We start from the raw sequence: 104,824 nt of genomic DNA on the forward strand, positions 1-104,824 counted from the left end.
TGCCCGCAGTAATTCTGTTAAGTAATAGTAACTCATGAATAGGAACTAAATAAGAACAGAAGGACTGATTAGGATATTTGGAGATGTAAAAATAAATCAGAATGGCAGCTGGTGAGTATCAGCTTAAAGGAAGTTCTGTTGATTTCTAATCCATAGTTCAGATAACTCTACTCATTCCATGGCACATTTGTATGGAATCATGGCAAAGGAAGAAATATAAATCCAAAAGTATGATTGATTTACTGAGGTAATTAGAGAAGGTTACCAGGGTAAGGAGAGGTTTAGAATATTGGACAGACCCACTTTTGTTGTGTTAAGAGTGGATCTCAGGGTGGGGTGAGGAAGGTTAAAAAAGCAAAGGAAATGAGCAAAAGAAAGTAGAATGTAGGTAGAATGACTGTAAGAACATTAAAAGTTATACGTTATTCTCGACTTACAACCACAATTGAGTCAGAAATTTATGTTGTTAAATGAGACATTTGTTAATGAGCTTTGCCCCATTTTACGACCTTTCTTGCCAGAGGTGTCAAGGCAATCAATGTAGTTGTTGTTACTAACACAGTTGTTAAGTGAATCTTGCTTCCCCATTGACTTTGCTTGTCAGAAGGCTACAAAAGGGGATCACGTGACCCTGGGATGTTGCAAGCTGTCATAAAAATGATGCAGTTGCCAAGCGTTTGAATTTTGATCACATGACCATGGAGATGCTGCCATGGTTGTAAGTGTGAAAAAAGGTCATAAGTCACTTTTTTCAGTGCCATTCTAACTTTGAACAGTCACTAAATGGATTGTTGCAAGCCGAGGGCTGTCTGTGTTAGGATACAAATAAATCTTTCAGCCTGAATGTTAGAGGGCCATGGAAGTGTGTGGTGTTCTGCTTTAGGGGGATGAAAATGGATGCTTGATGGAAACATGAAGTGAAAGAAGAGATGGGTGGTTAAAAATGCACATACAAGACCATAAAATTGCTACAAAAATGAAGATAAGAAAAAGATGTTATATAATAGATGTTTGCAGAGAGAAAAAAAGTTGCCAAGAATGCTATCCAGGAGAACGATAAATAATTAAGATCAAAAGAAACAAATGGAATGCAGAACAATAGAATTTTTTAAAAAATATTTTGGAAAGTGTTTAAGAGAGCTAAACAAGGAGCTTCTAACAGAGGGACTGGAAGTGAAAATGGATGAAATTTTTTGAAGGAGAAACTGAACTGAGTTCAGAGTTTGGAGTCTTGGAAGGAGTATTTAATATCTGTTTGGGAATGACAGTAATATACTAAAGTGTAGAACTGAAATGAATTCTATAGGTGTTAATGAAAAATGAATGAAAAGAAGAAATGAATAAATATAGTAAGACTGAAGGTGTGGAATTAATAGGAAAATTATTGGAATGTGAATGTGACTAGTATATGTATATGTTGTTTGTGTGTTTGTATGTATACTGATCACATTACCTTGTTGTTTGAATGTACAATGAGAGTTTCTCCACTGGAGACAAATTCTTTGTGCATCCAATCACACATTTCCATTCCATTCCATTCCATTCCATTCCATTCCATTCCATTCCATTCCATTCCATTCCATTCCATTCTATTCTATTCTATTCTATTCTATTCTATTCTATTCTATTCTATTCTATTCTATTCTATTCTATTCTATTCTATTCTATTCTATTCTATTCTATTCTATTCTAGTCCAGTGCAATCCAATTCAATCCAATCCAGTCTATCCCATCCCATCCCATCCCATCCCATCCCATCCCATCCCATCCCATCCCATCCCATCCCATTCCATTCCAATGTAGCTGCTTTGTGAGGGCTGCATCAGTTCTTAACAAGTGGAAAAATACTGTTACTGTTTCCCTGTATAATGGAGAGACAGAAAGATCAAATTAAAAAGTTACAGAAGGATTAAGTGTCCCTAGGAAATGGCAGAAATACTGAACAAAGGCAAAATACGTACAAAATTTAGAAAATTCAATGCAACATTGTCCTGGTTGGGTCTGTGTAGCCCCACTTTTTGCTCTCCAGTGAGTCATTGAGAAATGTATGAATGTAAAGAAAAACCTTGTGTTTCTTGATTTATTGTTACATGCAAACAATGAAGTGAATATGCTTGAATTATATAATAGTTTACAGGAGCAAAAGATCTGTGATGCCATGTTTCTTTGTGGTAAATATATACAGAATGCTTGAAGTACTGGTAAAGGTCTGCTTGGTGGGGGACATGAACATATATGTACTATAGGTACTTTTAATGTGGGTACTACAGGTAGTCCTCGACTTACAACCACAACTGAGTCCAAAATTTATATTGCTAAGTGAGACAGTTGTTAAATGAATTTTGCCCATTTTACAACTTTTCTTGCCACAGTTTTTAAATGAATCACTACAGTTATTATTAAGTTAGTAACACAGTTATTAAGTGAATCTAACTTCCCCATTGACTTTCCTTGTCAGAAGATCACATGACTCCGGGAAACTGCAACTGTCATAAATATGAGTCAGTTGACAAGCATTTGAATTTTGATCATGTGACCATGGGGATGCTGCAATGATCATAAGTGTGAAAAATAGTCATAAGTCACTTTTTTCAGTGCTGTTGTAACTTTGAATGGTCACTAAATGAACTGTTGTAAGTCAAGGACTACATTTACTGTGTTGTTAGCTGAAAAGGTTGCAGTGAGCATTAGTTTTTATGATGCCACAAGGAATATGAATCTGAATAATAATGTATCCAAGACCAAAGGAGCGGTTTCTGAGAGGGAAATTGAAGTGAATAATTGCAAATTATATCAAATTATATCTAAATGGTAAATACCTAGAGCAGTTAGGGGTCTGGAGGATAAAGCATATAAAGAATGGTAACTGGAATTGAGTATGTCTAGTATAGTGAAAAGAAGGACTAGGGGTGACATGATATCAGTGTTTCAATATCTAAGGGGGTACCACAAAGAAGAGGGCACTTGAAGGCAGGACAAGAAGCAATGGATGGAAAATAATAATAATAATAATAATAATAATAATAATAATAATAATAATAATAATAATAATAATAATAATAATAATAATAATAATAATTTTATTTATATACCGCCCTTCTCCCGAAGGACTCAGGGCGGTGAACAGGGCAAGCATAAAAAATACAGAGTTACAAAAGTTAAAAAGGATTAAATATATGCCCACTAAAAACAGTAAATGCAAATATTAAAATAACAATAAAAAACCCCACCCATCCCCCATCAGGCCAGGCCGGCTTGCTCAAATAAGAATGTCTTTAGATCGCGACGGAAGGAGCGAAGATCGGGCGCCATCCGGAGCTCAACCAGTAACTGATTCCATAGCTCCGGGGCACCCACAGAGAAGGATCTCCCCCTGGGGACCACCAATCGACATTCTCTGATCGGTGGCACCCTGAGGAGGCCCTCTCTGTGGGAACGCACAGGGCGAAGGGAAGTTGATGCCGGCAGCAGGTGTTCCCTAAGGTACTCCGGACCCATGCCATGAAGGGCCTTAAACACCATTACTAGTACCTTGAATCTCACCCGGAAGAAAACTGGCAACCAATGCAGCTCACGGAGCAGAGGTGTGACATGGGAGTATCGGGAGACTCCCAACACAACTCTCGCGGCTGCATTCTGTACCAGTTGGATCCTCCGGGTGGTCCTCAAGGGCAGCCCCATGTAGAGAGCGTTGCAGTAGTCTAGACGAGAGGTCATGAGCGCGTGAGTGACCGTGCATAAGTCATCCCGGCCTAGATAGGGCCGCAACTGGCGCACCAGGTGAACCTGGGCGAAGGCCCCCCTAGTCACAGCCATTAACCAAAGAGAGAAGCAATCTAGAACTAAGGGGAAATTTCCTGACAATTAGAACAATTGAATTCAAAAGTTGTGAGTGCTCCATCACTGAAGGAGTGATGTGAGTAAGAAGAGATTGGACATCCATTTGTCTGAAATGATATAGGGTTTCCTGCTTGAACAGGGGTTGGACTAGAACAGGGGTATCAAACTGCTGGCCTGTGCGCTGATTGCATCATGCAAAGGCGTGCCCACCCCAGCTCCGGCAATGCAAAAAAAGTTGCGATACGTTGCAACACATCACATAACGTGGTGAGTTTGATCACCCATGGACTACAAGACCACCAAGGTCCCTTCCAACTCTGCTATTCTATTATTCTGTTATGAAGATTCATTTTTGTGCCCTGATATTACTAAAGGTGGGAAAATTGATAGAGGACTGTTATTATACACAAATGTGAATAGAAAGATAAGGGGTAGCATGTGATCTGTTGTGAAAAATAAATGTTGAAAGAAGCAAAAACAGCTGTTTATAACAGCGTGTTCCTGTTTACTTGCTATATGAAAGTGAGAATTGGATGTGAGTTGAGAAACATAACAGGCAGTTGAAAGCTGTAGGAATGTAAGAAGCATATGAAGTAAAACAAGAAGAGATAGGGTCAAGAATGAATGACTGATGAATGGAGGTGAATTGAATACAAAAATAAGCAGCCGGTACAAAATGAGTACATTTGATGGTTTGGTCACAGAGTGAACAAATAAAGATTAAATTGAAAAAGAAAGAAGAACATATGGGTGGAGAAGAAGGGAAAGATTTGCAGTTGATTGGAGTTTAAAAAAAAAGAATTGGGAAGTTTAAATAAGAAAAAGCAGTGTATGAATTGTACAAATCTGATGGATGCAAGTTGCAAGGTATAGACTAGAGCAGCGATGGCGAACCTTTTAGAGACCGAGTGCCCAAACTGCAACCCAAAACCCACTTATGTATCATTGGGTGCCGGGTGGGCATGGCCAATCGTGTTGGTGTGGCCAAATGGGTGGGCGTGGCCCATTAGGTGGGTGTGGCTGCTGTGGTAAAGGCAGACTGGGTGGGACTAAAAAGTTAAATCAATCAATTCCAACTTTGTGAGATCTTTCTTTTTTTCCAGCGAGAAGTTGAAATTGATTGATTGATTAACCTTTTTTTTGCACACGACAACGGAGGCCTAAAGCGAAAAGGTTTTATAAAACCCATCTGAAGGGCTAGGACTGGGGCCACGGCTCGTGTGCCCACAGAGAGCTCTGCGTGCCACCTGTGGCACACGTGCCATAGGTTCGCCACCACGAGACTATAGTGTCTTGGCATAAATTTGGTGCAATTGTATTTTCTTGCTCCCCCAGCTCATGCTTTGAATTTTTATTTCATGCTACTTTCTAGTGGTTTGTCTAACAAATTAATAGCATCTAATGTACTTGTATATGTATATTGTCAGTATTTTATTCTATTTATTTTAAATATTTATTTTATTTGTCTGAATGGAGAAAATGATTCAATGTCCATGATATTTTAAATGATCACAGATTTCTTATCCTAATGCAATATTCATTGAAACTGATTCAAAGACACAAATATAGCATGAAAATAAGCAATAACAAAGAAGTATGTTTTTAAAAACCAAAACTAAAAGCCCCAAAGTTTGAGTTCAAATTTCAACTTAGCCATGAAATGGGTGCAACTTTCAGTCAGTTACTATCTCCCAGCCCAGCCCACCTGACAGGGATGCTGTTGAGGGAAGAACAGGAGGAGGAAGATATGTTGGATATCTTTGTCACCTTGCCTTATTTTTTTTAAAAAAAGAAGAAAGGTGGAATACTAATAAAAATAAATATTCTTTTCAGACTTGAAATGTATTCAAATGTAGAGTTAATCGTTATATTAAAGATTCAAGGTACTAGTAATGGTGTTCAAAGCCCTACATGGCAGGGGTCCGGAGTACCTTAGGGAACACCTGCTGCCGGCATCAACTTCCCTCCGCCCAGTGCGCTCCCACAGAGAGGGCCTCCTCAGGGTGCCACCGGTCAGAGAATGTCGATTGGTGGCCCCCAGGGGGAGATCCTTCTCTGTGGGCGCCCCGGAGCTATGGAATCAGCTACCGGTTGAGCTCCGGACGGCGCCCGATCTCCGCTCCTTTCGCTGCGATCTAAAAACATACTTCTTCGAACAAGCCGGCCTGGCCTGATGGGGGATTGGTGGGGCTTTTATTGTCATTTGATTGGGGTTTTATTATGTATTAATTGTTTTTAGCGGGCATGTATTTAATCATTTTTTAACTTTTGTAATTCTGGATTTTTATTCTTGCCCTGTTCACCGCCCTGAGTCCTTCGGGAGAAGGGCGGTATAGAAATATTATTAAATTAAATTAAATTAAATTAACAGAGTGGTGTGGTGGCTTAGAGGTGAAGGCACTCGCCTCCCAACTTGGAAGATTGAAAGTTTAATCCTGTTTCTCAATCAGGATGCAAAGAGAAAATATGTGCTGCAAACTCCACATAGGCATCAGGAAGGACATCTGGACAGTAAATGCTCAGCTCCATTTAGTCACCCTAACTCCACCCCAAATAAAGGGATTACAGGGTCTTAAAAAGAAAATAATAATAATAATAATTACATTAACAGTTTTTATCGAATCTATGGTTTGAATCATTCTACCGTCTATGCAATTCTTCCTCAATAATGGGGCAAAAAATGTCCATTTTGCCAAACGGAAATCAGATTTCCTCCACTTCATGAATTTCCCATGTTACAAGGGCACTTCATTCAAACAAAAGGAGACAGAGAATGTTGGAGCTTCGAAGAATTGCATTTAAGTAAAGATATATTATTCCATGAAATGGATTGAACCCCTGACCATTTTCTGGGCGAAAAGGCGTCACCACACTTATGAAATGGGAAAATTGTTCATTCTGTGCCATAGATAATTCTATTTAAAGAATGCTACATATACACAGATATGCACAATAATAAATACGTAAAAATATTTGGCTGGTAGTACAGTGGGTGTTTTTCAGGAACATCTTCATGCAATAGTGCAAAACCAACTGTAGGCCTCTACAAACACATAAAATGGGCTGCATAATTTTGTTTTTTGTTTTTAACTCCACAGCAGCTCGTTTGAAATCAGAGGATAAATGTTTCTTTTGCAATGCTGAAGCTCTCCAGAGCTTGTGGGTCACCTACAGTATTTTCTGATCTGTGAGCATTTATATTTTACTCAATTCTTGCCCCCCCCCCAATTTAATCTACTGGCATGGTAGCATTTCACCTTTGCTGTTTGTTAATATAGCAGTGGGATGGCTTGGAAACTTCCCTCGCGTAGCTTCCCATCATAGTGACAGGCGTGGGGTAGGGAAGAGAGAGGAGAGAATTAGGCAATTGTTTTATTTGATACTTAGCATGGAGGAGAAATCAGATGACATTTGGTGAAAGCACTGATTGAATCCTGATCTTTGCATGTTTCTATTGGCCACTGAAAGGATCTCTGATTTATTCTTGGTGACCTCTTCCTCAGCATATCGATATCAACTGAAATGAAGCTTCTTGCAGCTCAGTTTCAAAGTGCCTTGTGAAGGATTAGGAACACTGATACTGGGGAAGCTATAAATAGTTGCATAAATTGATGCAAGTTCACTAGCTTTTGCCTTTATCTGTCAATGCACCATTCTCAGACACTTTTCCACTGAATGGGAAAAAGAGACTCATTGTTATGATCCCCGAGAGAGGAGCTAGCAAGAGGAAGGAATTCTAGCTGCAACCAGACTGTAGTGGGTTGGTATCTTGGAAGCAGCTTTGGGAAATGCCACAGGCAAATTCTTTCACTTGCAATTAAATCAGATCCCAGGTTCATATTCTAAGGAGGAAGTAGGTTGACAGCTGTCAAATATTTGAAAGGCAACAGAAATAATTGTTCTCTTAACTGTTATTTGCTTGATACACCGAGGACAAGATTTTAAGGTTTAAATTACCGGCATGTAGGCGTAAGCCAAATGTTAGGAATGTTTGTGAGCTATCAAAGCAATTATGCAGGGGATTGCATCTGAGGAAGTGCTGGAAGAAAAAGGTCATGCAGAAAGAACAAGGGGATGGAACAGTTTGTGTAGGAGAAGTGAGCAGGTATGTGGCAACATGAGTCCAACAACGTAACCATTACACCACTCTAGCTCTCCATTTATCAGATCATAATTTCTGTGTCTAGAACATACTATTCCAAAACAAACCAAATCTGATGTCCAGATTCTTGAACAAACTGCAACTGGATTCCCACAAAATTCTGAATTACCTACTATCCAACTCGCCCTCCCCCTTTGTGTTTGTGTCTGTGCATCTGTGTGTGTGTGTGTGCCATCAAGTCCTTGACTCCTGGTGATCGCTTGGATAAATCCTTGCATTTTTCTTGGAAAGATTTTCTAAAGTGGTTTGTCACTGCCTCCTTCCTAGAGCTGAAAGAAAGGAACCAGCCAGCTGGTTTCAAGCATAAGGCACAAGTAGAACTCATAGTCACCTGGTTTCTAGCCTGTTGCCTTAAACCAGGAGTCTGGAAACTTGGCCCTTTTACGACTTGTGGACTACAACTCCCAGAATTCCTCAGCCAGCATGCCTGGCTGAGGAATTCTGCGAGTTGAAGTCCACAAGTCGTAAAAGGGCCAGGTTTGAAGACCCCTGCCTTAAACCACTCCACCAAACTAATTTTTCGAAGCCCATTTTAGCTAATCTAAAATACAAAGGTAATTCTGCATTGAATTATACTGCTAAAATATGGAATTAGTTTTATGAAGGTCTCTGGCTCTATTGCAAAGAACTGCTAATGTTAAGAGTAGATTCAAGAAATGAGTCCTCTATTGATCTTTGAAATGTCCTTATATTATAAAAATAAGGAGCAGTATGTTTTATTTGGTCCCAATTTAATATTATATAAAAGAAGTGAGCTGGTTTTATATTAGAATCATATGGATTCCTTTTATTCTTTGCTTTTACTTTACTTTAACCAATGTTGCATACCCCAAAATTCCAGTAGTAAATTAGAAAAGGCCATCTGAAATTATCCCCATTTTAAAAAAAAATTAAATGTGGAGGAAAGGGATATTAATAATTGAAAGTGTGATAATTATATTTTTTTCCAACTTAAGAGAACTTAATCTTCCTACTTTTTTTTTTTATTATTATATTTATATACCGCCCTTTCCCTGAGGACTCAGGGCGGTTTACAGGGAATTAAAAATCAAAACGTACAAAAGTTAAAACCAGTTAAAAAATATTAAATTCACCCTGTACACTTAAAAACCCCAGTTAAAATTTTCTCCTCAGCCTGGGCCCGAGAGCTCGAAGAGCCAGGTCTTCAGGCCCCGGCGGAATGATCGGAGGTCGGGGGCAGTCCTCAGCTCCACCGGCAGCTGGTTCCAGAGGGCAGGCGCTCCCACTGAGAAGGCCCTATCCCTGGGTGTCACCCGCCGGCAATCTCTCACCGGCGGCACCCTGAGCAGACCCTCCCTGTGGGAGCGCACTGGGCGAAGGGCGTTTGATGCCGGCAGCAGGTGTTCCCTCAAATATCCCGGACCCAGGCCATGTAGGGCTTTATAGGTGATAACCAGCACCTTGAATTTCACCCGGAGGGCAACCGGAAGCCAATGTAGCTCGCGGAGTAGAGGTGTTACATGGGAGTATCGGGAAACCCCCATTACAACTCGTGCGGCCGCATTCTGCACCAGTTGAAGCCTCCGAGTGGTCTTCAAGGGCAGCCCCACTGATTGTTATAAAACATGAATACAAGGTTATTATTGTTTTATATGATGTATAATTAGCTTGTAGTTATTTTATTAAGAGTTAAAGTGCGATAGAATTTAATATCTTATTGTTGTTTGCATATTTTAGATTATGTTTGTTTGTATTTTTATACCCTGTATTTAGCTCTGGGAAGTTGGGGAGGGGAGAGGGGAGGGGAGGGGAGAGTTGGGGAGGTTTGGGGAGAGGGGAGGGGGAGGGGAGGGGTTTTGTATTCAAAAATGTACTGTAAAACATTTCAATAAAAAAAAGGTTATTATTGTTTTATGAGTCCTTGTAGCCATCTTAAAGGGTTCTGGTTGCTCAGTATAAAATAGAATGATAGGCAGGCCTGATTGGATTTGGTCCATTCCAACACCCCATTTCTTCTGTTGTTACTTCTTCAGAACTTTCCAAGGTGACCCTGTCTTATGAGTTGCATATAACAGACTAACAGAATAACAGAGTTGAAAGGGACCTTGGAGATCTTCTAGTCCAACCCCCCCCCCCACTCAAGCAGAAGACCTTATACCATTTCAGACAAATGATTTTCCGGTCTCTTCTTAAAAACCTCCAGTGATGGAGCACCCACAACGTCTGAAGGCAAGCAGTTCCACTGATTAATTGCTCTAATTGTCAAGAAATTTCTCCTTATTTCTAAGTTGATTAGTATCCATCCATTGCTTTTTGTCCTACCTTCAGGTGCTTTAATCCCATGTTATATGGGATCCCATATAATCCTATATATATATAATATCAGATTCAAGGGTATGGAATAATTATTTTCATAGTTTTAACTAAATATGGCTGTTCCATGTAAAGGAACAAAGAAACATTGTTACCTCAGGGAAAAACTCTATTTTCTATTTAACATAGTTTTATCTACAGTGTTATAGATATAATGCTATGAAAATCTGCAGTGGAAATCTTATTCCTTTCTCAAATTAGGAAAAAAAAATAAGACTGCCTTGCTCCTCCAACCACACTTTCTTACAGACCACCTTCTCTTGAAGTTCAGTTAGGTGAGATACTTAAGCCTAAACAAGCTTCTATTCCTTGCTTCATGGCCCTGGGTGGAAAATCCAGGAAATAGCCCCTCATCTGAGGTGGGCTTTGGCCACTCACCAACCTATCACACCTAGGATGCATCTTTTCTCTGTTCTTATTGTTCTAAATGGAAATGGGCAACTCAAGTATCCTAAAAATCTGGGACCTTAAAAAAAAGAGTCCGTTGGACTATAGGCTAATACTGTTTTGAAAAATGTTTAATTCAGTGAATTGGATGCTGACAACTACCCCATCTTTGCCCCCAAACAAAAGTCCACTTGACTGATCGATAAATGTATACCCACTCCAAATTCCCTATGACTTTTACCCAGCCTAGAAGCAAGAGAGCTTCTTGCTATGCTGTGCTCTTCGGATGCAGGTGGTCAGTATTAACTCTCAGTGGAGTTTCAGATTCGAAGGAGAAAAAGTGTTTCAGAGTACAGGTAACTCTCAACTTACAACTATTTGTTTAGTGACCGTTTGAAGTGACAATGGTGCTGAAAAAAAGTGACTTATGTTTTTTCACATTTACGACCCTTGCAGCATCCCCATGGTCATGTGATCAAAATTCAAAGGCTTGGCAACTGGTTCACATTTATGACACATTGATGACCACTTTGCTTGTGACCTTCTAACCAGCAAAGTCAATGAGGAAGCCAGATGTACAACAACCATGATGCTAAACAACTGCATCGATTCATTTAATCACTGTGGCAAGAAAGATTGTAAGATGGGGCAAAGCTCATTTAACAACTGCCTCGCCACCAACACAAATATTGGCCTTCGTTGAAGTCATAAATTAAAGACTACCTTTATCTGCTGGCAATTCCTTATATTAAATTCACTCAGACATTCATCTGTCTGAGATGGTGTAGGTTCTCCTGCTTGAGCAGGGGGCTGGACTGGAAGAGCTCCAAGGTCCCTTCTAGATTCTATTCTATTCTATTCTGTTCTGTTCTGTTCTGTTCTGTTCTGTTCTGTTCTGTTCTGTTCTATTCTATTCTATTCTATTCTATTCTATTCTATTCTACTCTACTCTACTCTACTCTACTCTACTCTACTCTACTCTACTCTATTCTAAATGTGACTTTTCCTCTGCTTGTAGTATGACTGTGGGGCAGCCACACCAAACCAGGAAAAAAGGCGGCTGCTTTAAAAAGCTGCTTGATACATGAGCAACTCTCTCTGGCCCAAAAAGTCTCTCCCCCTTTAAATCCAAAGGGCTGCACAATCCAGTTCAGAATATGCACGGATTCAGTCTAGAGGTGAATGAAACGTGATCAAATAATTGAATTAAACGGTCTTTTCTTTTTCCAATACAATCAATTTCCCAAAATCATTTGTACAATTGAATCAAATCTATTTTTAATCCAAAATTAATGCAATGATTTGAATCAGACTGGAGCCATTCTGCAGGTCCTTAATTACTGTTGTGATTATGAGAAAGAAAGAAAGAAACTAATGATATCCTGATCAAACAATCTCACTGGAGAAACTGCACATACGATTTAGAGTGGGAACTGTAGGTGTGGAGCCCTGAAACCATTTACCAAGGCTGTAAATTTAATTTAAACCTACACCCAAGGTAATGACTCAGTAAATCTCTCAATAAGTGTCTTCTGTAGCTGTCTGACTGGCCTAAAATAAGACTGCCTTTTCCTGGGTTAATGAAGACATTGTGATAAATGGGCAAATATACCATCACCTTCTTTACTGTAGGATCAGCAAACAATGTCCATCAAGGCTTAGAAATATCTTTTTCTCTATGGATTCAGACAAATAACATATGATTCTCTTATTAACACAGAACTGGTTCACATATTCAGATTGATCTGAGCCTCAGGTCAAGCTGAACCAAGAATATGTTCAAGCCAGCAGATTCAACCCTTCTTTGCTGAGTCATCAGCAAATGTCCTTGTGTTGGCTAATAAAATATGCTTTACATTATGAACAGGAATGTGAATTTTGCCTTATGTATCAAGTGCAATTCCCCCTATTCAAAGACATCCAATTTAGCTTTTAGAGTTACCTTCACAAGATTGATGTTGGCAATGTGTATAAAATATCAACTTGGCTAATTCTCAACTCCGGGAACTATGATTCTAACACATCTGGGAAACACCAAACTGGAAAATGCAGCTCAAAGCTAAAAATGTTGTTTGTTCACCTTTCAGTTTGAGTCAAGCAAATATGACTCAGATATGACTTATGACCACAACTGAGTCCAAAATTTCTGTTACTAAGCGAGACAGATGTAAAATGCATTTTGTCCCATTTTATGACCTTCCTTGCCATGATTGTTAAGGAGACTCAGTGCAGTTGTTAAGTTAGTAACAACTAAATAAGAACAGAAAGAGTGATGGGGATATTTGGAGATGTAAAAATAAATCAGAATGGCAGCTGGTGAGTATCAGCTTAAAGGAAATTCTATTTATTTTTAATCCATAGTTCAGATAACTCTACTCATTCCATGGCATATTTGTATGCAATCATGGCAAAGGAAGAAATATAAATCCAAAAGTATGATTGATTTACTGAGGTAATTAGAGGAGGCTACCAGGGTAAGGAGAGGTTTAGAATATGGGACAGACCCACTTTTGTTGTGTTAAGAGTGAATCTTAGGGGGAAAAAGGTTAAAAACGCTAAGGAAATGAGCAAAAGAAAGTAGAATGTAGGTAGAATGACTGTAGGAACATTAAAAGTTATAGGTTATCCTCGACTTACAACCACAATTGAGCCAGAAATTTATGTTGTTAAATGAGACATTTGTTAATGAGCTTTGCCCCATTTTATGACCTTTCTTGCCAGAGTTGTCAAGTGAATCAATGCAGTTGTTAAGTTAGTAACACAGTTGTTAGGTGAATCTGGCTTCCCCATTGACTTGGCTTTTCAGAAGTTTGCAAAAGGGCATCACATGACCCTGGGACACTGCAATCTTCATAAATATGAATCAGTTGCCAGGTGTTTCAAATTTGATCACATGACCATAGAGATGCTGCAATGGTGGTAAGTATGAAAAATGGTCATGTGTCACTTTTTTCAGTGCTGTTATAACTTCGGTCACTAAATGAACAATTGTAAGTTGAGGACTACCTGTACACCCTTCTTAAGGAAGCAGAATAACAAAATAACAGAGTTGGAAGAGTCCTTGGAGGTCTTCTAGTCCAACCCCTGCTCAAGCAGGAGACATAGACCATTTCAGACAAATGGTTGTCCAATCTCTTCTTAAAAACCTCCACTGTTGGAGCACTCACAACTTCTGGAGGCAAGCCGTTCCACCAATTCACTGTTCTCACTGTCAGGATGTTTCTCCTTAGTTCCAGGTTGGTTCTCTCCTTTTTGGTTTCCATCCATTGCTTCTTGTCCTGCTCTCAGGTGCTTTGGAAAATAGGTTGACCCTCTCTTCTTTGTGGCAGCCCCTTAGATATAGGAACACTGCTATCAGGTCCTTCTTTTCATTAAACTAGACATATCTAAAGCCTTCAGGTTTATGAGATTTTTACAGTGAAGCTCTCCACGTCGAAAATGTGCACATAAGGAAGCATTGTTTTTGTGAATGGGAAGCATTCCCATCTCAAGAGGTTCAGTTACTGATAACAACCAGATTAACCAGGCAATGTCACTGCCAAAGGTAAAGAGCCAAAGTGCAAAGCTGACTGCACAACTCTGAAATTACTGTTGTTGGAAATACCATGAATAAATATGTGTGGCTGCCAGCTACTCACCAAAGGTTACTGTAAAGAGAACAAATGATGAAATGTCCATCATGACAGAAATTCTGCAACTTACATACTTGCATCAGGCGCCAAAATGTGTAACGGCATGATTTGCATCATGTTATCACTGTGGAAGGGACGCGGTGGCTCAGTGGGTTAGGACGCTGAGCTTGTCGATCGGAAGGTCGGCAGTTTGGCGGGTCGAATCCCGAGTGCCGCGTAACTGAGTGAGCGCCTGTTACTCGTCCCAGCTTCTGCCAACCTAGCAGTTCGAAAGCACGTAAAAATGCAAGTAGAAAAATAGGGACCACTACGGTGGGAAGTGTATTATATATGTAAACAATAATATACATCAATTAGCAAGTTATTCCGGCTAGGAAAACATTCTGACAGGAGAACACGCGGGAACTTTGACAGCTGTCAAAGTTCCCCTCACGGCGCAAGCGCAACCACTGACAGCTCGCGGCTGTCAAAACACCGGACCATGCGGAAGCCTGAGCTGTCAAAATGCAAACGACGCGGATTGGTCCGGATAGACGCGGCGCCAAAATGAACACTCCTGATTGGCCCTCGCTGACACCTGCCGGCTATAAAAGCCGGACAAGTTATTCTACTGTTCGCTTTTGCTCTAAATAAACCTTTTAGTAACTAGCCACGACCCCAGAGAGCCCCGCGACCGTCTTCCAAGAAAGCGCCACCCTCAGCGACAGCGAAGAGTCGGTGGATTTCACCGACGGAGAAGCCCTGCAGCGCAGAATGGAACGCAGGCAACCAAGGAGAGGCGACACTTTGGACCGCCGAAGGTCCAGGAACCCCCCTCCGCCACCGCCGCGCTACAAGCAACGGGCCGCCTGCGCCAGCTGCGGGGGCAACCATGCCCGAGGGAGCTGCCGGTTTAGAAACGCTAAGTGCCACAATTGCGGGAAGACCGGCCACATCAAACCGGTGTGCCGCAGCAAGGGCCGCGACAACATCAATGATTTGGAGGCAAACTCCCCAGGTAGGCCAGCTACCCAGGCCAGCAGAGAAAAACCGCTAGGGCCCCTGGTAGAAACAATTGACAGGGTAAACAGCCTAAGCTCAAAGGTTAAGATCAGGGTAAGAATTCAGGGGGTGCCCTGCCTCATGGAAGTGGATTCAGGGTCAGCAGTCTCCTTAATTTCGTTAAAAACGTATCAGGAGATCTGTCAACAAGGCAAGGAAAAAATTCCTCTGAGGCAAACCCAGGTCCACCTAGCAGACTTCCAGAAAACCCCCATTCCTCTGGAAGGGAGGGCTAAGGTTGTCGTGCAGTACAAAGGGTTCAAGGGTCCCTTAGAAGTTCTAGTTACGCCAGGAAACCGCACCAACTTGATAGGGTTAAACTGGTTCGGCCCGCTAGGAATCGCCATAACGGGGGTAAATACAATTCAATCACCCAGCCTAGAAGCCGTTTGCAACAAGTATGCAGACGTCTTCGATGGCACGTTAGGGAAATACACCGGTCCCCCCATCTCCTTACAGTTAAACCCAGCAATCCAACCCATAAAGATAAGAGCAAGGAGAGTACCCTTTGCCCTTAAGGAAAAAATAGAAAACGAACTTGATCGCCTCATAGGTCTCGGGGTGCTCGAACCAACGGAAGGGGGAAGCTGGGAGACCCCTATAGTCACCCCTATTAAACCTAACGGGGAAGTGAGATTATGTGCGGACTATAAAGCGACCCTGAACCTAGCTCTCAGCCCCCACGCTTACCCGGTGCCAGCGGTAAGAGACGTATTCGCTTCCATCCGCTCTGGCGCCATTTTCGCCAAACTTGATCTCACGCAGGCGTATTTGCAACTGCCTGTCACTAATGACACCGCGGAAGCCCAGACAATTGTCACCCACTGCGGTGCCTTTAAAGTGAAAAGGCTCCAATTCGGCATATCGGCTGCCCCGGGTATTTTTCAGGGTATCATGGAGAAAACCCTGAAAGGAATACCCGGGGTCTGCCCCTATTTTGACGATGTTCTCATCGCCGGAGAAAACGAAGCAAACTTAGCTGACAGGTTGTCAGCTGTGCTAAGCCGGCTCAGAGAAGCCGGCCTCAAACTTAAACGGGAAAAGTGCTCTATTGGAGTCACATCCACAGAATTCCTAGGGTACAAAATAGACGGCCAAGGCATCCACCCCACCACAGAAAAACTAAGGGCTATTCAAACAGCACCAAGCCCAAGGAATAAACAAGAGCTCCAAGCTTTTTTAGGATTATTAAACTTTTACCATGCATTCCTTCCCCATGAAGCCACTATCGCTGAGCCTCTGCATAGGCTCCTGGACAAGGGAACTGTTTGGTCCTGGACCAAAATACATGAGAATAGTTTCCAATCATTAAAAAAGATTATTTGTCACAGCTCAACAATCACCCTTTTCAGAGAAGACACCCCAATATGCATCGCTTGCGATGCCTCTCCCTATGGAATTGGGGCAGTGTTAAGTCATTTATTCAAGGATGGTACACAAAGACCCATAGCCTTTTATTCACGCACTCTGTCTAAAGCAGAAAGGAATTATGCACAAATAGATAGAGAAGCCCCAGCAATAGTCGCAGGGGTTAAAAAATTTCATGACTACCTTTATGGGAGGCCCTTTACTATATTTACAGATCACAAACCCCTTCTAGGCATATTCACGTGGAATAAAACTACACCACAGATTCTCTCACCGAGAATACTACGGTGGTCCACATTCTTATCGGCCTATTCCTATCAGTTAATACATAAACCGGGGAAGGAATTAGGACACGCAGACTGCCTCAGCAGACTGCCCATTCAAAGCAAGGACTCAGACCCAGCCCCAGCTGGACTGATTCTAGCAATCTCTCAACTTCCAGATTGCCCCCTGTCTGCAAACATTATAGCCAACAATTCAGCTAAAGACAAAATACTTAGCAGAATCCTCAAATGGGCCACAACAGGGTGGCCAGCACAAAACCCACACCCCCAATTCCAGCCATATTTTAGCAGGAAAAATGAAATATCTACTCATAGGGGATGCCTGCTGTGGGGAAATCGGGTCATAATACCAGAGAAGAACATAAACCAAACATTACACATTTTACATGAAGGACATCCAGGCATTGTCAAGATGAAAGCTATGGCCAGAGGTTACGTCTGGTGGCCTGGCATAGATAAAGAGATAGAAAGATATGTGGGAGGGTGCTACACCTGTCAAGAGACCCGGAACGAGCCACCCCAAGCGCCAATTCACAAATGGGAAACTACGAGGAACCCATGGTCACGTATACATTTAGATTTCGCAGGACCTATCCAGGGGCAAAGTTTCCTAATTGTAGTGGACAGCTATTCGAAATGGCTAGAAGTCACTCCCCTTAGAAAAACAACGTCAGGAGCCACTATACAAGCCTTAAGGAAAATATTCGCCACACATGGCCTTCCAGACACCATAGTTTCAGACAATGGACCTCAATTCACCTCTCGTGAATTTCAGATGTTCGCTATGAAGAATTGTATTAGGCTGGTCACGTCTGTGCCGTTCCACCCATCATCGAACGGGATGGCTGAAATTATGGTGCGGTCCACTAAAGAAGCTTTGAAAAAATTCGCAAAGGGGAACTGGCAGCGGCGTCTCAGCCAGTTCCTTATGTCACAACACGCAACTCCATGCACAACAACGGGCAAATCACCGGCGGAACTGAGATGGGGGAGGAGGCTGATAACGCGGCTCGACAGACTGCATCCTGACACATACCCGGAAGAAAAAGAGCACCCCTACCCAAACCGCACACTCAAACCAGGGCAATTGATATGGGCACGGTCATATACGGATAAAAACAAATGGGTCCAGGGGACAGTACTAAAACAAACGGGACCCATTTCCTACCTAATAGCCACACAAACTCACGGCAACATACGCCGCCATATCGACCAACTCAGACCCAGACACCCACCACACAACTCAGAACACCAACCAAAGGAACTCGATCCACAATCCCCCCCAGAAATACTACCTATACCAAACCAAGAAGAAGAACAGCAAGGAAACGAACTACCAGAACCAGACAATCCCCCACTTCCTCGCCGTTCCAACAGGAACCGAAGAGCCCCCGCCTACCTAAAGGACTACCAGTGGGCAGGTTCCGCCAACCAAGGGGGAGGGAACGCTCCAGGGGAGGGGTAAGGGGTGTATTATATATGTAAACAATAATATACATCAATTAGCAAGTTATTCCGGCTAGGAAAACATTCTGACAGGAGAACACGCGTGAACTTTGACAGCTGTCAAAGTTCCCCTCACGGCGCAAGCGCAACCACTGACAGCTCGCGGCTGTCAAAACACCGGACCATGCGGAAGCCTGAGCTGTCAAAATGCAAACGACGCGGATTGGTCCGGATAGACGCGGCGCCAAAATGAACACTCCTGATTGGCCCTCGCTGACAGCTGCCGGCTATAAAAGCCGGACAAGTTATTCTACTGTTCGCTTTTGCTCTAAATAAACCTTTTAGTAACTAGCCTGTCGTCCCGAGTGGTCCTTCGGCTACTTCAGGAAGGTAACAGCGCTCCGTGTGCCTTTGGCGTCTAGTCATGCCGGCCACATGACCACGGAGATGTCCTCGGACAAGCGCTGGCTCTTCGGCTTTGAAACGGAGATGAGTCGGAAACGACTAGCACGCATGTGCGGGGGAACCTTTACCTTTACCTTTACCTATCACTGTGGAACATGTCATTTTCGTACCATCACAGCTGGCTGTGGATGCTGCTGTACCCACTTCTCATAAAGAAGACCCATTTGCATGAAGTCCCCTTTCTTCATTAATCATTATTGCTCTATTTTTGTCCAACTATTATTCTCTTTATGGCTTCAGAATAATAAATCTGGTATTTTTTTACTTACTTTGTTTAACTGAATGAATATGGTAGCCAATGTTTTCCTTTTCAGCAATTTCTATTTTAGGGGATTATGGGATTTGGTTATACAAGTATTATACAGGCTCTGAAATAAAAGGTTAGTAAGCTGTACAACATATGAAAGTTTAGATCAGGGATCTTCAAACGTGGCCCTTTTATGACTTGTGGACTTCAACTCCCAGAATTCCTCAGCCAGCATGCCTGGCTGAGGAATTTTGGGAGTTGAAGTCCACAAGTCATAAAAGGGCCAAGTTTGAAGCCCTCTGGTTTAGATTTATTTATATAATGGAATTACCATTATATAGAGAGCCATTTTGGTGTCATGTTTAAAGGCACCTATCTACACCCTGAATAACTCTGAACTGTAGTCCTGCTTGAGCCATGAAGTTGGCTGGGTGACTTTGAACCAACTATTCTCTCTCCAAATCCAAAAATGGTGCCAGAAAAAATTCAGGGACTTGTCCAGGAAGCTGCCAGGAGTCAGGATGGACATCAAGGCCCTAAACAAACAAATATGCAGAAGCAGCACTGCCATCATAAATGCAGATGTCAGGGAACTTAATTGGGAACAGAGACCAGAAGGTAAAGAGACAGTTTTACATTTTTTTTTAAAAAATGAAATATCTCATGCTCACAATATTTTAAGGAAAGAAGAAACACATATATAATCAGCAGATGCATGCATAAAATATTCAAGCTGAGGCTGGCATCTGGTTCCTCGTCTCCCAAGTGGTGAGCTAATAAAAACAAATGAATTTATCTTCAGCAATCGATCTGTTATCTCTTTGATGAACTAGTTCATGACCAGTTCTGCAAAGAGTGATGTCCCAAACCCTTTCTCTGGGACCTGCCCCCCAAATCTTGAAAACCATATCAGCAAAATGTTGTTGCAAACAATGAAAATGCAGAGACATGATTTTCCCCCAGTTTTCAAAGAAAGAAATGGAAGTATTAAGGTTTTAGGTAGAATCAACAACCTGAAAATTATTCAATATGTTCCCATGAACATGAATTCTAATCCCCTTTACTAACATAATTTCATTTTCATACATCCCTTGCACCCTCTGCCCTGTGTGTACTTACTTTTTGTTTTAAAGCAAGTATAATTAATGAAGTTGACTATTCTAGATGCAAACCATTCCCTATCTATAGCTACCTTAGAAACCAGTGTTTCTCAAACTTGGTAACCTTAAGGAGTCTGGATTTCAACTCCCAGAAATTCCCCACCATTGGCATAGACTAAAATAGTTTTGCGCATTTCTCAGTTGTTCAGGAAGTTTGAGTGCCTAGCGGTTAATAACATCAAGACTCTCCAGAGAGAAGAGATCTGATTGTGGTTTTTGTAAAAACCAGCACAGTTGCGTCAGTGCTTTATGAAGTGGAGATATTTCTAAGCAGTCACAGACTCAAAACAAGCTGGCTAGCATTAAAACGGCGGGCAGAAACAGATGTCAAATTGGGTGAACAACAACCCTTTCTCTCTAATTAAATTAATTGTAATGCTACCTGTCTGGACTAAAAAAAATCTGGAGAACTATTGCAACTGTCAGAAATGGTAGTGTGTGTGTATGTGTGTACATCTACATAGGAAAGTAAGCATACTTTCCATAGCTTTTTTGGAGCATTATTTCTGTTTTGCTCTACTGAAGGTCATTTTCAATTTTATTTCCTGCGTCATATGAAGAATTAATGGCTCTTTCCTCCACAAGCTGAAGCTTGTTTTGAACTGTCATCCTTCACAAGTTTAGGTCTCCTAATTTTCAGGTAGAAATAATACATTTAAAACACATCTACCGTAACAACAGCCATTACCATCAACACAGAAGATATAAGGAAAGTTATTCCAAAATTAGGTCAAAACTCTTGAATATAGAATTAATGGAAAAAAGCTAGAACAACTACAACTTAAACTTTGAGGCACAGCATGGGGATTTTGGTCTAGTAAGGAAGATAGAGATTAATTACTGGGAAAGAGAGAATTAAAATTTCCTAGAAGAAATAAATAAAATTGAAAATCTTTTTGATGAAGTTAAGAAAGTGAGCTGAAAAATAACAGACTGAACTCATTAAAAATACACATTTATTTATTTATTAAATCTATCTATCTATCAAATTTATTGGCCACCCATCTTAGCACAGGGTAATTCTAGGCGGCTTACAATATTATATATACCATACACACACACACACACACACACACACACACACACACACACACAGAGAGAGAGAGAGAGAGAGAGAGAGAGAGAGAGAATATTTCTATTAAAACTTTTAAACAATAAGATAAAAATTAACACAAACAACTGGGCTTTTCTTCCCAAATGGTTCCTTTCAAAGATCTGAGCTGATGACTCTATGAATAACCTTGTCTGGATTGCACATCATGTTTCTTTGATTTGTCTTACCATACTGAGTAAAACTTTTTGATATAAAAACTAAAGTTATGGCGTAATATGATGTTGCAATGTAGCTAATGTGGCACATTCAACAGAGCATATAAAACCAAATCATGTTTTTTGGGAATAATGTGTGAATCAGGATGGAAATAAATTCCACTGAAGGTTAGCTGAAAGAGATGCTTCGTTTTGGATGCAACACATCCAAATTTTGTCTTCCTCTGACTAATAAACAAAACTGGAAACGCCCCTACAAATCCCTGTACATACTTCATAGAATAAGTAGAAGCAACATCAAGAGATGTCCATAAAAAAAGTCATATATGATTGGTGCAAATACATCCTGATGTGTGGCCAAGGTGAAGTGAGGATATATAGGTTTGTGAGCGAAAAGAAAATAGAAGTACAAGAGGGATAAAACTAATTCTAAAAGAAGCCAATGGTTTGGGTTTGCAAATCATTTTAGACCAGTAGCTGGTTTGTTTGCATTGTTCAATTGACTATTATTTTAAAATCCACCCTTAATCTTATGTGTAGGTGTGAAAGAAAAACTTCAGTGGAATATAAGGCTATCAGAAGAGGAGAGTCAAGGCAAGAAACAATGGATGGAAACTAATCCAGAATTAATCAACCTAGAAAACAGTGAAAACAATTAACTAGTGGAACAGCTTGCCTTCAGAAATTGTGGGTGCTCCATCACTGGAGGCTTTTAAGAAGGGACTGGACAGCCACTGTGGGAAGAATCCAGAGAAAGAAATATTTTGAGAAATATTAAAAAGGCAAAATATATTTCCCCAAAGGTAGAATATATTTCCCCAAAAGATTTTAAAGGCAGAAACCAACCCGTCCCCCCAAGTCTCTCTACTCCAGATGGGAAAACCAGGTCTGCAGAAATGCAGATGTGATAATCTTGTCAGAAAGATTGGAGTCAGGAAACTGGGATTAGGAAGAACGATCCCTAAAATCAACAATCCTTCACACCAAAAAATCCAACAGTCATCAGCCACTGCCCCAGGGAAGCAGAATATGACCTTTGGGACATAATAGGATTAACCCACCACAATCAGAATACCAGAAAGGCACACTCAGACTCAGGTCAAAGTTCATGCCACAGGGACAATTCCAAACAAAAGCCCCAGAAGGTATAAAAACCCACTCCCTACTACATGTGGTCTCTCTTTTTCCAGAGCCATCTTTCTGTCTGGCTCTCCTCTTCAATAAACTACAACCTTCTTTCTAAAGCAGTCGCCATGTTGTTTATTTCCAGCTTCGACTGGACCCTGATGAAGATTTTTCCTTCAACACCACTTATCTGGATTCATATAGACTAAGTCTCTTGCTTCAGGAGGTTCCTTCCAACTCTGTTATTCAGTTATTAGAAATATCAGTGCTTTTTTTGTAAAAGAAAAAGGTGCCAGAACTCACACGTCATACAACCTGCCTTGCCTACCCTACAAGGTTCCATCCAAAAAAGGTGCCGGAACTCTGTTCTGAGCGTTCTATGACAAAAAAAGCCCTGAGAAATATCCACGATAGCTGGATATTAATTCTAGTACTGAGCACCATATGCTTTTTGGGGAAGAACATGAGTAGCAGGTGGCACTTATTTCAGTGACCTACTTATGGGCTGCTCACTCATTGTAAGAGAAGGCTGAACTTGTTTGATCCAACAAGGTTTTCTCTTACTCTTTCTTTTAGATTTTACAAATAATTTAATTTGATCCAACAAGGTTTTCTCTTATTCTTTCTTTTAGATTTTACAAATAATTTAATTTAATTTATTAATTTATTAATATTAATATTTCTATACCGCCCTTCTCCCGAAGGACTCAGTTTTCTAGGATACTAACAATCCCTAGGGATCTTTTACTGTGGCATCTATGGTTTTGCGACTCCTCAATGAATGCTTATGATAAATTTCCATTAAGCTTCTACCTGTCTATTTATGATTACAAATAGGCTTTCAAAGCAATTGGAAAATGCATATTTTGAAATGAAGTTGGTTGGTGGGGCAAGGCTAACCAACAACAGTGGGTGGGAATCTTATTCTATTGCAGCCTATTTTCAACTCCACTAGAGGGCATAATTCTGGTATAATGAGCACAATCTATTTTCATCTGCTCATAAGGCAAACCGGCTAGGATTTTCTTAACATGAATTTTTAAAAAATAAAACACAACTCTTTACCTGCTTCAAACTTGGTAAATGGTTAAAAAAGCCTTTATTTAAATAGCATAGCATCAATAACAAAATACTTTTATGTTATAACTGCTGTATATGAATACCAAATAAAACTGTGAAATAAAATGGCTTTCATTATTCCCCTTTGTCCTCCTTATTTCTGATATCTTGAGGCATTGCTAATTATCTTGCCATTCCCCGAATTCAACTCAGTTCCCAAAGGTTTTTGTCTTTCACCTTCTCTGCTATCGCTTTCTCTTAATAAGCTTTCCTCTTCTTTTTTTTTTTATTCTTGCCACTTCGCTGTTTTGGAAAAAAAAAATAAGTTATTTAAAAGCCAGGCTTTTGGTGGCAATTTTGATTCTGCTATCAAATCAAACTGGACAGACTGAATATCTGGTAATAGAAGTTAATTAAAGTGTCAGGGTTTTTTAGCGTCAAGAAATGGTTTGTTCTGGCATGAATCTCAAGGTCTTTTGACAAGCGCATCTGAAGTATACTCGCGTATTTAGAAAAATAAAAGGACCTCATGAAGAATAGGGGTGGAGAAGTGTAGAGGAATAGATTAGGAACTGGAATAAGGGTGTTTTTTTTAATAGGGAGAAACAGAATAATTTCCCATGATGCCTTTCATGAAGGATAGCCAATGGAGTAAACTCAATTCATAGAGTTAAAAGAGCTAATCTCTTTAGCTCAACATGCTCTACAAGGGTGTCAAACTGCCAGCCCATGGAGATGTGCCTACCCAGCTCCGGCAATACAAAAATCGTTGCGATACGTTGTGATGTGGCGAATTTGACACCTATGGTCTACACCAATGTTTTTCAAACTTTAAGATGTGTGGATTTCAACTCTCAGAATTCCACAGCATGCAGACTGGGGAACTGTGGCAGTTGAAGTCCACACATCTTAAAATTGCCAAGTTTGGAAAACACTGGTTTACGTCATCCTTTTCCAGTCTGACACAGTGTTGGGGTGGCAGCTTCTAGATTTCCTCACCACCTTGCAAGGCTAAACACTTGGAGAGTATTGAATTGAAAAAGGTTGGTCTACACAGTCCACGAGTCATAAAAGAGCCAAGGTTGCCTACCCCTGCACTAGACATACATAGTTATGGTTCTCAGCTTCTCATCTCTTCTTTTTGATTGCAAAAGGATATATAATTTATCATAATTGGGCTCTCAAGGGCTCCAAATGTTTGCCCTTGAAATTTATAGGCAGCTAATTCTCTCTCATTCTTTCAGCTCACAACTAGGACCCAGCTTCCAAACCTGTCAGACAGGTTTTGGACTTTTTTTTTTAAAGAATTAAAAAAATAATTCTTTTTTTTTAAAGAATTAACACCATGTGTGAAATAATCCCATTCTGGAACAGTAGTAAACCAATGCTCAAAAGGGGTCTGATCATCGATCTCCCTATGGATGCCCCCATAACAAAACACTTGTGCAAAAGCAGAGAGCTTTGGCTGCTGGCTGTACCTGTTGCTCTAGTTACCTTTCAAAACATGCCTCCATCTGCAGCTCCCATTACAGAAAGCAATTTGTAGACACTTTTCCAATTAGCTGGTGATGTTTGGTGAGAATGCAAATAAAGCCAGGGGAATCCACCAAATGACTTCTTTAATTTGTCTTTCATTAAAACTTGGAAGGACAGCGCTGGTCTTCTGCCTCATTCCTGCAACAGAATATTGCTAAGCAAGGAAAGCAGTGCAAAGAATGCCAGCTTTTTTGCAGCCTCAAGAGTGGGAGGAAAGTCATACATAATGAATCTAGGCAGTGGTGTGATTCAAATACCTGAACAACCGGTTCTTATTGGATGCAGGCCTGGGCTTCTAGAAATGGCATCCATGCACTTCTGGCGGGCCGTTCTAGCCCTGGGAGGCCTCCTCCAGGCTTCCGAGGCCTAGAACGGACTTCCGGAAGTGGCATCCATGCATTTCTGGTGGGCCATTCTATGCCTGGGAGGCCTCCTCCAGACCTCCGAGGCTTAGAACAGACTTCCAGAAGCAGTGTTCATTCAGCCGGTTCTCTGAACTCAGCAAAATTTAGCTACCAGTTATGCCAAACTGGTGCGAACTGGCTGAATCCCACCACTGCATCTAGGACAGGTTTGTCAACCTCAGCAATTTTAAGTTATGGACTTCAACTCCCAGAATTCCCCAGCCAGCTCTCAGGAATTCTAGGAGTTGAAGTCCACACTTTTGAAGAAAGCCAGAAAATATGGCAACTTTAAAGGGGAATTAAAATGAAGCCTCTCAGGAACGGCTTTTGGAGACATAACAAGAGAGGATTATTATGTTCATGCACTTTGTTTTGCTTTGTTTTTTTTAAACAAAAAAAGCTGTCATCCATCCTTTTGAGAAATTCCTTCTGTTAAGATAAAAGATTGTCCCACTGAAAAAAAAAGTGTTCAAAAGTTATCCAGTACTTAAAAGCACAGGAGCAATGGGACATTAAGAAATATCCTGGGGAACTCAAATTTGGAGAATATGTAGCAAACGAGAATGATTCATATATATACAATACATCATGCAGCATGGCACATATAATCATTTACAGATTGATTTTAAGGCATCTTAAATGTTTATAAATATTGCAAATTAGCAGATACATAAAAGGCAGGAAGTTGGAAATTCAACAGCTTGTTTTTTTTCTACCTTTTACATACTTATTCTCATTTTTGCCTTTTTTTGTATTTCAAATTTGCCAAGCTTGTTTTTATTTATTTTTGTTTATTAACATATTCAGAACCAAACAGTACAGATTTATACACACATGTACAGATACGCTTGCTTGCACCATGCAAGAACAAAATGGCAATTTTAATATCAAGTATTTTATCTTCAGACTAAAGATAAAATACTTGATATTAAAATTCTGCCCGCGGCTCAGCTGAGTGATTTTCGCCCGAAACAGCGCCGATCAGCTGTTCGGGCGAATTTGAAGCCCCCTCCTCGGGAGAAGAGGAGGGGGTGAGGCCCCAGGTAGGGGTCGAGTTCTCCGGGGCCGCCTGAGCTTGGAGCTTGGGCGGCTGAAGGATTGAACTCCCCCGTAGCCTGGGTTGCTCCCAGCTGGTCAGCGTCTCTGCTCCGGATTTCTTGGAGCAGAGCCAGGCGTCTGCGACCACCCCTGCCTGAAGGAAGGACTATGGATTAATAAGAGCAGGCAGAGCGGTACAAGAGGAAAAGGTGAAGAGGATTATTTTATTTTACTCTCGAGCTTGATGGACTTTTTAAATCTAAAGTGAAAGTGCGTCACAATTGAAAGTAAAAGATGGCGGCTAAACCTCCCCCTAAAACTCTTCGGAGCGGTGGAACTTCTCCGGTGCAACAATCATCATTGCAGGCGTTGCATCCTCCTGATGTATTGACACCGAAGGACTTACGAGATGCTCTTGAAAAACATGCCCAAGTAATTTTGGAATCAATGGGTGATAAATTTGCACAGATGGAGGAGAAATTGAAGAAATTGGAGGAGAGAATGGAAGAGAGGATGGAACAGAAGTTCAGTGTGATGAAGGTAGACATTTTGTCTTCAGTGCATAAAGTGGCGGAATGTGTGGAAGATTTGGATGAAAAAGTGGAAGATTTGACTCAAAAGAATGCCATATTAGAAGCAAAGGTATTGGAGAATGAAGATTTAAGAGACAAAATGGAAACAGAATTGAGTCTTGCTCAATATTACCAGATGCAGTTTGCTGTTAGAATCAGAGGCTTGAAAGAGAATATTAAGGAAGATTTAAAGCAGCTGGTTTCTGAGGCTCTCGAAGTGGTATTGAATCAGCCAGCATCTGAAATAAGAGGAGGTATGGATAAAGTGTTTCGTGTGAATTCATGGATTGCTAGACAGAGAAAGTTGCCTAGAGATGTGGTGGTTTACTTTGCAAAAAGGGAAATTAGAGATGAAGTTATACAAGCTGCCTATGATGCTAAAGTTGTGATTGCTGATCAAGAAGTCTTGGTTCTAAAAGAAATTCCTCCAAAGATTTTAAGGAGAAGGAAGGATTTTACATTTCTTGTGCAAGAGCTCAAGCAACGAGATATAAGGTTCAGATGGGAGATTCCAGTTGGGTTGATGGTGATGCATGAAGGTAAAAGGTACCGGCTGGTTACTGTGAAGCAAGCGCGTGATTTTTACAATAACGTTTTAAAAGCAACCCCATTAACACTTCTGGAAGCTGCAAAGGGATCTGGAGAAGGAGAACATCATGGGGCTGAAGCAGAGGAAAACGGTGCTGGAGGAGATCAAGCTATAACTTCTTTGGATGATCCTAGAGAGCAAAGGGTAACGCGTGCTGCTTTAAAACGATCAAAAAAAATAAAAGAACAAGACCAGCAAAAGTCTTTGGAACTTCCACAACGTACTTATAGCCAAGCAGTGGGAGGAGCACGGCCTAAAGAAGATAGTCCTATCAAAGCAGTGCTCCAAGAGCTTTGGGAGGATATGCATGGCAACTAAATTTTTAACCTGGAACGTTAATGGACTAAATTCACCACAGAAGAGGAAGAAAGTTTTTCAATATTTAAAACAATTCAAGATAGATGTTATATGTTTGCAAGAAATGCATATTAGGGTTGTGGATCAAAAGTATTTATCGAACTCAAGGTTGGGTACGCAATTTGTTGCTTCTGCAATGAATAAGAAAAATGGAGTGGTTGTTTATGTTAAAAGTGCCTTAACAGCAGACTTAATTGAAGCAGATAAGCATGGAAGATACGTTATGATAGAGCTGCTGCTAGAAGGTAAAAAGACGCTTTTAGTTGGATTATATGCTCCTAATCAACAACAAGCTGACTTTTTTAGTTTACTTCATACAAAGTTACCCAGTTGGATTATAAATCTTTTATTTTTATGGGGGACTGGAATGGTGTTTTGGATGTACAGATGGACAAGGCTGGAGCTTTTAAGCGCGTCCCAAGTCATGCTAGACTGCCTAAATCCTTTTTTGAAATGAAGGATGACTTGGAACTGCGAGATATTTGGCGTGAGAGACATTTTCAGGAGAAGGATTATACTTTTTATTCTGACAGACATCAATCTTTTTCTAGGATTGATTTTATTTTGTTGACTAATGATTTTTTTTTAAGGACTAAAAAGGTGAAGATTTGTGCAAGAACTATCTCTGATCATAGTCCAGTTTGGCTAGAGATTGATAAGGAGAATAGAGACAGGCGCTCGTGGCGCGTAAATGAGAATTTGTTTAGAAATCAGAGAAATGTGGAAGAATGCAAACAGCGGATGAAGGATTTTTTCGAAATTAATATGAATAAGGGTACCTCTATGGATATGGTTTGGGATGCTAGCAAGGCCTACATGAGAGGGGTGTTGATATATATGAATAATAAACATAGACGTGCTGTGGAAGCTAGGAGGAAAGATCTGGAGAATGAAATAAAGGAAAAAGAAAAGGCTTTGATTTTGAATTCAGAGGATGTGAAGACTAAGGAGGCTATTAAACTGTTAAGAGGACAATTTGATAAATTAATGGCTGACCAAGTGGCAACCAATTTGCGGTTTGCCAGGCATAATACTTTTTGCAACGCTAATAAACCAGGTAGATGGTTAGCTTATAGATTGAGGAAAAAACAAAGGGCTTCTAATATAGACAAAATTGAGTATAAAGGAAGGGTTGTGTTTCAACAGGACCTTATCAAGGGTGCTTTTGTGGATTTTTATTCTAAATTATATGCTAAGGAGAAGATTAATGAAAAAGACATTGATATATATTTGGAGAATGCTAGCATCCCGGTTCTTACGCAAGTACAAAAAGAGGAGATTAATCAATTAATTACAGAAGAAGAAATTTTTACAGCAATTAAGGAATTGAAGGTGGATAAAGCACCAGGCACGGATGGTTTGTCTGCGGCTTACTACAAAAATTTACAATTAGAGATGATAAAACCGTTAAAGGAACTGTTCCAGACAATCCAGAGGGGGGGAAAGGTGCCACCGTCTTGGAGAACAGCTTTTATTTCTTTGATTCCGAAGGAAGACCAAGATGCTACTCAAGTTAAAAATTACAGACCAATATCGCTTTTAAATACAGATTACAAGATATTTGCTAAGGTTTTGGCTAATAGATTGATGAGGGTTCTGCAACAGGTGATTCATGGGGACCAAACGGGGTTTATTAGTGGTAGGCAAATGAAAAATAATGTGAGGCATATAGTTGATGTGTTAGAGTTTTTGGAAAGGAACAACCAGATCCCTGCGGCGCTAATTTTTCTAGATGCTGAAAAAGCTTTTGATCAATTGAATTGGCAATTTTTGATGAAAGTTTTAGATAAAATGGATTTTGGGGAAAATTTTCTACAACCGATTAGGGCATTATATCAAAAACAAACTGCCCGAATCATAGTTAATAATAGTCTGACAGAAGTATGTAATATTGAGAAGGGCACAAGGCAAGGGTGTCCGTTATCGCCCTTGTTATTTGTGTTAACATTAGAGATATTATTGGTTAAAATACGGAATTCGGAAAAAATTAAGGGGATACAAATTAGAGATCAGGATTATAGATTGAGAGCATTTGCAGATGATCTGGTTGTTACAGTGACCCAGCCAGAGAACTCTGTTGTGGACCTCATGGAGATAATAACACAATATGGGAAGGTTTCTGGATTTAAAGTTAATATACAGAAAACTAAAATTTTGGCCAAAAATATGACAGTTTCGCAAAAGGCTCTCTTAGAAGGATTAACTGGATTTGAGATTGTTAAAAGGGTTAAATATTTGGGGGTGCTTTTGTCGCCCTCTAATACAAAGTTATATAAAAATAATTATGAAAAATTGTAGGGGAAAATTCAAAAAGAACTGGAGAGTTGGGGAAAATTGCAATTGTCTTTGTTGGGACGGATTGCAGCAGTGAAAATGAATGTCCTGCCTAAATTTTTATTTTTATTTCAAAAGATACCGATTCTTAAGAAAGATTCTAATCTGGAGGAATGGCAGCGAGGTATCAATAAATTTGTTTGGGCAGGGAAAAGGCCACGAGTTAAACTTAAGATTATGCAGGATACTCGTGAGAGAGGTGGTCTCAAAATGCCTAATTTTAAACTATATTATGAAGCTGCTGCATTAGTAGGAATAAGTGATTGGATTAATTTGTCACAAGAGAGATTATTAAATCTTGAGGGCCACGATTTGTTGTTTGGCTGGCATGCATATTTGTTGTATGACAAGAAGGTAGACAATGTGTTTAGAGTGCATATTTTAAGACAGGCATTGTTGAGAGTTTGGAAGAAGTATAGACATAAGTTAGACTGCAAGATACCATTGTGGGCAATTCCAAAACACGCAATAGAAAATATACATGCTGGCTTCAAACATGATGTGACTACGTACAAGGAGATCCTAAGCTTGGAAAGAAATGTTTGGTGTTTGAAATCATATAGCCTCTTGCGAGAAGAGAAGGTTGTTCAAAATTGGTTTCAATATACTCAGTTACGGGCCAGGTGGAAAGAAGACCAGAAAAATGGATTTACAATGACTGATGAAAACTTGATAAAGCAAATCAGAAATCAGGGACCAGCACATATTAAACGGATATATCTTGCGTTGATAGAGATTGATTCAGAAACAGAACTTGTTAAGGATTGTATGATAAAATGGGCCCAAAACATCCAGGAAGTTATTACAATGGACACGTGGGAAAAGATTTGGGTGAGGAATGTAAAATTTACACAAGCTCAAAATCTAAGAGAGAATTTTTACAAAATGTTTTATAGATGGCATTTAGATCCTAAAAAGCTTGCAAGTATGTATCCGAATTATCAGCCTAAATGTTGGAGGTGCGGTGATGAAGACGCAACATATTTTCACATATGGTGGACTTGTAAAAAGGTTAAGGCCTTTTGGATAAAAGTCTGGTGGAACATGCAGAAGATTTTTAAACAGAGGATAAAGTTTTGTCCGCAACTTTTTTTGTTGGGAATAATTACAGATGCTACAGTTGTGGACACTAAGTTGATGTTGAATTTAATTACGGCAGCAAGACTTTTGATAGGTCAGTACTGGAAGAAAGAGGAACTGCCGACCATAGAAGAGTGGACTTTAAAGGTTTCCGACCTGGCTGAGATGGCGAAGATTTCGGCCTATTTGAAAGATCACTCGCAAGAACGCTATATTATGGAATGGAGAAAATGGATTGAGTTTATCCAGAACAAGTATAGGGTTAAGAAGTTTCATGTAGCATTTGAATAAGTCTTCTTTCTTTTCTTCTTTTTCTATTTTTGTTTTTCTATATATATTTAATATATATATATATTATCCTATATAAGCTAGAGAGTGATGGATTTTAGAGTTTATGGATGTTAGTATATGGTTGTTTATGATTGTTTTTTTTTATATACCTTGTATTTAGCTCTGGGAAGTCGGGGGGGAGGGGGGGAGGGGGGAGAGGTAGGGGGGGAGGGAGAAGGGAGGGGGAGGGGGGATTTTTAAAGGAAAAATTGTATGTTAAAACTTTTTAATAAAAAAAAAACATTTGTTATAAAAGAAATTCCTTGATGTATATTCTTCCTTCATTTTTCTCATTTCATTTCCAGTGTTATATTTAATTTTGAAAAATCAAGTCATTATAAAGCTTGTAATATCCACTCCCCCCTTAACTGTAGTCTAAATCTTAAGCTCTAAGGCACCTAAATAAAAGAATATTAGGACTTGAAGTATGTTATATAAATATCACTGTATTGAAATAACATATTATACCAAAACTAAGATGGAGCAAGAGATGGTCTAGAAGGCTAGATTTAATAATATGTGAAAAATTTTGAGCTAGTTCTACATTAATATTTTATGAATATATTTCTAGCTTCTACAAATGTCACTATTCAGTATATTATTTTCTGATTTTATTAATGCTGTTATATATATTTGATTGTACTTCACCATAGTAGGATATGGTCTTCTGGAAATCATGACTCTTTCCACAGGTCCCATTACAGAAAGCAAATTGTAGATGGCTACAAATTACAGGTAGTCCTTGACTTACAGTACCACCACCACTTAGCCCAAAATTTATGTTGCTAATTGAGGCATTTGTTAAATGAGCTTTGCCCCATTTTCTGACTTTTCTGGCCACAGTTGTTAAGTGTATCACCAAAGTTATTAAAGGAATCTGGCTTCCCCATTGACTTTGCTTGTCAGAAGGTCGCAAAAGGGGTCACATAAACCTGGGACAATGCAATCATCATAAATATGAGTCAGTTGCCAAGTATCTGACTTTTGATCATGTGACCCTGGGAACACTGCAATGGTCGTTAAGTGTGAAAAACAGTTATAAGACCCTTTTTTCAGTGCCATTGTAACTTTGAATGGACACTAAATGAATGTAAGTCAAGAACTACCTGTTGCCAGATTACCCATACTTACAAAAGTAAGAATGATGTTCTGGAATCTGGCTTTTTCTCCCAAGTCATGGGATTGTATGGTTATGGAGCCATCATTAACTGTTTCATATGATGCCTGTTGGGATGTATAGCTCCTCCTTATTGCTTTTGGTTACAGATTTTTAAGCATATGCTATCCAAAGTCATTATGGAGCTGGACAACTTCTAAATCAACTAATCAAAAATAAACAAGCCAATGGCCACTTAACGAAGAAGATACGGGCTACAGGTTTTAAAAACTGGAAAGAGGAAAGGAAAACTGAGAACCAATCCACAGTTTTTGCCTATTGTGGGTGGTGCAATCAGTCAAAACAAATCCTTGCAAAGACATCAATTAGACACTAATTAATCTTGCACTCAGCTTTCTGGCAATGGATTTGTTTGGATACAGTCAGATTCCCCTGCGATGAATTTGCTCAAGAATTTTCATGCTTATAGATTTAAAGGAGCTCCTAACAAGGTTTTGCATAAGTTCTTTTTGTGACAGCTGTAGGGAGCATCTGGTGGAGGAAACACACATCGAACAGCTCCTGTGCTAGGGGAGAAGTGAGCCCCCTGCCATCAGGAGCCTTCTGCTTTCTGTTCTTCCCTGCACACTACGTAATTATAGGTATCGACAAGCTGCTCATGAGGTTTGAGCTTGTTTCTGATCAAATCAAGGGATGGAACTTGGGTGAGGGATGCAGGAGAAAACAGAATACATTTCAGGATAATTTTGGAGCCTCGGATTGGATAGTAGACTATTCAAGGATAAAGGTAAGAAAGATGGGGGAGGCATTGCCAAAAGTAGAAAGTGGAACTCTTGAATAATTTAAGATTGATGATCTGATCATACACTTTACAGTACATCTAAAGTTGGGTGAGCACAGTGGCTAGTCTTTCAGGCTGATGACCTTAAATGGCTATCTGTCTATGGAGATTCTCAGTCATCCAGGTCATGGTTGTCCCAATGGTGGTTTTTCAAGAGGCAACTGGGCTTTCTTTGTTTTTCCTTGAAGACATTTTGCTTCTCATCCAAAAAGTTTCTTCAGTTCAGTTCTCAAGGAAAAACAAGTTGCCTCTTGAAAAAGCACCTTTGGGACTAAGTGGCTATCAAACAGAGCATAACACCATGACAGGCAGAATTCCTCCCTTAACTTTCCCTGTGCCTTGATAATGCAATGTTGTCATAGATATACATCAGGCCACCTTTAAATATATGTGAAGCCATGCAGCTATAGCTGCTTCCTTGCCAATACAGTTCCATGCAGCCTTCATACAGCTTTCTAAGCTAGGCTAAGGGTTATCTAGACACAGTTTGCCTCCTGTTCCATGAAGTTGGTCGACCAAATTACTTTCTAATCACAATTCACAGTTCACTAACTCACATTTTTTGTGAAATTCAGATGGATTGGCTTTGTAGCCTAGTCAAAAATTGCCAGCTATTCTAAAAGTTGTGGCTAATGCAGAGAAAAATCCATAGCACCTATATAGATAGGTTACACCTGGAAATAAATTAATCCTGAGAAAGGAAAAAGAAAATGGATTCTTAAATAAAGAAACAAATAACAATTGCATTCTGCTTTTTACTTAAACCAGACAGTGCAGTTTATTCATTTATGACATACTTCTATATTTTGTGGTTTGTGAGTAGAATCCTCCACAAAAATATGAAAAATACAGGGGTAAAACCCTCAATTAATTGTTTAACTAACTACACATAGCACACATCATGAATACCAAAATCACCTAGAAAGGCTTAAAGCAAATATTCAAAGTCATAGAATTTGTGACCTTAGGTGGTGTTGCAAGCAAAGAATTCAAGAGTATGAGTGGAGCAAGAAGGGACATTGTTGGACCTACACTCTCTTCAGCTCATGCACAGAACCTAGGCAAGTCTCCTTATATGCATGCCAGATTGTGTTATCAATATTGAGGAGCCAAGCCATGTCATGTTTTAAAGGTAATATACAGTGTTTGGATTGAACCAGGAAGCAACCTGTGTCCCTGTGGGGACTGTAGCATGTAGGTTGCTAAATCTGCTCCAGCTGTTTTAGACAGGCCACTGAATGTTGGACCCACTGAGGCTTCCAGGTCATCTTCCAAAATAGCTCATTGAAGTAGTCTAGATATAAGAGAAGGATAGTTTAAGTCACTGTTGTGAGGGCTTCCCAATCCAGATAGAGTCAAAACTGGTCAATCAGCTGGACTTGGCAGAGGTCTGATAGCCAAATCTGGCCCTAGGTTCTGCCTCAGTTTACCTTCCAAATAAGCAACAGAGTCGGAAGATCATTTAAAAGTAGTTTATTAGGGTACTCCCTGTGAAAAGGGAGTGCCCCAAGACCCATCTTACATTCCTTTTTATAGATAACACAACAAAGAAAATGCAAGACGAAAGTTGACTGGACACAATAAATGTAACCTCCCCCTTGCATGGGAAATCAGATACATGTAGTCAAACATGTTACATATTTGCATCCCATAATATCACAGATGTTCATTAAAATGATATCAGAAGGGTCATAAATTGTAAGGAAAAAGGTTGTTTAGCATTCACGAAAGATATAAACCACGCCCCAGTTTGTACTAACAAACTTTTCCTTATCTGGAGATAGTTTCTAGCCAATTCATCTTTTCAGTTTAGGAATGTTAAAAGCTATTCCTACATTCTGGTCCGTAATGAGCCTAAACATAATTTTAAAAGAGAGAAAATAAGTCAGATTAATATACAAAGTACCTATGTTAGTTAACAAGTTGCACAAGTCATGTGCCCTTCAGGTCTCTTAGTCACAGGAACAGAAACAACCTCAAACAGGAACAACTCCAAACACAAAAGTCCAAGAAGGTATAAAAACCCACCACTCCCAGCTCCATTTTTTCAGCCACCCCAAAAACATGCTGTTGTCACGGAAGTTTCCGGCAACTAAATAAACAAGAACCTTCTTTCTACAGCAGTCTCCATTTTGTTTATTCCCAGCTTGGACTGGACCCTGATGAAGATTTTTCTTTCAACAAAGGGTATATTCCACATGACTTTGTGGACAATTACAGCTACCTCTATGTAAGGCTTGTATGTTTTCAAGCACGTGTTACATTTACATTATAGTTAATAAAACTAATATAATTAATTAATAGACTGCAACAAAATGAAGGGAAGGAGAAAGAAGAGAGAAGGAACTGCTGAAGTAAAGAAGGAAAAGGGGCTAGGAACCTGACACTATTGAGAGGAGTTAAAAAAAAAATCAGAGTAGGGTACACACGATGGAAAATGTTGCAGGTGAAAATGGCTCATGGACCAGCTGGCAGGAAATGAGCACTAGTTTCTAGAATCATGATTTCATCTCTCCCAGGAGTTATTGCTGCCAATGGAATTGGACACTTGGAAATCACTTTGCCGTCACTTTATGAGCCATGCGTCAGTCCTTTGGCAGGACTGCTGCTCAAATGACCTGTAGGTGCATCTGACACCTCTGCCTGGAGTAACAGCACCCCTGCTTCCTCCCTTCATCCCTCCTGTTCTCATTTCTTCCAAAACAGGAGGGAGACTTTTAAACATTTTATTCCTGTTGCAAAATAATCTCTATTTATAGTGCCAGACCAGCCACACATGCTTGTAATGCCAACAGTGATATATTTCCATCAACTGAATCCTGCCCTAACATGTCCATGAGAGTGGAGTAATTAAGAGAGTGAAAATGCAGGAACATCCACTTTCTTACATCGCTTCTATATGAGAGCCGAAGAACATAACAAATAAACTGCACACAGAGACCTGGATCATCAATCAATATTTTAGTGAAAATGACTGAAAATATTCCTGCATCCCTCCTGCCAGAAAAGTGGATAGGAAGGATTTTGGATTTTGTAATCCTTGATGCTGCCTGAGTTCGCTTGTTTGAAGGTGTTTTATTACCTGAGTAAGTTACATCATCAATGCACCAATTCTGGACCTGGGTGATAATGCCCTACCTTAAATTGTATACTGCTCCCTTCTCCAACCCAAAGAACACAAGATTCTAATGTTATATGAGAGAGAGAGAGAGAGAGAGAGAGAGAGAGAGAGAGAGAGAGAGAGAGAGAGAGAGAGAGAGAGAGTCGCTATCTCTATCATCTGTCTATAGATCTTGACCAACAAAGCAATTATGGCTCTTTTCTTGTTAAAGAAAATTATCAATGCATTTTAAGAAAGACAGATTTTGCTAATGAGGACATTGTTGGATGGTCCAATCTTGTACATTGGCTTAGGCCCATTCTTCATAAAAAAACCTGAGTCACCATCTTTTTCTTCTTCAATTTACCTCTGGAATTTGTTGTGATCAAGATATGTTGAATGAAGCCAAAGTGTTGATAAAAAGATAGGCATAAAAGATTAATTTCAGCAAAAATGAGGCCACCTAAGTATTTTCCCAGCTTCCCTTTTTAGATTTCGTAGATAGCAGGAGAACATAGCATAGCACTTAGTACTAACTTGTAACAAGGGTGAAAATATGTGGTTTAGTTCTTCTGAGACAGTGCATCCTCCTAGATTGCAAATGAGCAAAGCCATTTTCTCCCCTAAAGCCAAAGAGCAGATGGAAAGTCCAAGGAACAGTATTAAGGAACTTTAAAGTGAGATATGCTGCTCCTCCAAAGGACTCAAAATTGGATTCATTATTTAGGTGAGTGCTAGCTGCCAAGAATGACTGGGTTATTCACGCAGTTGTTTAACTGGCCAAGTAATGAACTGCTAGTCAGTTTATTAATTCTACATCTTCATCATACTCGAGTGGACTCTCATTTATATCTCCTTGGGATAAAGAAAAGAGGTCACCTCAAAAGATCTTAAAACTTGGCAAGAGGCATAACTCTCTACACCATTATGACAGTTTCTCAGAACTAGCCCTACCAACCTCATCTTTGCTGAGCTACAGAAGCTTCATTTGCATCTCCAGTGTAGATGGTCAGATGGGCATGTAGTATTTTTTTTAAGCAGGTAGTCCATAAGGTCTCATCCGATAATTGTTTCTCTAGACATCAATTGTTTTTCTAGACTCATATACTTTCTGGAAAACCTATTTCTTCTTGATTCCAGATCAGCATCCCTAGATAGCATGGAACATCTCATGATAAACTTTCACAAGCCAGCAGATTTCCTTAAGCCTTTGACTCTGTGCCATACTTAATTTAGTGGTCCCTAAGAGCCAGTCTGGAGTAGTGGTTAAGGTATCAGATGACCATCAGTTTTAATCACACTTTAGAAATGAAAGTCAGTTGGGTGACCTTAGGCCACTTGCTCTCCCAGACCTGGAAAGCAAGCAATGGCAAACCACTTCCACAAATCTTGGTAGGAATACTGATTTGTCTAAAGTCATCAGGAGTTAAAAATTGACTCAAAAGTAGGGGGGGGGAACACTACTCAGGGTTTACTCTCCAGCTAACTAAGAATGAAATCCTCAACCCCCCCCCAAAAAAGCCCCCACTCAGATTACTGGCCTGCTCCTTGAGCCCTCACAGGTTCTGTAACATCAAAAACCTCCTTCCCCCCACTCAAATAAGACAGTGCCAGGTTATAGTGTATGCATTTACAATATAAATACATCCAAATGGTTACTATGAAGGCAAGCTTCCTGACTGCAAAGTTGCTATTCCTCTGGTGGTTTAAAAGCCTATTATAAGGAAGGTAAAGTGACAGTATGTCTTATGTAACTCGATGCTTTTTTTGCAATAGCTGTAACATGGTTGCATGCTGCTGCAATGGCTGGAGCATTGGAGAAGCATACTAAAGAATGCTGACAGGAGGCTGAAGCTTTATTTTGGAGGAAGATAGTAAGAGCTCATACCAGCAAAACAACATCCTATCTTCAGTTGAACTGCAAACATGTGGGGGGTGGGGGGGGGTGCAGCTTTGCTTCATTTTCAAATAAAGTGGCATAGAGCCAAAAAGAAATCAATTTAGCTCCACAAAGCAATTTATTTCTGATATCAGATTGCTGCCATAATGCCTTATGTAGCATGACCTTATGTGGCTTTCCATGTGTGATGAACTTGAAAAAAACTACAAGTATAAAAATAAACCCTCTCCTTTGTGGAGGCAGAGATCGACAATAGGATACACCGATCAATGCCTATGTTCCCCATCCTACTAAGGAGGAGTTTATGTTATTTTCCTTTAAAGTGCTTTTAAGATTCAGTTGTGTTGTGCCCTGGTTCCACAGGCTGAGTCCCTGCTTCTTTGATAATTGCTGTGGTGAGCAGTGAAGCATAAAGCAAGATAAACATTCGTTGCAGATGGGAAAGGCAATAACACACAAAAAGAAGAAGAGCCCTTTCTTTGGGTCATCATAATTTGTTGGATTCTGGACAAAATGCAATGTGATCTGCATTCTGATCCAATACTTTGCCACCCAGAGAGGAAAATGCGAATTCTAATTTACCTCAGAGTTGGCTAGCAAAATTCTCCCATTTTGCAATGCTGGGCTTCTGGGGTAGAAACTAGGAATTTTCAGGGGGTCCTTTGGTGCCCACCACTCTTTCCTTGCCTCACCTTTCTGAAAATGTTTGTTAATGCTAACATTGTTTTTGTTGTTAGCTGCGAAGTCGTGTCCGACCCATCGCGACCCTATGGACAACATTCCTCCAGGCCTTCCTGTCCTAATGCTAACATTAAAAAAATATAAATGTGAAGCTGGAACACAACAAATAGTTTTCTATGGAATTATCTTTATTTTCACACTTCCACATCAGCAGTCTTTGAAAATAAACGTGATTAAGAGATACAGCCTATTTTTCTGATTGGAACAATGTCGAAGAGTGAAAAGTTTTCCATCAGTTTCCCCCACTCCCTTCCACAAACATACATGTTGTGTTAATTTTCAGACATACAGATTTTGGCCCGCGTTCATTACATTAAGTTTCATATTTTTATGACTTTCATAGTTTTAACAGATCATAGGCACTAAAATATTTCTCATAACTTTCATTTATGTCTTTAGTATCAGCGTGGTTATCTTGTTGGCACAGTGTTATTTATCTAAGCTGTAGCACATAAGGTTGAGGTTAATAATGGCTGAGGAGCATGTACCTCTAGTTTATTTCTAGTGAAAGCAGAATGTCCTCACTTTAAAATTTATTAGCCCATTTCTGGCTCTACCAGCATCTGTTGGAGAGGTTGAAGGCCAATTATAGATCTACTCTATCAATAATTTTAATTGCCCCCAACAAATCATATCAAAGTGACCAATTTTGATGAGGCAACAAATCAGCAATGGATTTCACCTAACCTTCTGTAATCGATGTATGAGCCAAAGGTTCTCAAGTTCTAAAAATGATGCACATTCAATATCCATGTTTATGGCTCAAAAGGTTCAGTGTCATCAATTGATGACTAATTAATTACCACATTTACTGCATGTCTTTCTTAGCCATAGATCACAGCTTCTGATCTTCAGAAGAACCCAAACTAAAAGAAATTTCAACCATTGCCTTCATAAATTAAGGAAATGGGTTTATTGACTGTATCTTATGCACAAAGGATTATACATAGGTATGCAGTCATGAAACATAGCTGAAGATATTTAGAAGGGAGGAAGCATAACATTGTTTCCATGTAGGGTACCTCAGAAATTTCTCAATTGTCACCATCTCCCATTTAAATACAGCGGCAACATTAAGAGATGAAGTGAGCATCATAAATTATACAGGAGTTCTGTTTAGATGCAGTGAACTGACCAATTGGAATGGATGGGAAAATAATTACAAATGGAAACTTGATTGACTTCCAGACTTGGACCAATTGGAAGAGAAGCCCTTCACATGCTAAATATCTGCAAATCAGAAGGTTGTGGAAGGCCAGAAATAGGGATAATAATAATAATAAAACAATTTAGTAAATTGGTAACTTTACATGGACCTTCTTATTTGCATGAAGATGCTGAAGACAAAGTTTCTTATGATTTTGCTTCATGGTGGAGAATTAGGAATGTATAAGTTAGAGATATAGTACGTATGTGATATGTGCTTAATTCATATTTTCACAAAGACAAATTTGTTTTTTCCCCCCAGTCAATACGCAGAATGAAACAGCTGCCTTTTGGCATTTACAGTTTTCCATATTCTACAATGCAGTTCTGTCAAAAAAGGCATAGAAAATGCACATAGCATGATACAGTGCACACAAAAATGAATATCTTGATGAAAGTGCATGACAAATATACTATAAACAGGGGTTTTTTTTGCTAAAATGTTTGCTTATTAGACAAAATTTGTAAAATGCATATATTAGAATACAAAAGTTTCATCGTTTTCATGGATTTTTTTTTAATCAAAAGGATCAGAAACACAATATAGTATTACATCAGAAAAATTAAAAATTGGAAAAAACCAAAGCATATTAATTTGGTCTGAGAGGAGGAACCCTCTGCATGAAAAATGTCTGGGAATGCTGGTGGGATGGAGTTCCCATCTCAATCAAAAAATGTCAATCAAATGAATGAATGAATGAATGAATGGCAGTCACCTGTACTCAATAAAAACCCTTTTCTCCTTCCAAGTAAACTAAACCCATAGTTTACTAAGCATATTGATCAAGGGTTAAAAACAATGGAGAATACAGAATAACACAGTAGGAAGGGAAATTACCACCTGATGTGCAGCTGAGGTTTCTTTTATCCCATTCCTATGACCACCTTACTAAGTCCTTTCTTCTATCTCAGCTCCTCCACTTAGTCAACCTTGATTTCCAGTTATTAAACTGGCTGAACATTCTGGCAGTTTAATCCCTAGATATGAGATAAACACTTCTTATTATGGAAGGAGGAAGCCAGGGCAAAGAGAATTCACATTGGAAAGAAGGGATTGTGAAAAAAGATATGGGATACTTTGCCAGACTGGAAAGTCTTTAGGGAAAATGTGGACTTGGAAAAGTTCATTATTCTTCAGAAACTTGTCGTTTGGTCTATATTACGCGTACTAAAAATCGAACCCAGCAACCCATTGTGAAATGCTTTGATTGTCTTTCTTTCAACTTACAACAGTTCATTTAGTGACTGTTCGAAGTTACGACTGCACTGGGGAAAAAAGTGACTTCTAATTATTTTTCACACTTACAACCATTGCAGCATTCCCATGGTCACGTGATCAAAATTCAGACACTTGGCAACTGACTTGTATTTATGACAGTTGCACTGTCCTGATCCCCTTTTGTGACCTTCTGCACAAGCAAAATCAATGGGGAAGCCACATTCACTTAATAGCTGGGTTACTAACTTAACAACTGCATTGATTCCCTAACAACTATGGCAAAAAAAGTCATAAAATGGGGCCAAAGTCACTTAACAAATGTTTCACTTAGCAACAGAAATTTTAGGCTCAATTGTGGTCATAACTAGAGGATTATCTGTCCTTACTTACTCGCAGGTAAATGAATATAATATTTAATCTCAAATAAATCTTAGAGTAACCTACCTTATCGTTCCCTTTTTCTACTGTAGTCTGAAATAGCATCATGCAACCTGGTAACAATAGAAAATTTCCTCCTTTGGGCTATCTCTATTTAAAGATAGGCTGGAACTAGAGGTGTAAGAGGGAATCCAAATGGGGACTACAATTACACTAATGAAGCCCCACCTCTTTTTTTGCATGCCTCCCTTGTGCAACACATGTACAAAGGGGGGTAAGGCTTCAATTATACAATTATGGTCATCATCTTGGTTTTTTTATACCCTCCAGAAACACCTCTGCCAAAAAGTCAAATCACAAGCACTATTACAGCAAGGTACAATGATATCAATTGTATATACAGTTTCTTGAAAACTGTGCATTGCTTGGGACACATGATACAGTATTTCTGAAAACAGATACAAAGAAACAAAAAGTTCTGTCAGTTTGTAGGAGTCCTAAGTGCCATGGGAGAAATTCTGAGGACGTTCATGCTGCATAAGAACATATTAAATTGCCTTTTTAAAAAAAAATAGAGCAGTTACATAAGAAATAAAGGCAGGCAAACCAGCTCGCTCTGCACAACTGTTGTTCTTCTGGCTGATTGTAAGTTTCATTTCTTATTTTTTTACTTTTGTGTTATAAATCGTATGCAAGTTTTTGCATTGCTGTGGCAAGATAAGTGTCCAGGAGTGGGTCATTATCACGTTGGTTATTTCTTATGTGTTTCCCACACACACACTAAGACAATTTTGGCATTTCATTTTACAGCAGTTCCCACTCAAGTCACAATTTTTTTTTCTAGTTTTCCAACAACTCAAGGATGTCAACACGGAGCACTGTCAGTTGAGGTATATTCAAACTGAAAGACTGTCAGCCTTTCAGTGCCAATCTTTTCTCCAAGAGATGAAGGAGAGAATGTGAAGGAAGTATCTCACAAAATTATTTTGCTTCCAATTTGCCATCTTTCCCTCCTCTGGGCTGTCACCAGTGGGAGAGACTGTTCAATCAACTTTAATTTAGAAAGTCCAAACAGATTGGTATGATATTTGTTGGAAAAAGCCCTCACCTGTAGCAGATTTATGTAAACCATTGAGAACAATAGAAAAAAGTAATCCATCAAACTTGTCTAAGACACATTCATCCTGCTGTCACAGAGTACACATTTGGCTAATCTAAGAGGTTCCTGGATTAGGGTTTTCACAGAATTGTTAACATTGTATCGAAGAGTGGAGGTAGCACTGGAAGAATAATTAAAGAAATGATGATTGAGGTTGACCAGCTTCAACGGATGATTTTCAGGTAACTTGATCATGCTGCATATTTAATTCTTGCAAACAGAACACAACACGGTTCAAGGATAGAGTGTATATGCAGCATTCACAAAGTGACCGGTTCATTCTCCAACAATGTCAATGAAAAGGGTTTCATGGAGATCCTGAGCCATGATCGTCACTGTGATGATTTTACAGCTGCTCTTGCACTGATGGAAAACAATGGTTGGTTCTTTTCCATCCAGTGATCAGTCCATAGAAATTGCTGACATCTTAAGAGAATAAGGAAGACCTCAGGGGGAACTCAGCCTGGATATAAGCAGAAGTCTTCAGAAATATGAAGAGGCCCTTCTAGAATGTCAAAAATCTCTAGAAGTTGGTTTCCTTCTCCGTTGTGCCAAGCACTTCCTTAATTGGATGCTGGGATCCCATTTCAGAACATTCCCATCCCGAACTGCCAATTAGATGCTTCTTTGGCTGGGGCAAGTCTTCTGATGGAGCAGTGAGCTGGCATAACCGCTGTGGAAAGACAAGGAGAATGGCAGGCAGTATCTCTGTTAATTAAACAATCAGGCAAATTGGCACCCAAATTGATCTGCCTCAGTTGGGGTGGACAAAGGCAGCCCCAAAGGCCATCCATTAAATTTTCATCAGGCAAGTTTATTGGAATATACATTTAAAAGAGCAGATGGAAAATGGCTTAATGCTTTGTGCTTTTTTTGCTTTTAGGTTCACTGCTTGTTGAGATATGGCAGCACACAATAAAATATCCAGCAATGCTTACAGTAGGGATGATTTAATAGATTGCATACTTATAAAAGTACGGGATTAGGAAGAAAAACACACTCATTTATTGTGGCAATTAGAGATGAGAATTTTGCTTCCATTAAGGCGTTCGGGTTGTTATTTTCCAATCTTAAATTTGTTTTATCCCATTCCTATAAGAATTTGCTTCTTTGTTTTTACTTCTCATGAGAATGTGCATATTGTCACATTCATGCAATTATGGCTAACTAGATATTTTTATATTCAATTTTTAATCAGAAAACTACATTATAAAGCTTGCAATATCATTGACTTTGGTTCATATATTGGTTTGAGAAATGTAAATTAGATAAAAGGGGATTTAAATGCACAGCAAACTAGCTATTCTTCCATACCCATGAGGGGAAAGGTTTCATAAGTCAGAATCCTATATGGATAGTTATGTCTCTAATAGCTTTGTAATAAACAACAGCTTCAATCCTTTCTCTCCATAATGGTCTAATGAATAAACTAAATATAGCTTCACAGCCTGGAGACCCACGCAGGCCATAGGACTTCACTGGGCCTTCAATTTGACTTGAAAGCCTTCTGCAAAAAAAAAAAAAATCAGCTAAGACTCCTGAAAAATGCTATAGATTTGTTCCCTGCTAGCCTCAATCTTTCAGAACCTCCTTTATCTGCTTCTCTACCACCTTCACCCAACACTAGTCATTTGAGAAATGAAAGTATGGAGATTCTCATACAGTGTTGCATGAAGTTATCATTTTTTTTCTGAGAACCATCTGTTCTTAAGGCTCTAATTCAACTGTGGTACTACAAGAATGGAATCTCCTCAAAAGGGTCATTGTGAAAATGGAAGGGGAGATACTGTTTCTATCGGTATAAATAGTAAGTAAAATTAATGAAACCATTTTTCAATGAGTTGCTCAACAATCGAGTAGCCTCCACTCAAATTCAGAGGTCCTTGTGCAACTCTGGCTTGCTCATTTAGATTTCTATCCATTTGAGATCAAGTTTTCTCTACGTAGAGGGAAAAAAATATTGTCCTCACCTTAGTAAAGTTAACTAAGAGGTCTTAATTTTCACAACTCCTGATGTTTTCTAAGAGATTCTCTTTACATTTAGATGAAGGCTTTATCATGTGAGAAGTTGCCAAATGGATGTGATTAGGCCACCCCTGAGGCAAATTGCTGTACTCCAGGAGTTATATGTACTGAACAGTATGGCTGTTCTCTAGAGTGCTTCAATATCATTTTTGTAAAATCATTATGTTCTCTAGAATGGTTGCACAAATGGAAATATTAGCAGTTATAGTAATTATATTATTTGTTTATGGCACCCAACATGAGCCCTATAATCAAATCCACTGGAGGTGCCCAGTATGCTTTTTAAGGTACTTGAATAGTAGAATGAATAGTAGAATGTTCATAAACTAAATGTTGGTTTGAAGACTAAAACTGGGGCTGACTGTGCTTTTCTCTGTGGAAGTAATTTTAAAAGTTTCTACTTCTGGTACTATTAATTAACATATTTTCTCACTGTATTATTCTTTATCTCTACTTTTCTATTAAATGATGTGCAAAATTTACTCTAGGTCAAATGATTTTTTTTAATTATTATGTAATAACTGATGTTCTAAACATTTGCTCCAGCTGTTTATGTTAATTATATTCTGTATTATTTGTTTTGGCCTTTGGCAATAACAATAAGCTGAATTGCAAAAAGCAACCCCAATGTAAATTATGTTTTGCCCTCACCTCCTTCATTTAGTGTTGTTACAGTCCATGTTTATTACATCAAGCTCAGTTCAGATTCAAGCCATGCTGTTCCAAATTCAGATTGAAGGGATTCTACCCAAGACTTAATGCAAAGTGGTTTTCCCCATTCCAATCCATAATACACATTTGCAGAGCAAAACAGGATGGAGAATGCCTCTCCCTGATAGATAACGTAAGCTAAACTCCACATGCTGGATTGAGGTTTTTTTTTTAAGTGTAATCCAAGAGCACAAGTTTTTTCTAGATTAGACTTCCTCAATTGGAATATTTTCTAGATGAAGAATTTGAAATATTCATAATTCACTATCCAATGCAATTGTTGCTGAGATTTTGAGAGATGAAGTCCACATGGCTGAAGGATTGCCCAGGTTGACAGTTAAAAGGACTCCAAATACTAAGATGCTACAGTACCTCAGAGGAACAAAGACAAGAATATCTGCAATCTATGTAATGCAAACAAACAAATGAAGTTGATTTCAGAGGAAATGGCAAGTAATTACATCCTGGTAACTCAACTATTTCTTTGAGGCTTGGGCTCCAAATGATAGAAACATACAACCTAAGGTTCAAAATGTAGGAACTAAATAGGAGTAACTCTGGCATACAAATTATTTGTATCAAATTATTTGCACACAAATTATTTGTATCAAATAAGTGGACAGAAGTGAGATCTAATGCACCTTAGAGCAGGGTGTTCAACCATAGCAACTTTATGACTAGTAGACGTCAAGTCCCAGAATTCCCCAACCTGCAGGGCTGGCTGCAGAATTCTGGGAGTTGAAATCCACATATCTTAAAGTTGTCAAGTCTGGATATCCTGTCTTAGAGGGAAAGATTTGAGTTAAATTGGCAAGAGCTGGCTTTCCAATTATTTAAAAATAAAAGCAACAAACCAGGTAGCTTTATATAAATCAAACTGCTGAAAAGAAATTGTTTTAAATATCCATAAGTGATATGTGAGCTGTCACTTCAGAACAAATTTCTAATCTACAAATATATGAATTATTCTGGTTGACCTTCAGTTTCTGAAAGAATGTCAGGTAGAACCTTCAGACTAGTTCTTGGTTTAAGATGGACTCATACACATATTTAGCATAAATCCCACTGAATTGTATGGGATTTCAGTTTGTGCTATTGCAGCAGGTAACTACGTGTTCTACTATTTCTTCAGCTTCTTTGCAAAGATGGCATTTGTTGTGTGCTTATCATTTTTGGGTTTTTAATATTTTAATTAAAATTATAAAAGGAAGATAAAAAACTTAGCAAAAACTAATACAAACTAATACAAAAGAAAAAAGAAAGAAAAATAAGAAAGAAGCCAAAAGTACAAAAATAAAGAATGAAAAGAAATAGAAAAAGGTCATTTCTGATTTCCTTTAAAGTGGTAATAACTACAAATACAAAATTACTTCTTACGTTATGGTTACAAAAAACCTACTCTTTTTTCTACAATCTATCTTTTCTAAATCTTCAAAACCAAAAACCATAAGATCATCTTCTTCTGTTTGATGCAAAAAGTCTATACTGTAAGAGAAACTCCTGTAAGAGGTTTCCAGTTAGCAGTATATGTAGATATTGTCTTTTCTCTAATCAAAGAAGTCAGTTCAGCCACCTCTGCAAGTTCCATCCTCTTCAACAATTGTTAGTCTTGGTTGCTTTTGATCTTATCATATTTTGCTTCAACCTTTACTTCTTTTGATGTGCTGTCTCATGTTATCCACTTGAGGTGGATATTAAACCATTGCTGACATATAATGTCATTTGTTATTACATTAGAATCACTAATCAGTATATAAAGTCCTGGGAACATGGCATCACCTTACTAAAGTCTTGGGGATGGCATTGCTGCAAGGTTTATTTTAGGGCTTGTGTGGGATTTCCCAGCCTTTTGAATTGAATTACAATTCAAATTATTTTACTAAGATAAATGTTCATTTCCATGAAAGTACTGAGTTCTGTTGTTCTCCTATATTGTCATCCCATAATCTACATATATCAGTGAAGAATCATCTATCAATGAGAAGAAATGGCTGGGTTTACACATTGGCTTATTTTAATCATGGTTTGTAAAAACACAAATTGAGGATTTTTTCAGTGGTTAGATAAGCCATAGTAGTTAAACATGTAAAGTTAAACTTTCATGAACACATTAGTTTATAATGCTAAAACCAAATAATTTACATAATGTCTCAGTGTGATTTGTGAATTCAATCAATCTTTACCTATAGCTATTGCAACATACTGTATTAATCATAGTTATAACCCGAAGCAACTTTTGAATTTTACAGGAATTTTACAGACTTTTTGGTTTGGATCCCATTTGCTCAATGCCTCAGTCTTTTGAGGAACAGCAACAACTATAATTATGCTTGTCAATTAGACAGTATAACAATCTATGTTTGGCAGTGACTGATTCTGATTCGTTATCATTTGCACAGTGTTAAGTTTCTAGTTAGAAGACAAAAATGCATAGCTACAAGAAATAAAAAATGCATTTTGTCACCTTGAAAAAGGATTGACATGTGAAACATTTCTTAAGGGCTTTGGGATTATTTCTCCATTCTGTCTTTGATTATTTGCACATATTTTCCTTCTTGATTTGATTAGTATAATGGCAATCATGATTCAAGATGCAGACAAACTAAATATGTTTAAAATACACAAACAGCATTTATGAAGAGGTCTTGGAAGCACTAAGGGTTCAGTCTTCTGCAATTACCAGTAACTAACTTGTTTCTGTTAGTTCTTTCAGGTATCAGAAAGCATCTGACTTTCTTCCATTATGAAGAGGCATCAACCTAGCTTTCATGGTGTGGCTTTACTTTGCTTATGTTATGGAAAAAAACAATTATGCTAGAATTCAGAATACATCTTTTTCAGTAATACAAAATTGCCTGAAAGAACCTGTCCGTTACATCCCTTGTGAACAAATGGCCAACCATGTAAAATAACCAAAGTTCTGAGACCTCAGAGAAGTCCTGAACTTATTACCTCTTTGAAAGATCCTTTGGTTTTCAGGAAGCTGAAAATAATATAGGATGGTATGCAGATCATAGAGGACAACGCCAACACCCAACCCACTGCAATCCCCCACGGAGGATATTCATAAACATTGTTGTATTTGAGGGGTTGGTATCTAATGAGTGAAAACAGGAAGGTAGCCTGAGGATGACAAGAACAGACAGCATGACAGCTACGCAGTAGTAAATTAGAAACATCTGTAAGAGATAATTAAGGAAAAGAAAAAAATACATTTAATCAAGGTCTTTCAGCATGACTTTTTTCAGCCATGGGCAAACAGAGTCTATAGCGAACTCCAATCATGCAAGCAAAAGTTGAGAGGGTTGTTAGGATCTGCAAAGTGCCTGCTGGCTTCAGCTCAGACTTGGCGTTTAGCTTTCTTTTTTTTTTTTTTTGCTTTCCTTTCCCCTCCCCCAAGTATAGGAAGTCCTTGACTTATGACCACAATTGAACCCAAAATTACTGTTGTTCAGGGAAACATTTGTTGAGCTTTTTCCCATTTGACAACCTTTCTTGCTACAACTGTTAAGTGAATCACTGTAGTTGCTACATTACTAACACAGTTGTTAAGTGAATCTGGCTTCCCCATTGATTTTGTTTGTCAAAAGGTCACCAAAGGTGATCACGTGACCCCTGGGAACACTGCAACAGTCATAAATATGAACCAAGCATCTAAATTTTGATCACGTGACCATGGGGATGCTGCAAAGGTTGTAAGTGTCAAAAATGGTCATAAGCCACTTTTTCCAGTGCTGTTGTAACTTCAAACGGTCACTGAGTGAATGGCTGTAAATCGAGGACTAGCTCTATCAGCCAATAGAATATACTGCATTCTCTTCTATGGTACAGCTCAAGTGATGGCATTAGTTCAGAGTAGCATGTATGGTATTCTGGACAGCTCAGCAGAACTTGTTTATTTTGATTCCACAACACTCTCCATACAGAGATGGGTTTGATTGAGGAAGGGAAGGTTGCTGTATTGTCCCTTCAAAATCCCTGATGGCCTGTCGTTAAGCCTGGCAAGAATTAAAACTGTATTGTGAAGGAGAGGGAGTATTTTGTATGAATACTTAAGAACAGATAAAGGTTACAAAGGTCAGAGTTAGAGTGGTAAAAAATTCTGCTCCTGTGTTCCTTTTGTAAGTCTAGATCACTTGTAAGGCTCTCTCAGATTGACCTAAGAATCCACAAGAGGTCAAGTTTAAAGCTATGATATATGTCCATGAGGAATCAAACTTGTTGTCAAGGATTAACTCAATGCAATAGGCAGCTTCCCCCCCAAAAAAATTAATTTTAGAAAATATATCAACTGGCAAATCCTGGTGCAGGGCTATTTGATACCCAATCTAGGTCCAGCTTCAACCTGGTGTTTGAAATGCAGTGAGAGACATGGTGCATCACTGTCAAGGACCTGGATTGAATTACCTCCAATTTTTTGATATCTTTATAGGTACAATTTCCATGCCATTAAGTATTAGCTCAGCATTTTTGCTCTACAGTATAAACTGAGATTGCAGTGGAAATATAATTATTTCCCTGCTGGCTGGCAAATCTAATTATTACATCAGAATTTTTTTTCTGCATGAGATGAAATATATTTTTTTCTTACCCTTTCCAGGTAAGAGAAGATTGAAACACAATTCCTAAGGCATTAAATGTTAAGATGTTTAAAGATCTTAATTTCCTCAATCAAATTGCCAGTAGTTTTCCATTCATGGATGACTTTAATTATTTGCTTTGTGGATATAATCACTTTTAATTTACCACAATTAATTCCTAATTTTTGTCCCCCACAATAAGCATTTGAAGCTTGTAACTCTGATGAAGGCCAACTTCAAAATCTTCAAGAAGTTGATCACATCATCTGTGTAAATAAAAACACTTTTGCTAGCACTAGGACATGAAATTCACTTTTGCTTAAGGTCTGAGTTAAGGGGTGGATTGAATTAAGATTAACTAAAAAGGGAGCCACAATACAACCTTGTTTAATTCCTCTTACAGTGAGAATTGGGCCTGACACAACTCTACTTACTGTACATTCCACATGTAAATATCTTGTAGAGCATCATAATTAATCTAGTAAGACAGAAATCTATAGATGTCTTTAATAATTTCTACCACAATTGTCCCCTAGAGATCAAATTTTCAAATCTATAAAGGTAACAACAAGAACAAGAACAAGAGTACCGTAATATTTTTCTGTTGGATGGTTTACAATACTACAGTAATACTACCCCTTCATGGATTACTGCCTTGTCGTGGCGAAGGGGCTTGCGTAATTCAATGAAGCTATGAGCTATGCCGTGCAGGGCCACCCAAGACGGACAGGTCATAGCCGAGAGTTCTGACAAAACGTGATCCAATGGAGAAGGAAATGGCAACCCACTCCAGTATCTTTGCCATGAAAACCCTATGGACAGTACCAAAAGGCAAAACGATATGACGCTGGAAGATGAGCCCCTCAGGTCGGAAGGCGTCCAATATGCTACTGGGGAAGAGCAGAGGGCTAGTACTAGTAGCGCCAGAAAGAATGAAGCGACTGGGCCAAAGCCGAAAGGACGCTCAGCTGTGGATGTGTCTGGTGGTGAAAGGAAAGTCCGATGCTGTAAAGATTTTTTCTCCATAGGAACCTGGAATGTAAGATCCATGAATCAAGGAAAGCTGGACGTGGTCAAACAAGAGATGACAAGACTGAACATCGACCTCTTAGGCATCAGCGAACTAAAATGGACAGGAATGGGTGAATTTAATTCAGATGACCATCAGGTATACTACTGCGGACAAGAATCCCTCAGAAGAAATGGAGTAGCCTTCATAGTCAATAAAAGAGTAGGAAAAGCAATACTGGGATACAATCCCCAAAATGACAGAATGATCTCAGTTCGAATCCAAGGCAAACCATTCAATATCACAGTAGTCCAAGTCTATGCCCCAACCACCAGTGCTGAAGAGGATGAAATTGACCGGTTCTATGAAGCCCTACAGCACCTTATAGAACTAACAACAAAAAATGATGTCCTTATCATCATGGGGGATTGGAATGCTAAAGTAGGAAGCCAAAAGATAACCGGAATAACAGGCAAGTTTGGCCTTGGAGTACAAAATGAAGCAGGGCACAGGCTGATAGAATTTTGTCAAGAGAATACGATGGTCATAGCAAACACTCTTTTCCAACAACCCAAGAGACGGCTCTACACATGGACATCACCTGACGGTCAACACAGAAATCAGATTGACTATATGCTCTGCAGCCAAAGATGGAGAAGCTCTATACAGTCAGTAAAAACAAGACCAGGAGCTGACTGTGGCTCAGACCATGAGCTTCTCCTTGCAAAGTTTAGGCTTAAACTGAAGAAAGTAGGGAAAAGCACTAGGCCACTCAGGTATGAATTAAATCATATCCCTGTTGAATATACAGTAGAGGTGACAAATAGATTTAAGGAATTAGATCTGATAGACAGAGTGCCAGAAGAACTATGGACAGAGGTTCGCGACATTGTACAACAGGTAGCAACCAAAACCATCCCAAAGAAAAAGAAATGCAAGAAAGCAAAATGGCTGTCTGAGGAAGCTTTGCAAATAGCTGAGTAAAGGAGGGAAGCGAAAGGCAAGGGAGAAAAACATAGATATGCCCAATTGAATGCAGAATTCCAGAGAATAGCTAGAAGAGATAAGAATGCCTTCTTAAATGATCAGTGCAAAGAAATAGAAGAAAACAATAGAATAGGGAGGACCAGAGATCTTTTCAAGAAAATTGGAGAGATGAAGGGAACGTTTAATGCAAAAATGGGCATGATAAAGGACCAAAATGGCAGGGACCTAACAGAGGCAGAAGAGATTAAGAAGAGGTGGCAAAATTACACAGAAGAACTATACAAGAATGAGCTTAACGTCCCAGATAATCACAATGAGGTGGTCACTGACCTCGAGCCAGACATCCTAGAATGTGAAGTGAAGTGGGCCTTAGAAAAGCTGAGCAACAACAAAGCTAGTGGAGGTGACAGTATTCCAGCCGAGCTATTCAAAATCTTAAAAGACAGTGCAGTAAAAGTGCTACACTCAATTTGCCAGCAAATTTGGAAAACTCAACAGTGGCCACAGGATTGGAAAAGATCAGTTTACATTCCAATTCCAAAGAAAGGCAGTGCCAAAGAATGTTCAAACTATCGCACCATTGCACTCATTTCTCATGCTAGCAAAGTTATGCTTAAAATCCTACAAGCTAGACTTCAGCAGTATGTGGATCGAGAACTACCAGAAGTACAGGCAGGATTTCGAAGAGGCAGAGGAACTAGAGATCAAATTGCCAACATACGCTGGATCATGGAGAAAACTAGGGAGTTCCAGAAAAACATCTACTTCTGCTTCATTGACTATGCTAAAGCCTTTGATTGTGTGGATCATAACAAACTGTGGCAAGTTCTTAAAGAGATGGGAGTACCAGACCATCTTATTTGTCTCTTGAGAAACCTATATGCGGGTCAAGAAGCAACAGTGAGAACTGGACACGGAACCACTGATTGGTTCAAAACTGGGAAAGGAGTCCGGCAAGGCTGTATACTGTCGCCCTGCCTATTTAACTTATATGCAGAGCACATCATGAGAAAGGCAGGGTTAGATGAATCAAAAGTTGGAATTAAGATTGCCGGAAGAAATATCAACAACCTAAGATACGCAGATGATACCACTCTAATGGCAGAAAGTGAAGAAGAACTAAAGAGCCTCTTGTTGCGGGTGAAGAAGGAGAGTGCAAAACTTGGGTTGAAACTTAACATTAAGAAAACCAAGATCATGGCATCTGGCCCTCTCAATTCCTGGCAAATAGATGGGGAAGAAATGGAGGTAGTTACAGATTTTATTTTCCTGGGCTCCAAGATCACTGCAGATGGGGACTGTAGCCAAGAAATTAAAAGACGCTTGCTCCTGGAGAGGAAAGCCATGGCAAATCTAGACAGCACACTAAAAAGCAGAGACATCACCCTGTCAACAAAAGTGCGTATAGTCAAGGCTATGGTCTTCCCAGTTGCAATGTATGGCAGTGAAAGTTGGACCATAAGAAAGGCTGAGCGCCAAAGAATTGAGGCCTTTGAACTATGGTGCTGGAGAAGACTCCTGCGAGTCCCTTGGACTGCAAGGCGATCAAACCGGTCAGTCCTAGAGGTGATCAATCCTGACTGCTCTTTAGAAGGCCAGATCCTGAAGCTAAAACTCAAATACTTTGGCCACCTAATGAGAAGGAAGGACTCACTGGAGAAGAGCCTAATGCTGGGAAAGATCGAGGGCAATAGAAGAAGGGGACGACAGAGAATGAGGTGGCTGGATGGAGTCACTGAAGCAGTAGGCGTGAGCTTAAATGGACTCCAGATGATGGTAGAGGACAGGAAGGCCTGGAGGAATGTTGTCCATAGGGTCGCGATGGGTCGGACACGACTTCGCAGCTAACAACAACAACACTACAGTATTCAATAGTTGCTTGTTCTGTCTTAGTCAGCCAAAACATGTTCTTTTTCTAGCCAATCACTGAGTTTCCCACATGGATGTTTGGCACCTGGTTTATTAAAACATTTAAGAGATTGATCAGATGGAAATTAGCAGGAATAGACTTATTGCCTTTCTTAATGATTGGGACTGCAATAATACCAATATTTAGGCATCTGGATACAGCACTCAATATGTGTGAAGAGGGAAGCCAACACAGAGGACTGCCATTCTGCATTAGCTTTTATAAGTTCTGCAAGAATCAGATCTCCTCAACTGCTTTTCCATTTTTTTAGATGGGATATAAGTTTGTAAGTCTCCAAGGTTGAAACTGGAGGCCTACCAAGAAGGGACCTTATGCACTAAAAAGACTACTAAAATGTTTAACCTATTTAACAGGCAAATAGTTTAACAGAGATATTGGGCGTTAGGCCTGGGCAATGGCTTAGAAAGTTGAACTGGCAATCAACTGTTTGAAGACAGTTTTTAATTGCTTGTAACAATTTTCTCCACTTTTCCATTTGTATCCTCATTATCTTCTCTTTGGAGACATACAGAACCTGGTCTTGGGGCCATCTATATACCCCCAACTTCTGCTATATGACTTACATCCTGGCAGCTTGAAGGGTCATTTCCTCAAAGATGAACCTATAATTCACTCAGGTAATCAAAATAGATCATTCTAAACATCCTGGCACTATTAATGGTTCCCAGGTCATGGTGTAGATTTTTTTTTTTGCATTGAATTGCACTTCCTATATTCTGGAACTACAGGATGGGATGGGATGGGGTGGGGTGCGGTGGGGTGGGGTGGGGTGGAAGGGAAGGGAAGGGAAGGGAAGGGAAGGGAAGGGAAGGGAAGAGAAGAGAAGAGAAGAGAAGAGAAGAGAAGAGAAGAGAAGAGAAGAGAAGAGAAGAGAAGAGAAGAGAAGAGAAGAGAAGAGAAGAGAAGAGAAGAGATGGAAGGGACATTGGAGGTCGTCTAGTCAAACCCCCTGCTCAGGCAGGAAACCCTATACCATTTCAGACAAATGGTTGTATAGTCTCTTCTTAAAAACTTCTATTGTTGGAGCATTTACAACTTCTGGTGGCATGTTGTTCCACTGATTAATTGTTCTAACTGTCAGGAAATTTATTTCTAGTTCTAGGTCAGGGGTCTTCAAACTTGGCCCTTTTATGACTGGTGGACTTCAACAGTGTGCCTGGATTTATTTAGTTATATTTATATACCGCCCTATTCCCTGAGGACTCAGGATGAGGAATTCTGGGAGTTGAAGTCCACCAATCATAAAAGGGCCAAGTTTGAAGACCCGTTCTAGGTCTTCTTATTTAAATAGGACCATGTCTTGATGACATTTTATCTAAACCTGCTTCCTTTTGTGCTGTGCCATTTATTGATATAACTATCAATAGAAGAGTATATTTGTATTTCAGGGTTAACTCTAGGCTCCTCAGTGCTCTCTGAGCTTGGTGATTTTCTTGCAGATGTTTCATTACCAAACTGATGATGTTATCTAGTTTGGTAATGAAATGTCTGCAAGAAAAACCACCAAGTGAAAGAGCACCAAGGACCCCCCACTGATGATTTGCAAAGTATATCTGTATCTCTATTTCTCTTCCTGTAGATTCCTACCTTTGGCATCTCATTGTAAAACACTTGAATAGATCATGACACGTAAAAATAATTAAACTAAATTAAAAATAGCTAAAAGGAATTAGTAAAAAGAACAATGCTAATAGAAAGAAATATACAACAATTAATAGTAATATTTTTGTAATGTCAGGCAAGGGAAATTAAAGAAAGAATTTTTCTACACCATCACCATGTATGTGTAAAAGACATAAGTCAATGTACTTACCAGACAAATTCCAGGTGTGAGGTAGAGCCAGCAGTATTTAATCAGTGGCCAGGGTCTGTAGCCAATCATATCTTCAATATTGTCATAAAAACGATCAGCTCCTTGACCATTACGAAAGACAACTTTATGTAAACCTCATGCTGTCAGAATAAAGAAAAAAAAGCCACCCCTCTGGCCTGGAATTCAATTGTATATCTTCCCTAGGAGATCAAAGCAATCTAAAGCTCTCCATAGGAATCTGCTAGCTTAAACCAATTTTCTCCAGCCCTCCAAATCATTCAATATTTCCTCAAGATTCTGAATTAGAATTCTTACCATTCTTTTAAAAAGTGTTATCTTCAGGTAAATTGGACTGTGGCTGCCCTAATCTCCAACTATCATGGGCAATAGAAGACAATACTTGTATTATTGGACATTAGGCAAATGTGAGATAGTCTGATTGATGGGCACTGTAGTCTAACACATCAGCAGGCTGAGAAAGGTTGGTCAAAGGGATAAAGAGGCAATTTTGTCACCTTCATGAGTGATTAGAGTTTTAAATCAGGTCTCTCAGACCTGTGTACAATATGCTATCATTATTAATATTGATCATGTATGAAGAAGAAAATAAAAGGGATTTTATCTGAATTGTCAGATATAGTCAAATGATAAGAGAAAAAAGTCAGTACTGATCAATTTATAGAAAATCTGTAGAAACCTTTCATATTTATTTACCTCAACATCTGTATGAAGACTTTTAGAATTAATCCTTTCAAGATGACAGATGTACTAAAATCATATTTATAAAACTAAAATGAAAGGCAAACATTACAGTTTTTATTGAAACATTAGAATAATAACAATGTCATCTTATACCTGTCAACCCAGTAGTTAATGCCTATTAATTTAAGGAGACTTATGGCCATCAAAAGGCTTTATTACCGAGTCCCAGATAAACTGGACTTTTAACTGTTATAACTTTTAGCATAAAAGCAGGCAATCCCATTGCACTAGTCAACATTTCTAACTTGTATTTGTCAAGAGGCAGATATGGAAGAGCCTGATTTGGCAACAAAATGGTGGCCATTGTATCATCTGACAAATGGTGCCAAAGGAGGCAATTGGATAATTCAAGGAAGAAAAAAGCTTAAGAGGTTTTCTTGTTCCATCTGAACTATTCTAAGCAACATGGAAGACAGTCATGTTAATTTACAATGGTAAACCCCGCCCCCCTGCCCAAGAATCTGGTAGGACCTTCTCTGAGTAACATATTGTATTAAAAGGCAATAAACTGACATAAGCTGAAGTTCACGAGATGCCAGGAGTAGCTAAGCTGATACAAGATTGAAATTGGAGTGGGATGAGGGACTGGAAATATAGGTCAGTTATGTAGACCCAGATTACATGTAGGACAAATTCCAAGCACCTGATCAGTTAACAATGGTGATGTAGGAGATGAACCTGAGGAAGACTGAGCCAGAGGGAGGGGTCAAATGTGTCATCAGTCATGAGCACCCACAAGAGATCTAAGAATAGCCCTTCATGAATTTCTTATTTACCTCCAAATTGCTTTGATCACTAATAGTTCAGATACATGTAGAGAGCTTAAACTTACAATAAATCTTTATACCCATTTGAACTGCTTGGATCTCCTGATTTCCCTAGCACTTGACAGGTGATGTATTACAAACCTCTGACATATTCTTATAATCTTAGTTATTCCTCTCTTGCTTATTCATAATGCTATCTGAATTGCCCTTCAATTCTGAATTATTTCTGGCCATGTCAAAACAGTCTTTGCCATTTCTTTATATAATACAAAGGCAATGCTCCCTCCCCACCATCTGTAAAGAAATTCACTTCATTAATACTTGTGACCCTCCAGAACTGTGTTTCTCAATTTTAGTAACTTTTAGAAGTGTGGACTTCAACTCCCAGAATTCCCCAGACAGCGTTGCTGTCTGGGGAACTCTGGGAATTGAAGTCCAGGCATCTTAAAGTTGCTAAAGTTGAGAGACACTGCTCCAGAGGTTCCTGCACTGTAGCTTCCCACTTCCATCACTATCACCTATGCTGTCTAAGTTTTCTACAAGAATCTCAAAGGATCTGATCTATCCCTGATCTTGGCAGCGGAAAGAGAGAGAGAAAGAGAGAGAGAGAGAGATCTGTTCTCTTGTTCTTCTATACCCTAATCAGCAAAAGAAGATAGCATGTGCCTTCACATTGCCGATAAGGCCCAGAAGGAAATGCATTGTGCCCAGTTGTTAAGGCAACATGAGGACGCTTGCTTAGCTTCCAAAACAATGTTACTGTTGAGAGTGAATATTCCCTGGTTGCTAAGCAACTGAGTTCCAGGATGTAGGACCATCCTAGAAGTTATACAATCCGCTCTCCACTAAGGTAAAATGAATCTGCAAAACTGGAGGGAACCACAGTAAACAATACCAACATTTTTTCTACTGCTGATGGTTTCCTTCCTTAATTTTCATTCCCAATAATAAGCAATAGTGAAGTGATGCAGTTTTAGATTCTGGCTTCCAATTTACAACAACTCCCAAAGTGTGTTAGGTTCTGTAAAAAGCAGGATTCCTTCCACCCCTTTCAGTCCTCGCAGGCTGTTCCCTTTGGCAGTTGCAAGAACAACAACAAGCTGGCTGGAAAGATCTTTCAAAGGAATAAATCAGAATGCAGTAAATCCTCACTTTTTAGCAACAACCATCTGCTTGACAGGCAGGAGGGAATCCTGCCAAGCTGTGGGCGGTATTTTCAAGGCTGGCAACAGACAAGCCTAGAAACATGTGTCTTTATTCACGACATTTGCTATTATGCTTCATGGTGTAAACAAAGAGGATCTGGCCTGCCAAATCAGAAACCCTGGACATGAGTTTTTCATACCAAAACTGGGTGAGGGTTTCCAGGATGGGAGGATGAGGGAGAACCTAAAGAGTTAAAGTTAAAGACATCAGGGAATTCTTCATAATATCCAAGAATGCACTATTTTGATACAAAAATAGCTATGAATGTCTTGTCTTGCAATAATCTAAAACAGCAATCATTATTCCGGGTAAATGAGGAGAAAGTTCTTTTACCCAGTCATGCATAGGGTTGAACTAGCTTTCCCCCCTCAGCTATGTTGAAGGAGAATCTAAATCCAATCAATTGACCCATGTCTCTGGCCGCCTCCTCTAAGTAAAAGAGTGGCTGAGAAAGGCTGGAAAAATTTCCTCAGTTACAAAAGTAATTTAACAACCCAGAACACATCTCAAAAAATGATTGACTAAGGCCATCCAGTCCCTCTGCCTAATGGGAAAGATTATTCTTTAATTAAAATTTTAATTTAAAGGTATCCCACCTTTATTATTTTTACAAACAACTCATAATGCGGGGACGTATCTTCCCCACAACATCAACCCTGTTTGATGGGTTGGGCTGCAGGAGAGTGACTGGCCCAAGGTCATCCAGCTGGATTTCATGGCTAAGATGGGATGTGAACTTACGATTTCTTGCTTGTTAGCTAGCCTGGTGCCTTAACCACTAGACTAAAGAGACTAGTGATACAATGAAAAATAGTCTCCTTAGGTACTTTCCAGAAATGACAATGGGTAGCATGATTTTACATTATTATTTTTTTAATTTTAATTCCATTTATATCCCGCCCTTCTCCAAAGACTCAGGGCGGCTTACAAGCTTAGCAGTAGCCTTCATTCTATGTATATGCCTGCTTATTAGGGCTTTCACACACACCCCAAGCGGCATTATCACAAAGTCAGCTTAATTGCCCCCAACAATCTGGGTCCTCATTTTACCTACCTCGGAAGGATGGAAGGCTGAGTCAACCTTGAGCCTGGTCAACCTTGAGCCTTGAGCCAGAGACACGGAGTAAAAATGGATTGTATTAGTCGCTAACTGGACTGAACATGCTGTAGGAAGTGGATTATTTGGATCCTTTAAAATTATGTTACAGCGGAGAGACATTTTAGCCCAATTGCAAGAATGTCCTACAGATTAGTATGTTCTGGCCTTGAATAGCTCTGTGATCATCTCCCTAATGCAGGGGTAGGCAGCCTCGGCTCTTTTATGTCTCATGGACTTCAACTCCCAGAATTCCTGAGTCAGCATACTGTAGCTGACTCAGGAATTCTGGCAGTTGGAAGTCCATGAGTCATAAAAGAGCCGAGGTTGCCTACCCCTGCCCTAGTGGAAAAAGAAACCCTTCAAATTCAAATCTAGCAACACAACAAAATAAGTGCAGCCCGTTCAGTTAGAAAATAAAAATAAAAACCGGAAATGAGGATTTCATCCTAGTTTTAAGTATTATGAAGCATGTAAGAGCCTGCAGGTAGCATCTATTGAAGATGCCTAAAAACATTATATAAGAAGGGCGCTGGATCAAATCAAGGTTCAGCACTTGATTCCCACAATAGCTACCTGATGCTAAGGGAAACCTCAGAAAGGAGTTGGATTCAGTAATTTCTCTTGCTTTCTTCCTAAGCAACTGAGATTCAACATCAGTTCCCTCCAGTGCTTTTTTTGTAAAAGAAAAAGGTGCCGGAACTCACACGTGTCATACAACCCGCCTTGCCTACCCTACAAGGTTCCATCCAAAAAAGGTGCCGGAACTCTGTTCTGAGCGTTCTATGAGGAAAAAAGCCCTGGTTCCCTCTAATGCTTCAGAAATGCAGAATCATCAGGACGAAAAATCTTGGCAGCTTGAGCCAGCAACAAATGGGGAGGGAAATGTGAGTGCTGCTTGTCTTTTTTTTATCCTGCTCTAAAAGGAGATATTTCTAAGGCTTAGGTTCAATACTTTCACTATTCAATTTTTGCATTGTTTTCCTTGATATTGTGTAATTATAAGTCATGTTGTGGTGGCTGTATCTAAAAGAGGGGGAGAAAAAAATCCCAGTACTTAATTTAGGGATTAAAACACATGTCCTTGAACTGTATATATAGCCAGTTTAATTTAGTGGTTAAGGCACCAGGCTAGAAACTGGGAGACTGTGAATTCTAGTACCACCTTAAGCATGAAAGCTGCCTTGGTGATTTTGGGGCCAGTCATTTTCTCTCAGCCAAATCCAGCTCACAAGTTGTTGTTGTGGGGAAAGAGAAGGAAGGGGTAGTATGTATGTTCGCCTTGAGTTATTTGTAAAAATAATAAAGGTGGGACAATAATAATAATAATAAACCTTTATTGTCAAAGTAAAACATGTGTACATTGAGATTAGCTGAGCCTCCCCCCGTGCTCTCTCCCCCCAACACACAGTGACAACAAACCCTCCATCCCACCACACTATGTGAACCAACTACACCACACACCGGCCTCCCAAGTCAATTCTGCATAAGATTATGTCCCATTTAAAAGCCTAACAGCCCACAGATAAAAGCTATTTTTCAGCCTGTTGGTACGGCTGGCTATATTCCTGTATCTCCTACCGGATGGTAGTAGAGTAAAGAGATACCGTCCAGAGTGTGAGTCATCCCTGAGAATCTTCCTCACTCTTCCAAGGCAACGAGCCCTGGCGAGGTCATCCAGTGGTGTCAGGGAACAGCCCACAATGTCTTGTGCTGTGCTCACTACCCTCTGTAATACTTTCCTGTCCGCGGCTGTCAGGCCAGCATACCAAACCACAATACCATACGAGAGGACGCTCTCTATGGTAGACCGGTAAAAGAGGGTCATTAGCTGTTGTTCTACCCTGTTCTTCCGCAAGATCCTAAGAAAGTGAAGCCTCTGTTGGGCCTTTCTAGCCACCTGGGTTGTGTTGACAATAACAACAACACTAATATTAATATTACTAATACTAATACTGATGATGATGATGATGTAGCCCACCAGATTCCATGTTGGGACTCTTGAGTAGATGGGAGCAAAAATCTGATTCCCCCACCTCTTTTATTTTTTCTTTTCCTTTCTTTTTTTTTGGGGGGGGGAGTGAGTAGTTTAGAGTTTGGAATAGTTTGGTCCAAATGTCTGCCTTAACCTTTGCTGTTGTTTAAAGAGGAAAAAATTTGTATCACAAGCTGACAGGAACTGTGTTTGTCTAATATATGAATTGAAGAATGAGTGCACCAGCAGATTTATCCAACTAAAAGGATTGGAACAGGCACAACTAGATGGGAAGTAAAAAGGCTGATCAAAAGAGAGAAAGAAAATAGCATCTGTTTGGACCTGCTGCCTTGCAGGTACCTTGGCGTACAATTCTCAGAATTCCCAGGCCTGTAATTGAGCAATGCAGTCTTGACACATCTAGAGAGCTGTTCTAGTGTGTCAAATGTGTCTTTGTTCTTAAAGGGAGCCCTGTGCATCAAATGTTGCCTTCATGTGATTGAATGCCTTACATACCGTAAACCCAAGCAATGCAGATGACTTCAAAGATGGCAAGAAAGAGAAGGCACGTGCCGCTGGCTGCATAATAATCAAACAGCTGGAAGATGTACATCCCACCCTACAAGAACCACAAAGCAAAAGGGTCAGAACCCAAAGCAACAAACATGCAGGTAGTCCTTGTCTTAAAACCATTCATTTATTGACCATTTTAACTTATGGCAGCACTGGAAAAAAACCCACATTTTTTCCACTTACAATCATTGCAGTATCCCCATGGTTGCATGATCAAAATTGGATGGTTGGCAATGAGCTCATATTTATAACAGTTGCAGTGTCCTGGGGTCGTGTGACCCCCTTTTGTGACCTTCTGACAAGCAAAATGAAGTGGGAAGCCAGATTCACTTAACAACCATGTTACTAACTTAACAACGGCCGTGATTCACTGAACAGCTGTGCCAAGAAAAGTTGTAAAGTGCAGCAAAATTCACTTAACACTTGTCTTACTTAACAATGGAAATTTGGGGCTCAGTTGTGCTCGTACATCCCGGACTACCTGCACATATTATTTCTCATTCTGTGCTATATAAATCAAAGAACGAGTAAAAGCATTTCTTGCTTTAGCTTTAAAACAAAAAGCTAATGCCAAAATCTGAACCTATTAACTTCTTTGGGGAAAAAAAAATCCCTATTTTCCGAGGCATGTTTTCATAAATTTGCAGTCTAGTTACTCGTCTGGCATCTACTTCTTTTCTCCCAATCAGTAAAAAACTGCAAGCATTTTATAAATAGCTTTTATCCTACATCCAGTCTTGTAGGATACAGTAAAAGGTTTGTGGTCACCATTCTGATTTCTCTCCAGTTCCCTAGTCCCTGAGTTGGAATTTGAGTTGAGACACAAGCAACAAGAAAAGCAAGCATTAGCTCTAGAAGTGCAATCGGCATACTACATGTTGAGGAAAACCAGCTGCCAAACCTCATCCAGACCCCAGGGATACCGTTGACTGAGCAAGTGAGGAAACTATGAATTAGCTGTCCAGAAGAAAAAAAAAAAAGAGGGATGTGATAACTTTCGATTTAAGGAGACAAAATCCTGGTAGAAACCTGAACTGGTTAATTTTCAAATGCAGTCTTTGAAAAACCTGTCATTCCCATCCCTTTCAAGCTTCTGAGGGACATCAGGTCCTACTCTCAAGTCAGAGGGTTGAATTGTAACCAATGACAGCAAGCAGTCAAAGGCCTCCTGGAGCTGTCCAAGGTTCATGAGTTGTCTGAATCTTTCTCACAACTCTCCACTGCTGCCTTTTCCATGCAACTTTGCTTTCTCCTGTGATGCCCCTCCTTGGTGTCATAACAAATTCAGTAAGCATTCTTAGTATTTCTGAAGCTTAATTGATTGATGCAGTTAAACGATAGAGAGCTGAAGATAATTATTTACTTGTTCAATTATTACTGATTGCTTCTTTAGGTTTTTATTGCTTCTTTAGCATATTCTGTTAGCATCCATCTACATACTTAAAACCTATGTGGCAATCTTCCTCTCCTCTCCCTTTTGTCTTCTTCTCCTGATATCATGGCTTCATGCCATCCTCCTTTAATTAAGAAGCTCTTTCTCCTACTTACCCTAGAATAAGTAAGAAATAAGGATAATAGATCTCATCATCATTGTAGTTGTCTCCCTAGCCATATTACTCCTACATTAAAATATTTCTTCATGTCCTGGATGACAAATCTCATTATCTGCAGTAGGCTCTTCTACATTTGGTTATGATCAATTGATCATTAAAGTTCCATTTTCAAGTTTCAATTAAAAAATAATACAAACAATGACTATACTGATTATAGACCTTCTGAAACTTAAGCCCACTGTGCTATCTGCAATAAATATCTACGAAGGAAGCAAAATAGCACACTTGTTATTTTGAGTAGCAATCACAAAGGAAATAGCCATGCAATCTGGTGATGGCTTTAAAAAAATGGGGAGACAAGAATGCCATATTTTTTTAAAAAAGATATCCTGTTCATACGTTGACCAAGTTCAAATTGTAATTGTGCACATGTGATACTTCCATACACTGTATGCATATCTATTAGCAAGGGTATGTCCTTTTTTCTTTTTCTTTCTTTCTTTCTTTCTTTCTTTCTTTCTTTCTTTCTTTCTTTCTTTCTTTCTTTCCTTTCTTTTCTTTCTTTTCTTTCTTTCTTTCTTTCTTTCTTTCTTTCTTTCTTTCCTTCCTTCCTTTCCTTCCCTTTCTTTCTTTCTTTCTTTCTTTCTTTCTTTCTTTCTTTCTTTCTTTCTTTCTTTCTTTCTTTCTTTCTTTCCTTCCTATTAATTAATTAATTTATTTATCTTTTTTTATCAATCAAATTTTGAAACAGTTCATCTCCTTCATAGAAGGACAGAATGGATTTAATCTGTTTCCAGAAATTTCACAGATGATATTATGTGTGACCTTACAGACATTGGATTACAGAAATAAGTATCCCTGAATATTGGGATGATAATTACAACCCAAGGACATTCTAAAACCAAGCACAAAACAGGATTGTGATTTCTTGGAATAGGTGCCAGAAAATAGGAATGAATACTGGAGGAAGGGAAGAGAAGGAACTTATGTAAATTGAATGCATTTTATGATCTGATGATCATTGGGGTAACTTAATCATATGGGCTGAAATGTTGGAGGATAGTTGCTAATATTACAGTAGTAACATATATTTTGCAGTTGTATCTCTTCCTCCCACTGACCTCCACTTCTCACCTCCGTGACCAGCAGCAAGCCAATAAGATAGCAAATCACAGCAATGCCCAGGATCAGCAGCTCCCTACGTCCTTTCTTACGGAAGACTTCCGGGAACAAGTCAACAATGGCAGTCACTAAGCTCTCAACACAGACAAACTGGGGAAGAAAGAATGTCAGAAGACCAAATTCCAAAGTTTCGCTCTGTTGGCTCTTAATCTCTTTAGCTTACTTCCTCTCTCTTTTCTTTCTTTGCTAGCTAAGAGCTTCCTGTAGCAATTTTAGCACATATGTATTCCTAAATTAGGTTGTGATATATTGCTACAAGTCAGAGATTTTCCCATCATTCTGAACACACCCTAGATGGGATTTAAGAATTCTTTCTATGCACACATGAGAAATCATAAGTTTTGTCTATGGAGAGTCTCTAATTCTTGTGATTTTTCTGTAAAAATCTGTTAAAATCCAGAGTATGGATAAAGAACTCTGCTGGACAACCCAGGAGCTTCAAGAACAGCATTTAGCTAATAGGATCAATGGTCGGTATAAGAAACCATCCACTAACATTATATGCCTGGTGGCCATGTGTATCATAAATGAACATATGAGTAAATCCTTTGCCAACTTCTTATTTCTTTCTTAAAAGCTACTTGAGAAAAAACAGTTCAATTTGAAAAGGTGAAAGAATCCATCACAAGAGCTTACATCTGCATTTGTATTACAAACAATCTGTGCATCTTTGTGGCATCAGATCACAGTTCTGTTCTCTAAATTTATATAAACAATTAATGCTGAGCATCATTTACTCATGGGGCTCCTTTCTTTCCAAAGAAGAAAACTGTATTTCTTCTGCAAGATGTATTACGTACAAAGATATAAAGATATTCTACATTCTAAGAATACATTAGAGGGTCTTATTTTTTAGGGGAAAAAATCGTACCTGACTATCCAGCCCCAAGAAGATCAACATAAGGAAGAACAAACAGGCCCACAGCTGAGATACCGGCATCATGATTACTGCTTTGGGGTAGGCAATAAATGCTAGGCCAGGACCTGTCAATCAAAGAAAAAGAAACAAAGCAATGTTCTATTAGCTTAAGGTGAGGAACCAGCATCCTTTCAACAGTTATTAGATCACAGTTCCTGTTAAAACTTTATCCCACTGGATATGATGATTGGAGTTGAATGGGAATTCATGAAAAGAACACTGGTTTTCAGTTTCTGCCTTATCAGACATGCTTACTGGATTAAGATAGACAAATACTGCCGGGGACAACTTCCCATCGCCCAGTGTGCTCACACAGAGAGGGCCTCCTTAGGGTGCCGTCGGCCAGACAATGTCGGCTGGCGACCCCCAGGGGGAGGGCCTTCTCTGTGGGAGCACCAGCCCTTTGGAACCAACTCCCCCTTGAGCTTCGGATGGCCCCGGACCTCCGGTCCTTTCGCCGCGACCTCAAAACTTTCCTTTTCCATCAGGCTTACCTGGATTGACGATGGGTTTTTAAAATGTTTTAATTTTTAACTGTGTAGTTAATTTATTTTGGGGCTGTTATTTAATTCTTTTTTAATTTTTGTATTGTTGTTTTTATTGTTGTTAGCCGCCCTGAGTCCTTCAGGAGATAGGGCGGCATATAAGTCCCAAAAATAAATAAATAAATAAATAAATACAGAGTTATCAGGGACTACCTGTGTTTCTCGATCTAGTGCCTCCCAGGTATGGGAGACAAAATCAGATGAATGTGGAGAACATCAACAAAATCAGACATATGTGTTTCTTTACCCATCTTGTAGAGAAATTGTATGGAAGGCCTCCTCCAAGTTAGCATATGTGACAACCCACAGAATTCCAGCCAGCATGACCAAAACAGAAAATTAGATTGGGAAAGAGAGTCTTATGCTTATGTCATGGCTCCTATTCCTAAAGCATAGAATTTATATTTAGGTATCTCCTTCTGCAGCCATCAGATCCTTACCTGATTCAGCTACTTTTGAAATAGGTATACTTTGTTCCTGCGCCATGAAGCCCAACACAGAGAAGATGGCAAAGCCTGCCACAAAGCTTGTGGCACTGTTCAGGAAACAGAGCATGTAGGTATCTCTGTTGAAAATTCCAGAGAGAGAGAGAAATTGAATCAGATAAAGCAACAGTCACAAAATCAGTATGAAACAGCATAGCTCACAATCTGTGTTCTTACCATAGAACACAATCAGGTTTTCTTGGCATCCAGGAAAATGGAAGCGCTGAATTGATTGTCATAGTAACTCAACACCGTATGTCTTCTGGACTGCACTGATGATCATAACAGGTAATCCTTGACTTATGACCATTTGTTTAACAAATGTTCAATATTATAATGGTGCTAAAAAAAGTACAATGTTGTACTATTGTACCACACCCACATTCCCATAATTACAATTCAGGCACTTGGCAACAGTGTGCGTTTATAACCAATTGCGGTGTCCTGTGGTGACCACAATTTGAGATTTTTTTTAATTTATTTATTTTGCTGTCTCTGGCAAAAAGCTGCCCATTTGCAAGAATGGGTTGGTATTTGTGATCATGGTGTTTATCTAACAACCATTGTAGAAATGGTCATAAAATCAGATCCAAATCAACTTATGATCACAATGACTTGTGATGGAAATTCCATTTCCAATTGTAGTTGTAAGTTGAGGACTATCCCTACCCAGCTTAATAGACTGCATACTCTAAAAATGTGATAGAAGATCTTGACATGCTTTGGACATTCCTTGTGCTTTTACTATGGCATTCTCTCTTATTCCATACGTATATGCCCTTGGCATTTCCAGATTCCTTCGAAAAAGTTTGCTCATCCATACCATACAGCATATCATAGAAGTATAGAATGGGAGTTGGAGGAGATTTTAGAAGTGATCTAGTCATGAAAGACTTTGTCAAGAGCTTTGCTGAACTTTAAATAGGCCATATCTATGGCATTCCCATGATCTACTAACATAGATATTGCTGGTAGTCAGCTTGTATATGCTTAGTATGTTGATGAAGGTTCTCAGTCATTCAGGTAAAGTTGTCTGGAAGTTGAGTCATGGCAACTGGACTATACATTTAGTAAATTATTATTTAATTTTATTATGTGAGGTTAATCTACAGTTAGATTCATAGTGTAAGACTGGTGTAAACTTAATAATTCAAGTTTTAACTAAGGACCTAAGAATTACTAAAATGACATTATATTATTATTATTATTATTATTATTATTATTATTATTATTATTATTATTATTATTATTATTATTATTATTATTATTATTCACACAGTCAACCAGATGTTTAGACTGGATTTAGCATTTTTATCCACCTATCGAGTCCTACCCAAGGACCGGGATAAGCAGATGTTATCATGTGATGGGGTTAAAAATATTGCTAGAGTATGTAAGCTGTTTCAAGTAAAGCTGCCTTTTGCAATCAACTGATCATGAATTTGTCAGTGCTGATGGTGTTCAAGAGGTACTCCAGTTATTTTGGGATTATACCCAAGGCATCTATTACTATTGGCACTATCTTTGCTTTCTTTTATCGCAGCTGTTTTACTTCTACTTGAATGTTTATTTGTTTTGCTTTATTCCCTTTATTGTTTTTGGAATGCATTTCCAATTAGATTAGATAGTTTAAACTAAATAGAAAAAATATAACTCAGTATAAGGAAGTTTCGTGTGTGTGTTTGTGTTTGTATGTAAGCATGTGAGAGGCAGAGAGATAGAGAGAATCCATAGACACACAAATATATATATGTACTTAAAGTATATTTTCTTACAAATATTAATAATTGAACCAGAAGAAATACATGCATGCAAAGAAAGCAAAGCAAACATAAAATCATGGCTTGTTAGAATATATTTACAGAATGTATAAAATATACAGGTAGTCCTAGACCAGGGGTAGGCAACCTTGGCTCTTTTATGACTTGTGGACTTCAACTCCCAGAATTCCTCAGCCAGGCACCCTGGCTGAGGAATTTTGGGAGTTGAAGTCTACAAGTCATAAAAGGGCCAAGTTTGAAGACTCCTGTTCTAGGGTTCTACATAGATCATAGTTCACCCTTTGATTGCATTCAGAGATCGGTGTGAATCCTTTCTATATACTTAAGGTAAAGGTAAAGGTTCCCCCGCACATGTGTGCTAGTCGTTTCCGACTCTAGGGGCCGGTGCTCATCCCCGTTTGAAAGCCGAAGAGCTAGCGCTTGTCCGAGGACGTCTCCGTGGTCATGTGGCCAGCATGACTAGACGCCAAAGGCGCACGGAACGCTGTTACCTTCCCACTGTAGTGGTCCCTATTTTTCTACTTGCATTTTTTTATGTGCTTTCGAACTGCTAGGTTGGCAGAAGCTGGGACGAGTAACAGGCGCTCACTCTGTTACGCGGCACTCGGGATTCGACCCGCCAAACTGCCGACCTTCTGATCGACAAGCTCAGCGTCCTAACCCTATTTATATACCTACCCATTTCAAATATATGATTCCAGGCAGCTTACAGTAATTAAAATAATACAAATCCCCAACAAAAATTAGGTATCAAATTAATGTAAAACCCAACTCTACATTGATTATATCATATTAAAAGTTGGGGCTTCTAACACAAGCAATTCCAGCATAATGCTGCATCACTGGGGCCACATGCAGGGAAATATCATCAATGCCACTTCAGACCCAATGCTTGAATACTACATGAATCCATGGCTAGATTGGCAGTGAACTCTAGTGCTGGGAGAAGTTAAAGCTGCCTTCCTTTACTGTAGATTACGAAGGGGCTTGCAAGTTCATGACCACCATGACAACCTTGGACCTGACAGCAGTGATCAAACAATAGACTTGTTTCCCCCCCCCCTGGAAGAGTGGCAGCACGATCTGGAATGGAGGGGATACAGGTAGTCCTTGATTAGCAACTGCTTTGGACAGCGACCATTTTACACTTAACAACAGTGATGAAAAAGTGACTATGTGATCTTAAGTAACTTTGAGGCCAATGCCCTCATTTACAAGCTTTGTAGCATCTTTCTCAGTCATGTGTTTGTCATTGACTTGTATGTACATCATCACTGTTCATGTTCTGTGCCTTTTCCCTTTTCCCTACTCCTTACAGAGTGGAGAGAAGCATAGTGTATTCTCTAAAAAGTGCTCTCTGCATATTAACAAGCTCTGCTCTGTGATCTTAATTAGTTGATTAGAACCTCCAGCTGCTGCCTGACTCTGACAAGAGCCTAATTCAATTTCACACTGAAGGATTTTTTTTTGCCAGACAACATAACTGCTCATATTGCCCCACAAATGGGAGCAATGTTGTCATCTTTCATGGGGAAGAATGGACAGGGGGAACATGAAAGCTCCTTTAGGCATCTATTGGATACAATCACACAGATTTATTCTGGCTGTGCAGGTCTCTTGGAAGTGACAAGAGCCATAGTATAGCACAGGGGTAGGGAACCTTGGCTTTTTTATGACTTGTGGACTTCAATACCCAGCATTCCTGAACCAGCCATGCTGACTCAGGAATTCTGGGAGTTGAAGTCCACAAGTCATAAAAGAGCCAAGGTTCCCTACCCCTGTGGACCTAGAGTCCTAGACTTACAATAGTTTGTTTAGTGATTGTTCAAAGTTACAACAGCTCTGAAAAACGCGACTTATGACTGTTTTTCACCGTTACAACCTTTGCAGCTTCCCCATGGTCACGTGATTAAAATTAAGATGCTTGGTAACTGGTTCATATTTATGATCATTACTGTGTCCCAGGGTCATGTGATTGCCTTTTGCGACCTTTTGCGTCAATGGGGAGCCGGATTCATTTAAAAATTGGGTTATCAACCTATCAACTGCAGTGCTTCACTGAACAACTGTGTCAAGAAAGGTTGTAAAATGGGGTAAAACTCACTTAACAAATGACTCACTTAACAATAGAAATTTTGGGCTCAGTTGTGGCCTTAAGTTGAGGACTACCTGTATTAAGAGATATTACAGTGATAGATTAGATTTCTCTGTCTCTGTCTCTGTCTCTCTCTCTCTCTGTCTCTGTCTCTCTCTCTGTCTCTCTCTCTCTCTCTCTCTCTCTCTGTGCATGTTTGTGTGTCTATATATTTACAGAAATGAGTGAATGGTTGTTACATGATGCAGGCAGCAAGATAAAGGACTGAACTGCAATGATTTGAACCATTCCAGAAGATCCTTCATTTTGTAAGAATTGTCAGACCACAGAGAAATATATATTAAAGAATTCAGTGGATTACAAACACGGGTAGGAAACACACAATGACTGATACTACAAAACACTACAAGTCTGCAGAAATTAAAAGTGATATTTTACTTCTACCTGTAGCAATTGTTGTTATATTTGTTGTAGCTGCCAAGGGCTGTCAAGCATCCTTGGCAAATGGCATATGAAAAGAAGATCTGCGTGCCTGCATCCATCCATACCTGAAACAAGAAAAGGACAATAATTCTACAGTCAGGAGGTAGATCATCAAGAAGAACGTGTTAACAGCCGATGCCATCCCTAGGAAACAATTAGAGAAGAAGTAGAAGTTGTAAAAGATTTCCTTGGTTCAAAAATTCACAGAGATGGTAGCTGTATCCATGAAATAGAAAAGAATTTCCTACATATGAGAAAGATTATGGTAGATCTATTTAGATATTAAAGTATAGATGAATCACACAGAAAAAAAGGCATATTGCTGCATTGCAACACATGGCTGAGAAAGTGGAACCAGCAGAAAGACTTAATGAAGGAAAAAAGGATGCCTTTGAATTCTGCTGCTAGAAAATTTGTTGAGAATACTTTGGACTGTCTTTGAAGAGCAACAAATAATTCAATATTGGATGAAAACCAGACTGTTCACTAGAAGCATTAATATTGAAGCTAAAGCTTAAATATTTTGTATATGTAATGCAAAGGCAAGAGTAACTACTGTACAGAAGATCCCAAGGCTTGGAAAAATTAAAGTCAATGGAAAAAGAAGTCAACAGAAGATAAGGGGGTTGCTATTATCACTGATGACACAAACTGGAGCTTATAAGAAGTTAAAGAAGCAGTTACATTGGACCATAAAAAGTTGGAAGTGATGGCACAATTGATCAAAGCACAAGGAAGCGTCACTGGAAAATTCACAAAAGAGACATGTATAAATCAAAATCTAAAACCTTTTACTTTCATAATTGAAGTAGTCATTGCCTATTTTGTCTAAAAATTATAGGAGGTGAAGTCCAACACATGTCATGTGGAAAATAATTGAGTTGCAGAAGAAACAAACAAACTGCATTCTCATGAACACACACATTCTTGGAATACTCGATAGAGACTCTATATAGTCTGAAACTAGAATATCTAAAAGGCTACCTCTCAAGTGTAAACTTGCCTGTGTACTCAATCAACATTAAATTTTCTAGGCTTAGCTATGTCATTCCAGTGTCAGAAGTCCAGCAAGTGAATGTGTGAGATGATAAAAAACAAAAACAAAAACCAGCAAAAATAGTACTTTTGTGGTTTTTTTAACATTTACAACTGAATTTTGTAAACTGCTTTGTTATATCTCTAAGAGTTAAATATAAATTTAACAAGTAGTAATAATAATAGTAATAATAATATTTGGCAGACTGGTGCCCTACCCAAAAATCTTGGATGGCGCTTAGAAAATCTGCTCATTGACAAACATTTCCATCTGTCCATTGCATAAGGTCACACTGCACATATACTATGCCAATACATCACAACATCCAAGGTTCTTGGGAAAAACTCGATGCATATAAAGGCCAACACCAGCGATGATTTCACATTGTTGGTGTATTTAATAATAACAAGCAACCATTTATATATTTGAGGACTACTTAATTTGAATGTGTGTATCGGTTTTGGTTGGTTGGTTGAGGATTTTTTTACTTCTAGCTTGATCTAGATTTATAAGCTATTTTATTGTTATTTATTTTGTTTTAGTATTTATTAAATTTATATGCTGCCCATCTCTCCGATAGGTTGACTCTAGGGCAGACATGTCAAACTCGCGACGTCACGTGACGTCGCGCAATGTATCGGGACAGTTTTGCCATTGCCGGCAATGGGATGGGCGTGGCTTCTGGATGACACGTCCGGCCCGCGGGCCGGCAGTTTGACACCCCTGCTCTAGGGAGATGGGTGGCATCTTTTGCTTGTGGTTAATTATCTTTTGAAGTGACTCAAAAAAGTCACTCCAAACTGATTATGTGACTCAAAAAGAAAGTAAAAGTCTTCCAATAATAAGGGATAAAAACCCATTTCAAAATGACCAGTGAAACCCAAATTGCATCCAATTTAAAGTAAATCATAGTAAAGTAAATTTAAAGACACACCCTAAAAAATCTTTTTGCTGGGTTTCTCTTGCTGGGAACACCAGTCTCTCGGGGGAAATTTGGATATTAGACATGAGAAACTTGACCCAGTAAATTGGAAGAGACCTTATCTTTCTCTTGCCTAATCATTTTCACTTAGGACTTGGCAAAACCATCTGTCAGATGCTGAATATTTAATAGAACAGACTGCAGTGCTGTGCCCTAAATGGCAGTGACCAAGTATGTCCATACCTGTGTACATCTTCCAGTGAAGCTGGGGCTTTTTTTTTTAGGAAAGGCCCTTTGCCTTTACAATGGCATGTTTGGACCTGTCTTCAAACATTAGATTTCCCCTAAAAGACTAAAATAATTTTGTCTAGAATCTAGCAACACACAGCATAGCTGAATAATGAAAAGCACAGTAGTCCAACATGACATGTACATACAGGTTGGAGAGGTCCTCTGAAACACAGCACTTGGGAACACTGTTCATGCTAGCTGGGTTTGCTAGAAATTGGAATTCAGCCATACCTTCAGGACCACAAGTTCTCTGCCTCTAGTATTAAGCCCTGTTCAGAGATACCTATTTCCATCCCTCACTCCTTATGTCAATGCTGCAAACATTGACATGTTTTTGCACTGACTATATAAGAGACAGCCTGTTATTTTAATTGCTTCATTTGGGAGGGAGGAATCACCCGAAAGTTGTGATAAGATTGCAAAAAGCCACCTACAGAATGGGAAGTGAACCCTCATGTGTAAAACTAATTGGATAATGTGATTTATGACGTGTAGATAAGGGCGAGGATTGTGTGTGTGTTATGATGGGTTTGGGGGGAGGAGATTTCAGATTCTGGCATCCCTCCCTGAGTGCCGATGTTTCGTTTCATTACTAAGACTTTTTAGATAAATAATACGCCTCCAATCTGTTTGATTTGTCTCATTCATTGGAACCTTGACATCATGCCAGAATCTCTTTTCTTTCAAAATGGGGTCCTGAACCCCCACCGCTGTCTCCGGTAAGAGAGATAAACTGGCAAAGATTCAAGGAAGAATCCTCAAAATGGAGAGTGAAAGCCTGGTTGCTGGCGAAACTTCTGAAGAAGAAATAATAGTTTTCTGTGGGAAGATGAATTTCGGACCGAAATTCTCAGGGCCTTTCCTCATTGTGAAAATCATCAACCCGGTCACAGTAAAATTGAAACTCCCCAGACTTTTGGGGAAAATTCACCCAGTGTTCCATTGTAGCTTACTGAAACCTTTTAGAGCCTCCACTTTAAGACCTCCCCCTAAGAAAGCACCTGGACCCCTCATAGTAGCGGGTCAGACCCATTATGAAGTGAAACGTATTCTTGACTCTAGAATCTTTAAGGGAAAATTGCAGTACCTAGTAGAATGGAAGGGATACCCATTGTCTGAAGCCATTCGGGTAAAATCTAGCCATGTGAAAGCTGACAGACTTATCAAAAAGTTTTATGAGAAACACCCCAACAAACCAAAAGCCAGCTCCTAACTTGTGTTTGTTTATATTACAGGATCTGTTCTTTTGTAAGGGGGGGGCGGATGTCAATGCTGCAAACATTGACATGTTTTTGCACTGACAGTATAAGAGACAGCCTGTTATTTTAATTGCTTCATTTGGGAGGGAGGAATCACCCAGAAGTTGTGATAAGATTGCAAAAAGCCACATATAGAATGGGAAGTGAACCCTCATATGTAAAACTAATTGGATAATGTGATTTATGACGTGTAGATAAGGGCGAGGATTGTGTGTGTGTTATGATGGGTTTGGGGGGAGGAGATTTCAGATTCTGGCATCCCTCCCTGAGTGCCGATGTTTCATTTCATTACTAAGACTTTTTAGATAAATAATATGCCTCCAATCTGTTTGATTTGTCTCATTCATCGGAACCATGACACCTTACTGCACAATGTCTCTGAAGGATTCTCCAGGCCAGCTCTCTTTGTATTATATGAGCTGTTAGGTGGGCAAATACAGTGGTGGCTTTGAAATATCTTTTCTGTGATGATGTACCTAAAGGTAAAGGTAAAGGTTCCCCCGCACATGCGTGCTAGTCGTTTCTGACTCTAGGGGCCGGTGCTCATCTCTGTTTCAAAGCCGAAGAGCCAGCGCTTGTCCGAGGACATCTCCGTGGTCATGTGGCTGGCATGACTAGACGCCAAAGGCGCACGGAATGCTGTTACCTTCCCACCGTAGTGGTCTCTATTTTTCTACTTGCATTTTTACGTGATTTCGAACTGCTAGGTTGGCAGAAGCTGGGACGAGTAACAGGTGCTCACTCTGTTACGCGGCACTCGGGATTCGACCATGGGTTGGGGTTTTAATACGTCTTAATTATTGTTTTAACCTTGGGCATTTATTTAATCGTTTTTAACTTTTGTATCCTGTTTTTGTATTTATTGCCCTGTACACCGCCCTGAGTCCTTCGGGAGAAGGGCGGTATAAAAATATAATAATAATAAAAAAAACTGCCAACCTTCTGATCGACAAGCTCAGTGCCCTAACCCACTGAACCACCGCGTCCCTGATGATGTACCTAGTAACCTCATTTATTTGTTTGAATTTTTTCATTAGACTTCCATGATACACTGTGATTATTGGATGGTTTCGAAGATTACAAAACATATTGAAGAATTGCTAGGGCCCCAGTTGAATGCTTCCAAGTTATTCAGAGTGCTGCCATGGGACAGCTCTTAATGTATGTGTTGCAATTTCCCCCACCATAGCAATTTCCAGATGCATCAGACCATGACGCTCATCATCCCCAGCTACCATCACAAAGGTGGCTAGGGACAACAGGTGTTTAAGCCAATGCACCTGGAGAGGACCCAAAAGGGAAAGTGATAAATGGTATTTTATGCTTTCATGTGCATTTTGTTTGACTGGATTTATTAGGGCACGCTTAAGATGTTATATTACTGACAATCCCTCAGGTAAGCAGTTAAGAGTAAGCATGTCAAATAAATCTTTCAGAGATTTCTTTTTAAGCAAATGGTGCAATCATCCAGAAAGGAATTTGTTGCAACAGGAATGAGCATGCAATCATCCATGGGGTCTGCTAGAATTCTCTTAAAAGATTCTTCTCCTTAAGCATCAAATTTAAAAAATGAATGCTTGGAAAAATTGTGTGCAAAACCTGAATATGTCAGGGAAAGATGTATATAAGTTAGGCACAAAATATGTTGCCTGGCAGGCAAAATCAATATAAATGATCCTGTATGAACGTTTGCATAAATTTGTAGATGATGAAAAACTTTAAGTGAAAGGAGTAACACTGAATAAATGACAACAACTAAGTGTAGACCAGTCCGTGCTCCCTATATTAGTTAGGGAGGAGTTTTGATCTTATGAAATTCATCTGCCTCTATTTTCATAGAGCTCTGAGGACATCAAAAAATCATTTTGACCTGGCCAATAAAAGGTCATCATTTCTTTAAAGCAGCCACATCTTTTTCCAGGTCTTTGTACAAGCCTGAAAAAATGCCTCTACTTCAAAAGTCACTTAGCTTTAATGACGTAACTTAGCAAAGACTCAATAACCCTTTCAGGTTTGTGCAGGAATATTGTCTCCCTGAAAAATTGGAAACACATCTGCCAAATCCATTTGAAATGTGCACGATCTGCCTACTGAAATGCAATAGAAGTTCCAACTCACCTGAGGATCAGCCAATCTGGAAATGTCTGGGTTTAAGTAGAATATAATTCCATCTAAAGCCCCAGGGAGAGTGACTCCTCGAATGAGCAACACAATCAACATTAGGTAAGGGAAAGTGGCAGTGAAGTAGACTACCTGTGAATAAAGCAGAAGAATAAAAACTGGTAAATAGGTTATTTACAGGGTTATTAACAGACACCAGAAGAGAATAGGGGCAGACAATCTCTGGCCATAAGTCTACTTTCAACCAATTGTTAGAACCCCATTGACCACAACTTCGGGGGGAGGGGGGAAAAGCCAATCTCCCCACCTCCTCCCTCACCTACACAATGGCCAATCGGAATGAAGAAATTGTAGGGAAAGCCCTAAAATAGGCATAAAAAAGGTAAAGGTAAAGGTTCCCCCACACGTGCGTGCTAGTCATTTCCAACTCTAAGGTCTGAGGCTCATCTCCGTTTCAAAGCCGAAGAGCCAGCGCTTGTCCGAGGACGTCTCTGTGGTCATGTGGCCGGCATGACTAGACACCAAAGGCGCACGGAACGCTGTTACCTTCCCACCGTAGTGGTCTCTATTTTTCTACTTGCATTTTTACATGCTTTTGAAATGCTTGGTGGGCAGAAGCTGGGACAAGTAACAGGCGCTCACTCTGCTACACGACACTCAGGATTCAACCTGCCAAACTGCCGACCTTCTGATCGACAAGTTCAGCATCCTAACCCACTGAGCCACCGCGTCCCTCAGAAGAGAATATGGGCAGACAATCTCTGGCCATAAGTTTACATGAAGACTTTCAACCAATTGTTAGAGCCCCATTGAACACAACTTCGGGGGAGGGGGGGAAAAGCCAATCTCCCCACCCCCTCCCTCACCTACACAACGACCAATCGGAATGAAGAAATTGTAGGGAAAGCCCCAAAATAGGCATAGCATCAGTTAAAAAGAAAACTCTCGCCCCTTGAAATGGGGGAAAATCCTAGCCTCATGTAATGCATATGATGTGGCTTCAGATATTTGGCGCTATCACATCACCCTTAGCAGGTTAATACTAAAAGGCAGACACTATTCACCACTTTGATGTCTTCATTGTCAGTTCTGAGGTTGGTTGTTTTATCTGTTGTCAATAGTTTGGTCTCCTTTGTATTGAATTTTAGTCCCATTTTTCATTGTGCAGCTTCACTTTTATTACTAGAGTTTGCAGGATATTTGCATTTCTGGTTATCAAAGCAATGTCATAGCATAGAGTAGGCCAACTTATTGATGTTCCTTCCCCCAATTTTAAAACCATGTTCATCTTTTTACAAGCCCACTTCTCTTAATAAATATTCAGAATATAGGTTGAATAATTAAAGGGGGGGGAAATATGCAGCCTGGTCTCACACCTTTGGTAACTTGGAATCATCTTTCACCATGTTCTGTCCATACGGGGTCTTCCTGACTTGTGCATAAGTTTCTCATGAAGACAATGAGATGTTCTGATTTTTTTTAAAGCACATTCGACAACTCAGTGTGATCCACACAATCAATGCTCTTTTTATAATCAATGAAGCACATAATGACTTCTTTTTGGTATTCTTTGGCTTTCTGAATTTTCCAGTTGCATCAGAAATAATGTACCGTATTATGCAGCCTTTTCTAAAGCCACTTTGAACATCTGTATTTCTCTTTTTCCATGTAAGGCTTGAATCTGTTTTGGATCATCCTATTATTTTCTAATATGTGAAATTAAGTATATTGTTAACACTCTGTTAAGTCTCTCTTTTTTGATATTGGAATGTAGCGTGACCTCTTTCAATCTGTTAGCCAATATGTCATCTTCCAGATTTGTTGGCATAACTTTTTAGAACATTTATTATTCCTTCTTCTATTGCTTGCCATGTTTCTGTGGGCAGAATGGGACAACTCGCTGTGGACAATTAGCTGCGGCCAACTCACCACGGGACAACTCAGCACAGCCAACTTGTTGCAGGACAACTTCCCACAGGACAATTGGACAATTCAGTTAAATTATTTCAAATAAATTTAAAAATATTTTAATTGTTGCAGTTCAAATTTCATTTTGTCCGTCCTTTTGCATCCTTTCTTTAATGATTCTAGTACCATTTCTTTGATATTAGTGTAATGCTTGTCCTGCTGTGACTTGTCCCACAATGAGTTGGCCATGGATAATTGTTCCATGGCAAGTTGGCCACAGCAAGTTGGCTGTGGTGAGTTGGCCATGGTGAGTTGGCTGTGATGAGCTGGCCATGGTGAGTTGGCTGCGGTGAGTTGGCTGTGGCGAGTTGGCTGTGGCGAATTATCATAGACCCTTCTGTGGGTATTCCATCCATTCCTGTAATCTTTTGACCTGATAATAACCATAATGAATTGAACTAATTGAACCTCATATTCTCTTTGTCCTTCCAAAAGAAATTATGGTGGTGCAGGCAGCTTGTGTTTCCTGGCCAACAAGAAGAGCATGATGGAACTGACAGAATCATGAAATGTCCAGTGTTGTAACAGCAGTACATGATGCAAGTACATTTTGAAATCCATGTACTAGTCTCTGTGTTCTCCTAGAATCAATAAAAGCATGTTCTTTTCCCTGAACAGTATTCATTTGCATTCTGAATTTTTCTTAATTCAATGTAACTTTAATGCAATGCTAATTTAATCACACAGATGCTTTCTATTACCACTGCATCCTATAATGTAAGTAGCCAAGTGGGAATATACTTATATTCCATATTATGTGTTTTGGCTTTCAATTAAGGAATATCAGTTAAAACCTTGAATTTGCCTTGTCTGACTTATACTTCTCATTTCTATCCTGGCAAATATCAAAACATCCGACAAAAATGTTAAATGAAATTGAATACTAACAATTTAAAAACACAGATTAATATGAATAATAATATAATAATTAACAGTTGGTAAAGAGGTATGTCTTTGCAGGTCTTTTCAAAATGTGGAGACCAAATACAACTTCCAAGAAATGGATGTCATAAACCTGGGGGCAAATGCAAGAGAAGACTAATGTATCTCCACCTTGCCAAAACAATGGGCTTCTAGCAATGATGGGAGTATTCTCAGAAAGGAGTCTTTTAATAATCAGAAACTTTCCTAACTGCAAATGTGCTCCTAACTGTTCATAGCTTTAAAAATTAGTACCAACTTTAATTGTGCCTAGTGAGAATTGGCAACCAATGCCATTAGGGATTGGTTAGCAGTGTAGCTGTGTATTTTACAGCAGCTGCAACTTCCACATACTTTTCAAGGATAGACCCATTTGGTCAACATGCAGTAGTCAAGCTGGGATGCAACCAAAGCATGAACAAATATTGTCAAAACCAACGTTCAGATCCACTATTCATCTACAACACCTCTATTTTATCCAGATGTAACATCAGACTGTTTTCCTCATCTAGCCTATTATCAATTTAGGCAACATTCAAAAGTATGAATGCTTCACTGAAATTGAGTGGAATGATGTAATATTCCAGGTGACCTCCTTCAGCAGTTCCATAGAACATAAGAGTCTAAATAGTCTAAAGATTAAACAATAGTTTCCCAACATTGCCTCTAAAAAGGGCCCAACAAAAAAGAAAAGAATTATTGTTAACAATGTTTCTCAAACCCAATCCCACAAATGGTTTAGACCAGGGGTAGGCAACCTCGGCTCTTTTTATGACTCATGGACTTCAACTCCCAGAATTCCTGAGTCAACTTTTTTTACAAAAGTTGAACAAGACTATTGATACTTCAAATGCTGGTATACCTGCCCTCCGTGAATTTTCTGATGTAGTGACCTATTGAAAAAATTCTCACAGGTGAATGCAATTCTTAAAATTAATGCAGGTCTAGGCTACAGTTTTTGATCAGACAATGTGAGCCAACTATGGATTAGATCTTTTTTTTTCAATCTGGTTGTTGTTGTTGTTAGCTGCGAAGTCATGTCCGACCCATCGCGACCCTATGGACAACGTTCCTCCAGGCCTTCCTGTCCTCTACCATCTTCTGGAGTCCATTTAAGCTCACGCGTACTGCTTCAGTGACTCCATCCAGCCACCTCATTCTCTGTCGTCCCCTTCTTCTCTTGCCCTCAATCTTTCCCACCATTAGGCTCTTCTCCAGTGAGTCCTTCCTTCTCATTAGGTGGCCAAAGTATTTGAGTTTTAGCTTCAGGATCTGGCCTTCTAAAGAGCAGTCAGGGTTGATCTCCTCTACTTTCAATCTGGAGTCTTTCACAATTCCTATCCCTGTGTACCACACCATTGGCAGTGATGGGATTCGTAATCTGAAACATCTGAAGGTACACAATTGAGGGAGTTGATTGCGATGAAACTACTTTGCAAAGTTATTGCTATAAGAATTACAGCCGGGCCTTTGACCTTTTTTTCTCAGGCCTTAATGCCCACTAAAATGGAATCAAATTATTTATAATATTCCCCCCTCCACGCAGACATGAATATATATGTCCATGCATACTTTCATCCTGCTGCTCTCCAATGCAAGAAGACTGAGAGGACCCAGCAATACAATCTAAGCATTAACCAAGCACAGGGTAACTCCTACTTTGCCAGTGGACTTGACTCCTTTCCAGATGCAGAAATAGCAGATGATCCAGGCCAGCATGAGGCAGAGAGCCAACTCCCAGCGCACAGTGCCCAGATTGTGAATACCGTCTGTTATTTTCAGTGTACGCCTCCTGAGAGGAGAGATGAAAGGATGGGGAAGTGAAGCATTTTTCTGCCAGCTCCTATTAACCCTTCACACCTGCTTCCTTGACAGCTTTTCCTCACTAAAAGCCTTTAATTTAACTTGGCCATTGCAGAATAGACACAATAGTATCTGTTAGCCCTTCGAAGTCCTCAAGCCGAAACCCACAAACTGTTATTAACACTACTTTTACTGTAAGCTATAGAAACAGAATCTTGCACATCTGAAAGCACTTTCTCCCTCTTTTACTTTCCAGAAAAAGGTTCCTTCTGAGATGTTCCCATGCCAACTTTCCTTGTGTGGGCTGCGATACCTTACGCATGATGCTTGTCAAGGCTGCAGCTCTTCCTCCTGTCTCTCAAGGTCATTCTCACAGACCATTGCACTATCTTACAAGAATAGTGATGGTGCTAGTTAGACTCGCTACAACTGTACTTTATTGGTGACAGAGTATTGAGGGAGAAAGAAAATGTGTTGATGATACTGATAAGCTTATAGATAGACAATGGCATGTATTTCCCACTTGCCTTCATAAAATTTAGGCACTTTCCCCAGAAATTAATCAATGACTATTGAGGTTAGAGCTGATCACATGTATATTCCTCCTGAAAGAGACAGTGGGGGTGGGAAAAAGCAGCATAATGTTTATACAGTATAGTTTGGCACTATGATTCAACAGGAAAAACTGGTCAATTTTTGCAATAAAAATTGCAAGTGCAGAAAGCCCTAGTCCTAGGAAGTATTTCATTTAGAGCCCACTACTATTATCATGTCACCATCAGGTTGCTTTCCTGTTTTCTGTTTGCTTACCTTCTCTTATTAATCTAAATATTTGGATTTTTCTCTCTGCTACTCTCAAAACAGCCTCTTGCCCAGCCATCACTGCAACTGCAATAATATCTGAGCTCAGGAGGAAACATAAGATAAAAATAAATACACTAATAAAGTCTACCAACAATTTATATGCCTCACATTATTTTAGAGGTTTTTCTTCTGGGGTGATGCTGCCCAGATGTTCAGGACAGTAAAGAAAGCTGGTAGGAACAGGGGAAAAACAACCATCAATTACAGATGATGTAGAGTACAGTGCTGCCATCTTGATACTTTTTAACTACCCTCTGCAGACACACACACACACCCGGGATGGTGGATATGCTGTACATGTATGCAATTCCTGCTTTTTCTGTAGGCCTCATTATTTCAAAAACTTGAGGATGAACCCCATGTTTTCCCCACCTGCAGCCTGCAATACTATGAATTTTCTTCTCTTTGAACTTCAGCATGGCGAAATCTATACATATCCCCTCTAAATCCTAGGGAAAGGATTTAGGGAAAGTTAATAAATAACCCAAACAATTGAAATACATACTCCCAAAACTCGATAACTGGAGAGGAGGCATTAGTATTATTCCCAGGATCAGAGCCATTCAGAGAGTTCACACAGTACTCTGCCAAGAGAGAGAGAGAGAGAGAGAGAGATGTAAGAATAGGAACAGATCTTAAAGGTCAACTGATCCAACCCCATAATCAAATCTACAATGTGCTTGGAACATCTATTCAGGATCCAAACTGTCTGGTTTGGTACAGCAACCAAAAAGGAGAACTGCAGACTCCAATGAACAGTTAAGTTTGCAGAAAGAAAAATTGCAACCACCCTGCCTCCTACAGAAGATCAGTATATTGAGCGAGTCAGAAGGAGGGCTGAGAAAATATCGACACACCCTTCATATTCTGGACATAAACTCTTACAACTTCTTCCCTCAGGATGGCGCTATAGGGGATTGTAGGCCAAAGCAACTAGACACAGAACAGTTTTTTCCCCTCTTGCCATCAGTCTACTAGATACCTAATTTTCTCAGTGCTGCCTAATGTCTACTAACCCATATAGTGTGGCTGTAATATGTTTATCCTTTTTATTATCTTCTTTACTCCCCCTTTTATTGGCATTATTATTATTATTATTATTATTATTATTATTATTATTATTATTATTATTATTATTATTATTATTATTATTATTATTATGTTGCTTTGCATGTACACTGAGTGCTTTTGTACTGGAGATAAATTCCTTGGGTGTCTAATCACACTTGGCCAAATAAAGTATTCAATTCAATTCAACTTTGCTGAGATACTTTTAGCAAAATAGATCTTTCTGCTTCAAGAAAACTGACTCTGAGAGAGAGCCTAAGGCTTTATTAAAACATCCATCCTTCCTTTTATTGGATTCCTCCTGTCTGGGGCTCCCGAATGACATGGCAGTTCCTCAAACATATATGAAATCCAGATGTCTCTGGAATGCAGATTGTTATCAAGTCATGCTGACTGTTGTAATTTAGGATTGCAGACCCAAACCCCTTCCTTCCTCTTCACATTTGCCTCTCTGTGTACATTCTGTCCCCCACACCCTTTTTCACGTATGCAGTTGCCCCAGAGAGCTGTTTGTAAAAACATCCAGAGACAGAGTGCACTACCAAAGCATCTAGGAGTGTTAGATAAATAGAGGATGAGAGGATATTATGGAAAAAGTGTGACTAATGTAGAGAAGAATAAGCAGGAGAAAGGTCATGAAGTACAGAATGGGTAGCTGTCGAATATTTTTTTTGTACCGTGCTCTAAGGGCTTGGAAGTGTAAAGAGGAACGACTGAGTAGCTAAAATGGGAACAGTTTAGTTTGGGCATCAATATGCTGTGTTGCAAGGAATTTGCTTCTAATAAACAAGTTGTAGAAATCAACTTAGTCCGGCAAATACATGTTGCTACAGAACCAAATGCTACTATTTTTATGAAAGAATAATATTGGTTTTATTTCTCTTGAATAGAAAATGATGCACCGCATAAAAGAAATAGAATTGACTTTGGATCAACAGTTTCTATATTGCCAGAGTCTGCCTGTGCTCAAAATGTTGACAGTTTGGCACTTATTTTTTATTTTATTTGTTTATTACATTTTCATCCTACCTTTACTACTTTAAAGGTAACTCAAGGCAGCGAATATATATAATACTCCTTCCTCCTCCTATTTACCTCAAAACAACCACACTGTGAGGTGTGTTGGGCTGAAGGAGAGTTACAGCTTTCATGACTAGAACTCACTGTCCACTGGTTTTTAGCCTGGTGCCTTAACCACAAGATCAAACTAACCTCTTCTCAAAACCAATGACTTGAAAAACTAAAATTCAGGTATGTTTACCTGTAAAGGTAACTTTTGGTTATGTAGTTCAGCAGAAGTTTGTATTGTCATAGGTAGGAGAGATTTGCTGCATGAGACCTGAGGAAATTGAATGGATGGGTTACACCACTACATCTAATCAACTTCCTGCTCCTTCTTCAGAGAATGTGGTTATTGACATTGTAGCACCCCTTGATGGGATTCCAGTGGGTTGCCATTGTGCTAAAATGTTGATTGAACATTATAAGTGGTCACAAGTAGCTTTGGTATAACCCTTCAGCAGGAATTACTGAAAGTTGTTCTGTTGCTTTTAGTAGGGAAGGTGATTCTAAAGTGTTAAGTCTCTAATAACAGGAGGCAATTTATTTATGAAAATGTTTAGCAGAGCATAAAATTATACAGAGGAAGGCATCAATGTATTATTACCAAGCAAATGAGAGACTAACACATTTGAGAGATTCAACAGAATCTGAAAGATAGACTACTTACAGCAAAGTTATAAGGAAAAAGTTAGGAATCCTTGATTATGGAATATTGACAATTGTATGCCATTGAATAACACAGAGAAGTATTGCATGGAAGCTCTGGCATCAAAAAGGCAAGATGGTGGAAGGGTCATGATGAAAGCCTTCTTTGCATCACCACCACCATCATCAATAACAACACACACACATACGTACCAGTGGATGCCAATACATGGGAGAGAGCAGGTGAATATGGCTGGCTCAGAAGATCAAAGCCAGGTGCTGACTTAGGAGGGCATATGAGGAAAAGAGTGGAGAAGACAAAGAGAAATTGTAAAAGTATAAAGGCCAGTGTGGTGGAACTAAGGGTTAGAAATGTAAATGTGTTTGAGGTGTAAAAGATTTTAAAATGTAGGTCCTAGAGATAAAAGCGATACAGTAGTAGATTTATATCCCTTTGTAAATGTTTTAAAAGAAATGGTCTTCATATTTACAAACCATTTGGTGTGCTTCCCACTTTGCTATGAGATAGGGATGTCCACAGAGAAAAAAGGAACAGGCCTCCAATTGCACGATCGTGGCTACTATCTTGATTTTTGACACACATCTCCTCATTTATTATTTAACTAATCCTTATTATTTAATGAAGCAGAAAGGAGACAGTGCACCGGCAACCTTTGATGGTGCTGTATGAGCCCCAGTTTGACTGGCCAAATCAGAAAAAGCTTCACAGGAGGTAAAGTTGAACAAAATCAGTGAGAACTTGAAGCTGAAAGATGGCCAGTCCAAACAAGACATCTGCCAATTTGGACAAAACATTGTGTTATGTAAAAGCTGAATCATGCAATGTTATGAGGGAGAGAAATGTACCTTCTGCCTTTAAGGAACTTAGGAGAGTAAGCCAGCAGCAAGGACAGGAGTAGCCAAAAAGGAGGTTTGGTTGTCAATGTACTACACTGTGAGGAAGCTGCACCTGATAAACACTGTGTCGGGTTTATTACTGCCTAGGGGACACAACAGAAACATGGGGGAATACATAATGTTGCATACCATCCTGTAAATTTCTGTATTTGCTAGGACTCAACCTAATTTCTAGTGGGGCCATCAATGGAGGACTTAGAAGTTTGGGATACTAGCTAAAGCAGGGGTGTCAAACTCACAACGTCACGTGACATGTCATGACGTATCGCGACTTTCCCATTGCCGGCAATGAGGTGGGTGTGGTTTCGCTATGATGCATCTGGTCAGATAAAAGAGGTCTCAGTCCAGGGTAAGAATGTAATGTGAATAAATGTCTCAGACACAAAGAGGGTGGATATGCATTTAATCTGGTAAGATTCTATTAGCATAGATTAAACATTAAAAATATTACAGACTTAGATGATATTGATTTACTCTGATCTACCTTGAAGGGCAGACTGATGGAGGGTGGAGAATGACACTCATATTCTACATTCCCTGCTTCCCAGAGAAAGGAGGTAAAGTGAATATGCAAAGCAGGGTATACCAGAACATGAAACATGTTCAGAGGTCAACCTGAATCATTATTGGGCTGTCTTGCTTTTCCAAGGCTTATCAATTTCCACAAAATAAAACAAAAAGGAATTCTGCCTAAATAAAGACATAGCCTCACCGGGTAGCCACTGGCATGCATAAGAGGTAGGCAAGGAATCCTGATGCATCTGTTACTATGGGGCAGACTCAGTTTATGCCCTCCTTCTTGAGGCAAGAAGTTGAGATCAACTTTTTAAAAGTTGTCTGCATCCCAAGGAATTGGAGAGGTACGCTAAGATTGTAGCGAAGAGCTTTGCAGCAGATGAGAAATCAGAATAGAACTGGAAGGGACCTCGGAGGGCTTCTAGTCCAGCCCCCCTGCTCAAGCAGGAGGTCCTATAGCAGTTCAGACAGGTGACTCTCCACTCTCTTCTTAAAAACCTCCAGTGATGAAGCTTGAATGTCTTCATGGGAAATGATTTTCAACCATCTCCCTAAAGGAGCACGGTGGCTCGAGCAGTCAGAATACCGAGCAGGAGCTTAGCAAGCCCACGTTCGAAGCTTGAGACCTGCCACAGGGTGGGCTTGAGCTCCTGTCCTTCACTCCAGCTCCTGCCAGGGACATGGAAGGAGCCTCCCACTGGGCATTCCCAAGGCAATGGTGATGTCACCAACTAATCCTTTCAACCGGGAAGCGCTTCAGTACTTCTGAGTCAAGTGCAAAAACTACCTGCCCTAACTTACCTTCCGGATATGCTGGGATCAGAAGTGTGAAAATGATAAAAAAAAAAATACAACCATGCCATTGTGACATAAGTTTCATCACTTTCCTATCACAATGCCTGTACAAAGAAGCGGAGCTTACATGATGTTGGCACGACGATCCTTTCATCCTCTGCTTCCCCTTAAGCCTTAGGCTACCCATAGATACTTCTGATTGGACTACATCATTTTTAATGGGATGGGATTTGTAGTCCAGTTCATTGGAGGTGTGGGCAGTTAAGGAATATTCATCTACAATATAGCTGGCTAAGTAGGAAAGAAGGGATGGAGATGTAGCCCAGGGGTCTTCAAAGCTGGCCCTTTTATGACTTGTGGACTTCAACTCCCAGAATTCCTCAGCCACGGTGCCTGGCTGAGGAATTCTGGGAGTTGAAGTCCACAAGTCATAAAAGGGCCAGGTTTGAAGAGCCATGATGTAGCCTCTCTGCTTCCTATCCCAACAAAGCAAATACAGATGTGGTGGTTGCGATCCACTTATAATTTTGTAATTTTCCCTTATTGAGGAGCTGCATCAGCCTCCCAACCTGAACCAGAAGTTCTACAATTTTAAAAGGTCTTTCTTACATAAGGAATGCCAAGGTTGTTCAATTTCAGGAAGTTCACACCCCACATATGTAACACATTTACTGAGTCAGAGAAAGAAAACATAACATGCCATTCACCTAAAGCAGTGTTTCCCAAACTTGACAACTTTTGACATATGGAGACTTCAGCTCCTAGAATTTCCCAGCCTTGCTGCCTGGAGAATTCTGTGTGTTGAAGTCCATACATCTTAAAGCTGCCAAGGTTAAGAATCATTGACCTAAAGGCACTGGTGCACATATTATGAGTACATGCTGTCTTGTCACTCAAAGCCAATAACGGATTTACTGTTATTACTGTTGTTATTATTTGCTGCAGCCAGTTGCAGGCATGGGTGTTCATGCACCTACCTGAGTTCCAGTAATTATTGCAATTAGACCAGGGCAAGACAGCTGAGAAGGAGTTAAAGAGGTAAAATAGGGCCCAAGCCAGAATGACAATGTAATAAATATTCAGGTAAGATTCAATCACTTGTGAAGCATATCCAATTCCTGAAAGAAGAGAAAAGACAGGTAAGAGTTAAATCAGGAAATGGGAACCGGGCAACTGGTTTTGATTCAATGAGTGTTGATTACAGCGTAGATGGAGTCCTGGTCATTCTTCATGACAGAACTGTACAGAAGCTGTGTTTACATAAAACATCAAGCCATGGATAATCAAAGTGTGGTTTGTTCAATCACCACTTTTCTGTGTTCAAAAGTCACAATGAACCAACTATTAGCAATACTAGTTAGATTTTCAATAATATGCTAGCTAAAATCTATAGTCCTTGGACAACATCCAAGAGACAATAAGATTCTTCCAACCTCCCCTTCCAAGGTCAGGAATAGGACATGAAGGAGAAGGAGGAAGAAGAAGAGAAAATCCAATATTGTTTTATATAGCCTGTTTGTTATGAATTTTTGGAGGCAAAACTCAGCACAGAAAGAACCATTTTTATTTTTAAAAATGGTTCAGTGTTCTTGATCTACATCTCAAACAAAATTTTTAGATTGAGCATTGTTAATGAAATATGTATTTGTCATCACATGCATTTTGGCCTTTAAATTGGTCATGCATCATAGCTCAAACATAGCTCCTTTGGAATATAAACGATAGAAAGCCTGTGGGAGGATTTAGCTCTTCTTTACTGATGTTTCTGGATGCTAACAATATACATGAGACAAAATGAAACACTCTGGAGAAAAATAGATTGGGTCTGCGCAATGTAAACTATAGGTACTTTCACACTGTTTCATTGTATTAACCCACCTTAACTTTAGGTCTGAACTTTAGGGTACAGGGGTTAGGGACCTTGCACACTTATTCTTTGCCCCACCCTAATTTAAAAGCTACCTTATTGGTTCCTCTTTTGACACCATTTCAAATGTTTAAGCTGGCCCAGCTTGGTTAAAAAAAAATCTGCAACGATGCAGCAATATTTCGATCAGGATGTTTTTCAATGACCATAGTCAGAAATACGTTTTTCAGTTTGGCAGTTTAAATTTGGGGGGATAACTGTCATAATGTGTGCTTTGTTTGCACCAATCTGCATCATATAAATAAAAGGTTTTTTTTAAAAAAAAAACAAAAAACCTACTAACATGCAGTGGCGGCACAGTGGTTAAAATGCAGTATTGCAGGCTACTTCTTCTGACTGCCAGCTGCCAGCAGTTCAGTTCTCACTGGCTCAAGGTTGACTCAGCCCTCCATCCTTCCGTGGTTGGTAAAATGATAACCCAGATTGTTGGGGAAAATATGCTGACTCTGTAAACTGCTTAGAGAGGGCTGTAGCACTGTGAAGCAGTATATAAGTCTAAGTGCTATTGCTATTTCAAAAAACTTGCTTTTCAGATTTCTCTTATAAAGTTGTTTGTAGAGCAAAGTATATAAGCTAGTGTACAATTTATAAAATTTGTTCATATTCTGACTTCCTTACAGTTGCACTCATTAGACAAATTCTACTGAGGATTATCACTTTTGTATTTCTGCCAACCAGTCTCATTTTGCTGCTTGAGATAGACCCAATGAGCACCCTCCCATTCCATATCCAGAAGCCGATTGGGATTGGCCTTTGAATCACATTCAGCACTGGTTGTAATCCCTCATCACATCTGGAAAACAGCAGAAGACTTAAGTCAGGGGTCTTCAAACTTGGCCCTTTTATGACTTGTGGACTTCAACTCCCAGAATTCCTCAGCCAGCATGCACACTGGCTGAGGAATTCTGGGAGTTGAAGTCCACAAGTCATAAAAGGGCCAGGTTTGAAGACCCCTGACTTAAGGAATGCTGAACTGGGTGAGTAGTTAAAGAGGGGAATGGAAAAGGAACAGCTGAGAAGCTCTACCTGGTCCAGGAAGAGTAAGCTGGGGGACAGAGTGGGGGAGGAGCCTGGTACACATCTGTGTGTCCTAGCAGTACAAATGGCTGGCTATATGATGTGTGATGTATCATCAGTTACTACAACAACATCCAAAATGAATAGACATCTCTAACTATGCAATCCATCTCTCTTCCACTTCTCTGTACACAAGAGTAAAACTACAATGGCCCTTGATCTCCAAACCCGTTTATAACATGGTTCAAAATATCCTCCTGTATTAGAGCTGAAGACAAACAACTTGTGGCTGGGGAATTCTGGGAGTTGAAGTCCACAAGTTTTAAAGTTGCCAGGTTTGGAGACCTCTGCTCTAGTACATTCAAAGTTATTCCTATTTTCCTCAGCCCATCTTCCAAGCTATAATAGTAATAATAATAAAGTTGGAAGGGATCTTGGAGGTCATCTAATCCAACCTCCTGCTCAGGCAGGAAACCCTATACCATTTCAGAAAAATGGCTGTCTTGTCTCTTCTTAAAAACTTCCAGTGTTAGAGCATTCACAGCTTCTGGAAGTTTTTAAGAAGAGACTGGACAGCCATTTGTCTGTTTCACTGTTGGAAACTGTGGTCCAACACATCTGCAAAGCCCCATGCATGAAACTTAGGCTCATGAAAAATGATTAAAATTGACATTTCCCATCTGCAGATTGAAATTATGCAGATTGGGTGCTTTTGAACAACCCACCAAAACAATTGACTGAGGCTGACTGAGACATCGATTTGCAAACTAAGTACCGTATTTCCCCCAAAATAAGACTGGGTCTTATATTAATTTTTGCTCCAAAAGACGCATTAGGGCTTATTTTCAGGTGATGTCTTATTTTTTTCATGTACAACAATCTACATTTATTCAAATAAATAATATCAATAATATTATTTATTTATATTTAATTATATATTAATATTATTTTATAATTCAATACGTCCATCATGTGTTGCAACGAATGTACTAAAAGCGTCTGTCTGGCTGATGATCTTAACTGGGGCTTATTTTGGGGGTAGAGCTTATATTACAAGCATCCAGAAAAATCATGCTAGGGCTTATTTTCCAGTTAGGTCTTATTCTTGGGGAAATACGGTATATACTCTAGGGTGGTGCAACCCACTATGCTAAAATGTGTTAAGCTAGTCCATGATTTGAACGGAGCCAAGAGTCTTCTGTACTGGGCAGGGGGCAGATTCTAGTTCGCTGGCTGGCCAGAAGGATAAGAACTGAGTACATAATTAACAAAACTAAAATCTAAGTCTCACAACAGAGGATTAACCTCTACTCAGAAAGTTTTCAATATCTAGCTGCTTCTTGAAAGAGATGCCTTCACAAATCTGTCCCAGTCCATAATTTACTTTGCTGCTACTTTCATCTAAATCCCATCACTGGACACATTTAAAAGTAACTCCTGGCATATCTTTTTGTTTTGATTCCAGACTCCTTTTCCAAGTATCTGCCCTTTGCTTTATCCAGCATCCTGGACAGGTTCCAACTCTATGGTGTACCTTTTCTCAGTCCCGCCAAATCTGGTCATTTCTTTAGCTCTCTCTTTGGTTACGCAACACTAATTCTACCTCCAACGGAGAATCTCAGGATGACTCACACTTTTATCTTTGAGGGTAGGATGAAACAGGTGCCCTGTCAGCATTTGGCCCTCAGCCATGCCCTGCGGCTGGGAAGCTCAGAGGGAATTAGATCAAAAGGTACATCAAGTACTTTATGGAAAGTTACCAGGATTTCTGATGTACCACCAACGTACCTTCAAAGATAGGGCAGATCTTTCTCCAGGCAGTGATTCCTCCTTGACTGGTATATTGTCCCAAGGCTGTCTCCAAGAGGAAAAGTGGAATTCCACAGATAAAGAGAAAGATGGCATATGGAATTAAGAAGGCCCCTGTTGGCAACAGAAAGGGAGGAAATGTTGTTGGAATAAATTTGATTGTTAAATGTGCTTTCAAGGAGAAGAAAAAATAACATCTCACATTAGGGTAATTATGCATATTTTCCACTAACGTTTTTGTTAGGCATATGGTGCTAGCCTACAATGTTGGGTTGAAAATATATTAACCATAATGCTATGGCTTTAAGTTGTTAATTGGCCAATGGGTGTGTAAGTGTTCTCATGGCCATAAGAGGAAGCTAGGAAAGTAGCTTCTTTCTCTCTCTGAATTCACTGATCTCTACTATTACTGTTTTTGCTCTGCTGTTGGTTTACTACTGTTGTAACCTGAACTGTGTATTGACCTCTGGACCGGTAAGAAGACTTTGTAGTTTGGATTACTCCTTGGACTGTTGCTATTGTTTATGACCTGGACTGTTTATTTTTTGACTGTGCATTTTTGTTCTTACACCACCCTCAAAAGTAAAATACTTTTTGTTTTAACAACTTAGTGTACTCTTTCTGTGTGACTCTTGCTATTCTCAGTACCCTTCCTTGTCTGTGCAACTCTTTGGTAGCACAAGGAGACCCTGCACAACAAATTCCTTAACACTGGTTATGGGCCCAGGCCTGTACTGAGAGTTAGTACACACAGTATTCCTAGCTGAGTTTGTATTTGGTGTAAAATGGCACAAGAACAGTTGTCAGGCATCTCCAGGATAACCCGGTTGGATGGGACAAACTATGTTTCCTGGTCCACGAAATGCTGCTTGCTTTTGCGCAAGGAAGGACTATGGACTGTTGTAAATAACCCACCAGATACTACTGCTTGGGATCCAGATGACGAAGAGGATGCAAAGAAGTTAGACAACTTTAAACGAAGCAATGAGAAAGCTCTTTGCATTATTGGACTAACACTGAATGACCAGCAGCTTGTCCATATTCGTGGTGAGGAGTCTGCTGCTAGGTGTTGGGATGTTTTGCGAAGGCTTTATGTTCGAGACAGTGTGGGTGCACATATACACCTTACACGTAAGCTGTTTAGGGCTCGTCTGCAGAAGAATGGAGATATGCTGACCCATTTAAATTACATGAAAGCAATTTTTCAAGAGCTTCATGAAAAGGAGCTGATTTTTTCAGAGTTGCATCAGGTCTACATTATTCTGTCATCTTTGGATGAGAGTTATGATGAGTATGTTTCTTCTTTGGAAGTCCTGACCAGAGAGGAACTGACATTGACTAACATTACTGGGAGACTGCTGGAAGAGTCCAGAAGGAGGCGTGACAGAGACCAGCTGAGAGAGACACAGCCACAAGAGGAGCAGCAATTTACCACTGCTTACAACGTCAAGAAATGTTATTCTTGTGGGGCTAGAGGGCATATAGCCAAATTCTGTAGAAAGGGTAAAAAACAGAATGTGAATAGCAGTGGGAAGGCTAAGAAGGGCATTGGTTTGGCTATTTCTGGTGAACCAACATCCAGAAACAATGAATTGTGGGTTGTTGATAGTGGGGCTTCACAATGCATTACTAAAGTGAAAGAGAGGTTTGTTAATATGAAAAACAGCAACCAATATGTTTCACTAGCCAACGGTTGGAAGATGAAGGCCTCTGGTGAAGGTAATTCCTATTGTCCATGCATTGATGAACAGTTACCTATGTTATATATACCTAAACTAAGATTCAACTTGTTATCTGTAAGGGAATTGGTTAAGGTTGGGTTTGTGGTAACATTCAGAGGGGAGCAATGCACTATTGAGAGGAATGGAACCTGTGTAACTGCTAATTTGAAAAATGGTTTATTCGTTCTCACAAGTAACCAGGTTAGTACAGTTAAAGCTAACTCGATATGTGAGAACAAGAAGCCACATGATGAATGTATACATTTATTGCATAGGCGGTTAGGGCATGTGAACTTTAACTCACTACGTAAAACAGTTGAGTTAGTAGAGGGAATTACACTGAAGCCATGTAGTAAGTATTTGAATTGCAATGCCTGTAATCAGGAAAAGAGCAAGGTAACTCCTGCAAACAGGTTAAACGGCTTCAAAACAACTGTTCCTTTGGAAGTTGTGTTTGCTGATTTAATTGGACCCATGAAACCAAGTTTAGGAGGGTCATGTTATATTTTAAGTATATTGGACCACTACTCTAGATATGGTTTTTGTTATCTGCTTAAGTCAAAGGCAGACACTTTCCAACAATTTGCAAACTGGCTGAAGTTCGTGGAGAGAAAAACAAAGAGAAAGGTTCAGTGCATAATTACTGATAATGGTACTGAATTTACAAATAAGTGTTTTGTTGATATGCTACAATCAGCTGGCATTGAGCATAAACATTCAGCCCCTTATAGACCTCAACATAATGCTTTTGTTGAGAGACGTGGGCAAACGTTACAAGCCATGATTAGAACCATGTTAAGAGATTCTGGCTTAACAGATAGACTGTGGGGGGAAGCAGCAAAATGTGCAAACCATGTTCTGAATATAGTTGTTAATACTTCTACTGGTAAAATACCATACACAATATGGCATGGTAAAAAACCAAACCTTGATTACCTGCACACATTTGGCACCCCAGCTTGGGTCCACATTCTTGCACAACTCAGGAGTAAAGGCCAACATAGGGCTAGGCAATTATACTTCGTAGGTTACGAAGCTAACCACAGATCCTATCGTTTCTGGGAACGAGGCACAACTAATGTATATAACAGTGCTAGTGCAAAATTCCTTGAGCACGTTGGTTGGGATAGGTTAGAGCAAGAAACTGTTAATACTGATCCTCTAGTGTTTGAGGACTCCTCTGATAATGTAACTAGTAATGATAATACATCTCCTGTAAATATAAAAGATGAAGAGGAGATAGGGGAGATAAAAGAGGAATCAGAGGAAGGAAAGGAGACAGAAACTCAAAGCCCTGTAATTCCTTGGCGTTCAATGCGTATCAGACATCCACCTGATCGCTATGAAGCTAGTATAGTATGTCAAGTTAGTGTAGAGCCATCTAACTATGATGAGATCAGGATGTATCCTGAAAAGGAACAGGCATCATGGAAAGCTGCAATGAACAGGGAGTTGAAGTCTTTGCAGGATCTTAAGGTTTATGTGAAAGCTAAACTGCCACCTGGTGAGCAAGCTATAGGTTGTAAATGGATATATAAGTTAAAGAAGGGTGTAGACGGGACTGTAACCCATAAGGCACGTTTGGTTGCACAAGGTTTTGCCCAAACTACTGAGGATTATGACGAAGTGTTTGCACCCAGTCTAAGGGCAACTACTTTAAGAGCAGCTTTAGTATGGGCGGCTAAAAACCAATATATGGTTAATCATGTAGATGTTGAAACTGCATATTTACATGCTCCATTGCAACATACTATTTATTTAAGAATACCACCAGGATTGACCAGTGATAGAGACCATGATTGTTGGGAATTAAAGAAAAGCCTCTATGGATTGAAACAATCAGGCTATGAGTGTAATACATGTTTAGTTAATGAGTTAAGTGCAATAGGTTTTGTAGCCAGTAATGCTGATCCTTGTTTGTTTAGAAGAGAACACAACGGAGCATTATCTTTTATTTTATTATTCACAGATGATATTGCAATAATAACAAAAACTGAGTTAGAAGCACAAACTATCATTTCAAGATTGCAAAATAAATTCACAATTAGAAATCTTGGGAAAATAAGCCACTATTTGGGGTTAGATATTGTGAAAACAAATAGGGGTTTTAAGGTGTCACAAGCCAGTAAAATATCTCAGTTATTAAAGAGATACAATATGGAAATGTGTAAACCAGCAAAAACTCCGATGGCTATGGATTTTAAGGACACTAATGTTGAGAGTCCTGTATTTGATAAGACTATGTACCAATCTTTGATAGGAAGTCTTATGTATCTGAGTAATTGGACTAGACCTGATATTTCTTACTGTGTAAACCAATTGGCTAGGTACAACAATGAACCAACTGTTAGACACTGGCAATCAGCTAAACGAGTATTAAGGTATTTGAAACAGACTATTCACTACTCGTTATATCTAGAGCCAAATCGTGAGTTAATCCTTACTGCATATGCAGATGCGAGTTTTGCCTCTGATACAAACAGTCGTAAATCTACCTCAGGGTTGGCTGTAATGTTGGGTGATTCTTTGATTGGATGGAAGTCTATTAGACAAAAACACATAAGCTTATCTACAATGGAGGCTGAATTTTCATGTCTATCAGTGTTATGTACAGAACTGCTAGTGTACAAACAATTATTGTTAGATATGGGTTTAAATGTAAATGATCCATTTATTGTGTATGAGGACAATCAAGCTGCGATAAAGATGGCTAATAATGCTGCAGTAAGAACAAGATCTAAACATACTGATCTTCGTTATTTAAATGTCAGACAATGTGTCAAAGATAAATTAATACAGTTAGAGTATTGTCCATCTGATGTAAATATTGCAGACCATTTTACGAAGGTACAAAGTGCTGTGAAACACAATGCTAATTGTGAAAGAATGTGCATAAGATTGTAAGAGTTATATATTATTCTACCCAAAGGGGAGAATGTTAGGCATATGGTGCTAGCCTACAATGTTGGGTTGAAAATATATTAACCATAATGCTATGGCTTTAAGTTGTTAATTGGCCAATGGGTGTGTAAGTGTTCTCATGGCCATAAGAGGAAGCTAGGAAAGTAGCTTCTTTCTCTCTCTGAATTCACTGATCTCTACTATTACTGTTTTTGCTCTGCTGTTGGTTTACTACTGTTGTAACCTGAACTGTGTATTGACCTCTGGACCGGTAAGAAGACTTTGTAGTTTGGATTACTCCTTGGACTGTTGCTATTGTTTATGACCTGGACTGTTTATTTTTTGACTGTGCATTTTTGTTCTTACACCACCCTCAAAAGTAAAATACTTTTTGTTTTAACAACTTAGTGTACTCTTTCTGTGTGACTCTTGCTATTCTCAGTACCCTTCCTTGTCTGTGCAACTCTTTGGTAGCACAAGGAGACCCTGCACAACAAATTCCTTAACAGTTTTGCAGCACTGTGAATTTCTTTCCCAAAAGGTACTTAAGAGCAGGTTGACTACAAATGCCCCAAAGGTGCTTTTCAAAAGGCAAGTTTCAAAAGGCAATTGCCTCTTGAAAAACACCTTTGGGTCAACCATGAGCTGGATGATTGAGAATCCCCATAGATGTGTGGACTACAAATGTAGTCTTTGCACTTTCTTTGAAGCACACTACATTTCCTCAGAATTACACAATGAGGAAATATTCTGCAAGATTCTTTCCAAATCCATTTTTTTAAATTGCATCACTAAATATTGTATCACTAAATCAGATCTTAATGAAAACCATTGAGAAAGATGCTTTTTCAGGAGGCAACTGGACTTTCTTCCCCATAGACACTTGAGAAAGAAGATAATGGTGAGAACCTAGAAAAAGTAAGAAAAGTTAAATGCTTGGGGTTATGCAGATGGTAATCCCACCAGCTGAGAAAGGCTGTGTTATAGACTCAACAAGACATTGAATTGCTATCATGTATGACTAATATATCTGGTCTGCAAAAAGCTAGAGCTTTCTGAATTTCTTTGCTACTGTTCAGTGGCATCTGGATTTTAGCAGCTCAGAAACGGTGGTCCTAATATTAAGAGTTCTCCTGATAGGGGAAATTCCAAAGATACGGGAAATTCCAAAGCTGCAAGCATTGTAGCCAACTGTGATTCCCTGGGAATCAGGCCAGATGAGCCTTAACCATGTCTTTGTGATGCAAGTTTTATTTAGTTATAAACCACAAACTAAACAAAAGTGGAAATCGGCCTCATTAATATCCTGGCAGATTCTTTGAGATGATTGGAGATTTATGTATTTTATTTTATTTTATTTTATTTTCTCTAGCTGCCCATCTCATCAAACAATTCTGAGCAGCTCACAGTTCAGAAACATATATTGCAATTAAAATCTTTAAAACATTTCAAAACAATAAAAATTAAAACTTTTAAAACACAAAAAAGCCCCTTTAAGACATATAATCTGAATACAGATAGTCCTCAACGTACGACTGCAATGGAGCCCAAAATTTCTGTTGTTAAGTGAGACATTTGTTAAGTGAATTTTGCCCCAGTTTTTGACCTTTCTTGGCACAGTTGTTAAGTGTATCACTGCAGTTGATAAGTTACTAACACGGCTGTTAAGTGAAACTGGCTTCCCCATTGACTTTGCTTGTCAGAAAGTTGTAAAAGGGGATCATACGTCTCTGGGACAGGACAATGGTCATCAGCATGAACCGGTTGTCAAGCATCTGAGTTTTGATCACGTGATCGTGGGGATGCTGCAAAGGTCATAAATGTGAAAGGCGGTCATAAGTCACTTTTTTCAGGGCCATTGTAACTTTGAACGGTCACTAAATGAACTGTTGTAAGTTGAGGACTGCCTGTATATACAAAGCGAGAGGAGGTAGGGCCCTTGCCACATGTAGCACCCAGTGTCTTGTTCTCTATGTGGATGCAGGCCTGGGCCTCCGAGGCCTAGAATGGACTTCTGGAAGTGACATCCATGCACTTCCTGTGGTCTGTTCTAGGCCTGGGAGGCCTCCTTCAGGCCTCCGAGACCTAGAACGGACTTCCAGAAGTGACACCAACACACTTCCAGCGGGCTGTTCTAGGCCTGAAAGACCTCCTCCAGGCCTCTGAGGCCTAGAACGGACTTCCAGAAGCAGCATGGGTTCAGCCAGTTCTCTGAACTCATCAAAATTTAGCTACTGGTTCTACCAAACCGGTGCGAACCGGCTGAATCCCACCACTGGTAGCGCCCCAGGCAGGAGCTTAGCTGGGACTTTAAAGCTTTATGGAAGGCGATCAGGGCTGGTGGCCATTCTAATCTCTGAGAGGAGGATGTTCCTTAGAGCAGGGGCTGAAAAAGTTCATTTGTTGATCTTCCTCATGGGGCCACCTTTTCCTTCATTAATACTGAAGGGTAAACTTCCCGCCAGTTCAGGCCTAAGCATAAGTATGGCTGCCTAAATCAAATCAGTGTTTTGTGTTCTCACATACAGCACATTGTGTCACACTTCAGAAGAACATAATTGAACTGGACGTGGTATAGAAAACGTCACCCCAAATAAGTGAAACAACTTCCTTCTGGTAAAAGACTACATGAGGACTTTTTAAATTTCAAGATCATAGTGAAGGGAGATAATATAAATGTGCAATACAGGTAGTCCTTGACTTACGACCACAATTGAGCCCAAAATTTCTGTTGCTAAGCGAAACATTTATTAAGTGAGTTTTGCCCCATTTCCCAACCTTTCTTGCCACAGTTGTTAAGTGTATCACTGCAGTTGTTAAGTTAGTAACACGGTTATTAAAGGAATCTGGCTTCCCCATTGACTCTGCTTGCCAGAAGGTCGCATAAGAGGATCACATGACCCCAGGACATTGCAACCGTCATAAATATGAGTCAATTACTAAATGTCCGAATTTTGATCACCAGACCATGGGGATGCTGCAATGGTTGTTAAGTGTGAAAACTGTCATAAGTCACTTTTTCAGTGCCGTTGTAACTTTGAACAGTCACTATCTTTACTGTCATAAATCGAGGACTACTTGTACCAAGCAAGGTACATAGAATACAAATTAACTCAATGGATCTTTGGACTTGAGAATGCTGAAACAACCTTTTTCGTCTATGCCAAACTTACTCTTTTCATTTGTTATCTTATCAGTACAGCCTCTGTGCAAATTGCTACCCAAGTCTATAAAAATTGATTGAAAGTAGGATCATATAAGCCAAAGATGGCTCATCAGCAATGGCTTTTTAGTAGTCATTCATTGATTCAAGAATTTCCCATTCTTTATTGAAATATAAAAGCAGCACCATTAAAGTGGTGCTCTTTTTTTTTTAAAGATATTTCACAACTTGACCCTGTGTTTTTGGCCAAGGCAGAGAACTGTTAATCAAAATCGGCAAGTTTATTTTCAGGATGTTTCATGATTCTAATCTCTCCATAGACTATGTGCAAATCCAAATAGGTTAGATATAAAGATAAAAATGGGCCTTCTTTCACACTTTAATTTGGTACTTTTCACTACTATTAAATCACTCAAGTGATGTGGAAAACCTGGAAAATAACTGGTTTAAAGCTCTGATTAAGTATCAGGGCTACATGACTATCAGAACTGAATTAGCAAGGAAGGCAGTAATAAGTCCAGTTTCTGTTCTGAACTAAGATAAACTCTAAGAATGTGTGGACATGGTAAATTCATAAAAGAGAGGGAGGGAATGTGCAACACCACAATAGTGCTTAATTTACTAAATAAACTGAGACTCAAAGATTTGGGCCTTTAAATGAATAGGAATTTTGAATCCTCAGACTTTTCCAAGAGTTTGGGGGTATTTATGGAACTTGGAGTTTTGGAATGCAAGAATCTTCTCCCTTGGACCTTGCATTTTGCAAGCTATCCTAATTTGCTCAAATGAATTCTCTTTGTGGCCAACCCGTAAGATTATAAACCCCATCACTTTGAAAAACAGTGAAAAAAAGGACACACATGCTTTGTTCTCCACACTGACCCATGTTTTCTGGACTGTTGCAATAACGCATCTGTTTGCAATAGTCACATTCTGTTTTCTAGAAAAAACAGAATCAGTTTTCTATAGTTATTTGTCTAGTCCCAGCAACAATAACTGACTGTGATGCATTCCCATGTTGGACAATTAACTACTAGAAGGCCTCAGCAAGGAGCATTTCCCTCTGGCCTGAATGCCAGCCATGTTAAAAACATTTAGACCTCTGGCATCCTCAACTATTTTCTCAGCACCAGTTTAAATCCAGTTAACTGGAACTTGAGGCCAAAAATAGAGGTACCTTATTTTGCATCCATACTAAATCCAATGAGATACATGGAGTAACGCATCATCAGCTATATGTTATAAAAATGTGGGTCACTCTAAAATGTCAGTTTCAAGCACATCAAGTGTGCAATATTTAGTTAGCCTTTTGTCATCAGAACTCTGTCAAATGCTTCTCTTGAAGGATAGCATCTTCTCAGTTTCTCAAGCACAATATGTTGTCATTGGGGAACAGTGATTTCCTGCCCAATTATTGAGTCAACTATCTATACTGGGACTACAGGGGAAATGTAGCTACAGGTAGTCCTTGAGTTGCAAATGTAATGGAGCCTGCCCATTCCATTTGTAACTCGAGAATTCGTGGGCATGAATCTTGTACCTTGAATGAGATCACTCCCTGCTTTCACCCACGTATTTGCTAATTGAATGTGTGGGCGAATGCGTGGTTTTTAAGTGCACAGGAGGTATATCTCAGGATGGGGAAGGCCATGTGGGGCCTAGTGATGGAACACTCCCCCAAGATACCTCCTGCTTCCCCCTCCCTCCCTGCCATACCAGACTCACCTTGCAAAAATCCTCCCTTCCGTTGTTTCTGCTGCTTTGAGGGAGAGGAGAGTCGATGAAAACTCCTGGGTGCTGTAATATCGCACAAGTTCAGGCACCCATCCTCTTTTGCAGAAAATGGGTGCCTGAATTCTTGCGAGATCAAGGACCCCAGAAACTTTGATTTTCGGGGCGGAAAGTTTTGGGGATGCCTGTCTCCTGCTCCCACCCACCCCTAACTCCTTTCCACCACCGCTGTTTGAGCGCCTATGGAGCACTTTGAAAAGGAGCGAAGACAGAGCGTTTCAAAGTGCTCCATAGGTGCTCAAACACTTTTCAGCCAGACGGAGACCTTGGGGAGACTGGAAGCCCCATCTGGCTGCAAATGGGGATCTATGAAACAATCCATTTCAAAATGACCCATTTCCAGCCAGACTCAACTTCCAGCTTCCCCAAGGTCTCCATCTGGGTAAAAATGGTTTGAGTGCCTATGAAGCGCTTTGAAAAGGAGCGAAGACAGAGTGTTTCAAAGTGCTCCATAGGTGCTCAAACACTTTTTAGCCGGACAGAGACCTTGGGAAGGCTGGAAGCTCCATCTGGCTGCAAATGGGGTGTTGCTCGTAAACACTAGAGCAGGGGTGTCAAACTGCCAGCCCACGGGCCAGACGCATCATCGGGAAGCCATACCCACCCCATTGCCGGCAATGGCGAAAAAGCTCCGATATGTTGCGTGACATCACATGATGTCACGAGTTTGACATGTCTGCACTAGAGGGTGCTTATCGCATAACTTCGAATAAGTGCTAAGTAAACGCTCATAACTCAGGGATTACCTATATAGAAATGTGATGAATCCCTATTAAACAAGATCTGTTGTGCTATTAAAGATCCTGATGCCTCCACCACTCTCTGCAGGTTCTCCCCATGAATATCTATATTTTCAATTAATTCTTTGGGGGCAGTATGCTCATTTATCATATTCATTCACTTTTGTACCTGCAGTGAAATTTAGAGGATCAAAAGATGAAGCATCACAATATTGTAATGCAAGCCCCACCCCTTTTCTTTATGCACTATGAAGTGAGAACCATACCTAGCACTTCCACCTCCAGATTCTTCCACAAGTTAGATTGGACTGGGAGAGGTGAGCTAGGGGTAAGTTCACCCTTACTCAGTGAAATTTCTTTTCATGTCTTAAATGCTACACCAGTGCTGTTCATATAGACTCTTGCCAAGCACAGTAGATACTGTATGTAAAACCTCAGACAACAGCTGCTTCTAATAGTCATAAATATAAATAGGAATATTTATGACCATTAGACAGACATGGTCATTATCCATTCTCATTCCATGTCCATTCTACGTCTTCCCTAGACCAAGGATTCTGGCACAATTTTAAAACAGAAAGTGTAACATATGGAAGGCTGTACAGATTTGTGATTTTCCGACTGATAGGGACAAATGTGTGGCTCATAGCATTTTGCATTGCCAGCACAATGTGCAAACAATCTGTCCCGCCAAATATGATGATGAGATGATTCACAGGTTGGTCCATCACCCAATGGTTTTATTATGAGTTGTTCATTTTACATTGTAAATGTTTACAGCCAGTTTTATTTTTTAATCTCTATATTGCACATAATTTGCTAATTTGCAACTTCACATTTGTTTCAAAGCTGTTGCATAATAAGCAATGGTCACAAGCAATTACATGACACTGAACAATTATGAATATTGGATACTTACCACCTCCATTCTTGTAGCAGAGATAAGGAAATCGCCAAACGTTTCCCAGACCGATGATCTCTCCAGCCACAGAAAGCACATACTCTACTTTGTTGGTCCACTGGCCTCTTTCTTCCAGCTCCTCCTCCTCCTCCTTCCTTGGTTTTGCCTTAGTCTCTGGCACAATTACAGCCCCATTGAGCTCCACATCCCAAGACTTTTTGTTCCCCATGGCCCTGGAAGTTTAGGAAAGAACGAGAGAAAGGAAGTTCACAACTTGAGACAAGATGTTGGCATCATATGATGCTTGTTCAGCATCGTGAGCAGGGCTCCTGGAGTGCTGAAAGTGACCCAAAAGAAAACCCATGGAAGTGAACAGGGGTGGTACAAAGCACTGTGCTGCATGCAGTAGACTAGCAAATGATACCTCCCTTTCCTTCAATCAAAATTCTGGTCTCTGGGCCTTCAATT

The 104,824-nt window shown here is 39.6% G+C and overlaps 1 protein-coding gene across 1 annotated transcript; it reads right to left on the reverse strand.

The window, feature by feature from the left end:
• Positions 1–44,062: 44,062 nt before the first annotated feature.
• Positions 44,063–104,585, reverse strand: SLC6A12 (solute carrier family 6 member 12; the record flags this gene model as incomplete). Its single annotated transcript, XM_081330656.1, has 14 exons — positions 44,063–44,393; positions 49,409–49,579; positions 56,776–56,876; positions 63,098–63,200; positions 65,842–65,979; positions 66,761–66,873; positions 67,794–67,918; positions 72,159–72,262; positions 77,824–77,958; positions 82,375–82,507; positions 83,888–83,966; positions 89,364–89,504; positions 93,119–93,253; positions 104,375–104,585. 14 exons carry the CDS (start codon positions 104,583–104,585, stop codon positions 44,244–44,246), a joined length of 1,839 nt encoding a protein of 612 aa, XP_081186782.1. The 3' UTR covers positions 44,063–44,243.
• Positions 104,586–104,824: the final 239 nt, after the last annotated feature.

Source organism: Vipera berus (genome assembly GCF_964194415.1).
Source record: "Vipera berus genome assembly, chromosome: 6".
Lineage (NCBI taxonomy): Eukaryota > Metazoa > Chordata > Lepidosauria > Squamata > Viperidae > Vipera > Vipera berus.